Genomic DNA, 144,179 nt, shown 5'->3' with positions numbered 1-144,179 from the left:
TACGCTGAAATATTTCCTTCATGCTAAGAATTATAACTTCAAATGAGAGTACCTCTCATGTGATTCAAACTTTTTTTTGTTTTGTTGCATAACATTGGTTCTAGATTACTTTAAGAATAACATTTTGTTCCAAACAAACTGTTCCAAATATATCTCACTGTATTCAAATATGAAACTTAACAACTGCATTTGTACTGACATTTTAGTAAAAAATTGTCTTGTTTCACGTTCCAGCCTCTGCTCGTAAGTGGAAAACTGTTGCCCATTCATTTAATGTGTTGTGACAATTCCCTCATTGCATTGGTAGTATTGCTGGGAAAAAATGTTAGTTTCAGGGCACCAATATCTGAAGGTTCACACTTCAAAGATTATAAAGGGAACAAAAGTTCTTCTCGCCATTGTTGATGCACACTATAAATGTATAACATAAAAGTTGGTGCAAATGGGAGGGTGAATGATAGGCCAATCTACAACAATAATAAATTGGGAGAAGCCTAGAATAATAATAAAAAAACAGTATTGCCAGCACTAGAGAAGACAGTGTTTCAGTGATACAGAACTGCCTTATTTGATTGTTGCTGATGATGCATTTGTATTGAAAGAGTATAAGATGAATGGGTATTCCGAAAGAGACCTCTCAGAGGAAAAAAGAGTGTTCAATTACAGACTGAGCAGGAATCGAAGAGTCATTGAAAATGCATCTGGTATGATGTCAAATGAATTTGGGGCTCTGCTCGGTCCAGTTCGTCTTTCAGCACATAAGGTGGATATTGTTATAAGAGTTTGTTGCGTGCTCCACAGTTTTATGTTAGAACAGAAACCCTAGTGGTACATGCCACCTTTAATTAGCAACAGCAAATTCGTGTCTGCTACGGAATGCATTCAGCAACAAAATGGATAGAATCCTACAGTAAATGCATTGAGGATTAGGGAGCAATTCAGGAACTACTTCAGCACTGTAGGTTCTGTGCTATGGCACCAGGAATGTGTTGGTGCAGGAAGATGGTAGACAAATGTTAAAGCTCAATGAAAGCACATCGGTTGTGATGAAATACATGTTAAAGTTAAATGATTGTATACCAGAATAATTTTGTTTTAATTTCATTATGCATAGCCTTTTGTGACCAGAAGTACCTAAGTTCTATCCCAAACAGATGTGTGTTGTATTACGTATGCTGAAATGTAAATGTCGTGTGACTAGGGCCTCCTGCAAGGTAGACCATTTGCCGGGTGCAAGTCTTTCGATTTGACGCCACTTCGGAGACTTGCGCATCGATGGGGATGAAATGATGATGATTAGGACAGCACAACACCCAGTCCCTGAGCGGAGAAAATCTCCAACCCAGCTGGGAATCGAACCTGGGCCCTTAGGAGTGACATTCTGTCGCGCTCACCACTCAGCTGCCGGGGGTGGACATTATGTATGCTTATGACGAACCATTTTATTTATGTGTAAAATATTATTGGACTGCACAGCGATTGCTAATCAGTGCTACCGTTTTCATGTGCTTTGCTTTTATTGTGCAGCTGAGTGGAAGAACTAGCTTTTGTACGTCAATCATCCAAACTTTCAAACATTTACACTGACTCACAAAAATGACTGCTCCAAAATTATGTTTGTTATCATAGGTAAAGTTAATTAGCCATGTGTCCTATAAATAACATTTACGATAAACATTATGATGTGGAACTTGTGAATTGAGCAAACATCAGACACATTTAAAAAACAAAGTAAAATCATTTATGGGTACATGCAGGTTTTTTAGAGGATCCTTTTCCAGTATCAATGACAGTTTCTGTTCAAGAATTCATGTAAGTTTAGGTGAAGAGAACAATAGGCAGCTGTGGTGTAGGGGCAGCGGATACAGTTCATAATTATGTGTTGGGAAAGTGCCCTGAGTTCGATTCCCGGCCGTTCTTATATATATTTAAGGACTCAGTTACGATTCTGTATACTAAGTTTTATGTATACTGTTTACACAGCATCGCTAAGTATATTTTTAAGGTCTTGGCAAAGAACTTGATCTTCACACCTATCCCAGTATATCACACACATTTAATTCCTAATAAATTACAATGAACCATGAAATTTTACAGGTATTTGATGTTGCGAACGTAATTTATCAGCAGTCAGTGTTACGGCCAAGCGTTCCAATTATTCTAAATAGTCCATAAAAGTAAAGCGTACAAAATTTTTGAAAAGAAAGTCAAACGTTTTGTGTAATGATTTGTCTAAAAGTTCCAAATAAAAAAATATTAGGGAAACGTTCGGTGTACCTCATTTTCTGTTCATGATTTCGAGCATCATTCAAAGGCACGTAAAACGTTTCTCTGATCTACTTATTTCTTTTACGCAAATCTTTTCATAAAATATTTGACTGATTTATTCCATTTTTTAATTTCAAATTTTATTCAGAAAGCATGATCTTACTGACTCCTCGTTTGCCTTCCTGGCGTACTTGATTCGAAGGAAACCTTTTTGACATTTAAATACCGCACCAATGTATCTTTTTATGTGCAAAATAGCTAGGGCTTGGACAGATGACATTTTTGATACTTCATTTACAGCAGCTTTTCGTGAAATATTTCAATTTTTCCTCGGCTTATTAATTAAGTTTTTGTTCATTACCCTGATTACTTTCAAGCAGTTAAATATTTTCATGCCAAACTAGACCTCATGGTGGTCACTTTGATGCCCCATCTACCTGTTTCTCTCGCTTTGTTTGGCTACGAAAATTTGGACAAAACCTCATGGTGTAAATTATAGGGAGTCTTGTTTTAGCTCTGCTCACACGTTTACCAAAACGTATCGAGTATCATTTGATAAAATAGTCCTTCCTCCGTGCTGTCATTTCCAAAATTCGTCGTTTCGATATCTTGAACCATTTATGAGATACTACGATTTTTACTACCACTTGATTCGCGAAGCGCAGGAAAGGTTCGGACGCGCCGCGAGCGACCTGTCCTCGGGTATAACAACCAATGTCTCAAGAATGAAACGAGATATCATTCCGGTCTCAACTTTAAATACAATTTAGATGTAATGGTTACATTTCATACGCAATAGTGTATGAGCTTAAATGAACTATACGGAAAGTCTAAACAATGTGATTTTACCTCTGCAAATTCTTAAAAATTTCGTGCAGCCATGTACTCAATTTCGTGCAGCACAGTAACTATGACGGATAACGAAAATAAATTCTGACCTTTATCATTTAAGGATATCAAGCTATAGGTTGGGGAAGAATCACATTTTTTCACCGAATAGTTTTCTTAAAATCGGATGTTACACGTAACTCACAGGTGCCGTCGCGTCCGCTCCACTGTTTTGCCAAGAAGACACGCGGCTGTCGCTGTGTGTCGCGCGTGCTGCAGCGACAGGATTCAAACACGTTTAAGTTCAAAGGTCGCCAGTTGCAGCGGGAGACAGGCAGACACTGATGTCGCTCACATGGGGCACTTCCGTAACCACACCTGCGGTTGTGTTTTCTCGGCTGAAGTTGTCGCGCGCTGTCTTTCGCTTCAGTCGCTCACGTAGGACACGGCCTTAACTGTTGTGTGCTAAGTGGACTTCCCCGGGTCCACCCCTTTGTGCGAACCGGAGACCGTGCAGCGAGCAGGCGTATGTCTCGTCCAATCAAGGGCCGCAGCTCACGGGCACCCTGTACAGTTGTTAAGTACAGCTGAGTAGCACCTGCAAAGTAATACAGAATAAATTGTTATACATCAAAAAGTTTGTCTTCGGTCTAATTATTGTGAATGGAAACAAGGAGAGGACAGTAAGTCCTCTGGCACTTCACGCTCAAAACTTGAATGCACTAGCGCTGGACCACAGGCCTGCAAGTGAACCGCCTACAATTTTTGGTCCTCTGGGCCGGATACAGTCACAAACGGAATAGTTGCGTTCGGGAGCTTGTTAGTCGGACTTATGAACAAAAAAAAAAAGAAAAAACGTTGCACACGTTCCAGTAAACGCTACCGAGTACCGAGTGTTCCAAGGCTCATTCGGAACTCCGATAACAACAGCCTTAGCACCAGTGCTCAGAGACATTTTTCGCCAACTTTAATGTATTTCGAGCTCTACACGCGATAAGTAAGACACGGACCGTACCATCGTCATCTGTGACGTCACCTCTTGCTCTCGCCGAAACTTCGCGCCATCGGAAACTACAGCCTCTGAGACGCCAGCTGCCAGCTTGCATCACTTGTGAAAACTAACCCTTGGTTGGGATGAAGTCCTGCCATCCATCCTAACTGATGAATGGAATGTCCTCTACATGCAACTACCTTCCCTAAATGATATTTCAAATGGAAGGAAGATCGTTCCCTGTCCTCAACATGTTAAACTCGAAGATGCTTCACAGTTGGCATGTGGTGCTTGTGTATACATCAGATGTGTTCTTTCCAACAACAAGGTTGTACTTTAATTGGCTGCATCCAAATCTCGAGTAGCTCCTGTCAAACTGCAACGACTGGAATTATGTGGTGCTCTGCTTCTTGCTCCATTCACTCATAAGGTGGCCAATGCCTAAGGCGTCGTAAACAATAGCGATATCCACCTGTAGATGGACTCCACAATAGTTCTGTGCTGGCTGCAACCTAGTCCTAGTCACTAGAAAACTTTTGTTGCCAACAGAGTCTCTGCAATTCAGGAACTGAGTTCATTGCCCAAGTGGACGCATGTCAAATCAGAAGACATTCCTGCTGATCACTTATCACGTGCCATTAGTCAAGCGCATGTTAGGTCGCTTGGGCAGTGGTGGTCTGGGCCTTCATGGCTACCCAATTGTGACCCGGACTTCAGCACTTCCTTCACTTGTGGTAGAAGATGTGCCTGACAAAAGGTGTTTGCAAGTATCTTTGATGTCCGTTATTAAGCTTGATGATGAATTGCTCTGTAAACATTCCTCATTCAAGGAAATCTACAGGGTTTTGGCTTCTGCACTGAGGTTCACTAACAACACTAGATAGCTGCCACCATACAGGATAACTGGCCCACTCACCCCACAAGAATGCCCAAACGCCATCAGAAAGGCCTTTGACATGTTCCACATGGTGAGCATGGTAGTGAGACCGCTTTGTTAATGACCAATTCTTCTATATCACATAATAGCAAATAACGAGATTTGCATCCGTTTATTAACACAGAAGGTACCCTACAAGTGGGAGGGAGGTTAATGAATGCTGATATACCATATGATGAGTGACGTCCTATTACCATACCACCCCCTGACCAAAATTCTCATCATTTATGAATATGAAAATCTGTAGCATGCTGGGTCACAGGTGTTGCTGAACATGTTGCACAGGAGGTTTTGGATTCCCAACGGGTGCAACACTGTCAAAGGAGTTTATTGGGAATTATCTGAAGTGCTTTAGGTTCAAATCACTAACCGCAGTTCAACTTATGGGTCAACTACCAACATCCTGAGTAAAGGAGTATCCTTTTTCCAGCACTGTGGAGTGGATTATACGGACTCTGCTACTGTGAAGCATGTGCTTTATTCATTTGCAACCAAAGACATTCATCTAAGAGTTAGTTATTGACTTAGTAACCAGTTCATTTCTAGCTGCCCTCAGGAGATTCGTTGCGAGAAGAGGAAAACCTACTCACACTTATAATGATAATGGTACTATATTTGTAGGTGTACACAATGAACCTAAACGTTTTTTTCTGCAATGATGCTAACAGTTGAAGGTGTGTTGAACTTTACGTCCTCAGAGGGTATCGATTGGAATTTTACTCCACCTCGTGTCCCTCACTTTGGTGGACTGTGGGAAGCAGGAGTCAAATGTAAGATGTCACATCTCAAACGTATCACTGGCCATACAGGATTGACTTCTTAAGAACTAACTACGGTATCAACTCAGATAGAAGCGTACCTAAATTCAAGCTATTGTGTGCTCCCTCTGATGACATAGGTTCTCCATCTGCTGTCACTGGTGGTCTTCTCCTGATTGCACAGCCACTTTGTGCCCATCCTGAGTCCGCTGTTCTCAAGATTTCTGCCAACAGGTTGTACAGGTGGCAACTTGTACAGCAGCCCCACCAGGAGGTGGTCCACTGAGTACCTGCATCAACTGCAGCAACGCAGTAAATGGAAATCGCAAGGAGCACGGCAGCCGCAGATACGCGATCGTCTCCCGGTCAAGGAGTGTAACCCGCCTCCCTTGGTGTGGAGGCTGGGCATTGTTGAGCAGCTGTTTCCTGGACCTGATAGTCATGTGCATGTGCTGATCGTGAAAACTCTAATGGTCATGTTAAGAGGCCTATAGAAAAATTGTATCCCATGCCTAAGTAGTGAATCAGTTAGGTGTTCCCTCAGATTTGCATCATGGTACATGATAATGGTCCAGTGCCAAATTGCTGTTTACGGGAACAAGTCATTAATTCACAATATCAGTTTGAGAAGCTGTTCATGTTTCTTTTGTGGACTGACTGTTCTCAGGGCATGCTGCAGCGGCCATGTGATGTGAAGGGTCCCGCGTAGAGAGAACAGGAGTGTCCTGCACGACGGACTGCGTCGGTACAGAACTGGCAGCAGGGAAATTGCAGCTCGACACACGAGCAAAGCAGAATGAAGACACAGTAGGAGAGGGAGGCACCATCGAAAGAAGTGGCTCTGCAGAGAGGCTGTGAGCCAACTCAGTGGAGGCAGTAGCAATGTGGGAGCATAGCTCTGGATTATGTGAGTGAAGCCCATCGGTCGGTTTGCAGACGTCCGGTAAATCGGAGAGAAGTGCCATAATACCTTTGATCAGAGATGAACCTGTGAGAAGTATAGCCGAGGACGCGGAGAGCAGAGACGTGCCGAGTTTGTTGGAGCACAGAACGGTAGAACGAGATGCGTGGCAGAGCACAGCGACCTGCTGGTCTGGCGAAAGTTCGTAATGGTGTAAAAAGTCTAGCCCAATTACAGGTTCGTCAACTTCGGCGATGTGGAAGGTCCAAGGAAATGTCGCACTCGGTGATAGACGAAGCGACATCTCGATGGAGCCAAGGACCACGATAGGAGGAGTGGTTTGCAGCGATAAAATCGAGGTTAGCAGGAGAAAGCACGTTGGCCGCGTGCTTGGCCGGTGTAGCGCTGGTGTCGACGAGAAAGTGAGTGGCCGATGACAAGTCAGTGACTAGAGGTGTCGCGCCGCCAGAGCAAGTGGTGGGGCATCGGATGGTAGGCGCTGTGAAGAATTGTGGCGGGACGTGGTGCCTGAGCTTGCCTGCCGGTCTCGGTTGGGAGAGGCACGGGGCGCGCAACAGTTGCGGGCAGCATTCCTGTAAGTAGTGCGAACGAGCACAGTGCAGCTGACTGTGTCAGGGCAGGAAGCCGATCGGGTTGCCTCCACACCAAGGGAGGCAGCTTATACTCAGTGACGAAGGATTGCCTACGCCCAATCTGTCACGCATAGGCGAACCTCGAGAGGGTTGGTGACGTGAGATAACAGGTAAAGCTGCAGGTCCGACGGTAGTTTGACCAACCACAAAGTACAAAGCACAGTGTCTGGTAGTAATTGATCATCAATTAATGCACAAAGGCGCCGCCAAAGCCGCGAAGGTGGGCGGTCGTCGAGGTGCTCGTCGTCGGTGACACGGTGCGTAGCCTCTGCTGGAGGGCAGGAAAGGCGTTCGATAAGTAAAGTTTTTGCGGTCACGTAATCGGGCGAGGTGGGCGGCGAGAGTAGCAGGTCACTGATTAGGTCAGGATGGGTGTGGAGGTGGCTCACCAGGCAGACAAAACGTGCGTCGTTATCCGAGATCCTGTGGATATCCAGTAGATGGTCCATCAGTGCAAACCGTTCTTAGGGTTGTCCTTTTACAACGCAGGAATCTGCCGAGTAGCACATGTTGATGAAGCACAGCCAGGCGAAGATCACTATCGGCGGTTGAGGGAGCCGCCGACGCCGGGAGTGTAGTAGCGGTGGACGATGCGTCGCTCGAGGTCTGCGTGGGGGGGGGGGGGGGGGGGGGGCGGCCACGAGCAGCACACAACGTGGAGTGAGCCAGCGCAACCGACGGCACGATGCGTCCCAACTGCAGGCCCGGAGGCAGGTGTGGTGCTAGTGTAACGGCCGGTGCCGTTGCAACAGCGTGCAGAAGGTGGTCGCGATGCAGCCAAGGGGGGACTGATCCTGAAACTGGCGCGGAGGAAACGGCCGGTGCCGATACGAGAGCGGGTGGTAGGCGAGCTTGATGTGACCACGGAGCGACGGTCACAGAAACTGGCAGGCCTGATGCGACCGGTGTTGGGGGGGTAAGAATGTGCAACCCCATGAGCATGAACATTCGAAGTATAGTTCTCGAACTTCATTGGCACACCAACCCAACCTGTATGCGACTGCGTAGCTGATGGATGAAACACAATGTCCTTCATACGATTATAGTTCACAATGTTGCTAAATGGTTGCACTGTCTGGGCGGCAGGCGCTGCTGTGCGGTAGCATTTGACGGTGGCCATGTTGGGCCGGTAATTGTTAAGTGGCTGCTGGCATCACAGGGGCCAGGTAATTGTTCACTTTTAACAAAATGTATTTCGAACACTTGTATATACGCAAGCACAGTTAAAAGGGTGCGTGGCACTAGCACAAAACGACATTGGTAGATCCATTTTTCTGAAGACAATGTGGACTGGCACAAAAAGTTCGTTAAACGATGAAAATAAGCACGAAATAATTCCCGAACGTTCAACGTTGATATCAGGGTCACCACTGTGGGTTTTACGTGGCGTTGAACCGCAATAACACACTTTTAGGATCGAAACATTTATTTCGTCACTTGATAGAGCGAATACAGAAAGATGGCTGTCGAACTTAGCGCTGTAACACCAAGAACCGAAGACAAAACCAAAGAGCATAATCAAAGAACCGTCGTTTCGCATCAGATACGCCACACATGCGTTATACAATTTCCAGCTACAACTGTTTTCTTAGGATTGAACGAAGAGTGTGCAGACTTCATATATTACACTAAAGTACGTTAGTTAAATCAAGGGGCATGCCAGGAACGATTTTTCGATTTAAAACTCGCTATGGTAGAATTTGTGAAGGAAAAAGTAGTGTAGGAAAAAAAACATAATATCCATATTGGATTTCATACTTCGCATTTTAAGTGGACTTGACTGCACCCTATCCACGGTTAGATATTGCAAGTTAGCTTCTTTCTGATTTGTTGGGGGTGCATTTAAAAAGAAGCCCCCATTGTCCAAAGGACATATTCTGACAAAGACCGCCCAATTCCCTAAGATCACGTGAGGTTTCAGGAATTCATTATAGTCTCGAAAGAATTGCAGGGACAGATTTAGAAAGATTTTCGGGATAGTGTGAATCTTACATCTGTTTCCATGCTGTTTTTGAGACCGTTCTCCGCTTCAGTTGAAATCGACCGTGTAAATATACCAATGAAAGTGACTAATCTGCATGGTAATTCCAGTTTCAATTACAAATCTTTTTACATTAACACTATCCAGAAGGTCGACATTGTTTTCCTCAGGTAGTGTCCAAGCCTCCATGATAAATGCTACAGTATTTCGATCGACATATTTGTGTGAAAGACCTTTTTTCGGCTCTGAGATGGCTCAGAGCACTATGGGACTTAACTTCTGAGGTCATCAGTCCCCTAGAACTTAGAACTACTTAAACCTAATTAACCAACGGACATCACACACATCCATGACCGAGGCAGGATTCGAACCCGCGACCGTAGCGGTCTCGCGGTTCCAGACTATAGCGCCTAGAACCGCTCGGCCACTCCGGCCGGCAAACCTTTTTCCGATTTTGAAACTAGATAAGTCACGATTAAATAGCAAACTTGAGTGCAAAATTCTTTGAAGCTCTCTGTCGTGTGTCCGACAGTTTTTACCAGATAAAAATTATATTATGTCTTTAATACGTCAAAAATAATTAAATAATCCTGAAAATAGGTTTTGTTTGTGACCTATTTTGTTGAGAAATGAGAAACATAAAACTAATAGTATCCAGTACGACTGCACTACCATTTAAACATGGAACGTTTGCAGTTTCGTCCTCTTCCCCCTCCTCGTACTGAGACAGCATGGCGTGGGGGTGACAGAAATGTGAAATGGAGCTGAACGCCCACGCAAGGCCCACGAACCGAAATCCCGGCCGCCGCCCTTGCTCTACACCCATACCTGTCCAACTCCTGGAATCATGGTGTGGGAAGTTATTGAATATCAACAGGAGTCACTTGTAATTGGCGAATTGAGATAGGTGCTCGCCAGAATGTGGAAAGACTGGTAAAACTTATCACACAGTTCATGATCTCAGTATAAAATGACATATTCCAATAGGATAATGCAAGACTCCTACTTCAGTTCACACTATAAGTGGCCTGATAAAAGAAAGGATCCTTGGCTGGCTGCCTGATTCCCTGTCCTGTCACCAGTAAAGTGTGTCAGGGGTGTGATGGGAAGGTGTGTACCTCCGTGTCACAGTTCTTTAGGAAATGAAACATTGTACGTTTGTTTCAGACATGGCAAGTCCCCACGTGACATATAGAGTGTGTTTGCCTTAGAATTCAAGTAAGAGATTCGTTTTGGTGTTTTGGGCGTCGGCAATTTCAAGTCCACTGCCACAGGTTTAAGATACGGGACTCACACTCGAGAGGCCGTAAAGATTTAGTTTTTCCTTGGCGAGAAGGTTCCTTTGAAAAGGACACGCGCCATTTTCCTCCACGTTCTTCCACCGTCAGAGTTTCAGCCGCAGAGTTGCAACTCTTTTCACTTGACGCCACGTTGGGTGACTTGCCTGTCGATTGTGATAAAATAATGATGAGGACAACACAACATCCAGTCCATGAGCGGAGAAAATCTCTGGTTACGCTTGTTATTAGTATGTTTGCCTTTAAAAGTTGTGTGTTGCATACTGGAATTCGTGACATGCTCTACACATGAGACTTGGCCGTTATTTAGGTAAGAGATGTGATGTGATTTAAACTGTTTCAACCCAAATCCGTGAAGCTGATCTGTGACTGAATCCGGTCAATATTTGGATTTTAAATAGAAAGTAGGTGATGGTAAACGTGGATTTTTTACAGTACTTGGCGGCTGTTAATAGTCACCTTCCAAAACTGTTTGTTAACACAGTACTTCAACTACAGTAGTGGTTCAAAAAATGCCTCCATTGACTTGTAAACAGAATTTAACTTGTGGGTCATGTTCTGTCCAGCATGACGAAAGACTGCAAGAGTGTTTTTAATTACTACTGCTGCTGCTACTACCCGGGCAACCAGATCCTCTTCTGATTCAACAAGGCTGCATGTCTCTTGGACACACAAAAAATCCAGAGGGGTGAAATCAGGGAATCGAATAAGGAGTGGTACAGGGCCACCACTGCCAGTCCACTTTACAGGAAACGCACAGGACGACTGAAATGTACTGGCGCCCATTCATACTGAAACCAAATGCACTGTCTTGTAGCGAGTGAAATGTCTTCCAGGAACTCCGACAATGCTTTGGCGAGGATACTTTAATAATGCCTGTCATTTAATGGCCTAGCTATGAGATATGGCCCAGTTAAACAGTCACCAACAACATCTGCCCACGCATTCACATAAAACTGCAACTGATAAGCGCCACTAGATGTGGCATGTGGATTAACCTCACTGAAGACACGCGAATTGTGGATGTTGAAGACCCCCTCAAATCCGAATGTTGGTTCATCTGTACATAGCACAGGGAACGGAATATAGGATTCATTCGACTCTGTTCCAGGTACCAATGCAAAAACTCTGCGCTGAGTGGATAATCATCTGCTTCCTGGTTGTACAGATGCCGCAAGGAAAATGGATTAACAATTGCTCATGAAGGACCATTCTTACATTCGTCTGTATCGTCCCCTTGTTATACACATCTGCGCAAGTGCTGAGAGAGATTATGCCCTGTGCTGGATTAAAGAGTGCTAACAGGTACTTGCGACATTAGAGAAAAATATTTGGTTTGGTTTGCCGTGAAACCTCACAGAGCTTCCAGTTTAAATAATTTTCGCCCTTTACATCAGGAAGAACACACATGTTACTCATGTACCTCAATGTGAAAAGAAAGTTGACCTGACCTGATCTGATCTGACCTGACCTGACCTGACATAGCCTAACCTAACCAAATCAAACCTAACCAAATCAAACCAAACCTAACCTAACCTAACCTAAGCGCACTAAGCCGAACCTAACTGAACCTAACCAAACCAAACCTAACTTAGTCTAGCCTAGCCTAGCCTAACCTAACCTAACGAAACCAAATCAAAACTAACAAAATCAAAACTAACCAAATCAAACCTAACCAAATCAAACCAAACCTAATCTACCCTAATCTAAGTGCACCAAACCAAACCTAACTGAACCTAACCTAACCAAACCAAACCAAACCAAACCAAACCAAACCAAACCAAACCTAACCTAACCTAACCTAGCCTAACCTAACCTAGCCTAACCTAGCCTAGCCTAGCCTAGCCTAGCCTAGCCTAGCCTAGCCTAGCCTAGCCTAGCCTAGCCTAGCCTAGCCTAGCCTAGCCTAGCCTAGCCTAGCCTAGCCTAACCTAACCAAATCAAACAAAAACCTAATCTAACCTAACCTAAGAGCAAAAAACTAAACCTAAGCAAATCTAACCTAGCCTAGCCTAACCTAACCTAACCTAACCTAACCTAACCTTACCTTACCTACCCTAACCTAACTGAACCAAACCCAACTGCCCCCCCCCCAACCCAACCCAACCCAACCTAACCTAAACTAACCTAACCTAGCCTAGCCTAGCCTGACCTAACAGAACCTAACCTAACCTGTAGTTCTAAATATTATTATTGTAAGAATACAAAGTATTTAATTTAGCTTGTTCACATGGAGATTATATTGAACCTACGACTTACTTGAAACACATTTAGCCACCTGCATTTTCAGGCATTTGAATTGTAACCCAGTTAAACAAATTAACGAGGTTTGCCAACATTACAAAAGTTATTGCGACAGCATTTCACGTCTAAGCATTAATACTAATTGAAGATAGTGTTTCTACAGGGGATTAACGAGAATATTTCACGTAAAATATGGTTCCAAAAGTTCTCATAGCCTGGAGATATGTAAGCACAGGTAATAAGCGTAGGAAGTAATTATCCTGAAACGTTCAATATCGCTCTTGAGGAGACACTTCCGCCAAATAATTTTGGCGCTGGAAGCAAGTGTACTACAGGAGTGTTTCACCGTAATTGAATGTCCAGCATTTGACTGATGAAAGAGAATTACTTCCAGTGACACGATGGCTAATGGATTATGTACTTCAAGCTATCCTTTTAAACGTCGAAAGAGTGAGTTATCGATTTAGGGAAAGGATAGTCGCTGACATCGAACTTGCTCATACAGAGTGGCTTACGCTTGCACCACGTGTAAGTGACCCACATCCGGATTCAATCCACGAGTTGGATTAATGACTGTGTTGATGCACCGCCCAGCTTCAGTGTGGTTTAGGTTGATTCCCATGCTCGTTTAGCGAGTGCTGGACAGGACCCCAATTACCGCCTCAGAAAATAATACTCACAAACATTTAAAATACGACCACACAGAGAAACCTTACACGATTCACAAACTTGACTCCCGATCGTAAATATTTTTCCTTTAGGTAAAAATGAGCAACTTCATTTGATCATTTAACAGTCCATGTTTTACCTGTACTTTTCCCCTCTCCACAAATCTTACGTCCAGTGTCCTTAGTATTTATTGCTATACATTGCTACAACTTCCCCACTATACTCTACTCTTTCCGCCAAATTAATTATTGCTGGATGACTTGTCACATTTTCTCCATTGCTCTTGTTCATTATTTTACACATTTGTTTTCGCTGTATTACAACCCAGCCCACAGTCCCCTTTCTACTTGTCAGAAGTTTCCATATACTTCTGATTTCCACTATTCTATATAATACTACTATGTTTTCATTATTTAAGTTATTTTTCGTTATTCTGTAACACAAATAATTCGGGCGCCTTCCTAATAGTTTCAAGAGTCAAAATTTACTCATCTTCATTGACATCCTGTAAATCATCGTAAAAGGTGTGGTAGACGGTGATTTCAACTGTGTTAAGTTCTGATTTTATTCCTTTCATGAATTTTGTAGCAAACATGTGAACGGCACTTGGTGTCATATTGTTCTTGCAGTCCCATTCTTCGGATTTCCCTTAGCTGTATCATACTTCGTAACTTTTAGTCTAATCAAATGCTTGAACCAACGTAGAATAATAATATTCTGGTGTAAATCATAGTAGAGTGGTGTGCGTATCTAAGTTGTTTCACGGAGACTTTAACTAGAATGTACCTTGATGGGAGGATTCCAATAGTGTTCCTTCATTTCTAGGAAATTTGATGAGTTACACAAATAGTCAAGATTGCGGTTTTATGATCACAAGACTACCCCTCCCGCCCTTTTACAGTTTCTCTCGCTGCTTAAATACTGCAGTCCAACTGTGCTGTAATATAAATTTAGCAGTTCGCCCCCCCGAGCTGAGTGACCAGTCCGTCTTAGTGCCAAACAAGCAGCCCTAGTTCGATTCCCGGCCGGGTCGGAGATTTTCTCCGCTCGGGGACTGTGTTGTGTTGTGTTGTCCTCATCATTGTTTCATCTCAGTAGACACTCAAGTCTCCCAATGCGGCGTCAAGTGAAAGGAATTGCCACTCTGTGGCTGAAACTCTGACGGGAGAAGAACGTGGAGGGAAATGGCGCGTGTCTCTCAAGACTACAATGAATTCTTAATACCATGCATTTTCTTTAACGGCAGCGATCGTAGGGAAGTGGACTGTCTTTTTCAGAAAGTGTCCTTTTATACAACGTGATCTTCTTTCTAAATGCATCCCCATCAAATCAGAGAGAAGCTAACTTGCAATATATAATCGTGGCTAGTGTGCAGTGAACTCCACTTGAAATGCAAAGTCTGCAGTCAATTCTGGATATTCTGATTTTTGTTCCTGCACTCCATTTTCGTTCAGCAATTCAACTACAGCGCGTTTTAAATCGAAAATCAACGTGCCGTGCAGTAATGTATGGAGTCCATACTCTTCGTTCAGTTCCACTGAAAACATTTGCAACTCGAAATAGAATAATGTATTAGTCTTCAGAAATTTTACCATCTGTGCAACCAATTTATTCCCACGGTCTGCGGACACTTTGGCGTGTAGCTGGCCGGCACAAGCGGAAGCGAGGTGTCACAGAATGCCACTCAGCGTTTCGGCTGACTCCGGGCCTACAACGTGCAAGTCTCTGGTTCTGTGATGTGCGAAATGATTATTATTACTATTTTTAGGCGTCATTCTTCTGACTGGTTAGCTGTGGCCCACCACGAATTCCTCTCCTGTGTCAACGTCTTTACCTCAGAGTAGTACTTACAACCCCCATCCTCAGTTGTTTGCTGGATGTATTCCAATCTCTGCCATCCTCTACAATTTTTGCTATCTGCAGCTCTATCTTATACCATGGAAGCCATTTCCTGGTGACTTAACAGATGTCCTATCATCCCCCCTCATTGTCAGTATTTTCCACTTATTCCTTTCCTCTCCAATTCTGCGCAGCACCTCCTCACTCCTTACCTTATCAGACCACCTAATTTTCAGCATTCGTCTGTAGCATCACATCTCAAATGCTTCGATTCTTTTCTGTTCCGGTATTCTCACAGTACATGTTTCACTACCACGCATTGCTGTGCTTCAAACATACATTCTCAGAAATTTCTTCCTCAAAGTAAGGCCTATTTTTGATATTAGTAGGCTTCTCTAGGTCAGGAATGCCCTTTCTGTCAGTGCTAGTTTGCTTTTGATGTCCTCTTTGCGCCATCCGTTGTTGATTATTTTGCTACCTAGGTAGCAGAATACCTTAACTTCATCTACTTCTTGACCATCAATCCTGATGTTAAGTTTCTCGCTGTTCTCATTTCTGCTACTTCTTACTTTCGTCTTTCTCTGATTTACCCTCAGTCCATATTTTGAACTCATGAGACTGTTCATTCCATTCAGCAGATCATGTAATACTTCTTCACTTTCACTCAGAATAGCAGTGACAGCAGCAAATCTTATGGCTGATATTCTTTCACCATACATTTTATTTCCAGTCTGCAACCTTTCTTTTATTTCCATCATTGCTTCTGTGATGTACAGACTGAACAGTAGGAGCGAAAGATTACATCCCTGTCTTACACCCTTTCTAATCCGAGCATTTCGTTCTTGGTCATTGTGTAAGTACATGACGAAAAACCCACAGGATATCATGAAGTTAAAGTTTGTTAAAAACAAAGAATAAAACACCGATCGACCAAAAGCGTTGGTTGTTGTTGTGTGGTCTTCAGTCCTGAGACTGGTTTGATGCAGCTCTCCATGCTACTCTATCCTGTGCAAGCTTCTTCATCTCCCAGTACCTACTGCAACCTACATCCTTCTGAATCTGCTTAGTATATTGATCTATTGGTCTCCCTCTACGATTTTTACCCTCCACGCTGCCCTCCAATGCTAAATTTGTGATCCCTTGATGCCTCAAAACATGTCCTACCAACCGATCCCTTCTTCTAGTCAAGTTGTGCCACAAACTTCTCTTCTCCCCAATCCTATTCAATACCTCCTCATTAGTTACGTGATCTACCCACCTTATCTTCAGCATTCTTCTGTAGCACCGCATTTCGAAAGCTTCTATTCTCTTCTTGTCCAAACTGGTTATCGTCCATGTTTCACTTCCATACATGGCTACACTCCATACAAATACTTTCAGAAACGACTTCCTGACACTTAAATCTATACTCGATGTTAACAAATTTCTCTTCTTCAGAAACGATTTCCTTGCCATTGCCAGTCTACATCTTATATCCTCTCTACTTCGACCATCATCAGTTATTTTACTCCGTAAATAGCAAAACTCCTTTACTACTTTAAGTGTCTCATTTCCTAATCTAATCCCCTCAGTATCACCCGACTTAATTCGACTACATTCCATTATCCTCGTTTTGCTTTTGTTGATGTTCATCTTATACCCTGCATTCAAGACACTGTCCATTCCGTTCAACTGCTCTTCCAAGTCCTTTGCTGTCTCTGACAGAATTACAATGTCATCGGCGAACCTCAAAGTTTTTACTTCTTCTCCATGAATTTTAATACCTACTCCGAATTTTTCTTTTGTTTCCTTTACTGCTTGCTCAATATACAGATTGAATAACATCGGGGAGAGGCTACACTCCTGTTTCACTCCTTTCCCAACCACTGCTTCCCTTTCATGCCCCTCGACTCTTATAACTGCCATCTGGTTTCTGTACAAATTGTAAATAGCCTTTCGCTCCCTGTATTTTACCCCTGCCACGTTCAGAATTTGAAAGAGAATATTCCAGTTAACATTGTCAAAAGCTTTCTCTAAGTCTACAAATGCTGGAAACGTAGGTTTGCCTTTTCTTAATCTTTCTTCTAAGATAAGTCATAAGGTTAGTATTGCCTCACGTGTTCCAACATTTCTACGGAATCCAAACTGATCTTCCCCAACGTCCGCTTCTACCAGTTTTTCCATTCGTCTGTAAAGAATTTGCGTTAGTATTTTGCAGCTGTGACTTATTAAACTGATAGTTCGGTAATTTTCACATCTGTCAACACCTGCTTTCTTTGGTATTGGAATTATTACATTCTTCTTGAAGTCTGTGGGTATTTCGCCTGTCTCATACATCTTGCTCACCAGATGGTAGAGTTTTGTCATGACTGGCTCTCCCAAGGCCATCAGTAGTTCTAATGGAATGTTGTCTACTCCCGGGGCCTTGTTTCGACTCAGGTCTTTCAGTGCTCTGTCAAACTCTTCACGCAGTATCTTATCTCCCATTTCATCTTCATCTACGTCCCTTTCCATTTCCATAATATTGTCCTCAAGTACATCGCCCTTGTATAAACCTTCTATATACTCCTTCCACCTTTCTGCCTTCCCTTCTTTGCTTAGAACTGGGTTGCCTATTGAGCTCTTGATATTCATACAAGTGGTTCTCTTCTCTCCAAAGGTCTCTCTAATTTTCCTGTAGGCAGTATCTGTCTTACCCCTAGTGAGATAAGCCTCTACATCCTTACATTTGTCCTCTAGCCATCCCTGCTTAGCCATTTTGCACTTCCTGTCGATCTCATTTTTGAGACGTTTGTATTCCTTTTTGCCTGCTTCATTTACTGCATTTTTATATTTTCTCCTTTCATCAATTAAATTCAATATTTCTTCTGTTACCCAAGGATTTCTATTAGCCCTCGTCTTTTTACCTACTTGATCCGCTGCTGCCTTCATTACTTCATCCCTTAGAGCTACCCATTCTTCTTCTACTGTATTTCTTTCCCCCATTCCTGTCAATTGTTCCCTTATGCTCTCCCTGAAACTCTCTACAACCTCTGGTTCTTTCAGTTTATCCAGGTCCCATCTCCTTAAATTCCCGCCTTTTTGATGTTTCTTCAGTTTCAATCTGCAGTTCATAACCAATAGATTGTGGTCAGAATCCACATCTGCCGCTGGAAATGTCTTACAATTTAAAACCTGGTTTCTAAATCTCTGTCTTACCATTATGTAATCTATCTGATACCTTTTAGTATCTCCAGGATTCTTCCAGGTATACAACCTTCTTTCATGATTCTTGAACCAAGTGTTAGCTATGATTAAGTTATGCTCTGTGCAAAATTCTACAAGTCGGCTTCCTCTTTCATTTGTTCCCCCCAATCCATATTCACCTACTATGTTTCCTTGTCTCCCTTTTCCTACTGACGAATTCCAGTCATCCATGACTATTAAATTTTCGTCTCCCTTCACTACCTGAATAATTTCTTTTATCTCGTCATACATTTCATCAATTTCTTCATCATCTGCAGAGCTAGTTGGCATATAAACTTGTACTACTGTAGTAGGCATGGGCGTTGGTAAAGACGTTAATTATGAACGCAAGGTAAAGCACAGACAAATGAAAAAACCGTCATTCATTTTTTTGTACATGTTTTTGTTATTCACAGTGTCTTGTATATATGAGTAGAACGTCTGTTCTAGTGCAGTGCGGAGGATGACGGGCTACGAGTGTTTTGTATCGCACACGTTTTGAAATAAGAAAAAATTTGATACCAGTATTAAGTATTATTTATTCAAGTGAAGTGAAACCAAGTAAGGAGGATTTTCTTATTTATGACACACACCGATGTACTTGAAGTCCGCTGGCTGCATCTACAATTGAAATGTAAGAGAAGAGGTCTGAGAGCCAAAAAAATTTGTAGAACAGAACACTTCTAATAACACAATTGTATTATCCCTTTTAAATGTATAGGATGGTCCATTGATAGTGACCGGGCCAAATATCTCACGAAAGTTAAATAATAAACTGTTCATTTATTTTTTGCCATCTGTCTCATTTTCATTTGAGTTTCCTTTATAATTTGAGTTAATTTGCATACTGTTAGTATAAGTTCCCATAACAGCAGCAAAACTACGTCTTACTTCTTTGGACAGCTCAATAAATTTCTTGTGACATTGTGTGGGACTGTACCCTTCATGTGAAATATTGCTTCAAATGGCTCTGAGCACTATGGGACATAACATCTGAGGTCATCAGTCCCCTAGAACTTAGAACTACTGAAACCTAACTAACCTAAGGCCATCACACACATCCATGCCCGAGGCAGTATTCGAACCTGCGACCGTAGCGGTCGCGTAGTTCCAGACTGAATGCCTAGAACCGCTTGGCCACATCGGCCGGCCATTTAACATATTGAATGACCTCTTAACATGATATATTACATGATGTATCTGAGTATTATAATGAAGTAACACTTTATCAAAATCATGCATATAACAGCAGTCATATGTTCTTGCTTCTTTAATAAATACATTTTCTATATGTATTTTAGGAGATGTGTTACAAAATGACCAATAATACAATGTCTTCCTTTGTCCACAATGTTGACAGCAAACAGTTGTTTTCTCTCGGGTCCTCACATCTCCTAGCAACCTCTTTAGGAGATGAATCTGCTTCTTACTGCTCACTTCTGACCCTACCTTCAAGATGGCGTCGAAGGTAAAAGTTCGAAATGTGTCTCTCAACAAAAACGTAAATTTTGCGACAAAAAAGAAATCGTGTGAAAACTGCAAGGGCGAAATTAAGAAGCTAAATGAACGAATTAGTAGCCTACAGTTCGTAATCAATGCCCTGAAAATGGATATTACTAAAATTCAAGAAAGAAAAACCGAAGTGAACACGCCACGTTTTCTGAAAGATAATTCGACAGTTTCCGAAAAGTGGACAAAGGTGAAGTGCAACGGCCGCAAACAAAAAGTACAAGATCAAGAGAACTGTGAAATAAATGTATGCTTCGTGCACGACAACTTATTTCAAGTACTTTCCACAACAGATTGTGGAAGTGCAGTGTTTAGTGATAGTGCTCATGAACCATGTGAAAAGCAAAAGGATCATGTAAATAAGCCAGAACAAAAGAATTCGTTGACGCAGAAAAATAAGAAATTCGACGTAAATTTAGTAAACAAACATCTGCCGGCCTTATGTAGTTCCGATGGATTATCGGCTTGTGTGAAAAAGAAAGGGGAAATAAACAACTCAGTTAGGCCTACATTTTGTAGCTCCAAAACAATTACAAAAATCGAAATATATTCAGACAGCCAAGGGCGAAACATAGCCACTGACTTTCGTAATAAAAGCAATGTGAACTTAACTTCCATGGTGAAACCAGGTGCGAAATTCTGCACAGCAACTGCAATAAGCCACGAAAAAATTCTCACATTAAGCAACAAAGACTTTGCCGTTTTCCTGGCGGGAACAAACGACGTCGCAAGAAACGAAAAACAAGATCTGTTGCTTTCACTAAAAAGGCGACTGTATGAACTAAGATGTACTAACGTCATTGTATTTTCAGTACCACATCGTCATGACCTAGCGGAATGGTCCTGCGTTAACAAAGAAGTGGAAAGTGCAAATAGTGAGATGAAACATATGCAAACGATTCGAAAATGTGACTTTCATTAATATAAGCAAACTAGGAAGGAGATTCCATACTAGACATGGTTTCCACTTAAATAGTTAGGAAAAAATTTCGTAATTGCAAAAATAATAGAAATAGTAAATGCCAACACGAAACTAAGTTGTGACACCTCAAACGTAATTCCCCTCAAGGACAAGACCCACAAACTACTTGGTGAATCTGAAAATGAAGCATCACCACTACAAGACAAGTGTGATGTTCTGACATCGCAAGAAAACACCCCAAGTGCTAGCAGTTCACAAGGAAGCATATCAAAAACAACAGAACCAACACCTGAAGTATCAGAAACAGATACACCATCATCATCATCACCACCAACAGCAACAACAACAGAAACGACAGCATCAATGACATCGGGAGCTACACCAGCAGCAGCAGCAGCAAGCAACTTACCATATCCCAGTGAACGACCTACAAGGTGCAGAAAACCTGTCCTTCTGGAGGATTTTTGGTACCTCGCCAGGGCAAGGAACGGAGTATGACACCACAAAATACCTTATTTAAGTCAGTAAAGCAGAGAAATCTACAACAAGGTATTTACAACTTTAAAATAATCCACCAGAATGTACAGGGCTTGAGCAAGAAATATGAACAATTAGACGTGTTTGTAAATGAAACTATGCCTGATGTGCTTGGTATTAGTGAACACTGGCTATCTGATGCCAAATTAGAACTTTTTAAATCTCTAAACATGGTCCTAGCTAATAAGTTTTGCAGATCTACTATCAGAGGTGGGGGTGTATCGGGTCTAGTGCAGCAGGGGATACAACCCGTCGGCTTTGAACAATGACGTCATTCCTTAGTCATAGATCGTAATGTCTTCACTTCGAGGCATAGATAATAAAGCAGTTCTGTGTTCTAATAAGCTTTTGCTGTTATGTTTCAATTTCGTTTTTTTACTGATTGCTTAATAAAGTAGGATCAGTTTATTCTATCTCGTGAGATTTTTTTTTAAAAAAAAGCCAAAAAACACTTATCAGCTACTGAAGGCAGCTACAACACTACGAAGAATCGCTTCTTGGCTTTTGACAAGATATTGCTTAATAAAGTAGGATCATTTTATTCTATCTCGTGAGATTTTTTTTTTAAAAAGCCAAAAAACACTATTGCTTAATAAAGTAGGATCAGTTTATTCTATCTCGTGAGATTTTTTTTTTTAAAGCCAAAAAACACTTATTAGCTACTGAAGGGAGCTACAACACTAAGAAGAATCGCTTCTCGGTTTTTGACAAGATATTGCTTAATAAAGTAGGATCAGTTTATTCTATCTCGTGAGATTTTTTTTTTTTTTTTAAAGTCAAAAAACACTTATGCTTTTGACAAGATGTTTATCTCTCTCGCATTCCTTTGTTTCTCAACATTATCCTCAGCTCTTTCATCTCTGTAATACATGCTCTCTGGCGACTTGTGACGTCATTGTTCAAAGCCGACGGGTTGTATCCCCTGCTGCACTAGTCCCGGTGTATCAATGTATGTTAAGAGCACATTTGATTTTAATTCTGTAAATGTAAGTAAATATTCATTAGAAGGGACAATTGAATTATGTGCAGCATGTATAAAGATACCAAATGATGAAATTTATGCTATATGTTTACATAGACCACCAGGTGGAAACTTCGAAGTTTTCTTAACAATGCTTTGTGACATGATAGAGAATGTTTTTATATCACACCTGAACAAGTTAGTAATTATAGGAGATTTCAACATAAATGTATTAGCAGATAAGTTACACACTAGACTATTCAAGAATACTCTGCTTGAATATAATGTAAGATACCTGATAAACACTGCAACCAGGGAGACTGAGACATGCCAGTCTGCAATAGATAACATAATCACTGGTATTCATCTTTACGATCTTACATCTTCTGTTATTATAAGTGCTTTGTCAGACCACCATGCAGTAGAACTAAGTGTGCACATAAAAAAGGTTCCTACACACAGTTGCTATAGATTTATTAGGGTGAATACAGACCAAAATATAACTCAGTTGAATAATATGCTAGGGAATGTGGATTGGAACAGTGTTCTAATGACACTTCATAGTTATGGCAAATTCTCAAGTGAACTATTCTACATTCTTAACCAAGCCTGCCCATTAATAAAAAAGAGAATTCAGTCACATGCTGTAACCCGAAACTGGATATCAAGTTCAGTCACTGAGGCTAGAGAAAAACTAAGATGGTATGAGTATGCTATGTTAAATGACTTGAGCAATAAAAAATTAAAAGAAGAATTCAAAAAGTATCAGAAATACTATGTAGACCTCCTAATTTCAGAAAAACAGGAACATTTTGAAAGTGTCATTCAGAACTCAAATAATATCTCCATAACATCATGGTCACTAGTAAATAGAGAAATAGGTAAATCTTGGAACCATACAACTGAAAATCACTTGCTGATAAACGGCACAATAGAAACTGATCAGAATGAGATAGCAGATCTATTTAACAATTACTTTGCTTATGTTGGCTTCAGCATAAACAATCAGCTTAAAAATCATAAATACAAATTCAGAGGAACACCAGCGTCAGGATGTATATTTTTGATGCCAACAAGTAAAGAAGAAATAATTAAAATAGCGAGTAGCTTAAAGAATTCCCATGCAGCAGGATATGATGGTCTTAGTCTGGACACTCTTAAGAAATGTATACATAAAATTGCATCACCATTATCAACAGTTATCAATTCTCATATGGAAGATGGTCTATTTCCAGATGAGTTGAAAATTGCCCGAGTTGTGCCTATTTTCTAAAAAGGAAACAGGAATTTAGTAGAAAACTTTCGACCCATTTCTGTTCTTCCAATAATATCCAAAATCTTTGAGAAAGTAATATACATAAGAATCTGGAACTTCCTGGTATGCAAAAAAGTGATTTCTAAGGGGCAGTATGGGTTTGTCAAGGGGTCATCCACCATTACAGCAGCATCAAACTTAATCGAAGGTGTCACTCAAGCAATCGATAATAAAGAACATGTATGTGGCATCTTTCTAGACTTACAAAAAGCATTTGACTGTGTTGATACGACCATATTGCTGGACAAACTGTGGAACTATGGCATTCGAGGCACAGCCCATAATCTGATGAGGTCCTACTTGACAAATAGGAAGCAGTTTGTGTCTATTAGCACTACAGAGGGAACATACAAATCAAACACCACTGACATAAATTTTGGTATCCCACAGGGGTCAATATTAGGACCACTTCTTTTTATTATCTATGTAAATGATATTCAGTCCATAACAAACCATGCAACAGCTATCTTATACGCAGATGGTACCACGTTAATATGCAGCAATCCAAGCTATTCACAGCTTGAAGTGGAATCCAATACTGCAGCAGGCTTAATTCTGCAATATTTTAATGAAAACAAACTAAAATTAAACACAAATAAATCTGTCTATATTGAATTTGATCTTGGGAGGCAAAAAACTCATGAACACCAAATCTTAATGGGTGACGAATACATTAAAAAACAATACTCGACCAAATTTCTTGGCCTGACACTAGATGCAGAGTTAAACTGGTCTGATCATGTGAATGATATTTGCAAAAAGCTATGTGCTACCATATATGCCCTAAGAAAACTGACACCTTTTTGCAACATCACCACTCTGAGGCAAATATGTTTTGCACTATTTGAATCCCATCTAAGTTATGGGATAGAGGTATGGGGATCCAGCAGTAAAGGTAATATGAAAAGTGTACTTACCTTACAAAAGAAGGCACTTAGAATTATGGGAAAGAAATGTGCCAGGGAGTCCTGCAGAAATTTGTTTACAGAATTTAAAATACTAACTGTTCATAACCTGTATGTGCTGAAGACAATCATTATGGCAGTAAACAGTAACAAAACAATTAATAAAGAAATACACGATCACAACACTAGAGGTAGAGAGAAACTCCACATCATCTCTCATAGAGCAACACTTTATGAGAAAAGCCCTCACTATGCAGGCATAAAACTACCGAATTGCTTCCATCCTAATACCTCCAAATTGCCCATTACAAAACTAAAAATGAAATTAAAATTATGGCTCCTAAACAATCCTGTATATTCAATAGATGAGTTCCTAGATTTAGTACACTCGTATGATGGAAGACCATCTATCTAAAAATATATGTAATCTCAGGTCTTAGACTGTGTCACAAACTGTAAATATTTGAATGTCAGATATGAATACTGTTACAAACTGTAGACTCCTTAATCTAAGTATGGCAATAACAACTTTTTTTTTCTGTGTAGTCCATATATGTAACTCTGTTCTCTCAACCAAATTTAGAAAAAGTTGTGTAGATAAAAGTGCCAGCCAATAATATGTAACCCTAGTAAGTAAGGCTCTGACTTATTCAGAACACTGGAACAAAAAATCTTATTTTGTAATCAGTTGATGTTGGATCAAAATAAAATAAATAAATAAATACCTGTCCACTCCAGTAGTCCTCCTACATTAAGCTATTACTCCCATTTCTGCATGCTGCTAACACTGCTGTGTGGTGCATATGACTTTGCCACCCTTCAGTTTTACACTGTCCAGATTTAATAATGGTAATTTCCTAGTTAGAATAACGTGAACATTCAAAGGCGATGGTACTCAAGAAAAGGATATTGGATTTGCAGTAAAGACCTAAATTAGCCTTTCTTGCTTTTGTTGGAAGTTTCTTAGACTTATTTCACACAGAGGATATAGTATGCCCCATGTCCAATAGTGGACAAAAGGGAAGATGGATAGTGGCAAACGGCAAATGCCAACAATGTGACCACAGCCAAAAACTGTCACCTTCTGTTCTTTGCTAGAAGCTGCTACCTGTAATCTTTCTCTTTAAGGATCACTATAGGATGTAAGAATATTAATGCTGTAGGAAATGCATAACACAAATGCTAAGTTTAATGCTAAGTTTAATTCAAACATAGCTGATCTATCTCCCTTGATTTTTGCTTTCCTTGCAGTGCCTCGACTGATAGCCATCTAGCCTTCTTACTGTTCCTTTTCTTGGAAATGTGTTTCTCTGCGGCCTCCTTGACAGTATTAGCTACTTCTGTCCACATCTCTTGCGAGCTTTTGTCCTCCAGCTGTAATACATTAAATCTGTTTTGTACCTCTACAGCATAGTCGGAGGGTATAGAGTTAAGGTCGTATCTGCAAGTTGGGATACTTTTTGCTACATTCTGAAGTTTCACCCGAAATTTTGCAATCAGGAGCTCATGATCTGATCCGCAGTCAGCCCCAGGTCTTGTTGTAGCTGACTGAACCGCGCTCTTCCACCTCTGATTACAAAGTATGTAATCAATTTGGTTCCGGTGTTGGCCATCTGGCGAAGTCCAGGTATATAGGCGTCGTTTTGGTAGTTGAAACAGTGTATTAGTAATTATCAATGAATTTTCTTGGCAGAATTCTAGGAGTCTCTGTCCAGCTTCATTTGTTGTACCAAGACCATATTTCCCTGTTATACCTTCTACAGCTTCATTTCCCACTTTTGCATTCCAATCTCCAACTATGAAGACGATATCCTTTTTTGGTGTTGACAGTAGTAATTCAACACGCCTATATACCTATATACCTGGACTTCGCCAGATGGCCAACGCCGGAACCAAATTGATTACATACTTTGTAATCAGAGGTGGAAGAGCGCGGTTCAGTCAGCTACAACAAGACCTGGGGCTGACTGCGGATCAGATCATGAGCTCCTGATTGCAAAATTTCGGGTGAAACTTCAGAATGTAGCAAAAAGTATCCCAACTTGCAGATACGACCTTAACTCTATACCCTCCGACTATGCTGTAGAGGTACAAAACAGATTTCATGTATTACAGCTGGAGGACAAAAGCTCGCAAGAGATGTGGACAGAAGTAGCTAATACTGTCAAGGAGGCCGCAGAGAAACACACTCCCAAGAAAAGGAACAGTAAGAAGGCTAGATGGCTATCAGTTGAGGCACTGCAAGTTGCAGAAGAACGAAGGAATGCAAAAATCAAGGGAGATAGATCAGCTATGTTGGAATTAAATAAAGATTTTCAGAAATTAGCAAGAAGAGATAAAAATATATTCTTTAATGAACAGTGCAAGGAAGTTGAAGATAGTAACATAATGGGGAAGACAAGAGATCTTTATGAAATTAAAGGAAAATTCCAGGCAAAAATTGGAATGATAAAAGATAGAAACGGGAAAGATCTGAGTGAAGCAGAGGATGTTAAGGAATGATGGGCAGAATATGTAGAAGACCTATACAAGAAAGAACTGCATCATGACAGGGCTCCTACTGCTGATGTTAATGTTAATTTAGAACTAGAGCCAGATATTTTGGAGAGCGAAATCCAGTGGGCCCTTGAAAATATGGCTGATAACAAAACTAGTGGACATGATGAAATACCAGCAGAATTGTTTAAAGTCACTGGAAAGGATGCAGTGAAAGTGCTGCACTCAATATGTCAAAAAATATGGATCACGCAGCAGTGGCCAGAAGACTGGAAAAGATCAGTATTCATCCCCATTCCAAAGAAGAAAAGTTCTAAAGAATGCTCAGATTACCGAACAATCGCACTTATTTCACATGCTAGCAAAGTTATGTTGAAAATCTTACAAAATAGACATCGCCAATATCTAGATCGAGAGCTGCCAGAAGAACAAGCTGGATTTAGGAAAGGAAGAGGAACTAGAGATCAAATTGCTAACATTCGGTGGATTATGGAAAAAGCGAGAGAATTCCAGAAATATGTGTACCTCTGCTTTATTGACTACGCCAAAGCCTTTGACTGTGTCGATCACAACAAATTATGGAACGTACTGAAAAACATGGGTGTCCCAGATCACCTCATTCATCTGATACGGAGTTTATACCTTGACCAAGAAGCCACGGTGAGAACTATGTATGGAGCAACGAAATGGATAAAGATTCAGAAAGGGGTCCGGCAAGGCTGCATACTGTCACCGTACTTATTCAATCTGTATGCAGAACATGTCATGAGGAATGCGAGGCTAGATGAAGGAGAAACAGGAATGAAAATAGCTGGAATAATTGTAAACAACCTCAGGTACGCGGATGATACGATCCTGTTGGCAGAAAGTGAAGAAGAACTGAGAACACTCTTACTGAAGGTGAAAGACGAAAGTGAAAAGGCTGGTCTTATGCTGAATGTGAAGAAAACGAAAATTATGGCAACTACACCTACCAATTCGTGGGATATAGCAGGAGAAACCATGGAGGTAGTGACCACATTCAGTTATCTCGGTTCCCAGATCTCTGCTGACGGTGACTGCAGCCATGAAATCCGGAGACGCCTGTTGCTCGGTAGACAGGCGATGTCAAACCTTGACAAGGTTATAATGTCCAGAGATATAACACTAGCAACAAAGATCCATATTGTGAGGGCTATGGTCTTTCCAGTTGTGATGTATGGATGTGAGACCTGGACCATTAGAAAGGCTGAACAGCGAAGAATTGACTCCTTCGAATTGTGGTGTTGGAGGAAACTTCTTAGAGTTCCATGGACTGCAAAGAGAACCAACAGATCAATATTGGAGCAAATTAAACCAGATTTCTCCCTGGAAGGTCTAATGTTAAAACAAAAGCTGGCCTACTTTGGACACACAATGCGAAGGCATGCCTCGCTGGAAAAAACATTAATGCTGGGGAAGATTGAAGGAACTAGAAGAAGAGGACGTCAGAGGATGAGATGGATCGATGGCATCACAGAAGCAATGTGTTCCAACCTGGAAGGTCTACGGGAGAAAGTGCAAGATAGGAAAAAGTGGCGTGATTTGGTTCATGGGGTCACAAAGAGTCGGAACCGACTAAACGAATAGAGAGAGAGAAGTTTAATGCTATTTATTTACTGGCTGGTTTTAGTCCAGAGCCATGTTCACAGTAATGTACAAAACCAAAACAAAAATTGCAGTAAAATGCAAAGAGCAATGTGAATTACAAGGTCAAAAACACTGATAAGAAGACATTTATATCAAATATGCAATTATAAAACAAATGTTACATGTCATACATTTTTCAGAATTCAAGGTGCACAATTTAAGTCAAGCAGAACAATTGTGAACACACTAACGATATGAAATGCAGGCATTAAGACATTACACTATCTCAAGAACAGAACCACATACGATCATAATACGGTCAAGCACCGTGGAGTACAAAGATAACACAGATATGGGACATACTTGAAGACATCAAAGATTAAAAAGTCAAAATGTAAAAATCATGCACATAAAATACTAAACATAATACTATAAAACATGTTACACAAAATATTAAAATAGAAATCAGTGTTTTTTTTTTAAATAAAAGCAATCAAAGTGAACACTATTATTGTAACAAAATACAAACTGTATGACACATTTGTAGTTATGCCTAATATCAGGCACAATATGTCATCACACAATATGGTAATTTGAGGTACAATTTGTAATTTTCTAGATGTAAAAGAATAAGGTATGCTGACGTAACCAACATCAGCAATCAACTTCAGAAACAACAAAAAAACAATAAAGATATAGCCACATTTACACTAAAGATCAAGCACTATGTTTAAATATATTCTCATTTACATTAAAGATCAAACCATATGTTTCATCATAAGACAAAAGACAAGAAAACTACAGGGATGGCAGCATAAAAAACATTGTAATAAATTGAAAATAAGAATAAATCTGGCATCCTGTATTTTCAAACTGGCAATGATGTTTGTGCAATTCTTATTTCACTAATATCAGTATGTACATCAAGTATCATTTTTTCATAAATAATTCAGCATCCACCAACACATCTATAGCAAAAGGTGTAATACAATGGGTACAACTTTCTGGTCTTACTAACTTCACTTATGAATATCGATAAAAAACATAATTTTAATGTGAATTTATTTTCAAACAAAAGATCGGACTTGTTTCATAACTCACTGTCTTGTAAAATATTTATAGGACCAATAATTCACTTTGTTAACTGAATAGCTTTACGGTATTTTCTTCTTTCTAGCTCATGTGATGGAACGAACACAAATGTAAGCAAAAAAACTAACTCTTTCCCATCTGAACACGTCTCAGAAGGCCCAACAGTACTAACTGATTGCCGTATTATACTCAGCCAACTGGCAGCAATGAATGCTAATAAGGAGGGGTGTGGGGGTCAGCACACCACTCCCCTGGCCATTGTCATTTGGGATTTGGAGCCACTACTGCTCAGTCAAGCAGCTCCTCAATTAGGACCACAAATCTGAGTGCAACCCTGTAGATCAACAACACATGCTGGTCTGGATGTTCATCCCGTCACGTACCAACCTCGCTCAAGAAACCTTGACTTCAGTGATCTGACAAAGAGTGGTGTATCCACCGTGGCATGGCTGTTGACTAAAGCAGTGATACTCAGGTGTGCTCTGCAGAGCCCTTGGGCTGCACAAGGCCTCCTTGATGACTCCACCAAAATAATATCGACTTAAAGAAAAGTTACATCAGATTTTGTCACACAGAGAAAAACAAATAATTAATAGCCCAAAATGAGGTGACAACGAACATAACAAATATACAATATTGCAATGATCAACAACTACAAACACAGGGATCTTGGTTATATGAATATGTATGTGGCGATTCGAGAGTTGTCTGTACACGTGCATGCAGTGGCTACATTGCTCTCTCTCTTTCTCTCAGTGCATGCTGTCCACTACTATCTCTCCCTCATCCACAAACATCTCAGTGTCTCAAATCATTTCGTTGCTTCACTATCTATGTGTCACCACCCACAGCTGTCTAACTCTTTGCCAGCCAGCATAAAGTTCCTAAAGCATTGAGATGGCAACACACAGTTCTGTTTGGCAGAGTGAACTATTCAATTCGTGTTTGTTACTGACTGCAGCTGTAAAATTCAGTATCTTGTGGTGATATTATTCTATGTTGTCATATTTGTAAAATTAAATTGTTGATTTTCAAAGACAGACTGGAATATTAGCATCAAGGTGTTGCAACAAAATCTTGCACTGAAAGTTCAAAGGGGGTTCACCTGGAAGATACGGCATCTATCTCAAAGATATCCAATCAAGACTATGAGGTCCAAGAAGGTTACGTAATGACTTCATGGTTTCACAGAGCAAGATATCTAGTGACTCACTAAAACTGAAAAAGAAGATAGTATGATGAATCTTACATCAGTCTCAGATTTGTTAATTCTAATGCATATTACTTAGCAAGCTACTTCCCAACAGTTCCATGGTAATTGCTAAGATAAGATGGCATTTAGGAAATATACACCCTCACTTCAAAGATAAAAATGAAGAATTTTTTATGTATAAGAAAGAGCAATTATTAAGAAATCAAATTACTATGAAGTGTGCAAGCCGAACTATGAACAGAAAAGCCATGGAGACATTGTATTTAGTCAGCTAATGCAGTGCACAAGCCGATAAACTGCCCACTATTGCTGAGAATTTAATAAAACCACAACTGGCAGATGAATCTCTCTACAGGGCTGCTATCAAACAACACTATTTCACATTGAATTAATACTGTCATAGGCTATATCCAACAAGAACCAGTTGGCTGCTTCAATACAACACATTTGTAAAAATAATCATTTGTGTTAAATCATGCACTCTGTGTGCTGATTGTCTTCTATACTGTATGAAGATTATGGGAACAGATATAAAACACTACTGCTCCACACGAATTTTACTTGATTATCTCAGGATAACACCTTAACAGGAGTATTCAAGCTACGAGCTGAATGACAGGCTTTTTGACTGTCGTTTCTTCAAAATTAAAAGACCATTTGAGTGAAGTGACTTGGTTGTTCAGACTAGCTTTTTTGGCCAATATACTTGGAAAAATTAATGAATTAAATCTTTCTTCACAAGGAAAATGGGCAATAGTTTTCAATACTAATAAAAAATACAGTAACTGCCATAAAATCACATTTTTGGTTAATTTGTGTTGGCATGAAAGACCTGCAAGCTTTTTAACACTGAATGTGCTCATTCGTGAGACAGAAGAATTACCAAATGAAATACTCAAAAAACTGGTCCAGCGTCTCCATGATATGTGCACTTCTGTTCAGATGTATATTCCTGAACAGCACAAACCTATCAATCCTTTTTAGAAACAACATCAGATTCAAAGGTGGGAATTTAAGGAGATGGGACTTGGATAAACTGAAAGAACCAGAGGTTGTACAGAGTTTCACGGAGAGCATAAGGGAACAATTGACAGGAATGGGGGAAAGAAATACAGTAGAAGAAGAATGGGTAGCTTTGAGGGATGAAGTAGTGAAAGCAGCAGACGGTCAAGTAGGTAAAAAGACGAGGGCTGGTAGAAATCCTTGGGTTCCAGAAGGAATATTAAATTTAATTGATGAAAGGAGAAAATATAAAAATGCAGTAAATGAAGCAGGCAAAAAGGAATACAAACGTCTCAAAAATAAAATGAGATCGACAGGAAGTGCAAAATGGCTAAGCAGGGATGGCTAGAGGACAAATGTAAGGATGTAGAGGCTTATCTCACTAGGGGTGAGATAGATACAGCCTACAGGAAAATTAAAGAGACCTTTGGAGAAAAGAGAGCCACTTGTATGAATATCAAGAGCTCAGATGGAAACCCAGTTCTAAGCAAAGAGGGGAAAGCAGAAAGGTGGAAGGAGTATATACAGGGTCTATACAAGGGCGATGTACTTGAGGACAATATTATGGAAATGGAAGAGGATGTAGATGAAGATGAAATGGGAGATACGATACTGCGTGAAGAGTTTGACAGACCACTGAAATACCTGAGTCGAAACAAGGCCCCGGGAGTAGACAACATTCCATTAGAACTACTGACAGCCTTGGGAGAGCCAGTCCTGACAAAACTCTACCATCTGGTGAGCAAGATGAACAAGACAGGCGAAATACCCTCAGACTTCAAGAAGAATATAATAATTCCAATCCCAAAGAAAGCAGGTGTTGACAGCTGTGAAAATTACCGAACTATCAGTTTAATAAGTCACAGCTGCAAAATACTAACGCGAATTATTTACAGACGAATGGAAAAACTGGTAGAAGCCGAACTCAGGGAAGATCAGTTTGGATTTCGTAGAAATGTTGGAACAAGTGAGGCAATACTGACCTTACGACATATCTTAAAAGAAAGGTTAAGGAAAGGCAAACCTACATTTCTAGCATTTGTAGACTTCGAGAAAGCCTTTGACAATGTTGACTGGAAGACTCTCTTTCAAATTCTAAAGGTGGCAGGGGTAAAATACAGGGAGCGAAAGGCTATTTACAATTTGTACAGAAACCAGATGACAGTTATAAGAGTCGAGGGGCATGAAAGGGAAGCAGTGGTTGGGAAGTGAGTGAGACAGGGTTGTAGCCTCTGCCTGATGTTATTCAATCTGTATATTGAGCAAGCAGTAAAGGAAACAAAAGAAAAGTTTGGAGTAGATATTAAAATTCAGGGAGAAGAAATAAAAACTTTGAGGTTCGCCGATGACATTGTAATTCTGTCAGAGACAGCAAAGGACTTGGAAGAGCAGTTGAACGGAATGGACAGTGTCTTGAAAGGAGGAAATAAGATGAACATCAACAAAAGCAAAACAAGGATAATGGAATGTAGTCGAATTAAATCGGGTGATGCTGAGGGAATTAGATTAGGAAATGAGACACTTAAAGTAGTAAAAGAGTTTTGCTATTTGGGGAGCAAAATAACTGATGATGGTTGAAGTAGAGAGGATATAAAATGTAGACTGGCGATGGCAAGGAAAGCGTTTCTGAAGAAGAGAAATTTGTTAACATCGAGTGCAGATTTAAGTGTCAGGAAGTCGTTTCTGAAAGTATTTGTATGGAGTGTAGCCATGTATGGAAGTGAAAATGGACAATAAATAGTTTGGACAAGAAGAGAATAGAAGCTTTCGAAATGTGGTGCTACAGAAGAATGTTGAAGATTAGGTGCATAGATCACGTAACTAATGAGGAGGTATTGAAAAGGATTGGGGAGAAGAGAAGTTTGTGACACAACTTGACTAGGAGAAGGGATCGGTTGGTAGGACATGTCCTGAGGCATCAAGGGATCACCAATTTAGCATTGGAGGGCAGCGTGGAGGGTAAAAATCGTAGAGGGAGACCAAGAGATGAATACGCTAAGCAGATTCAGAAGGATGTAGGTTGCAGTAGGTACTGGAAGATGAAGGAGCTTGCACAGGATAGATTAGCATGGAGAGGTGCATCAAACCAGTCTCTGGACTGAAGACCACAACAACAACAACATCAGATTCAAACATTGCATCACTGTTCAATGTCATTCAACAATGTCTGGTGCAGGGCTCGTGCTGAATATCCACAACTTGTCACACAGGCTTTGACTGTTGTTCTCCTGTTGCCAACAACGTACGTGTATGAAACAGGATTCTCAGCATATGCAACTACAAAGACAAGGGCCACAATAGAGTGGATACTGTACTTGACATGTGTCTTCAACTCTCTTCTATCAAGACTGACTTTACAAAGTTGGCCAAAAATAAAAGCAACCTCACACCACCTGTTATATGGAAAAAAATTAATGACTATAATTTTAATGACTATAATTAAAGAATGAAATAAAACCAGGTTTTTTTTACCTTATGGCTCTGTAAAATATTTACTATTTCAGAAAGATTCTGTGAACAAAGAAGTTTGAGAACAGCTGATCTAAGGAAACAACAAGTTTAACATCAGCCGATGTGGTTATATTAAAACTGACATGCTCCACGCCCATGAGAATTACCTCATTTTTGGGACCTCTTGAACGTAAACTGAATCTAATTTAATCTAATCTAATCATGTGAGGGCACACGCAGGAGTGGAAAGCTGGTAATGCAGGCTGGCTGAGAGTTTCAAGAGAACAGCCGCTGTTCCTGAGAGGCCAGGTGGAATTCAGCATGACAGATTCTGCCAACAAGGCATCACCAGGTTCAGCAGTTGATCCCATGGGGGGAGTGCCCCAGTGGTATGAGCGATCTCGCATGCCTAAAAAATACCAGTCTACCAAAATCTGAGTCAACAAATCATAGCCATGCATATTAATTGTGTATGTCCTATTTCATGTGAAAGCCTGTTTCCTGGATTTGAGACCTGTAGACAAAGACAGTCGGAAGGAGGAGGAGCTTACAGGTGCTCAATGCCAAGGTTATTAGTGGAAAGAGAGTTGGTCTTCTACCAAGTCATCAGGAAAAATTAATTACTTTTTAAAAGTCCCTGTTACTATAAAATGACATTAAAAGCTAAAGCAGTGTGGAAGAGGATACTCACCCAGACGGCTACCACAAATATTCATTGTGCGAGTTTGTCTGGAGATGATACCAACTAGAAAAGGCATCTCATCTAGATCAGTCAATAACAGCAGATATGCGAGACATCATCCTCAACTCTCATGAACTGGTGTAAATATTTGATCACACTGTTGCAAAACATCGTAGAATGTTACATACCAATTACCTTGATCTGTTGGATTGATTTCCCCTATCTAGGTTCAATTTGTGGCCTAGCCATCATAGTGCACATAATTAGCATAAGATATAAATAGTGCTTCTGAAAAGATACTCAAAATTTATTCGTTGGTGGGGTGCGAGAATAGTAACGGAACACAGTCTTACCCTGATTGAACCTGTTGGTACTAGGAAGTTGCATACAATTGGGGTCATTTGTATATGAGCAGTACAAAGCAGATCTCGGTGCACTGGTTTCTGCCAGTTATGGAATCTGCACACATGAGCATGATACAGCAGCAGCATACTGAAGAATCATGTTTGTCTTGCAGCACTTTGTTCATCAAATGGTGCTGATACAAATTCACATAATATTCTTTAAATAGAGCCCATCTACATAATTATGTAGATTTGTTACTAGAAAACTGAAAAATAATGTGCGGTATGTACTATAAATTTGTGGATGAGGCAACAGGTATGGTCTCATGAAATTACAGAATTTAGAAATGGACATGCGACGGAACTCTCTTGGGTAACTTTTTTGCTCTTTCTTTTCTTTCATTTGTGCTATCTATGTTACACATGCAAATTTATACATATAATATTTTATATGAATATTTTTTATAATTTGAATGTTATGCCCAGAGGCATTGTATCTATATAAGCTTAGAGGAATGGGGAGTTGAAGGCAGTTGAAAAACATCTTTGTTCAAACAATGTCACTTGACAATGTTTGGTGCAGGGCTCATGATGAATATCCACAACTTGTCGCAATGGCATTGTACAGGAGGGGAGTAACGGTGTTTGTTGGCCTAGCTGGCTGACAGCAGACAAGAGGCACAAAAAGTTACAGTACAAGGCAGTAAGAATGAATTATCAGTGCGGAAGGTGATAAAGTGAGTGCCAGCTGTTGGAGATCATGTCGTAATGTTGAAAAGAAAATGCTAAAGAGGATGTTTATGATGTCTAATAACACATATTACACCAAGAACATCAAGATTTCGAAGGGCATTTATATAAATAGAGTAGAGGAAAGAAAAGAATACATAATGGCCATAAATTATCCTTACAGCATTAGTAATTATAAAAACTATACTAAACACTAACAACTAGTTTTCAGCATGTAACAAGTAACTTGGAATATTTTTTTTTTTTTTTTCACTTTCCAGGTGCCATAGATTTCACAATGAATGTGAATACTACCAGAGAAAGCTTAGTTTGTAGACTGGTTCACAGAGAAGAAGTCTGATACTTAAGTGTAACGAAACTTCAGGAAACAGTATGGGAGGAAACAACCATCCCGATGAAGCTGTTTGAGCTTGGCATATGTAAATTATGGAAACAAGAAGTGTTTTCCATAAATAGGGGGTGGGTCACTTATCTGTTTCAGATGCCAACATGGACCATGTGTGGCAGTGGCCAGATAATTGGAAATGCCGTGATCGACAATACACAAAGTCTTGGATAGCAAGTAAGCTATTTATGCGTCCAAGGTGCGGCTGCTTTGGGCACTAAAGCCAACGGACAAACTTCAATGTGTACAGTATGCAGCCAATGTGTTAGCCAAGACTGACTCAAACAATGATTTTTAGAAAAGATTTTTTTCTGCATGAGGCAACTTTTCATGTACCCTGCGAAATGAACCATAATAACATTTGTTACCAAAAATCAAAGTGCCCTCATGTGCACATGTGATAGAAAGTGACAGTCCCAAGTTCACTGTATGGTGCAGATTTATGCACAATTTCATCATTGGCCCTTTCTTTCTCTACAAGTATACAGTCAACAATGATGTTCATATGGAAATATTATAAGAGTTTGCTGTAAGTGACAACAAGTTAATTAACAATACATATTGAATGACACATTGCCTTAAAAATCTCACTTGATAAAGCTTTTTGTGAATACTTGCTCTGTAAACTTCATTATCATACAACCAAATAATAAAAAATAACAGCATTCAATATAAATATTGTGATAATCCTATACGAGAACTAACTGGCCTACTTTATGTTTTCCATGATATAATTAAACATACCAATGTTAGATTTTTTGTGTGTATGTGTTTTGAGAATTTAATTCTGCTTCTCAATTAAAGATTATCAGTGGGAGGACCATAACAAAGATGAATAGTACAGTTATAGATGCTAATATATTTGAGTCAATATGCATGAGTATACCGAAAAGTAATGCTACAAATTTTTTTATGTGAAAACTCATAAAGCTTTTTGAATAAAACAAATGTTATTAACATTCCACATCTTTATTCTTCACATCTACGTATTTATTTCTCAAGATATTCACCCTGAGAATGAACGTATTTCTCTCAACAAGAGACCAGTTTGTTGACACCATCTCTGTAGAATATCTGGCTTTACTAATGGAGGCACCTCACCTCTGCTTCATCACTATCAAAGAGAAGCCCTCGAAGGTGTTTTTAAGTTTTGGAAACTAATGAAAGTCTGATCAGGCCAAGCTGATACTATATGCAGGATCATCAATGACAGTGAACCTTAGGCATTGAATTGTTATAGATGTCACAGTACTTGTGTGTGATCTGGCATTGTCATCCATTTTGGATTAACTCTTCAGATTCAAAACTCTATTACAGCACGCTGTTTCTCATGCACTGACATAGCTTTTTTACACACCACCATGTTACATGCCATAATTTGGAGCCCTCTATCAGAGAGTTGCAACTTCCATCAGAAAAGTGGGAAAGTTGACCTCAACCGATATTGAGAGAAGAATAAAAAATTTGGAGGCATTATTTTTCAGCATGCCCTTGTATTTACAAAAATAAATGAAAGTTTTACATCTAAATAGCACAAGGTCATGAGATAACAGTCACCAAACAACAAAAGGGACTGGGTAGAGCTTAAGATCATATTTTTATAGAGACTGGACTAACAGTTGAATTAGTGGCCTCTCAGCAATTGTATACGCAAGGAATATCAGTTCTCTTTAACTTATATTTAACTAATTTGTCTTACAGCAGCAGTGGTTTTTTTCTTTACATTGAAGGTTGACTGCCAGTGTCGGCAAGATACTGATTACCTGTGTCTCTCTGTGTATTTTATAATGATCTTCAAATTATGCCATGACTTTGAAAATAGAGTGCGCTCAGATGAAACAGATGTATGTTAACCAGTGTCAGTAAGAATCATTCTGAAGAGGAAACATCAAATAAACATATGCTGTGTTCATTTTCTGCTCCAAGATACACCCATTTAAACACTTCAAGAGTGAGAACAATGAATGTAAAAGTAAATTAACAGATGTTATGTGTTCTGTTTGCCATTACAGTTCATATTCAAAAATACCTTTGTCAGCTTCATTGCAATTTGTAGCTGATTTAGACAATTCTACGTCAAAAATTAGAGTCATTGTCTCATACTGTTGAAATACTTAAATGAACATATCATTAAGCCAATGCTTTCCATTGGCAAAGACATACACTCCTCATGTGGAATACCAGAGCGCTTAGAGTAGATCCACACAGGAACATCACTAACAGGCAAATGTTCAACAAGTGATGTTGGGAAGCTCCTACAAACTAAACCACTTGGGTGTAATCAATTTGCCTTGTAACTGCAGAACACTCCAGCCTGTAGTAAGGATTCTTCTGAACTTCAAAGAGGAGTGAATTTCAGAAAAGAAACCAATTTGACGCCATAATGACAGCTAGCAGGAAGATACCGCCATCTTATCTTCAGACTAAAAATGCCTATGCTCGTATTTAAATGGGTTTTATTGAGTTCCCTTGGAGGTAACATACGGAAACATGGTGTAACTGCCAGAAATTTTTTCACAGTACTTTGGGATGTAAGGTTTGAGCAATGTACTTGATCAGAGGGATGGTTGTCTATGAACTGTAGTACCATGATTGCTGTAGGCTGCCCGTGGAGTAGACTATAGCTGCGAGGTCTATTCCTTAAACTAATTCAAGCAATCAATTTGTGGAAACTTGCATTTAAGACACAAAATTTCTAATCAATCTACATCTACATACATACTATGCAATACAGTCCATGGCAGGGAGTACCTTGTACCACTTCTAGTCATTCACTTACCTGTTCGCAAATGGAGTGTGGAGAAAATGATTTGCTATATGCTTCTTTGTCAAGCCAAATTTCTCTTATCTTGTCTTCATGGTCCTTACACAAAATATGTGTTGGCAGCAGCAGACCTGATCTGCAGTGGGCTGCAGATGCCAGTTTTGTTAATAACCTCAGCAGTGTTTTGCAAAAGCAAACTTTGTCTTTCCTCAAAGGAGTCCCATTTGAGTTCATGAAGCATCTCGAATATTGACTGAACCTACCAGTATCGAATCTAGCAGCATGCCTTTGAACTGTTTTGATGTTCTTTAATCTGACCTGATGCTGATCCTATACACTTGAACAATACTCAAGAAAGGCTCACACTAGTGTTGTATACAGCGTCTCCTTTATATATGAGCTACATTTTCCTAGAATTCTGCCAAAGGTGGCAAAGTCAACCATTCATGTTCCCTACTGCCAACTTTATGTGTTTGTTCCATTTTATAATGCCATGAAACATTGGGCCTAGATATTTAACCAATGCGAACATGTCAAGAAGGCTTTCACAGTACAATGTCATAGTTGTTGCTGAATCTCCAGGCTGTATGGCTGTGGCTGAAAAAACTTTTTTGTTCCTGACATTTTGTCCAGTGCAGTTCTGGAAATACAGTAATCATCAACTGTTTTGTTCAGCACTGCTCTGGAGGAAATGCCAGGAACTGAAAAGTTTCTTCAACCATGGCCATACAGCCTGAAAGACTCATGAACAACTACGTCAAGAGGCACACCACTACTACTGTACTCAAACATTACAGGGTTGTTTTCCCTACTCATCTGCATTAACTAATATTTTTGTACATTTCAAGGAAGCTGCCACTTATCAATTATGAGCTGTTCAGTAGTAAACATAACTCCACATGATCTGTAGCCCCTGGTAGCTGAGTGGTCAGTGTGACAGAATGTCAATCCTAAGGGCCTGGGTTCGATTCCTGGCTGTGTCAGAGATTTTCTCCACTCAGGGACTGGGTGTTGTGTTGTCCTAATCGTCATCATTTCATCCCCATTGACCCGCAAGTCACCGAAGTGGCATCAAATCGAAAGACTTGCACCCGGTGAACAGTCTACCCGATGGGAGGCCCTAGTCAAATGACATCTGTAGGTCATGATCAGGATATCTTTAGCAGCAGGTGGTTGACTCAGTAGGAACTGGATGACCATTTTTATGTTCATTACGAGATTCATAAATTAAAACAGTGTAAAGGTATGAAATGTTCTTAAAATTTTGGTATTGTAACCATATACAATCCACTCTTTCTTGTGCTAGAAGAGTATCTCCCACTTTTCTGACAAAATCTCTGGTAAACTGGTGTGTTATAGTCGCTCATCTACATTCATAAAAAAAGAAGTGCAAGCTGGCATGGCCTACAGGCACCTATGTATTAGAATGGTGAGTACTTATTATGTTATTTACTAAATATAAAGCCTCCTTGGGAAACCTCGAGTTTTATACTATAACACATGTCTCACGGAAGGCAGCTGAAATCAGTTGTCAGCTTCACAACTGTACCAGCGCAGTATGTTACGAGGATGCTGTGACCACTGACTTGTTGCCAGTCTGTTGAAAGAAGATGTGAAGGTGTCCTTGGGCCTGGTACCATTTATTCCCACTGTATCATTTTTAGAGCAGTGATTTAACAACCAAACATATCAGTAATAAACTGTTTAGATTAGAAATCAGATTCCCATTTAATATCAAATTCATGGAATATTCTGAAATGTTAATTAACCATCAAACCATACATATTCACATCAGTACTTACTGTAAATTCAGTTCTCCATACTGTATGAACCTGCAATTGTCCACGAATCCTCAATTTCACAAAACTGAAAGTGTAACCACAATGGCGAAGGTTTTCACAGAAGGAAACCACAAATGTACCTTGTGGGTGAGTACAGCACAAGAGATGGTCCTAGACTATAGTTTTGGGTGCTATTGACCCTCGCAACACAGTAGTGCTTCATGCAAGTGAACACATGTAAAACTCTAATCTTCTGATCAAATGAAAAGTTTTAGCTTGAGCTTGACTTAGTCATCCTGTCATGACTTAGTAATGCCAGTACAAATAGGTATAGGAATTAATTATGTATTGAAGGAAATAGTTGGAGGTTAGAATACCTCATGTACGTATTCCATCATGCTTTTTCCCCCCATGAGTTCTGTAGCACATATTCAGTGTGTATATATTTTCTTAATTTCGTGGTTTTATACTCAACCAAAGACCACCATCAACCATTAGACTGAAACCAGTAGCTGTGAATTTAAGTGGACTGGGTGTCCGATCTGATGGCTCAATGGTGAACTGTGACAATAGATAGATCAACAGCACTTTGGCCTCCATCAGTGCAAAACGATTAGCTGCAACAGAGTAGAACAAATGCCAATGCTTTAACAGTGTATGGGTCATAATTATTGTTTCTGTAACAATAAACTATGGTAGAAGTTAACTGAAGGTATCCTGTGATACAGGCATAAGCAAATAGCAAATTATATCATTATCAGCATCTCAATACTTCTACTTCAAACATGAGTTCTCAGCTGTGACTCATTTCCAATTAGAATGATTAAATTTTGTGTGCCAGCAGGTGTGCTATGCAGTTGCAACAAAAAGAATTATACAGGGTGAAGCGAAATTCGCGCACTCGGACTTTGCAGCGTGACTCCTCACATGCCAGTAGTAAAAAAATGTCTCTCAAAAAATTTCGTCCAGCGATTAAATTCTGCAGAAAATTTATGTTAAAGAGTGGCAATCTGGCAACACTGTAACCACATGTATGGTAACTACCTCTGTCAGCACTTCTTATTTGTGCTGCAGTGGATAGAGTTTTGGGTTAGCATGCAGTAGGATTATGGTTCGATCCTGGGTTGAGGCAATTTTTTTTATTTGTCCAGGTGGTATGGCATCTGGCATCTTAATCATCAACAGCAATTGCAGCAGATCCTCTAGAAAATAATTGTGCTTACATACTACTGTAGTAGAAATGGAAGACTGGCCAGCTTTGAAACAAGCCCTTTCCATGTCGTGGACATGAATTTATTGCCAATACTTCATCTAGTAGATGCGAAACCTGTTTTCTTTGGACTCTTCTCCAATGGTTCCATAAATTAGTCCCAACTATTATTCTTGCCTCGTTCAGGTCCATTACATTTCATTAGGACCTTACGTTACAAATAGGACCAGCAACGTGCTTTGCAAATAATGTCCAATGTTACTATTTGTATGTGTTATCACCATGGTCCCACTAATTATGCCTTTCAACACTGAGTCTGGTAACCACATGCCGTTTAGTACACATCTCAATGCATTATTACTGTTATTAGTGTCAGAGGGGTAATGTTCATGAGGCATGTGTTTATACTGACGGCGTGTTTATACTGTAAGGGCTGTCAACCAGACAGGGACTTGTTGCAAGTGGAGTAACCTGCCCATCACAGACTCCAGTGTACATGTGTACACATATAGAATTTTCTCATTATAAAAATCTAAACCAGTATGGTAGACATATGGCACACACAAATGATGAATATGTGGATATGCTTCTGATTCTTGGTGCATCTGATAACATGGTTGGTCTTACCGCTCCTGAATATGTTGCTAGATATCCCCGTTGATGCCATCCAGATAAAAATGTGTTTTGTAATCTGGAGCTATGCCTTCAGGAATTAGGTTCTCCTCTTCCACCATCACGACACAGGTCATCCATGGACTAGCTGTACTCTAGCTACTGAGGAAGCTATTCTGGGGGTCATACACCAAGAACGTCAGTGAAGTACATGTACCATAGCAAGATAGCTGTGTGTCTCACAATGCACAGTCGTTAACATGCTGCACAAGTATGTGCTGCACCCCTGTCATTATGCTTTCACGCAACACCCGCAGCAGCAGATGCAGTTCTGTGAATGGTTCCAACAACAACAGGAAGCCAACAATGACTTTGTGAACACCATAATATGGTCGGATGAAGCAGCATTCACTCTTAAGGATGTCTTCAATATGCACAATGCCCACCATTGCTGTGAGGCTAACCCGCACGTCACCTGCGGCCGTGGATATCAAGTTCACTTTGGTATCAACTTCTGGGCCAGAATATTGGGCAACAGGTGTATGGGGCCCTACATGTTGCCTGATTGGTTGACTGCATGAAGGTATCATGCATTCCTCTCAAACTATCTGCCTGATGCTGTGGAAGGTGTTCCACTACACATTCAGCAGAGGATATTGTTCCAACATGATGGTGCACCTCCACACTCTGGAATAAATGTGTGACAGTATTTGGACAGAACATTTCCAGGGGAATGGCTTGGACATGGAAGTCCAGTTGTACGGCCACTGCATTCACCTGATCTAAATCCCCTGGATTTCTTCCTGTGGGGACACCTGAAGGAGCACGTGTACTCTACTCCGCCGGTGAATGTGGAAGAATTGGTAGTGCGTGTTCATGCCGCTCTTCTTACGGTGGACTCAGCTTTGCTGCTAAGGGTCCAGAGCTGTGGTGGATTGCGCAGTGTTTGGACATGCAGGGAGGTAGCTTTGAGCATCTGTTGTTCTGTGGACAACGTATTCTGTTGTGGAGGTCATGCGGTCATTAATATGGACATTATTATTGCAATTGCTTGCTAATGTGCAACATCTGAGTCCTCATATTATGTGTAGTATAAATGACAAGTAGATGTTGTGTTATTGTACTCTGATACCATCTTAAGAATCTTAAAATTGATATTGTTTTTATAGTTTTTCTAAGATGTCTGGTCGTTTGCTTTAACAGTCTATTTTTTATTGGTCAACCACGTACTTTTTATGTTCAGCGTTACTAAATATTGTAAATTTAAGATACATGTGACCTAAGAAACCAGTGTATATTACAGTACGAAATCTCAGAACGAAATTAGCAAATAAAAGAAATGCGCCCCAACCCAGGATCGAACCCTCGACCTCCTGCAGGCTAACCCAAAACTCTATCCACCTCACTAACTTTACAGCACAGATAGTATGTGCTGACAGAGGTAGTTACCATACATGTGGTAACAGTGTTGCCAGATTGTCACTCTTCAAAGTCTTTTTTCTGCTGGATGTACTCGCCGGTTGAAATTTTGTGACAGACATTTTTTTATCACTGGCATATGAGGAGCCACGCTGGGGAGCCCGAGTGCACAAATTTCGCTTCACCCTGTATATACATAATAATGTTGGTAATGAGGATAAAAAAAATATTTACTATAATAACAATATAAATGAAAATTTGGCTCTTTGTAGCGATGACAAAAAGATTCTGCAATAATGGTTGAGAATTAAACATTGAAATATTAGTGTGTATATACAATGACCCTCCTCCCAGTTCATGTAAGGAAGGAATGTAGACTGTTTATAATTTTAGTTCCCGACAACTACACACACATTAGAAGTAAGATATTAGAATGGAAACTGAAATCACTGATGTCTCTTTGACTACTGAGGCAACATTCAGTGGCTTTCACAGAGCAGACCTCAATGATCACATTAAGAATGTTGAAAAGTACTGCAAATTAACTGGAACAAAATGTATGCAAACATCAGGCACGCCAAAAACAACTAAATTGATCACTCTGTGATATTACAGTTGACTATGAGAATAAGGTCCTGGAGTCCAGTGTGGAGGGTAAAAATCGTAGAGGGAGACCAAGAGATGAATACACTAAGCAGATTCAGAAGGATGTAGATTGCAGTAGGTACTGGGAGATGAAGAAGCTTGCACATGATAGAGTAGCATGGAGAGCTGCATCAAACCAGTCTCAGGACTGAAGACCACAACAACAACAATGACTAACATTGTAGCATCTTTCTCTTAATGTAAGTTTGGCATGAAAATTATGGTTCTTAACGCATAAAACTCTTTTCAGTTAACACTATACTATGTTAGGAGTTGACCTCTATATCATACCTCATGAAAGCTGCAATACAATACAAAAAGTTTGCAGCAAAAATGGAAAAGAAAGCTAGGTGTGTTTATAAAATTTCTTAACTTCATAAATCTGAGTCATAACCAATAGGAATTTACAGTTCTTTGCATTTATATATGGCTCAGACAACAAAACAGGATAAAATAAATATTTTATCCTGTTTTTCTCTTATAGAGAGTGTGGAGGTCATTCAATGTAGTCATGAAATATACACAGAAGAAAAATCCATTCACAGAAAATGAGGAGTTGAAAACAGACTGCCAAAGTTAGAAGTAAACAATTCAGGTCAGGAAAACACAGTTTTTTGGCAAATTCAAATTCCCCATATGAACAGCAGTTACATTTGGTTATGATATACACCATGGTAATGTTATACACCATCCATTCTAAATACTCAAAGAAAATTAATGATCTTTCCTTTGTGAAGAGCCAGTCAGGTAGAATTTTTGGAAGAAATTTCTGTCATTTGACTGTTAATTGTTCATTTATTTTACACAGTCATGATTTCGGCTTCATAGCCATTGTTAAGTGCATGTTAAACTGAAAATTAATAGTGTGTACATATCATACCATGCAGGGCACTGGAAGAATAGGTTATTTTGTTCAAAAATGGTTCAAATGGCTCTGAGCACTATGGGACTCGACTTCTGAGGCCATCAGTCCCCTAGAACTTAGAACTACTTAAACCTAACTAACCTAAGGACATCACACACATCCATGCCCGAGGCAGGATTCAAACCTGCGACTGTAGCGGTCTCTCGGTTCCAAACTGTAGCGCCTAGAACCGCACGGCCACTCCGGCTGGCAGTTATTTTGTATATGAAGACATTACTTATTTGTTAAAAAATGTCTGACCTGTCTGATTTGTCATTATTGAATAAACATATTTCACACCTTATAGACCAGTTTCCATATCACAGAATATGAGTACATATTGGGGATACATAGTGTGGCTGATATTATGCGCAGTGAAAAACAATTAACACACAGTGTGGCATATTTAACAGCCAGTACATCCCTGTGACCTGCATTTGTCACTTCTGACATTGACATTGTCATATGTCAAAATAGTGGCAGAGATTGTAACAATGTGGCACCATTGTATGAGCCACATGATCTTTCCATTATTAGAGGTACTACCAGGAAAGGGAAAGTGGATATTTATTTAGCTAAATCGTTAATGTGTTCTTGTAATACTCATTCATAACAGTCTCTTAAGGGTATACATTGTAATACTCATAGTGTAAATATAACCATTAAAGATGGAAAATAATTTTTTAACATATGGCTGCAATATTATAAAATTATAATTTACAGATTCATGGGCATTTACACAGAAGATGTCATGCTGGTGTCAGAGTGTGAAGGTTGTGGACAGAGAGAGAGAGAGAGAAGAGGACAGTTAAAGGTAAGTGGGAGATGATGATGTGGCTGAGGGATGGAACAGATTTTGGGATGTGCAAGGGAGGAGGTGGGGTGCGAGGGGGGGGGGGGGGGACAGCAGGCTGAGCATGGTACAGCTATGAACAATATTATACACCTGACCATATTATTCAGTATTACATGAATGTTCATTAGATTCATGTTTACGTACCCCCAATACTTATAGCACATGAAACCCTGAACGAAACCTAATAGGTTCTATATACATTTTGAAGATCGTACATCAGAATGCTATATTATGTACCTGAACCATACACTGCAATATTACATGAATATTATTAATTACATATTAATGTTGTCTTATTGCTTAAAGCATGTGAATAGCCGAAACAAACATAATGGATTCTATATACATTTTCAATTTGACACACGTATACATTCTTTTTATGGATTTGAAATCAAACATTTTATTGTGCATCTAAAATGGTTATATTTACACTCTGAATTCGCAGTATTACAATGTATACCTGTAAGAGGCTCTTATGAATGAGTATTACAAGAATTTGTTAAGCATTTAGCTAAACAAATATCCACTTTCCCTTTCCTAGTAATAACTCTGGTAATGTAAAGATCATGTGGCTCATACAGCAGTGCCACTTTGTTACAATCTCTGCCACTGTTTTGATATACACTGAAGAGCCATAGAAATTGGTACACCTGACTAATATTGTGTAGGGACCCCACGAGCATGCAGAAGTCCTCTAACATGATGTGGCATGGACTCAACTAATGTCTGAAGTACTGCTGGAGGGAATTGACACCATGAATCCTGCAGGGCTGTCCATAAATCCATAAGAGTACGAGGGGGTGGTGATCTCTTCTGAGCAGCACGTTGCAAGGCATCCTGGATATGCTCAATAATGTTCATGTCTGGGGAGTTTTGTGGAAATTGGAAGTGTTTAAACTGAGGAGAGTGTTCCTGGAGACACTCTGTAGCATTCTGGATGTGTGGGATGTCACATCGATTGCCCGAGTCCATCAGAATGCAAAATGGACATGAATGGATGCAGGTGATCAGACAGGATGCTTACGTACCAGTCAGTGGCGTATCTAGACCTATCAGGGGTCCCATATCACTCCAACTGCACACTCTCTACACCATTACAGAGCCTCCACCAGCTTGAACAGTCCCCTGCTGACATGCCCTGACCATTGATTCATGAGGTTGTCTCCATACTCAATTGCTCAATACAGTTAGAAACGAGACTCATCCAACCTGGCAACATGTTTCCAGTCATCAACAATCCAATGTCGGTGTTGATGGGCCCAGGAAAGGTGTAAAGCTTTGTGTCAGGCAGTCAACAAGGGTACACGAATGGGCCTTTGGCTCCAAAAGTCCATCAGTGATGTTTCATTGAATGGTTTGCATGTTAAAGGCACAGCATTGAAATCTGCAGCAGTCTGCGGAAAGATTGCACTTCTGTCACAGTGAATGATTCTCTTTCAGTTGTCGTTTGTCCTGTTCTTCCAGGATCTTTTTCCAGCCACTGTGATGTCGGAGATTTGATGTTTTTCTGGATTCCTGATATTCATGGTACAGTCATGAAATGGTCGTACGGGAAAATCCCCACGTCATCACTACCTCGGTGATGCTGTGTCCCATTGATTGTGTGGTGACTGTAACACCACATTCAAACACACTTAAATGTTGATAATCTGACATCGTAGCTGCAATAACTGATCTAATAACTGTGCCAGACACTTGGTGTCTTATACATGCATTGCCGACTGCAGCGCCATATTCTGCCTGTTTACATATCTCTTTATTTGAATAGGCATGCTTATACCAGTTTCTTTGGTGCTTCAGTATATGTTAATGTCAGTTGATTAACAGAAGTGATGAATGCAGGTCTCAGGAATATATCAGCTGCTAAATATGCCATACTGTGTGTTAATTGTTTTTTTACTGTGCACAGTGTCAACTCCAGTATGTACCCTCAATATGTACTCGTATCCTGTGATATGACAACTGGTCTGTAAGACCCAAAATATGTTTTTTATGATGACATGTCACAGATGGGTCAGACATAGTTTAACCTGTATGTAACATAATAACCTCTGTTTTCAAATACGTAAAAATCTCGTGTTCCAATCAAGTCCTGACTGTATGACATGTACACTTTTACTAATTTACAATTCAACATGCAATTCTTTGCCTTTACATATGTCTGCTTGTGTCTGTATATGTGTGGATGGATATGTGTGAGTGTGCGAGTGTATACCTGTCCTTTTTTCCCCCTAAGGTAAGTCTTTCCGCTCCCGGGATTGGAATGATTCCTTCCCTCTCCCTTAAAACCCACATACTTTCGTCTTTCCCTCTCCTTCCCTCTTTCCTGATGAAGCAACTGTGGGTTGCGAAAGCTTGAATTTTGTGTGTGTGTGTGTGTGTGTGTGTGTGTGGGTGGGTGTGTGTGTGTATCAACATACCAATGCTTTCATTTGGTAAGTTACATCATCTTTGTTTTTAGGTGCATTTGAAAATAGCTATACAGCTGAAATCATAACAGTGTAAAGTAAATGAACAATTAACTATCAAAAGGCAGAAATTTCTTAAAATAAAGGGGGGAGGGGGGGGGGGGGGAGGGAGAGAGAGAGAGAGAGAGAGAGAGAGAGAGAGAGAGAGAGAGAGAGACTTAGCGGGAGAGGGGGGGGGGGGGGATGAGAGGAGAGAATGAAAGAAAACTCAAAGAAAGTGTTTTGACTCCAGGCCTATGGGAATGTTGAGATAATGAGCAAATTTTGCCAAAAATATTATCCAGTAAATATAACATTGTTACATTTTGGTGATGCTCATATTTTAATAAACAGTTCCATGTCTCTCAGATGTTAAATTAAGTATTAATTATGAGATATCAAGAACAATAAGCAAATAACAAATGAAATTCTGAGAAACAACACACACATGTAGCAGTAAAGGGATGGGAAAAACTGACACAGTCCACATTTGGTTTGGTTTATGCTGACATTATCGTCTGAAGACAAAAAGTATGTGCCTAGTTGAAATATTGCAAAATTTTAGAGACAGATCAGGAGCAAAGTCTAAGAAACAAAACTTATTTTAAATATCACACACACGTAAAAAGTAAAACACTTTTCAGGGGGGAAGCTGATTAAGAGGGGCGTAAGTCGAGAACAGCTTATTTATTTGAGGTTTATAAAACTAAAGAACACTCTGCTCCCTGATTCATCACAAAGATCAAATCTCTTATCAGGCAGATCTGCAATAATTACAAAATAGCAAGCCTCCTTGTAATGTGGACACACAAGCAATATTGAAACAATGTTTTCTGCAAGTGATAGCCTGCCAAGGGTAAGTACTTTGTTGTAGGGTTCAGAATCATAACACTTTTATGCAGAAAGCCTTTAAAAAAATTCAATTGAGTGGCCATACTGTCCGTATTGAGGGTATTTTTGTTCTGTTGTTGCAACAACAAAAGTGTTTCCTTTTCTCCCTCCCCCCTCCCCCCCCAGCCTCTGGCCCCTCCCCCTCCCCCCCCCCCCCCCCCCCCCCCCCCCCCACACCAGACAGCATTATCAGTGGTGATGATTTTCACTTGATTTCTCACTTACATCAGGAAATGCCGTCTGCTAGCACATCACTGATGCTTCTCTTCTTTAGACACTGATAGTTGTGGTCTAATTTTTAGTTCTTCTGCAGCACTATGCATTTCTTATGTTTCTCACAGCACACTTTTTTGCATATGACAGAACAGAAATACCCTCAAGAACTTTAAAAAATTATTTCCTTTTTAAATTGAAAAAGATGCACTGCTTTGATGACATGCTTAGAATTCTTCAAGAAATGAATAAATTTATGTAGCTGGTAACACTTGTTAACATACCTAGCAAATAGCTAATCTTTTTTTTTTTTTTATTTTTTTTTTTTTTTTTATTTTTTTTAATCTCAGGTACCTAAAACCCATTAAACTATGTTTAAGTGCAAACAAAGATAAAGCTATGTTGTGTTGGCAGGTCTGGTTGTTACACCCATCAGAATTACCAGTGACCAAAATTTACTATGAACATTATGAAGTGTTTTACATAGGCTAAATTTCTTCTGGTAAGCTCTCTAATGCCTTAACAAGGGTAGATAGTTTCCTTCAAAATGTAGCTCCAATAACTATGTAGAAGAAAAGTTATGAACATTGACTGTAAAACAAAGAATTAAACCTGCTCCGATGTAACGGACCAGTCAGAAAATTTTAGGAATGAGCAAGTTACACGAGACACTCTGTACATTGTACAGGTCATGGACCTAGTAATAATGGTATTCTGCCCAAAGTTTTGGCTCCTGCTGCAAGAGATATATCATCACGTGCTAAGGTGCTTGAGGGATTAGGTTCTGCAACATTTCCTGGAGTGTAAACTGAATACTTTGAACGCTCTAATGAAGTGAATAGTTAAATTAGTAACTTAACACCCTGTGTGGTAATACTGATGTCAAAAGCCATTTTAATACGTTCTCATTCATTTGGTTACAGATATTTTTAATGCATTAATTAATTGAAGCATTTGCCTACACATTATGTTTCAATAAATGTTTAGCATTCCAGAGAGTCTTACTTTCACAAGTATATACAACCCTGTGTTAAGTTCTTTGGTCTCAAATGGTTTTTTGAGAGAGAGAGAGAGAGAGAGAGAGAGGTGCACAGCCACAGAGGGGCAGAAGGAGATGAACAGGCCTAGTTTAGGCACATACACACAAGGCAAATGAAGGCCAACAAATGACTGACAACCGCTTCATTGGTCAAGATTTGCATAGTGTGTATGAGCAGCAAATCAAAGCCAACAAAGTGGTTGGCCTTGGTTTTGGTCTGCTGACACTAACACCAAAGCACTGGCAGTTGGTTGGTGTTGGGATCCTTCTCCTAGTGTGGTGAGTTGAATCTGTGTTGGTTTAGCAGTTATTCGTTGTGTCCCTAGAATGAGTGTGTATTTATGTTTTTCAGAACAGCTACAAGTCACACTTAGTATGTTTTATTGACCAGTTCTCCTCTTTAATTTAACATGAGCATCATCAGAAACTCTGGAATTCACAGTTTAATGTGCAGTAGTTGGCTTTTAAATTAGAGTGAAACCAGTCAATAAAACATACTGAGTGCAGCTTGTCACTGTTTCCCCTGCAGGCAATGCCTGCTCTTGCTAAAGATGTGTATTTATTGTAACAGCCCATATTCCAATTTAGCATTAGGGTCAGACATTAATTTTGTCCCACGATACTGCTCCCTACTGCTAAATCCTCTTCTTCCCTCATAATATCATTCAGTGAAAACATAATTAAAACACTGTTTTATAACAGTAACGAAATGGAAGCAATATCAGATCCAACTGTGATTCCATGTCCCAGAACCTCTTGGCTCCAAGCCCTTCATTTGGTTTGAATGAGAAGCTGGAACATCAATGCACTTGTGACCAATGTTCAGCCAAAACCAGTCTCTTTCGTTTGTTGCCCTAGTGTGTATGCACCTTAAGAGCCAAGTGACACGTCACTGCTTCAGGCGCCAAGCTGAGAAGGCTGCCAGGGGCACCGCAATGGCAAGATTTTTATGCAGAACATGTCACAACTAGCAGCAGCAGCTTGGGGCATCAAGCTGAAAGAGGTGCCCGAGTACAAGAATTAAATACAGTGTGTATCACAATTGATAGCAAAAACTGAAAGGGCATGAGGAGAAAGGAGAGGGGGAGCAGAAGCAACTAGTGATAAGATGCTTCTGTGGAAAAATGTTCTTGAACCAATCCTAGAGATAGATAATCAATATCTAGTACAGTTTCAGTTTCTAATGGAATAAATGCTGGCATTATTTTCTGTATTTATTACTTCAAGCAACTGGAAACTAACTGCTTAGCACATAACTACAAAAGCTGCTACTTATGAAAAAATAAGGCATTGTCATTGATTCACACCATTCAGCCTGATATCCCAAACACAATTTTACAGAGCAAATGATGATGATTCTAATATGGTTACGGAATGCTTCACAGATCCTGTAATTGGAAAGCAGTAATCTTTGAACTGTAAAATTTGTTTATTCTTTATTAGACTTGCTGTACTCTTCATCAGAATGACCACAACTGATGAAAAATTCTTGAGTTTAAAACAAAAAAAGAGCCACATTGTGGAATATTTTGTTTAATGGGTGTACGTATGGAACTACTTAAAGCTGCTTGTTAGCTAATGCATTATGGAATTGGCTCCCTATTTTTGATCACAGGCAGAGGCACATCCAACAGGGGGAGGAGTCACCAGGCTGCAGAACCCCCCCCCCCCCTCTCCCCCCTCCCAGAACTACACCTGCTTCTTCTTAATGTTCAAAAAAGTCTTTAGCTTTTAGACTTAACAGTCCCAAAGATTTTCTCACTATTGTAGCTGGTATTATACTAGATTAAAGAAACACCTTCATTTAGAGAACCTGGAGACAGCACAATGATACACTTTTTCACTGAGCTCAGGTACTCCCCTCCAAGACAAAGATCCTGAATTCGACTCTGATCACATGTGTCATAAAACGTTATTTATTCTATTAAGGTGCATAGTTAATTATAATATTACCATCTAATAATTAAAATACAACTCTGTCTCTTTTTTGGCTGTTCCGATAATGTCATTTTCTTCTTACACTTTTGTAGTTTGCACACCATTAATAGACAATATAAAATGAGAGTTTTCAGTCCACTTCAAATTTAGTAGGAAAAAAGTGAAAAAGGAACAAATGGGAAAGTCCCTCTTCTGAGTATTACAATCTTTTGTGAATTATAACATACTCAATTAAATCAATTGGGGCATAACAAAAAATTTCTCCTATAGTAATAATTCTTTGTTTCTAAAATCACTGTACAAAAATATTCTGCTGAAGGTTTTCACTCATGCAACAAACAAAGTTATAATCACTAAAGGCCCTCTGAATGATGTCATCAGTAACATACCTGAAAATTATGACCATGCAAACAGATGCTAAAACTACTTGTTACGGTAGCAGACTAATGAATGATAGCAGATTAAAAAAGTTCCTTAATGCAGAAATCTGAAAATCTGTGTGTGCAGAAACTGAAGTTTGTTGATGTTTTCTGTCATTCGATTCCTCCTTGACGTGGTTTGCAGTAAAACAGTAAAAAATCGATTCATCATGGGGGATTGATGAAAGATGAACTGAAAGTCAAGAAAGTTACCAAATATCTCTTGACTGAAGATACACACATAAAATTAAAGTGCAATTTCTACACATATTGAATGAAAATATTTCTACCACTACATTTTCAAATTAGTTCTTTTCAAAGCCAAATGATTTAATTGATGTATGTAGCTTGCAAGCATTGTGACAAATAGATTACTTATTTTATGTCTCTCACCGATGCAGAATCTAGGTCCAACTCCAAATGGAATATACGAATATGGTTTAATAAGTTTCTTTCTATCATCACTGAAACGTTCTGGATCGAACAGTTCTGGATTTGGGAACAATTCAGGATCAGCGTGCAGTCCAAATATTGGGAACCACAGAATATCTCCAGGATTCACATTAATGGCTGGCTCCCCTGTTTCTGACTCGGGGACTTTGTATGCTTTCACACACTTACGAGCCATCACTGCAAATGGTGGATACAGACGAAGGGACTCTGGGAAAGAGAAGTGTCTTTATTAAAAACAATTTATAAAGAAAAGAAAAACTCCAAAAAATTGTGTTTTACAGGAAAGCATTGTCAACACAGTATTTAGAACAACATTTACAATAAATAGATATTTTATTCTTAGCAACAATGAACAAGACCATCCAACCAAAAGAATTAGGGGAACATTTGTATCAATGTCTGGTATGTTTAATCTATTTTGATGCAGGCAGTACCTGTGGTATTATTGCATGACTTGAGATCTTTACTTTCAATGTAGACAACACTTAAAAGCATTTACCATCTAGTGGCTGTATTATGCATTACAGTGTCAAATGAATTCTCAGAAGGAAGTGAGTACTGGTGCGCCAGTGTTTTCTAGTGAGGTACACAGATGGCAGTTGTCACTTGTGGTCACTGTATTCACCAACCACACGCAATGTGACCCCTTAATGCAGTGCAAGTCATGAGGACAGTCCATTTGACTCAAAAAGGATGGACCTCTCCATGTATTAACCCCAGGTTCTGGACACACTACAGGGAGACAGGTGGATAAACAAGGTGAGTTGGACACAAGGTAGCTGGTACAGTACAACCCAACATGAAGACCAGACACCATGCGGTGCCAGAGAAACAGCCTAAAGTTCCTAAATAACTTCTTTGTGGCTTCTTGCTGTGGTTCAGCACGGGGCTAACCTGTCACAGAGTTGAACTGTGGACCACGGACAGCATTCTGGCCATATCTGCATTCAGTATCATGCAGCTACTGCCTGAGAGTTGCAAGATGATTTCAGGAAGGCCACAGGAGCTGCTGTGTCTGATCAGACTGTCATGAACAGATTACAAGAAAGGGCTTTATGACCAAAATGTCTTGCTCAAGTAACCTGCTTGACATGACAACATCTTGCAGCTCACCTTCAGTTCTATCATTCCCTTGTCAACTGGGAACTACATCATTGGCAAAATGTGTTATTCGCAGTTGAGTCCAGATATCCTCTGATGCAAGGTGAAGGCAGATTTCCAAGGCTCTGTGATGTGATGGGGAGGCTTCAGTGTTGACAGTCATATGAATCTTGTCACTGTTCATAGTCGCCTTACTGCCAAGCAGTACGTCAAACTGATGCTGTTGGACCATGTGACGGTTGCCGTGTACGGTGGTGGCCCTGATTTTCGTCTAATGCCTGGACCTATGTGGCAGGCAACAGCGAGGACGCCTTGTGAAGGCTGCACACTGAAGTAAGACAATGGCTGGCGATGAGTCACAATCCAAACCCCATCACGCATTTGTGGGACATACTTGACAAATGTGTTCATGGCCATCCAGTGCCACCACCAACTCTGCAAGAACTCTCATTACATCTCATTGAACAATATGGAATGGATACGACACGGTGACCTCTGTAGACCTATAAAGCGCATGTTGCATAAGTGTCAGGCTGTAAAAAACACTCACACAAGGCAAAAATGTTACTGAAGTTATCAAATGAAAATCACTCGAGATAATAGGATGAAGGATTGTTTCCACGTTGTTTTCAACACCTGACAGATATTTCAGGTCTTTTTATGAAAAGAGAAGAGGAGTAATGATGATTTGTTGTGTACATAATTTCTGATAGATAAAGGTGTAATTAAGTAATATACCTAGTCCTCCATTAATGCTCAATGGAGTATGGCAGATGCCCAAATTCATGTTTCCCTAATACTTTTGAGCAGTGACCTATGCAAATCAACTACTCTGTTATCACTGAGGCAAGAGAAAAGCTCTTCCATAACCAGAATGTTATTAGAGAACTTGGTTTGGCAATTTATCACACACTAAGAGAATACAGGGTGTCCATAGAAGACTATCATAGCTATAGATTTTAATAATAACAACTATAAGCATTATAGACTGTTGGTTCATGTTAACAATTAAACAGCAACTCAAACAGTTTTATAAAACCACGTAAGCGAATACTGCTTTGTTGTTTTCCTACTTTCTGCACCAGATATTCAAACTGCAGCTCCTAAACATAAAGTGTTTCATTGTGTAGTTTTTTTGAGTTTAAATCTGTAATTTCAGTTCAACATACATTTCATTTAAAGTCTAATTGTGATTCCCCACGAAGCAAAAATATCTGCTGATGGTATAGTCTGTTTGAAATGACCAGATGTGTGTGTAAAGGGAAAATCCCAGGATGACTATAAGTGTCTACAGAGGAGTATCAGAGAATCTTAATTTTGTAGTTCTAATAATTCTGTTCAGAAGGCAAGACTTTAACTTCTATAGCCAAAGAGAACAGTGTGTAGTATTTTTAAGAAAAAGTTCATACATGTGTCCATACTGATTACAGTTGGTACTTGCCCTAAAGCCAGATGACTAAGATGTACACAATGACTCTGCAAGTGAGACACGGCACTGAGAGGCTGACTTTCTTGTTGATCATGTGATGTTCAGTGAGGAGGCAGCTTTCCACCTAAGTGGGAAGGTTCGATATGGGGGTTCATACCATTTCATATCTTGAGGCCTGAATATCCTCATGCATCTGTAGAGTATGAAAGAGATTCCTCAAAATTAAATGTCTTCTGTGCTATTTCCCAACATCAAATGAATGGACCATTTTTTCTTTTCTGCTGAAGCTACTGTAACAGAGGTGGTTTGACTGAATATGTTGCAAAATGGCTCCTTCCCTAACTAGAAAGTAAATTCTTTGTATGAGAGTGGTTGAATGCCTACATCCCCGACCAATTGACTGGTTGTAATGGTCAATACAATAAAGTTGTTTCCCACTTGCTTCCAACTTTACCTGACCTCACGCCACACATTCCTCCCCCCCCCCCCCCCTCCCCCAAAGGACTTCATAAAAGACTGTGTCTACATTCCATCACCACTTAATGATTTGCCAGATTTGAGACACAGAACTGAAGAGGCTATTGCTTCCATTAATCTTGACTTGTTAACTAAAGCCTTCAAAGAATCGAGTTTTATGTTGGATGTGTGCCATTTAACAAAACATGCACATACTGAATATTTATAAGAAAAATATGGTTAGTTAACCTTCAGTTTCACATGTGATTTGTTGTAAATAGGTTAAATTAAACTCTTATATTATACCATTGAAACTGGGATATCTTTTGTGGACACCCCGTGCAATTCCAACGGCAAACATTCACAGTAAAGTTGTGTCATACATCAGCTTTTAGGTTTTTAGACAGTTTCATCAGTCCTTTCTTTCCTGTCAAGAGACTGCCCTTCAGAGTGTTTAATGAAAATTACTTTTATTCTAATATACTTTCTGTAGTTAAATGTATATATGTTCTCTTTTTCATACTGCATTATCTGTACAATACAAAATGTTTGTTTGTTCCTAAGTGCAAGTTACATTGTCTTGTTCTTAATAATATTAATACTTTTCCATAAATTTCCTTTGCCATTGTAAAAAGTTGAATACAGTGCATCATACTATTTACTTTATGCTTAATTCATCAAGATGAAATTGTTTTATAGTTTTACCACCTGCAAATAATTCATACGACAGAAAAATAGTTGTTATTAGTTTTAACATGATTAATGGGATTTTGTGCCAGGACAATCACTTGTGTAGTTTTAAGAGATGTCACTTAATGCCATGAAACAAAACAAGAAAGTACATCACTTTCACTGAGTCGGCTTTCACATATAACACAATGTTCATATTTTATGAATCATACAGTGCACGCAGCCGAAGGACATGCATGAATATCATTTCAAAATGTGTAAGTGCCACTTTCTCTACTAGTATCATAATTATTGCAATAAACCATGTCATCTTAAACCACTTCAAACAAAATATTTCTATTACTGAGCAGCAGATTCATTCAAAAGACACTGTAACAAAACCCACACTGAGTTCAGAGTTTTGATTAATGAAAATTAAAAACAAATACACATATTTTGCATACCTGATATTACCATATCCAAATACTTGCAAGCTGCAACATCCTCATATGTGAAACCTTTATCATGTTTTTCATGCAAAAGCTCATCTATTTCTTGGTGAAGTTTTTGCTGCACCTCTTGATGCTTTGCTAATAGATGTGCTGTGAAGCTCATAAGATTTGAAATTGTATCAGAACCACCAAAGATGAAAATCATTGCTTGTGCAGCAAGGTCTATATCCTGTAGGGTAGCTTTGGAAAGAGAGTAAAGCATATCGTCACTACAATGACCATTCAGCCAGTATAATAAGGAAACAAAGAGAGGTATTATGTTCATTTCACAATATGAACTTCTTTACGATATATGCTTGATAACATTATTTTATATATAGTCAAATTCAGTAGAACTTTGAATAAAGCTAATTAAAATAGGGTTTGTTTCAATCATATTACAGTGTCTAAGATATTGAAATAAATGTGACTGAAAACATATAAGATGCTGTGACTTACCAAACGAGAAAGCGCTGGTAGATAGACACAATAAGCAAGTTTCAAGCTTTCGCAACCAAATGTTGCTTCATCAGGAAAGAGGGAAGGAGAGGGAAAGACGAAAGGATGTGGGTTTTAAGGGAGAAGGTAAGGAGTCATTGCAATCCCGGGAGCGGAAAGACTTACTTTAGGGGGAAAAAAGGACAGGTATACACACGCGCGTGCGCGCGCACACACACACACACACACACACACACACACACACACACACACACACACACAAAAAAAATCCATCCTCACATATACAGACACAGATATGTCTGCTTGTGTCTGTATATGTGCAGATGGATATGTGTGTGTATGCGAGTGTATACCTGTCCTTTTTTCCCCCTAAGGTAAGTCTTTCCGCTCCCGGGATTGGAATGACTTCTTACCCTCTCCTTTAAAACCCACATCCTTTTGTCTTTCCCTCATTCCTAATGAAGCAACCTCGGGTTGCAAAAGCTTGAAACTTGTGTGTCTGTGTGTGTGTTTTTTATTGTGTCTATCTACCAGCAGTTTCTTGTTTAGTAAGTCACAGCATCTTTGTTTTTTTTTATATATTTTTCCCACGTGGAGAGTTTCCCTCTATTATATTGAAAACACATAAGAACATACTCCTCAAAATGTATATTTGAAATCAAAGAACATTTTCTTGCCTGCATTGCACCATTCTAACAAAAGGTTCTGTGTGGGAAGTCACTATTCCAAAAAACAAGTTAACCAATATAAGTATTCAAAATAGTGTTAAATTCATCACAAGAAATACAGCCATTATTAAAGGTGTCTAACTAATCTAGTTGTTGGAGATAACATCTCTCACAATGTTCAGGTACAGTGGAAGTGAGAATCCTTATGTGGCATGAAATCAAAAACCTGAGTTCTTGCCACTGCTACTCAGCATAAATTTGTAGTAAATATGATGCACATCTCAAGAAAAGGATTACATTCTCTTAAGGCACTCTGAACAATGGTCCAGGATGAACTATCATTCCAAGACACAGTTTCCACATACTGTAAGAGATCACTATGTTTATCTCTACTGTGGTTTCTGCTGCAGTAGGTTGTCATATTTGGTCATCTTTGCGTAAGTTGTATCCATAGCATCTCAACCTCTGATCTTTGAGGTTTGCATGTCATGCCAACTGAGAGGCGTCACATAATGTTTCTGCAGCTAGGCACAGTTTTTCTTTCAATGGGTTTGTATATGATATACTGTTTCTCAACTATGTACCTAATGTGTAGCTCTAAGACTATGTAGACATTCAGTGCATATATATTTTTGTGTCTCTTAACTTCTTAACATCAGGTACTCTGCATCTTGCACTATTTTGTTTAATTTGTGATATTTCAGTTTGATCTCTTATTTTTTATGCTATGTTATTATTATTTTTAATCCTTGACAACTGAATTATATATTGTATGTTTTACTTTTATTGTTTGCTCTGATTTTACTGAATGCCATACAGCAATATGATTTTTGCACTATTAACAGTGGAAGGCACTTGCAAGAAAACAGGGAGTGTGGGTATGCTGATTTCTTCGGTTGCCCTCCCAATTGCGGTATCAGTTCTGATGGTAGCCACTCTATGACGTGTAAGTGCATTGAGGTGTCTCGTTTTGGTTCGCAGAGCAGACTGTTAACCAGTTGTGCTGGGTGCCCACAATAAGTGATGGGCTGAGCACTTATATGGTAAGCTACCTGTGACGTTCACAAATTGACATTCTATGACATTCATGCCTTCATTTTACTTTTTTAAATGTTGTCTCATGCCTGACCATTCACAGCTTGTTTGTAGGTTAAATTAGTCTGGCACTGAGCATTTACTTACTGATTCATTTCTTTTGTAATCAGTTGTCCCCATGTACCTGGTGTGTACCAGTAGACTCAAAGAATATGGTCACCCACATGGGACCTAACATGCTACTTGATAAATTTTTTATATGACTGGTACGATTTTCTAGTATGCAGTTGATATATGAGCTGAAGTGGACATTTGTAAGGAAGCATATCATGTTCATTAATTTTGAAGCATCTCTCTTAGTTTCCCTAGTTTTTTGTAGCTCCTAGAGATGGGATTTACATCCTGATGCCATGTATACAATTTTATCCAAGTAAAGGATCTGTAAAATACTACTGGAGCAAATTTACTCATCATGAAAACTTTTAGCTACAGTTGTTGATGTCCCACAAATAGTATATTGCTATGTTTATGAGCTATGCTATATCAAAAGCTTTTCTAGAAATCACTCCCTTCAGAGTCCTTATTTCTACATGGATAGTGGTAGCCCTTACACTGTACTTGTACAGTCGATGAGAACAATTATTATCTGTAGAGCAGTGTGTCTGAGTTTCAAGTGTATGTGAAGAGGCTAGAGTATGATACCTGCCCTTAGACATGGACATTTACCTCAAAATATAGTTTACCTTTCTCCTCTCCCAAGCATATGCTAAATTCAAAATTTATTGTCAAAAAGAAGAATATATTGATCTTGGATTTGTTCATGCTTCTGAATTCCTGCATAGTCAACTTCAAGATTCTGAAATGCTTGTGATATAATAACCAGTGTTCATTATCTGTCATTTTCAGAACAATACAGGGCATATCTATATAATTACAGTAGTACTCAAAAACTTACAAGACTTCTTGTTGCTGCTGCTGTCATCAGACGTGTCTTGGAGTTCGCCTTTGGAAGCTTGCATCAACAGGTGCACCATGTCATGACGTAACACATTCTGCCTCTCCCGTTGAGCAATTGCCTCCATAATCAAAGAAGTGAAGAACTTGTAGCACTTATCTCTCATGAACTTGATGTCAAGTGCCTTTACAAGAATGACAGGGAAAGATGGTCAGACATGCTGGAACTTTGCTTAATATATTATACACAACTAAATGAGTAACAATTGCCGATGACTGATATTCAACAAAAATTATATAAGTCAATATCATAAAAAAAAACCATTGCTTGAAATGGCACTGCGGAAATGGAAGAGATAACCTTATCAATGAGGTCTAAAAAAGGAAGATATAGGAAAAGAATGAAATACAATAAAACTATATTAGCATCAAACAAAATGAAATTTCTGAGACTGTTTTCATCTCGCAAGATTAGAGAATTCAGGTAATCTGTCATATTTGACCATACATCCTTGAAGTCTCTCCCTTGTTAATATTTCACTGTGCAGAAGATATGAGTGGTGGTGGTAATATGTGTTGTGCCCATAAGGCAGGTCCACCAGTGCCAGTTCAGCATTATCCAGTAATACTGGTTTTCCACCATTCTCTTCACTGCTGCATATGATGCACTTACTGTGATGTCATCAGTTAGTTAACATTTTCTTCTTCCTCTTTTCATGTTCTAAGTCAATATTTCTTCTAGCACAGTTCAATTATCTAGCCAATTTCTTTTCCTCTTTTAACTATTTCCAGAATTTGTTGTTTCTCATTCACATTAAGTAATACAAAAGATTCCATATTTGATCTGTCAACTATTTTTTGAGCGCTACTATGAAAATAGCAACTCTGCCACAGCAGTTGCAAGAAGCATTATAAGTCGGCAGTTGCCAAAACACCATTAAAGCAGTTGCGGCTACTGGTCAATTTACTCACTGCAGGCCGAACCCTGTCAAGCACCACAATACCAAAGATGCAGCAAAGTGAGAGGGGCAGCTAGCAGAGTCAGCCGGTTGGTTTCCACACCTGCAAGCAGCCGAGGTGTTGCACCGTGCATGGTTAGAAGTGATAAAAATGAGCCCCTAACCAGTATAAATACCTGTCATTTATAGCCAAAGGTATTCCAGTCTGGCAGCACACACTGTGAAGAGAAGGCTACATGAGGTAATGGAGGAATATAGTTCTGCAGGCAGTCACCATGAGTTTTGGCCTTCACCACTTCCAGTCTGTCTGCAATCACTAATTCTACCTTCTTGGACTCGGTGCCTTCTCAGTGGTGAGCCACCTTCTGGCTCACTCTGGCCACAGCAGGTCTTCCCTGGAAGGCAGCCTCTGGAGACAGGGCAGTGCTGCCACTCACCCTCCTACCCCTCTGAAGGCATCCTCACGGTACACACCCTCACTCACAGGGCAGGTTCCACTACTGAGGGCTGGCGCCCCCTACAAGGATTATGATGTGCTTCCGTGCCCCTGGCACACCTTGCTGCCAGTGGCCACAGTGTTTGTAGCCAGTGCATGTTCCATCACACGGTCCCTGGGCATCCGCACACCACCAGCCACTTATATCACGATTGATCTCTGGCCGGCTGCTGGCCTCAGTGGTCCCCCATGTGTTCCCCAAAGCATGAGCCAGAATGGGTGTGGTCAATATGAAGCAGTGCTACTAGTGTTGTAGTGTGAGTCTGTATGAATCATTGATCATTGATGCTGTTTACATGTATTTCCTATGATCAACATCCTGACAATGACCCACCAGCACTATCCAATCATGTGACCATAGAGGCCATCCACCACAGGCTGTTACATACAATTCCTTCTAGTACAATGCAGTGGCATAGACAAGTTCATTTCCTCTTTTTAATTGTTTCTGTAGTTGTCATTTATCGTTCAACCTGAGTTCACAACTTCATTTCTCATTTTATCTGTCCACATTACACCTCCCATTCTTCTCGTCACAAAAGCCAGTTAGTGTTTATCCTCTCAGCATGACACTGATCATGTTTTGGCAGTGTACAGAGCAATACCCCATGCAAAATATTTTTCTAATCTCTTCCCTGATTGTTTATTGTTTGGGGCACAGAGAATGCTCTTCCTTCCATAAAACATTTATTTTGTAATATCTATGCTTGTTTTTATTTTTCGATAACATGTAATATTACTCTTTAGTTTGCATCTCTTGTTCCTGAAGTTGTCAACTACTCACAAGTTTCATCTTTTATTTTTCTTGTTTGCTTTGTAAAAACCACTGTCTTAATCTTTTTCAGATTTATCTTCATTCCGTACTCCCCAAATCTGGTGTTCAGTTATTTTAACACATTGTTAATTATCATTTCATTTTCACTTTGTAATATAATGTCATCAGCAAATATTATGCATTTCCTTACTCTTCCTGCCCCCCCCCCCCCCTTTCCCCCATTCTCTTGTTGAAATCATTGATAATTAAATCAAATGGACGGATATTATGCAGAGTAGACAGAAGGCAAGAGTATGGTCTAACAATTCTCCCATGATGCCCTGCTAATTACTTCTGTCATCTCATTTCCTATGCTTACCCACATCCTATTCTTACTTAACAACAACAACAATAATAATAATGATATAATTGCAAGAGTAAGACAGTGTCAGCCCCATTAAACATTCTCATAAGATAACATTGCTATCAAATTGGTAGAGAGATAGAGAGAGAAAGGCCAGGTGGAAGAACACATAATAAATCTGAAGCAAAGGGAGTAGGAAGAAATTAATGGATTGTATAATGAGCTGTTGCTTAAAAATGGTAAAAGTGAAGTTATTATATAAAAAGTAACATCATTACGAAAAACAAACATATTCATTTTATGAGAGACATATGAGAATGAGAAAGTTCATGCAAGGAATGTCAAGGTACTGAGCATTCTTTAATTTGGTAGTCCAAGTACGAGTACAGGCTGCAGCACAACTGACTGAGCAGTTTCTATCGATTACTGCTGGGGCTGTGGTGGGGGTACGTAGCTGCACATGGTCTGCCTTTGTTCAGTTGTTGCCCTCATTTCAGTGCCCAATATGGTCTGGGCCTGTGCACATCGTGGTTTAGCCATTCACGCTTATTATGAAAACAACAGATCTGTGATCGCTACACAATGAGCTTTCGGCGACAGTTCAACATTCCACACAAAAATGCCATTCCTAATGTAAACACAATTCGGTCCTGGGTTTGGCAGTAGGAGGAAACTGGTAGCGCACTAAGAATAGATACACATGGCCGACACAGGGCCATCAGAACACCAGAAAATGTGCAGCAGTTCAACAATCGCCCCCCCCCCCCCCCCCCCCCAACGTTCTGCTCGATGACATTCTGTTGCATTGGGGGTTTCAGACCTCGGATTCAGAAGGATTCTGCAATGCGATTTGAAGTTCCATCGTTTCAAAATAATGACTGCTCAAGAATTACGCCCAGCAGACTACACCAACTGTCAAATTCTGTGTGGGCAAATGCTTGCTCAGATCCCTTCGAATGCAGCTTTCTTCAGTAGTGACAAGACACATTTTCATCTTAGTGGCTGCGTGAATAAGCAAAAGTTTCGCTACTGGGCTGAAAATAACCCCAGAATTATTCATGAGAGACCGCAACACTCTCCTAAAGTGACAGTGTGGTGTGCCATATCACAATCTGGCGTGGTAGGTCTTTACTTTTTGAGGAGGAAGGAGTGACCGTGACAGTGAATTCCACACATTATGTTTAAATGTTGCCAAATGTTCTGCAGATGGACGAGATTGTTGAAGAACATGGACTGGGGGGGTTCCAACAGGATAACAGGATGGAGCTACTACTCACAAAGCTCGAATTTCACTTGGTGTTTTGAGAGAACTGTTTCCAGGACGCCCCATCTCTTTGAGGGGTGATGTCGGGCGGCCTGCGTGGTCACCAGATTTCAGCATTTGTGACTGCTTTCTTTGGGGATAACTGAAGGGAAAGGTTTCCAAAAGCCACCTTCACACCCTACCAGAGTTGAAAGAGCAGATTATTGACAAAGTGAGTGCCATACCCCACAATATGTGTGCAAGAGCTACTGTAAACTGCAGGAATCGTGTACAACAATGTATTGATGCTAACGGCCGCCATCTTAAGGACATTATTTTCAAAACTAAGTGAATGTAAAATGGTATATTGTACTAATTTAGAAAATAAAAACATTTTTCCTCTATACATCCAGATTTACTTTTTATTGCTCCTTAAAACTGCTTAGTCGGTTCTGCCGCACCCTGTAAAAGGCACAATTGTGCAGTATGAGAGAAATGTCTGTCTGACTGTGTCATGTTTCCCTATTAGCATCACTGCTTAAGACATCAGGGAATTAGAAAACAAGTCAAAATACTGTAAGACCAGAAAGCACAAAGGAGAGGGAAGATAACAGCTGCCCTCATTTAATCACTGCCCTCATTTATCTTTGGGTGCAGTACCATACTGAGGGGGAATGATGTGGTTTTGCAAGCCAGTTCATGCAGCGAGTCCACTACAGCATACTGCACTGGCAGTGGCGACCCATCTGTCAAGCGACTTCCCCACAGTCCAGAGGATCACAGGCGTCCCCTCCCATGCGAATGTTACCAGGAGATGCCACGTGGATGGGAAATGTCTGTCGTTCCACAGCAGCCCGTCTAGGAACTCAGACACAAAGTTCATCTTAGTGCCTCTGTCAGATGGCCAGGCCTCCTCTCAGGATCTGGTGATTGAAGAATTTTGAGGAATCATAACAAACAACAATATGTAATGTACGATTCAACAATTAACACAATGGTAGAAGTAAAAATACAGTAGCAGAGTTCAGCATACTCAGGGCACTTCTTTGTAAATAAAACTGCCTTTCTTGCTGCAACTTAATTTAATGGCCATACAAACAAACTTGTGATGCCCAGGACACTCTTGAGAAGACTCTGAAAAAATTCTGCCATTGCTATTGCATATGAGGATAATGGTTCTTCATGCTTTTCTGCAATATAGTAATTGTAGAAGAATGGAGAGAGAATGCACAATACCTCGAGAAAAGAGTGCAGTTGCAGAAGTTTTCAGATATTTTAACAGTATGGCAACTTAGTCAACGTGAAGTAGGTGATAAGCAAGAACTGGAGGTCAGCTGACGAAAAGAAAATAACGGCTAACGTAGGAGAATGGTGGACAGCACCTAAAAGGTACTAACGTTCAAGCAAACTGGGTGTGTTCATAGCCCTGTAAAGTGAGAGGAAAGAAAGTAGAATCTGTGACACACGAAGAATTCAGATGAAATAATATTTTCATTCAGAATACAGTGTTATCACGTAAAGATATTTCTGTGTGTTAACAGAAAAACACTACTCTCATGACAGTTTCTTGTGTCTTCGATGAAATAATGTGACAAGAATAGTGATATGTGTTATACCAACAACAAATGTATCACATATGAAATCATTACCTCCATTAGCTTCGGGAAGAGAAGATAGCCGAATATAATGAAACTTTTTCGTGGTCCAAAATCAGTGACCTCCTTTCCCATGGAATAGAAATCATTATTTCTATCCACCAGCGAGTTAATTCGGACACCAAATGCAGTCGATGCAATTACATCATTACTAATCCTCGAAAAGAAATCTTTTGCTTCAAGTGTGATGCTTTCCCCTGAAGAAACAAACTTGCAATTACAATTTCAGTTTTCAAGAGTAAGAGAAACAACAGGTCATAAGTCACATACCACCTTCTTTCATTTCATTTGCTAAGTAGTCCCTCATCTGATGACCAATTTCTTGAATGAGAGGTACCATGTTACGCATCTTGTTTGGTGTAAAAGCTGGACTCAGGATGCGACGCATGTCTCTCCATCGTTGCCCTGTGGAATTCAGAAAAACTTGTAAGTCCAACAAATACTGTGATCTTGGTTACATTATATTATCCGAAGAAATCAGGAGTCTTATCCCTACTAATTAAACGTGTTGTTGTTATGGTCCTTAGTCTGAAAACTGATTTGATGAAGCTCTTTGCTAATCTATCCTGTGTAAGTACCTTCATATCTGCATGTCTACTGCAACACAGATACACTGAAACTACTTAGTTTGCCCGAGTCTCGGTCTCTAGCTAGAATTTTCACCTGCCAAACTTCCCTGCATTACAAAATTAACTACTCCTTGGTGGCTTTTGATATGTCCTCCCGATTGATCCCTTCTTTTAGCGAAACTGTTCAAGAATTTCTTTTCTTCGCCAATAGGTGCAGTACCTCTTTGTTAGCTCAGGTTTGGTCCCATTTGGAACAATTGTGCTCAGTGATTGTGTTTATTAAAAGTGAGAAATGTGCTAATAACGTGCTTACTGGAGATCTAGAGAGATTTCAACCACTGTGTGGCTAAAATCAGTGCTAGAAACATACAAGTTAAGCTGCAAGAAAAGGCTGCTATTTGCTGTAAATTTTATGTCAATGATATACATTACTGTTAGAGGATTACACTACCGAGGTTACCACATTTGCCTAAGCAATACGTAGGGAGGGTGGTGAGACTTGATCAGTGGGGAGACTTGTTCCTCCAATTACTTCGCCCATTTTGGGAAATTAAATTTTTTTTGTTGGCATCAGTGTTTCTTGCCATCCACTTTCCATTGTTGTAATTTGCATCTGTGAGTTTAACTGTTGTTGCTGTCCAGCAAGGGGGAAAGAAAGATTTTTCACCAAATTAACTTTTATTTTGGTAAGTGAATCCAATTATTTTTACATATTAATTCTGTAAGAAATAATGCTGGTAACTGTTTCCTATAAAAGTTCATACTTTAAGGCATAAACTATAACTGAAAATAAATGCTAATTGTAGGTTAGGGAGCATTCAGAAGCAATTTTGTTTACTTGTGTCTTATGGGGAGACTTGATCCTGAAGAACTTGGTGAGACTTGATCCAGGGATCAAGTGTCTCTGTTCAAATGTTTCCCAAAGATTTAATTGTTTTCCTGGTATCACATTATTGTAAAACATACAACACCCAACAAATGATATTATATAGATATTTTATTGTAATATAATGCATTGAATTATACAATATGGGTGAAAATGAAACTTAGGTCTAATAAATTAAAATAAAAAGTATCATAATTTTGCTTTATATTGCAGAACTATGGGTCTTACATATAAAAGGAAAGAGGGAATCAAAGCTAGGAAAAAAATTGACTCTAGAAGTATGGAACTTGCAGTAATGGCGTGCCTTGGGGGAAAATGTTTGTGAGGAGCATCAAAGGAATTTCAAGTCCCACTAATGACCTTAAAACGTTATGTTAGGAAGCAGTTAAGTCAAGATACTGAAATTTCTTATTCTTCTACATACAGCAAGTCTCAGGTGTTTTCAACTGAGGAGGAAAATTCTTTATGTGAATACTTGAAAATGGCAAGCAAATTACACCATGGCCTGAGTGCAAAAAGTGTGCATGTGTTTGCATATCAATTTTCTTCTAAAAATCAAAAGAAAATTCCTGAAAATTGGAAGAAAGAGGGCAAAGCTGGAAATGACTGGTTCAGAGGTTTCATGAGAAGGCATCCTGAACACTCTCATCGTACACCAGAAGGAACCAGTATAAGCAGAGGAAGCAGCTTTAATAAGCACAATGTTAGAGAGTTTTTTGATAATCTTCAGCAGATTATCATTAGGGAAGTTCTTGGACCAGAATCTATTTGGAACATAGATGAAACGGGTCTTACTACAGGCACGAAACCAGGAAAAATAGTGGCTGTAAAAGGAGAGAAACAGCTAGGAAAAATGACTTCTGCCAAGAGAGGTGAGCTTGTGACAGCATGTTGTGCAATAAATGCTATAGGAGGCCACATCCCACCTTTCATGGTCTTTCCACGTGTGAACCGGCAGGATAGCATGCTGCATGGAGCTCCTCCTGGAACCAGTGGTTCCACTCATTCCAGTGGTTGGATGACAGCTGATGATTTTGTTTTGTTTTTAAAACATTTTCATAAATATATAAAATGCAGTGCTCAACACAGAGCACTTATCATCATGGACAATCATGATAGTCATATTAGTTTGGAATCATTACATTTTGCAAAAGAAAATATCCCATAAAATGCAGCCCCTTGATAGGTCAGTGTATGGTCCACCGAAGGCATATTACAATTCTGCTGCAGGAGACTGGAAAACAGCACATCCAAGGAAGACTATCTCTATCTATGATATCTCCGAGATTTTTTGTAGAGCTTTCCCTAAAGCTTTTACACCCAGCAAAGTGACTAGTGGTTTTCGTGTTTCAGGCATATGGCCATTTAACTCTGGTATATTTACAGATGATCAATTTTTGTCTGCATATACAACAGACCACTTACAATCTGTGGCAGTCTGTGATTCTCCAAACGAGTTTGTTTCAGTATCAGCACCCTCATCTTCCAGAATTAGACCTAGCCCTATTGGATACAGATCCTTTGAAGATATCAGACCACACCCTAAGGCAGCAGCTCACACTACAACTGGACGAGGAAGGAAACGAGCATGTACCGCAATCCTAACAAACACTCCGGTAAAAGATAAACTTGAGGAAGAAATCAGAGCAAGAAATGCACGAAGATTGAAACCTGTGGGAAGACCTAAGAGGCTGAACTTTGAAAACAAGAAACAAACGAATAAGCCGAAAGTAGAAACTTCTGAAAGTGAAGAACTGTCTCCATGTCAGTTTGATAATGACTTGGAGAGTTTGAGTAACAATGATTCTGATGAAATTTTGAATGATGAACCAGGAACTGGAAAATGGATCATTGCTACCTTCCAAACAAAGAAAACTGAAAAACATTGTGTGGGAGAGATTGTCGATGTTCCTGACGAAGAGAATTTCACTATAAAATGTGCGAGAAAGATAGAGGGCCAGAAACTGAAGACATATGTGACATTGAAAGGAACCGAATTATAAGAGTCATTCTATCTCCAGCATTTTCTTCGAAGAATGACAGAGTTACCAGTTTCATTTTTCACAGTGTCAAATTTGAGGGCTTTAATATTAAAAAATTTGTATGTTTGTCTATAATTTCACCATGCTAAATACTTCAAACACAGGCAACCGTTATTGACTTTCTCAAGAAGTATACTTGTTTTTTCTTTGTATGAATGTGCTTCATCTCGTATATGATCTTGGATACACTAAACATGCTAATTCTAATTTTTTGACAGTAATTTCAACTATTTAAAATATATATTTGATAACTTAAGTGACTTTTTATGATCTTATAACATGTTTTGTAGGCTACAGATTGCACTTCAAGCAATGCCTCTAGAGATCATGAATGAATTTGTTTTCTAAAGTTATTATGTGAATTTCTTTTGTTAGTAAACCTCAATTCCTCTTATAAATCTTATAGACAAAATAAAATTTGGTTTGCATAATGAATAAATTGTTTTATTTACCACAATAAAGTGGCGGATCAAGTCTCCCACATATGGTGAGACTTGATCCATTCTGCATTGCTTTAGTTTTTAATTTTTTATGGTGATAGTAAATGGCAAAGGATTGAATTAAAAATAGGGACAGAAAGCGTTAAAAACTGACTATTTGTTATACATTTTAGTTCTTTTCTGATGTTTATACCTACCGCTTTAAAAAATAAAATGTAAAAAAAAGGGATCAAGTGTCACCATTCTCCCTATAGCATGAACCCAAAAAAGGAGAAGCAGAAGAGAACTCCATTAATTATCTAGATTTTACTATTAAGAAAGTCGACAACAAATACAAATGTTCCATTTTCAGAAAACCCACACGCACAGATATTATCATCAATGCTTGTTCATGCCGTGCCACACAATATAGAATAGCCTAATGTACCTCAATGGTTCACCGACTCTTTCGTTCATCTTTGAAATAACAACGAAATACGTAAAGAATTCGGTATTTTAAAGCCAATTGCAACAGTCAACAGTTTTTCTGTAAACGATGTACAAGAGGCTACAGAAACACAGAACAAATAATAGGCAAACGCACACTCAAACAGGAAACAGAAAGAATGAAAACCATCTCTTTGACGGCTGCGGTGTATACAGGATCGAGTGTAATAATTGTGATTGGTGGGCTGTTGTATCGGCCAAAGCGACCGCTCTTTTAGTGATCGGTTTATGGAGCATTTACAGCCAAGTAACAAAACTGCCTTTCGTTCCACATAGCAGAAACCGGACATGCTAAAGGAAGTATTCAAGAAAGTATACGTATTCTTCACAGAGCACAAAAACGCCATGCTCTCGATTTGTTGAAACAGCTTGATGTTTACAAAACCAACTGGCCGACGGCAAAAGTGCTCAACGAGAAACGCGATTTTGTATCCAATGTCTACTTTGCTCTATTTGATAGCGTCTCACGTTAATGACTGAACGCCTCTCGTAAGTGTATCTTTGCACTGTCGTTTCATAGTAAGGAGTGCATCACGTGTTTTTGTTTTACTTTCGCGTTTGATTCTCCCTTCTTTGTCTATGCAGTACATTTCATGAACAAGATAATCTTATTAAGTGACTGTTACAAATTTTTATTATATTTTTCTTGGAACGGCGTGTCGCAATCTTGTTAAGTTCTCACTTTTCGCCTAAGCTGCATTCTGGAGGCTACGTCAACATAAGTCGTTAATTACTTATTTTAGTTTCTCATCTTTATCCTTTTTCGCTTCTTTCCTTAGTTATTCCACCAACTTCATGTTATTTAATTAGCTCCATAAACTTATTCTTGTGTATACTATTACTTTTATCTAAAATGAGCACAAGACCGTCTCAGAATCATATATTATCACTTAACCATTTCCTTTTAACAGTTTTAAATTTAACTTTATTAGTTTTTTAAATTATTACGCACGTTATCACTGTAATAAATTATACATTTGGCAAGCCCACTACAGAGAGAGTTTAGCTATTGCACTCTTCACTTATTGCACGCTGTGCAGCTTCTATAATTGACGAAAATTTGTAGACTTACAGTAGCGACATCTAACGAGCTTACTGTACAAACATATGTTGTGGAGACTTATTATAATAGTAGTAGTAGTAGTAGTAGTAGCTTTATTCATCCGTAGATCTCATTTTACAAGAATATAGGACATGTCATTGCGCCAGTTAACGACCTAATGGCACAAACATATGTTATGGCTACAGTATTGCAGTTTGTTATGATCAGTAGCGATAGAGACAGTATGACAATTCTAGAACTGTAGCCTAGATTACATCACATTTTAAATATGGGGGACGATGCTGTGCTGATATTGTGTACATTTTGTGACGATGCCACTATGGCTTTGTTATTTTAGGACAAGCTATCAAACATGTATGCTTCGCCATATTTTAATCGCGTGTTTTCGTATCCATGAAAGTAATAATTTTTCGTTACGGTATATTTTATCGTTCTAGGACGTAATCTGTTCACTAATTGAATTCCATTTTCCATGATTTGCTGCAGATCTGAAGATGTTCACTGCTAACTGAAACAGAAAATCGAAGGACCATAAGTTTTGTAATCGTTGGCGGAAATAAAAAAAAATCCGTTCTACATATAAGAATACATTACAATAAAATACATGCACGATAAAGTGACATACCGGTTAAGTTCAGGGAGAGAGCGGATCGCGGGATCGGTGGAGAGACTACATTGAAATCCTTGTCTGAGAACGTGATAGAAGAAGACACAGGAGGTGATACAGAAGAGATAGGGGATTCAGTGTTAGAATCAGAATTTAAAAGAGTTCTCGAAGATCGAATAAAGCAGAAGAGATAGGTAGGATTCCAGCCGAATTTCTAAAATCATTGGGGCATGTGGCAACAAATCGATCAATCAAGCTAGTGTGTAGAATGTATTGAGTCTGGTTATGTACCATCCAACTTTCGGAAAAACATCATCCACACAATTCTGAAGATTGCAAGAGCCGACAAGTGCGATAACTATCGCACAATCATCTTAACAACTCACACATCCTGGCCGACCGCGGTGGCCGAGCAGTTCTAGCGCTTCAGTCCGGAAGAGCGCGACTGCTACCATCGCAGGTTCGAATCCTGCCTCAGGCACGGATGTGTGTGACGTTCTTAGGTTAGTTAGGTTTAAGTAGTTCTAAGTTCTAGGGGACTGATGACCTCAGGTGTTGAATCCCATGGTGCTCAGAGCCCTTGAACCATTTGAAACGCCTTAGACGTCCTAGCAACAAACAGACCTGAACTTATCGAATCAGTTAACTTTGCGGAAGGTATCAGTGATCATAAGGCTGTGATAGCAATTATGGCTACAAGTGTTGCAAGAAGTGATAACAAGGGCAGGAAAATTTAAAAGCATCGTTCAATATGCCTTAGACAAGTATGTTCGGAGAAAGATCTTGAGGCATGAGAAAGACCCGCCGTGGTTTAATAGCCGTGTTACAAAACTGTTACCTAAACAAAGAGAACTTCATCAGATATTGAAGAGAAGTCAAAACCTAGCAGACAAACAAAAGCTGGAAGAGGCGAAAATCAGAGTACGGAGAGCAATGAGAGAGGCTTTCAGTGACACTGAAAGTAAAATTTGGAGACCTGATCATACTACAAACCCTAAGAGGTTTGGTCTTACGTAAAATCTGTAAACCGTTCTAAATCATCAATTCAATCACTCAGTGACCACAAAGGCAGGAAACGGAAGATAACAGAGAGAAGGCCGAAATACTGGATTTGGTCTTCCGAAATCGTTTCACCGATGAAGATTGTAATACGGGCCCTCCTTTCAACTATCGTATGAACGTCGAAATGGCAGAACAGAAAAGCAGCTACTACCGCTTAATAGTGGAAAGGCATCAGGAGCAGTTGAGATACTTGTAAGATTCTACAAAGATTATGCGAAAGAATATGCTCCCCTGCTAACAGCCGTTTGCCATAGTCCCCTGTACCAATGAAGGCCGAAGGCTACATAGCCCTGTAAAAAAAAGGAAGGTCACTCCCGTTTTTAAGAAAGGCCACAGGCAGATGCACATAGTTATCGGCCTATTAGCTCAGAATCCGCTGTTTCCATCGCATAGACGGCATGGTCTGCAGATACGCTTTTTGGCTTTCTTTAATGGAATTTTTATCGTCTTTTTTTCTTTTTCCGTCGTTCCTTAGCTATTTCAAGATTCATAGAGGTATGTTCCATACTTGCAACAAAATGAAAGGAGGTTTTTCTTGCCATAAGCGTTTCGCTTCTTTTATTTATGAAGTATCTTTAGTGGCGCATCTTCAGTGGCTTGTAAAACATGTTTATATTTGTATGCGTAACAGATACATTACGTAATAGTTACAAATACGTAGCCATGTTACGTGCCACCAACCGCGGCAAGTCGCCACAGACCGCGCGTGGTGGCCTTTTGTAAAACTACTCCGAGCTACTACATCTTTATAAGTTCCCGTTTCTGTGCGATGCAATAATGTTTTGTTCACGATAAGTTTATAGGTCGGACAGAGGAAAAGCAGTAGCCTGATATACTGTTATTTTAAGTACTTTTAACGATTTCTTTTGTTATTGGTGACTGTTAGTCTGGTTGTATTTGCTTTTTGTTATCAATATTAAATTCTTGTTTTGGTGGATCGTAGTCGTGTAGTTCTTTGAAGTAGTCTGCAGCTCTCAGTGTTATTGTATACAGTCTCCTGATACTTTATGAAACCAACGACAAGTGAGCAATTGAGATCGATAGTACAGTTAACACCGACAATATTCTGAGTTTCTGTTTAGTGGTACAATTCACGTCGTACGTCGTGCTGCCACGTTCACTCAGTGTCTCGATTTTGTCATTATTTGTACCGAAATCGATAATGCACTATGACTCAAGCAATTTGTAACGAAATATTTCACTATTATTCATGTTTTATGCGATAATGATGGATACCACCCGTATTTCACGAAAATGTTGTGATTATTGAGTTAACAAAGTCTATTTTCAATTGTTTTCACGGAGTCCGCGAAATTATATTTTTGTTCGAATTACATTCTCTGAAAATAGCGCTTGGCGTCTTCCATGTCAGGAAAATATACGCTAATAGAGACAGTTAAAAAAAAAAAACAAAGAGCATTTTTCTTTGTTCACATCAGAAAAATTAATTTCATGTCCAGTGGTAATTATGCTTCCGTTGGGCACCACTGATCTAGAAGAAACGTAAATTTATTACGAAAGTAGCTGTACTCTTCGATTATTTCAACATTTTCTTATTATTTCTGTACCCCTCAGATGGCTATTTCGATCAATAATAATAACGATGTGTACCCCGTCCGAAAAGATTATTCAGTTGTGACCGTGATTATTTTATATTCTTATGTTCATAATAGTGATGGCTGGGTTTTCGAAAGTAAAAGAGAATTTCAGTAAATTACACTGTCGGGAAAAAGATCGCAACACCAAGAAGGAGTCGTGCGACGTAAAGAATCGTCGGTAGGCGTCTATCTACATCTCTATTCACATCTCGCGCCGGTCTGGTAAGACCGGCGCTAGTTGCGCCACAATGAGGACACAAGCCAGATTTGTTTTAAATACGCGCTCTAACGGTCGTGAACGTTAGTTACCTTTGAGATTTGACGTGGTGAGTTGATATTAGTCAAGAATGCCTTTAGGGCAGCAAAGGCCTATTACGAATACCTTATTGAGTTTGAACGAGATCGTGTAATAGGGCTGCGACAACTTGGATGTTCCTTCTGCGATATTACAGAAAGACCTGGCAGGAATGTAGCAACTGTACATTATCGCTGGCAGCGGTTGTCAGAGAATGTACGGTCCCAAGAAGACCGGCTTCCAGTCGGCAACGAGCACCACCGAGAGGGAAGACCATTTATTTATTTATTGTTCCGTGGGACCAAATGAAGGAGAAGTCTCCATGGTCATGGAACGAGTCAATACATGAAATTATAACACGATAGTAGAAACAGATAAAATGAAATATAAGAAACTTATTCAGGCGACAATTCGTAATTTTAAATAAAGAAAATCAACAATGTAACACTTGAATTTGCTTAATTTTTCAGCTCTTCCAGGAGATCCTACAGAATACAAGGAGTGAGCCACGAGGAAACTCTTCAGTTTAGACTTAAAAGTGTTTGGGCTACTGCTAAGATTTTTGAGTTCTTGTGATAGCTTATTGAAAATGGATGGAGCGGAATACTACACTCCTTTCTGCACAAGAGTCAAGGAAGTGCATTCCACATGCAGATTGGATTTCTGCCTAGTATTAACTGAGTGAAAGCTGCTAAGTCTTGGGAATAGGCTAATATTGCTAACAACAAACGACATTAAAGAAAATATATACTGTGAGGGCAATGTCAGAATTCCCAGACTATTGAATAGGGGTCGACAAGAGGTTCTCGAACTTACACATCATATAGCTCGAACAGCCCGTTTTTGAGCAAAAATACCCTTTTTGAATCAGAAGAATTACCCAAAAAATTTAACCATATGACAAGCGTATGAAAATATGCGAAGTAGACAACGTTTCGTGTTGAAGTGTCACTTATTTCAGATACTATTCTAATGGTAAATAAAGCAGCATTTAGTTTCTGAACAAGATCCTGAACATGGACTTTCCACAACAGCTTACTATCTATCCGAACGCCTAGGAACTTGAACTGTTCTGTCTCCGATCAAAATATCGGTTCTTGTTGAATTGTGAGTTAGAAACTGTAAAAACTGAGTCTTACTCTATCGTGTTCGGTGTACGTCATCGTGTTCGGTGTACGGTTCTGACGCATCGTGCTGCATCTGCAGCAGCAGTCTGAGCAGCAGTTGGCACCACAGCGACACAACGAACTGCTACAAGTCGGTTACTTCAAGGAAAACTCCGGGTCGGACGCCCTGTAATGTGCATGCCACTGATCCCAAACCACCGCCATGTGCGACTTCAGTGGTATCACGAGAAAGATCATTTGAGGGCATGGTGGAGATCTGTACTGTTTTCTAATGAAAGCTGGTTCTACTTCGCTGCAACGGATGGACGTGCTTTGGTTAGGAGCAGACCAGTTGAGAGCCCACAGCCAACGTGTCTGCGTGCTAGACAAACTGGACGTACACCTGGAATTTCCCCCTGGGTTGAGACTTTGTATGATCGCAGGAGTACTCTCGTGCTCACCCCACGCACCCAGTTGTACGTCAGGCTGGAGAGTGGGCCTCTTGTGCTGCATTCCCGGGGGTGTTTTCCAATAGGATAACGGTCGCCCACATACCGCTGTTGTAACCCAACATGGCCGGCCGAAGTGGCCGTGCGGTTCTAGGCGCTACAGTCTGGAACCCGACTGACCGCTACGGTCGCAGGTTCGAATCCTGCCTCGGGCATGGATGTGTGTGATGTCCTTAAGTTAGTTAGGTTTAAGTAGTTCTAAGTTCTAGGTGACTGATGACCTCAGAAGTTAAGTCCCATAGTGCTCAGAGCCATAACGCAACATGCTCTACAGAGTGTCGACATGTTCCCTTAGCCTGCTCCATCGACAGATCTGTCTCCAGTCGAGCACATATGGGACTTCATTGGATGACAACTCCAGCTTCATCTGAACCAGCATTAGAAGTCCCTGTATTAACTGACTAAGTGCAACAGGCGTGGAACTTCATCCCACACCGACATCCGGCACATTTACAACAGTGCCTGCACGTCTGCATGCCTGTATTCAAAATCCTGGCCTTTACACCAGTTATTAACATACTAGCCTTTCACATTTGCAATTATTTATCTCCCGCTTACAGTAACGTGTGATCTTGCAGGCTTGTTGTTGTTGTTGTGGCCTTCAGTCCTGAGACTGGTTTGATGCAGCTCTCCATGCTGCTCAATCCTGTGCAATGTTCTTCATCTCCCAGTACCTACTGCAACCTACATCCTTCTGAATCTGTTTAGTGTATGCATCTCTTGGTCTCCCTCTACGACTTTTACCCTCCACGCTGCCCTCCAGTACTATATTGGTGATCCCTTGATGCCTCAGAACATGCCTTACCAACCGCTCCCTTCTTTTAGTCAAGTTGTTCCACAAATTTCTCTTCTCTCCAATTCTATTCAATTCCTCCTCATTAGTTACGTGTCCTACCCATATAACCTTCAGCATTCTTCTGTAGCACCACATCTCGAAAGCATCTATTCTCTTCTTGTCTAAACTATTAATCGTCCATGTTTCACTTCCACACATGGCTACACTCCATACAAATACTTTCAGAAACGACTTCCTGCCACGTAACTCTATACATGATGTTACCAAAATACTCTTCTTAAGAAACACTTTCGTTGCCATTGCCAGTCTATATTTTATATCCTCTGTACTTCGACCATCATTAGTTATTTTGCTCCCCAAATAGGAAAACTCCTTTGCTACTTTAAGTGCCTCATTTCCTAATCTAATTCCCTCAGCATCACCCGACTTAGTTCGACTACATTCCATTATTCTCGTTTTGCTTTTGTTGATGTTCATCTTATATCCTCCTTTCAAGACACTGTCCATTCCGTTCAGCTGCCCTTCCAAGTCCTTTGGTGTCTCTGACAGAATTACAATGTCACCGGCGAACCTCAAAGTTTTTATTTGTTCTCCATCGATTTTAATTCGTACTCCGAATTTTTCTTTTGTTTCCTTTACTGCTTGCTCAATATACAGTTTGAATAACATCGGGCAAAGGCTACAACCCTGTCTCACTCCCTTCCCAACCACTGCCTCCCTTTCATGTCCCTCGACTCTTATAACTGCCATCTGGTTTCGGTACAAATTGTAAATAGCCTTTCGCTCTCTGTATTTTACCCCTGTCACCTTCAGAATTTTTAAGAGAGTATTCCAGTCAAATCTTAATCACTTACATATGTTACCTGGACAAATTTCACTGTTTTACATGAAATATTTTTTTTTGGTGTTGTTATTTTTTCCGTCAGTGTATTATTGGAAAGAATGTTGTCTCACCTTGGAGACCGAAGAGGCTTTTCCCAAAAAGCGGATCAGCAGTCTCCGGGATGAGCTCTTGTCGGTCAGTGAAGTGGTCGAACTCTTTGGCGAAGAGCAGTCCAATCAGCTGTGGGTCCCTGGTCAGGAGGACCGGCGTGGTGAAGGTGAAGAGGCCCCCGCAGCGGTGGGGGGCCAGGCTGCGGTAGAAGTGGGCGGCCAGGTCGTGGAAGGGCGTCTGCCTGAGGGCGACGGCGCCCATGTTGCCCACCACGGGCCACGGAGGGATGAAGGGCAGGCGCGCGCGCCGGAAGTGGCTGTACCTCGACAGCAGCCAGCAGGCGGCGCAAACACACAGCAGGGCAGGGGCCAGCCACACCATCGCTCCACCTCAAGGGGGACGCCGGAGCAGTCTGCCAGCGCCCCTGTCGGATGAAACTGATCGCTACACGCAGAGCTCCTGGCGTTTGCTCGCTCTAAACAACACAGCGAAATAAATCAGATTAATGGCGATAGCATAAAAGAAAGTGGCTGTTTACTGTCACAATAACTTTCTTGTGTGTTACATGTTCCAGTGATAACCTGCAGGAATCAAATTACACCTAAAAGGAAGTCGACTTTGTACTGTAAATAAGCTAGTAGTACCCACACTTTTCCGCTATGCTGCGTAAAACAGCCGCATTTCGTTGTATCCTGAAATCCACTGGTCTCTGATGCATGGACCTGTTTGAGATGGACCCGCATCCACTGTAAGCAAGAATTCCTGTCATGGGCTAAACCGATCGTCACTGAATAGGCGTGATACACTTCTCCATCTGGGATCTTTCTGCGACCACATCACGCTGTGTGATTCGTTGCGGACACGTAGGACAGCTGACTTTAATGCGCCAGCAAATCTGGAAACTTCATTTATGGTGCAACCATGGACACCACATAATGGAACTGCTAAAAAAACACCTGTTTTTTTCCAGAAGTATTGTAGGCCAGAATACCTCAAATGCTGAAGTATTTACCTTCTTGATATATCATTAATATAAAACTATTTCCTATAATCATTTTTTATTAATGAAAGGCCAAATATGTAACTTTTTGGAAATCTTTTCGATCAGATCGATACTGTACACATATATTTGTGACATGGAAGATCGATGTTTTCAAATATCTCTGAAATGCGACTTCACGTATCAGTGTTTTGTTTGTGTAGCAATCGGTCATTTATAGTTGTGTGCTCGCGTAGCTGGTTGGACAGTGCAATCTAGAATTGTACAGTTGAGATGGAAAGAGATGGATGCAAGCATGTTGAGCTGAACTGAATTTTGATTTTTGTAAACGCTTTCTTCGAATCATGCAAAGTGTTTTGGATATTGTGAAATGAATGAGTAGACAAACGTTAAAAACTGAAGCGAAACCTCAGTTCCTGCTTCATTATTACATTTGATTGTACGTACATTAATGCAACACCCCACCCTCTCGTAGGAAGCGATATCATCGAACTAGACAGCCTATCAAAGAAAGATACTACATGAACGAAACCAATGTTAAATAACTTTTATTGTTTTTAACAGCCACTTGCCCATTTTCTCTTATTAAAGCAAATAATCGCATTGTTCACAAATGCTCAACGTTACATATTATTTGTTGGTGCAAAGTAACAGAAGCCAAACAGAGGGAAGAGCCTGTTAAAACCTCCACACACAATACCTCCTTTTTATCATTCAGACATGTCTCCACGTCGAACAATCTTACTTCGCTGGTTCCATATACATTAATTCAAGGAAGTCCGTTTGCGAGAGACCTCTATGAAGGAGTGAGTCAAGGGTGTCCCTTTCTTCTTCTTCTTCTTCTTCGTTTCACCCAACTTTGGGGTACGTTGAATCAATCACTTCTGTGTGTTCTGTGCCTTTCTTTTCGCCCAGTACTGCTTCATTCTTTCTGATCTTGCTTTTCTTTCCTCATCAGAGATGACAATCGTTCTTTTCTTTCTATTTTGGAGCTGGAATCCCTCTTTTCTGTCTTTGCTTATCATTTTTGCGGTCCTGTCTGTGAGCATTTTTTCTGTGATGTGTAGTTCTCTTAAGTCTTTCTTTGTTTGGATAAACCAATTTGGTTTGGATTTTTTATTCCTGAAGTAGTCAAACATTCTTTTTGTAAGTCCATTTGGGTTCATTCTGAGAATGTGCCCATAAAACTCAATTCTTCTTTTCCTCATTGTATCCGAAAGTTTTTCTGTGGTTTTGTAGAGTGTTTCATTTTTGGTATGAATTAGTTTGTCGTTATGAAATTTGGGGCCTAAAATTTTTCTCAACATTTTTCTTTCTTTGATCTCTAGCCTTTCAATTGGGCCATGGTTAGTGATAGATAATGTCTCAGCTGCATATAGTGCTTCTGGTTTAATGACAGTGTTGTAATGTTTTATTTTTGAATTCCATGAGAGGGACTTTTTATTATAAGTATTTTTAGTAAGCTGAAAGGTTAGTTCAACTTTGTTTCTTCTTAATTCTATTGCTTTTTTCTCAAGGGCGTTCCAGCTAATCCATTCACCAAGATATTTGAATTCTTTAACAATTTCGATCTTTTGGTCTCTTACTTTAAGATATTTCATTGGCTTTTTTATATTTGTGATTATTTTGGTTTTTTTCAAAAGAAATTTTAAGGCCTATTTTCTCTGCTTGTTTCTGTAATTCGAGGATCTGTTCTTTGGCTTCTTCCCATGTTTCAGCTAGTAGGGCCATATCATCTGCAAATGCTAGGCAATTAACCTTGATGCCTTTGTTTTTTGTTCCTAGTCGGATTCCACTATTGATTTTCTTGTTCCATTCTCTTACTATTTTTTCTAGGGCACAGTTAAATAACAATGGAGAGAGTCCATCACCTTGTCGTACTCCAGTTTTTATCTCAAATAGGTCTGAGAGTTCTCCCATAAATTTAATTTTGGAGTATGTGTTGGTGATGGTTTCTCTAATTAGGTTTGTAGTTTTATTGTCTAGGTTCAATTCTTTTAATATGGAGATTAGAGATTCCCTGTCTATGGAGTCGTACGCCTTTTGAAAGTCAATGAATGTGATGACATACGCTTTTGCTCTCGATTTTTGGTAGGCCATAAGATTTTTGAGGTTTAGAATTTGTTCTGGGCAGGATCTTCCCTTCCTGAAGCCTGCCTGGTATTCTCCAAGTTGACAATCTAGCTGGGGTTCTGCTCTGTTCAAAAGGACTTTAGACAGTATTTTGTATGTTACGTCAAGGAGCGAAATCCCTCTGTAATTGTTGGGGTCTGTTCTGGATCCCCTCTTATGAATTGGGTGAATGAGGGCCATCTTCCATTCATCCGGAATTCTTTCTGTTTTCCATATTTCTTCAAATATGTTTTGGAGAGATTCTATGGCATTTCTATTGACATTTTTCCACAGTTCAGCTGTAATTTGGTTCTCTCCCGAAGCCTTATAGTTTTTGAGATTCAAAATGATTGATTGTAGTTCCTCGACGGTGGGTGGTTCTGAGTTAGGACTTGTTGAAGTTGAGTTGCTGAAATCCATTTTTTCAATTGGTTCTTTACAGTTGAGAAGGTTTCTGAAATATTCCCTCAAAATTTTGCAATTATCCCTGTTGTTGTGTACAATATTACCATTTTTATCTTGTAATTGGAGTGTCGGTGGGCTGTACTTGGTTATTTTTTGTTTAAAAGTTCTGTAAAAGCTCCTAGTCTTGTTTTTGTTGAAGTCTTCGTTGATCTGCAAAAGGAGTTGATCTTCTTGTGCTTTTTTAATTCTTTTGAGGTTTTTACTCACTAGTTTTCTTACACTCAGGAAATTTTGCCTATTATATTCATTTTTCTGAGATTGCATCTGTTGCCATGCTTTCTTTCTTTGCTCAATAAGTTTGTCACATTCCTCTGTCCACCATGCGTGTTTTTTGATTTTGGTTATAGGTGCTATTTGTTCAGCTTTGGTTAGTAGGCTTTCCTTCATTTGATCCCAATTTTGGTTCCTTACATCTTGAGTTGCGAGGGGAAACTCCTTTGAATTCATTATCTTTTCTGGATCGTATCTTCTGCTTTTGGGTTTACTGTTTCTATCTTTCCTTTTGGGGATAATTTTGAGTTTTATTTTAGAAAGATAGTGATCAGAATCCAAGTTTGCTCCTCTGAGTACTTTGACATTTTGTATTTCTGTATGGTGTTTCCATTTTATCGCCACATGATCAAGTTGAAATTCACCCAAGTGTGGGTTTGGTGAGGTCCATGTCTTCTGTTTTCTGGGTAGTCTCTTAAAGGCTGTGGATTTCAGGATCAAGCCATGCGCTTGGCAGAGTTCTACTAATCTGACTCCATTTTGGTTAGTTCTATTGCGCGCTGGGTAGTTTCCAACAATATTTTTGTATTTCTTCTCTTTTCCTACTTGAGCATTGAAGTCCCCCGTAAGTATGATGTTGTTGTGTTTGTCTGGGATCTTTTGCACCACGTCATCTAGTTGTTCCCAAAAACGTTCCACCTTTTCCTTATTTTTCCTATTGTCTTCATTTATGGGGGCATGTGCATTCACAATTGTGTATACTCTATTAGCAGATTTAAAAGTGAGTGTGGAGAGTCTTTCCGATTGTGATTGAAAGCTGATAATGGAGTCTAAAATACTTTTATCTATTATAAAGCCCGTTCCGAGGTGGGGTGTGTTTTTCATTATTCTTTTGCCTACCCTTCCTTTGTATATTCTGAAACCTCCGGAATCAAAATTGTTTTCATCTATGTATCGAGTTTCTTGTAGTGATGTTATGAGTATTCTATGATGTTTGAGGGTATCTGTAAGATGTTTTAATTTTCCTGTTTTTAAAAGAGAGTTTACATTGAAAGTAGCTATGTAACTTGTTTTTTTACATTTCAATTTGCTTGATGTCTTATCATTTCCCGATTCATCTCTGTGCAATGCTGCAGACTCCCCAGAATCCGATAGTCTGCTTGCGCACCTTGGTGCGGTGGATTGTCCACCTGGGGTAATTTGTTTCACATTACACTCTTCCATGATTGATAGTATTATGTAAGGGGTGACTCTTCGAGCCACAAATTTACAACCACGGTTGTTAGCCCTGGAGGTTTTTCCCAGCCGCCCCTAACCTGGGGAACAGACGCTGACCAAAGACCGCCCAATGTGAGACAGTCGCCTTTGGATTTCTGGTCCTGTGTTGGTCCACGGGTGGTATTTTATTTCCCACCTACCCTACATATCTGTAGAGCTTTCCCCTATCCGCCACCTGGGGACGCGCCCGGTAGGGGAACAGGTTCCCCCTCAGGGGGTGTCCCTTTATTACTCACATTATTTAATATATACTGAGAGGACGTCGTAAAGACGTGGCAGAAAAAAGTGGTGCACCATCTTAAGTTTAACAATAAACTTATAAATACGCTCCCGCTCGCAGGTGATCAAATGATCTTAGCGGACTCAGAGGATTAATTACAGAGAGTAATGACAATACCTAAAAGCAAAACTAAGGTAACGGCATTTCATGGTAAGGAGTGCTTTATAGCAAAAATAATAAATGATAAGTCGGTAGAACAAATATGTACTTTTAAATGCCTTGGCCTTTCAAATATCACACACAATGATGAAGAATGCAAACTGCAAGAATCCAGCAGTTGGTAGGTACTATAAATCGCTCTCTCCTCCAAACAAATAGAAAAGAGATAGTACTAAAATTTTTTAATGTGAAGGCAGTACGAATTCTAATGTAAGGGTCAAAGACTTGGACTCCAACCACCACTGAAAGTAGCGGGATTGAAGCAGCAGAAGGGAGCCTCCTAAGGCCGCTAGCTGGTTACATCATAGATCGGATAAAAAAAGTGAAATCAGAAGTGAACAGGGTGCCAAAAGCATACTTCAGAAAATAGAGGAGTACAAAAGAAATGGTACGAACACCTTCAAGGGACGCCAGAAGAACGAATACCTAAAATAATAAACAAATATACACCTCAAGGATAAAGGAATGTTTGGCGTTCTAAGAAGTGATGGAAAGACCATTTGCAGCGTACTTGACACTGGACCAAGCGGAACTGCCTAAACCAAAACTGGATATGAGGACGGTAATTCATCCCCCAGATTTTCGTCAGCGGTGGAGGATCATATGACGATCTGGCACCAGTTCTACACCATTTACAGAGCGTCAATGCACAACCACTACGCTCTCTTAATAGGATGGTCGGTATTTTGTATCGTGACCTTGTATCAAATAGAATTTATATCCACCGACCTTGTGGCTCAAGGCTTCACACGATCCATCGGCGGTCAAACCCATTAATTCTGATTTTGTGGCAAGGGTTAATGTTCCTCTGGAAATTTCATTGTCCAAGCAGGTCAGTCTTACAATGGTACGCCATAAAACGGAGTCAATATGCAGGTTTAATATTATGTTCTGTAACAACGGTGGAGTCTACATAATTTTTGACGCATTTGACGGGCAGACAATCTACCGGAAGTTGGTACCCTGTGGTTACCATAAATTCTGTTTGTGTTCAGTCACCTCGCTGCTCTTCGGTGGTTTACTGACATTACATCAGTGCAGTGTCTGCATTTTACAGTGTTTGTACGGACACTGCACTAACGTATTTCACGCCAAATCCAAGGCAACTTGGTGAGGAAAATAAAATTCCTACTGACAGCAGGTGTTGTCTCGGTGAACTGCAGCGTCCGAACCTTCCAAATGAAGGCCGAAGTGAGACATGTGCGGGACCACGAGTTGAACATCTGGAAGTTCAGCTTCGCTACGGACCGACTGACGTTAGGTGGGGCGAGGTGGAAACTTCAGTTCCCGCCCAACTGCATGCGTCAGGCAAACCTGTTTCTTTTCACTCAGTTTCCAAAGACCATGTCTTAAAGGAGCAAACTGCTGATGTTGGAAAGATTAATACAATTTAATTTCATGTGGTTTTGTGCTTGCAGCCAGATGATGTCCACACCTTGCCAAGGTATTTCGGCTGGCAGCCATTCAGCCATCTTCAGGTGAGTTTTCCTGGGGCATGTCGCTAGCTTTACATCAGAAATTGGCGCAGTGGCACATCGTGACCACCTCCTGTCTGTTTCAGTACCATCCGTAGGGTATTGCTCGATCTGACGCGCGCTGGGAAAACTTCAGGAATCACGTAACACTTTAATTTCGAATAATTCACTCTCATCTGAATCATCAAAATTCTTTTATTTTTACTACGGACGTGATTCGTTATACAGCATCTTCACATCGTTGCTGATACACGGTACATAGACAACACTGAACATACATGCTTAATAGCAGCTGCCAAATACATGTTAAGTAAGAAAGTTCATTGCTGATTAATTACTGTGTATCCATTAACATCTGAAGATGCGCTAGTGCGAAACGCGTCAGGAGCAAAAAGAAAAGAATTTTGGCGCGTAAGATAACAGTAAATTATTTGAGCCAAACAAGGTCGCACGCCCATTGAAGGATTTCATGTTCAACCTAGTGAAACACTAATGTAATTGCCTTTTTTGTAATGGAAACTAATTTCGAAGACAGATGGGCCAAGATCGTCGTGTTTCGAACTTGCTTTTCATGCCCGTTGTCTAGGCAGAGCTCGGCTCCCTCCACCTTCTCCAGCTCCCTTCGCATTAAGCCTGTTTCACACGAACGACCCGATCGAAACCGGCAGCTCGTGGTTGGTAAGCGTCATCTTTCTGCGTGTAGATGAGTCCCCAACCATGTCCCGAGTGGTTCAGCGACGCCAACGAGTGTAGGGTTCTGAACTCCTGAAACCGATGAATACTGCGCATGGGAGAAAACAGGGACGCTCGTCTCGTCTGTTAACACCGGAAGTTAACTAATTCTCGCCATATGCACTCAAGTTACAGTACTAGGTTTTGTGTTTTCTTAATCTATACTTTATTGTTTACTTTATTTTCGGAACACATTGCATAAGCTACATGAGGATTCGATATTTTTTCTATGAGTATTCCCCCCCTCAACGATGACCAAATATCTAAGAGTCAAAAAATGAATATATTTATACAACTACGTAAATAGATGAAAACCTTTTTTAAATGAACATTGGCTCAAAAGTCAAAAGGTCAGCTTTCCGAAAGAAAAATACAGTTTGGTAAATTATTTGCCATTCACAAAGAATACAACACACAAGGCGCTGTTGTTGTTGTGGTCTTCAGTCCTGAAACTGGTTTGATGCAGCTCTCCATGCGACTCTATCCTGTGCAAGCTTCTTCATGTCCCAGTACCTACTGCAACCTACATCCTTCTGAATCTGCTTAGTGTATTCATCTCTTGGTCTCCCTCTACGATTTTTACCCGCCTCGCTGCCCTCCAATGCTAAATTTGTGATCCCTTGATGCCTCAGGACATTTCCTACCAACCGATCCCTTCTTCTAGTCAAGTTGTGTCACAAACTTCTCTTCTCCCCAATCCTTTTCAATACCTCCTCATTAGTTACGTGATCTACGCACCTAATCTTCAACATTCTTCTGTAGCACCACATTTCGAAAGCTTCTATTCTCTTCTTGTCCAAACTATTTATTGTCCATTTTCACTTCCATACATGCCTACACTCCATACAAATACTTTCAGAAACGACTTCCTGACACTTAAATCTGCACTCGATGTTAACAAATTTCTCTTCTTCAGAAACGCTTTCCTTGACATTGCCAGTCTACATTTTATATCCTCTCTACTTCAACCATCATCAGTTATTTTGCTCCCCAAATAGCAAAACTCTTTTACTACTTTAAGTGTCTCATTTCCTAATCTAATTCCCTCAGCATCACCCGATTTAATTCGACTACATTCCATTATCCTTGTTTTGTTTTTGTTGATGTTCATCTTATATCCTCCTTTCAAGACACTATCCATTCCGTTCAACTGTTCTTCCAAGTCCTTTGCTGTCTCTGACAGAATTACAATGTCATCGGCGAACCTCAAAGTTTTTATTTCTTCTCCCTGGATTTTAATATCTACTACAAACTTTTCTTTTGTTTCCTTTACTGCTTGCTCAATATACAGATTGAATAACATCAGGCAGAAGCTACAACCCTGTCTCACTCACTTCCCAACCACTGCTTCCCTTTCATGCCCCTCGACTCTTATAACTGCCATCTGGTTTCTGTACAAATTGTAAATAGCCTTTCGCTCCCTGTATTTTACCCCTGCCACCTTTAGAATTTGAAAGAGAGTCTTCCAGTCAACATTGTCAAAAGCTTTCTCTAAGTCTACAAATGCTAGAAATGTAGGTTTGCCTTTCCTTAACCTTTCTTTTAAGATAAGTCGTAAGGTCAGTATTGCCTCACTTGTTCCAACATTTCTACGAAATCCAAACTGATCTTCCCTGAGTTCGGCTTCTACCAGTTTTTCCATTCGTCTGTAAATAATTCGCGTTAGTATTTTGCAGCTGTGACTTATTAAACTGATAGTTCGGTAATTTTCACATCTGTCAACACCTGCTTTCTTTGGCATTGGAATTTTGATGTTCTTCTTGAAGTCTGAGGGTATTTCGCCTGTCTCATACATCTTGCTCACCAGATGGTAGAGTTCTGTCAGGACTGGCTCTCCCAAAGCTGTCAGTAGTTCTAATGGTGTGTTGTCTACTCCCGGGGCCTTGTTTTGACTCAGGTCTTTCAGTGATCTGTCAGACTCTTCACGCAGTATCGTATCTCCCATTTCATCTTCATCTACATCCTCTTCCATTTCCATAATATTGTCCTTAAGTACATCGCCCTTGTATAGACCCTCTATATACTCCTTCCACCTTTCTGCTTTCCCTTCTTTGCTTAGAACTGGGTTTCCATCTGAGCTCTTGATATTCATACAAGTGGTTCTCTTTTCTCCAAAGGTCTCCCTAATTTTCCTGTAGGCAGTATATATCTTACCCCTAGTGAGATAAGCCTCTACATCCTTACATTTGTCCTCTAGCCATCCCTGCTTAGCAGTTTTGCACTTCCTGTCGATATCATTTTTGAGACGTTTGTATTCCTTTTTGCCTGCTTCATTTACTGCATTTTTATATTTTCTCCTTTCATCAATTAAATTCAATATTTCTTCTGTTACCCAAGGATTTCTACCAGCCCTCGTCTTTTTACCTACTTGATCGTCTGCTGCTTTCACTACTTCATCCCTCAAAGCTACCCATTCTTCTTCTACTGTATTTCTTTCCCCCATTCCTGTCAATTGTTCCCTTATGCTCTCCCTGAAACTCTGTACAACCTCTGGTTCTTTCAGTTTATCCAGGTCCCATCTCCTTAAATTCCCACCTTTTTGCAGTTTCTTCAGTTTTAATCTACAGTTCATGACCAATAGATTGTGGTCAGAGTCCACATCTGCCCCTGGAAATGTCTTACAATTTAAAACCTGGTTCCTAAATCTCTGTGTTACCATTATATAATCTACCTGATACCTTTTAGTGTCTCCAGGTTTCTTTCATGTATACAACCTTCTTTCATGATTCTTGAACCAAGTGTTAGCTATGATTAATTTATGCTCTGTGCAAAATTCTACCTGGCGGCTTCCTCTTTCATTTCTTACCCCCAATCCGTATTCATCTACTATGTTTCCTTGTCTCCCTTTTCCTACTCTCGAATTCCAGTCACCCACGACTATTAAATTTTCGTCTCCCTTCACTACCTGAATAATTTCCTTTATCCCATCATACATTTCATCAATTTCTGCATCATCTGCAGAGCTAGTTGGCATATAAATTTCTACTACTGTAGTAGGTGTGGGCTTCGTGTATATCTTGGCCAAAATAATGCGTTCACTATGGTGTTTGTAGTAGCTTACCCGCACTCCTATTTTTTATTCATTATTAAACCTACTCCTGCATTACCCCTATTTGATTTTGTATTTATAACCCTGTATTCACCTGACCGAAAGTCTTGTTCCTCCTGTCACCGCCGGCCGCGGTGGTCTCGCGGTTCTAGGCGCACAGTCCGGAACCGTGCGACTGCTACGGTCGCAGGTTCGAATCCTGCCTCGGGCATGGATGTGTGTGATGTCCTTAGGTTAGTTAGGTTTAAGTAGTTCTAAGTTCTAGGGGACTGATGACCACAGCAGTTGAGTTCCATAGTGCTCAGAGCCATTTTTTGAACCTCCTGCCACCGAACTTCACTAATTCCCACTATATCTAACTTTAACCTATCCATTTCCCTTTTTAAATTTTCTAACCTACCTGCCCGATTAAGTGATCTGACATTCCACGCTCCGATCCGTAGAACGCCAATTTTCTTTCTCCTGATAACGAGTCCTCTTGAGTAGTCCCCGCCTGGAGATCCGAATGGGGGACTATTTTACCTCCGGAATATTTTACCCAAGAGGACGCCATCATCATGTAATCATACAGTAAAGCTGCATGCCCTCGGGAAAAATTACGGCTGCAGTTTCCCCTTGCTTTCAGCCGTTCGCAGTACCGGCACAGCAAGGCCGTTTTGGTTAGTGTTACAAGGCCAGGTCAGTCAATCATCCAGACTGTTGCCCTTGCAACTACTGAAAAGGCTGCTGCCCCTCTTCAGGAACCACACGTTTGTCTGGCCTCTCAACAGATACCCCTCCGTTGTGGTTGCACCTACGGTACGGCCATCTGTATCGCTGAGGCACGCAAGCCTCGCCACACGGCGCTATGTATTGCTTTATAAATATTTTTATGCAATGTGTGTATTTATTTTCTCGAGTAAATAAATGATGCTACTTTGAAATGTTTGGACGACACTTTTTCTGTTCCTCCAGTTCTCAGGAGTGTGGAACATTTGCTACACATCTTTGTCAATATCATTCACTATGAATTTGGCTATGATTACTAGTTTCAAAATGATGTTGCTGTAGACCACCATTTCGAAAGAAAGCCTGTCACCCATGAATTCACTTTTGCAGCAGATAACAATCAGAATACAAACAAATTTGGCGCGAAGGCATCTGAAACGTAAACGTCCACCTCAACAATGGTGTCTTAGTCCATGAAAAATACGCTAGGAGCGCTGGAATAGACTAACGTGCCATAGTCGATGGACACAAGAAAATCGCTCGTGTAAAATGCGCTTATGTAGAGCACGTGGTAAGCACAACACTCGAGCGGCAGTGTGAATTCATTCTTCCGCTTTCCTGTTGTAATCAAAATGAATAACTGCAATATGAGAAGATAAGCAGGGCTTCCCAACCTTCTCAGCTGGCGGCCCCCTTCTTCAGTCGAAAATCCATGGCGGACCCCTCGTCAGTCAAGAGCACAGTAACTTTAAATTTCAGCGCGAAACCCATGGGAACTGAAAACTTCTTAATGCACGTGCCATGTTCCCAATTCGTCTAGCATGCAAGAAACAATCACATTAACACACGGCTTTATGAGATTTTCTGCAATGGTATGAGCTTTGCCTGTTTTTGCCACTCGATAACTAAGCAAGAAAGAAGCTTTTAATGAATTTTTATTAATCGTTTTAGCATGAGTTTTCATGCAATGCTGAGAAGCAGCTAGTTCGGCACTCTTCCTTTTGAAAAAATCGATGTCTTTAGCCTGGAAATCCGGGTGAGTACCTTCAAAATGACGGCGCAATTTAAATGGAACCATTGAACTGTTCGCAAGGACTCGCGCACAAATTACACACTGTGCTTTACCCTTCCTTGTCTCCATAAAGCCCATTTCTAAATAGCTTTCGTTGTACTAACGCTTCTCGGTTATTCCACTTCCACAGGATATTGCAACCAGTGCAGTACTCGCAGCGTTTTCACATAATAAATCCGACAAAGCTGGCTCCGCGCATGCGTAAAAGGTGTTCAGCCCATCTGGCGCCGTGAGCCGGCGCACAAACGACCCCCGTGTTGCGAAACAGTCGATCAGAGGAGCCGCTTTCTCCGGCACTAAACTGTGTATTCGCTCTCACTTAGGAACCGCAAAGGCTGCTTGGGAATACGACCTGAAGTAAAAAAGAAAAATAGTGATGAATTTGATTTTCACATTTTTATTCAATTATTTTACACGATTTGGTGAAAGGTGGCCGCGGACCACATGTTGGGAAGCCCTGACTACAAGGAACGAATATCACATCAGTTTGTAGGCACAATTTTTAAATGTGAACCGTGCATTGTTACTCATACACACTGTTCAAAATAAAAACATCATTGCTGCATTATCTATTTCAGTTGCATGTATTTCCATTAACTCATATTTTTGTTACCGAAATCTTGACGGAACTGTGTTATCTTATGCTACCGTCACGCTGCGTAAGTTGCAGCTGCAAACTATTGGTCAGCTGGGTTTTGGTAATGGTCTAATTGGATTAGCAGTCGCATCGTAATTATTACTGAGCGGTTTGTAACCTTTCACCTATCCATATCATTGTTATCTTTTTAAATTACATCTACATCAATACTCTGCAGTCACATTTTTCTCAGTTCCCTGATAAATCTATGAAGCGTGCACTGCAAAAATGGGTTTCGGTAAACCTCCGTATGACGTCTAATTTCTTAGTTGTTCCCGTCGTGCGAGGCGTGTGTGGAAGAAAGTAATACGTCGTGTGGCTCTTCCTGGAACGTACGCTGTCTGCATTGCAACAGTTCTTCGCCACGCTGCAGAACACCCGTCTCGTAGCGTGTGCCACTGGTGTTCGTTGAATTATCTCCGCAACGCTCTCCAGTTGACTGAACGATTACGTGACGAAACGCGCCACTCTTCGTTGAATCTCTTCTCTCTCTCTCTCTCTCTCTCTCTCTCTCTCTCTCTCTCTCTCTCTCTCCTCCCTCCCTTTCCCTCTGTTCTATTTATCCGATCTGGAAAGGGTTCCAGAGTAATGAGCAACAGTTACGCATCCATTTCGTGAATGAATTTCATTTGTACGATCCTTCCAATGAACCTCAACCTGGCACCTTCTCTATATGTGGTCAGTCCACTTTAGGTCGCTAAGGATGATGACTCCTAAGTATTTTATGATAGTTACTGTTTCTAGTGATTTGTCACCAATAGTGTGACAGCAGTGGATCTTTTCTGTTATTTACGTGCATGACGTTACACATGTATTTACATCCTCGTTGCATTTCGCAACCTTTCTGCAAAGAACAGAGTAGAGCATTACGAATACACTTATGGAGTCACCAACGTTTTTCACTAGATAATTTACAAAGGGTGATCAGAAACTATCTGAAAAGCCTGTAAGGTTGTTTTAGGACAGGCTGTACCGAGAAATAACCGTTACGGTAAAAATGCGATACGTTGCGCCGTTTCCGAATTAATTAGCATTGAAGTTAGCTAGTAAGGACGTTGCCAGCGCAGTTTAAGAGACCAAACGTGTTCTTTGCTTGGTTTCCTAAGAACTGAACATGGATCGATAGTAAGGATCGAACTCGAGGCAACGGCTGACCAGTCCCGTGTGCTACCATCTACACTATGCGAACAACACTGACACTAATTGTATTTTGTCGGTCGCTCGAATTTGCGCAAATAACGGCCTCATTGGATAACTTCACTGGTAATTAACTCGAACAACTATTTCTCAGCACAAAGGACGCTGCAACACCCTTATAAGTCTTCCTGACTATTTCTGACCAACGTGTAGTTCTGTATTTTGTATACAAGACCGGTCGCACAACTCTTGGGGTACTCCTGAAATTATCTTACATCGGCTGATTTTGTTGCGTTGATTTCTAGCAACTTGGAACCATATTCGCAGTGTTTTCGTACGAAGGGGAGTTGTATTTCTGACTTTAATGAAGCGCTTTGTCGGTGTGGTGTCACCGCCAGACACCACACTTGCTGGGTGGTAGCCTTTAAATCGGCCGCAGTCCGTTAGTATACGTCGGACCCGCGTGTCGCCACTATCAGTGATTGCAGACCGAGCGCCGCCACACGGCAGGTCTAGAGAGACTTCCTAGCACTCGCCCCAGTTGTAAAACCGACTTTACTGGCGATGGTTAACTGAAAAAATACGCTCTCATTTGCCGAGACGATAGTTAGCATAGCCTTCAGCTACGTCATTTGCTACGACCTAGCAAGGCGCCATGTTCAGTTACTATTGATATTGTAAATAATGTACAGACGAGAGCTACGTTCAACATTAATGGATTAAAGTTAAGTATTCCACCAGTTACCTCCTTTTTTCTGAAGTCTAAACTCCTTGTCCTGTTCCAGAAAATGGTTCAAATGGCTCTGAGCACTATGGGACTCAACTGCTGAGGTCATTAGTCCCCTAGAACTTAGAACTAGTTAAACCTAACTAACCTAAGGACATCACAAACATCCATGCCCGAGGCAGGATTCGAACCTGCGACCGTAGCGGTCTTGCGGTTCCAGACTGCAGCGCCTTTAACCGCACGGCCACTTCGGCCGGGCCGGCCGCGGTGGTCTAGCGGTTCTAGGCGCTCAGTCCGGAGCCGCGCGACTGCTACGGTCGCAGGTTCGAATCCTGCCTCGGGCATGGATGTGTGTGATGTCCTTAGGTTAGTTAGGTTTAAGTAGTTCTAAGTTCTAGGGGACTGATGACCACAGATGTTAAGTCCCATAGTGCTCAGAGCCATTTTGAACTTCGGCCGGCTCCTGTTCCAGACCTCACGCCAGCCTGCGTGAGCTTAAACGCGTGCCTTTCGGCTTCCTCTAAATTCGTGGGTATGGCAACGTTTACTTCGTGAACTACACTATTTATTGCGATTATGACAATTGTAATTTCGATTTTCAAGGCATTTTCGAGTTGTTAATGTACTGAAAAATAGCAACTGCATTGCAGAAATTGTAACAGATACTGCAGTCCATGGAGAAAATGTCGTCATTTCAAAAATTCAGCGTAACTGCGAACCCAAGGGGTGTTCAGAATAAAAGGCGCGAAAGAACATCGTGGGTGTAACGGAAGTCTTTGCTCAGAAGTAATCACCAGATCTGAGCACAACTATTCCACTATTTTACGAGCCGAAGGACACTCCGTTTCCAGATTCCTGTGTCTGTGACAGGAGCAGTACTCCGCTGTGTACTTTTTGAGATTTTTCTGAGCGGACCGAACACTTGGAAGTGGGACGGCGACATGTCCTGGCTGTAGGACAGATACTGAAGCGGCCCGCACTTGAACTTGGCCGTTACACAGTGTGTGACCCTGGAGAAGTATGGACGCATGTTATCGTGGAGAGAAATCGCTCCCTCTGTGAGCAGCCCAGGCATTTGCCCTTGATGAACTTCCGTAGGCTGCGGAGCGTCTCGCAGTACACGTCGCTGCTAACCATTTCTCCGTGCTCGAGGAATTCGGTGAGCGTCGCGCCCTGGACTTCGAACAAGACGGTGCGCGTCAGCTTGCCCGCTGAGGCCACAGCTTTGCATGTTTTGAGGGAGGGGACGACGCACGGTTCGAGTGTCACTACGTCATCCCAAAGCGGAGCATGCATATTTCAGCTGGGTTTGCTGTTATGACGTTTCATGCCTTTTCTTCTCAACAATTCCGCAGTACGGTTTATTTCTTTCACCTCAACGCAGGTTCTCTGGTGACAGGGAAAATTTGATGACAGCAACAGTAGGAACAACAGCTGTGGCTAAATAACGTTGCAGTTTCCAGCGAATCGGCTACAGACCGTTGCTGTAGTATTTAGTCTTACGTGTAGACCTTTGAACCTGTACATTAACTTAGCCGCGGGAGAGGTATCATAGCAGAAAAGTGCGAGGGCAAATGGAGAATAGTACATGTAGAATTATTGGAGTATGTTTTGTGTGGTTGGTACATTATCTCACGAACGACTTCAAATTAACCCAATAAGTGGTCACTTAGCATGTAGGTTCTTGTCGAAGGCAAGCACCTTGAACGAGATTAACTATTTAGACCACTCTTCAGTGCCCACAGGGGTAATTCTGAAATACTGGAGAAAAGCTGACAATGATCGAAGCCACAACAAGTAGTTTTTTAAGATAGAAAGTCAAGCCGTGTGTTCTTATTCCCCACACGTGCAAGAGACAACAATGTGGTAAATGTGCGCGAAACGAGGAACAATGCAGTCATGCACAGATGCAGACGGACCTACTTCGAACAGTTTTGTGAAACACTGCATCAGTGAACAGCAGAAACCGTGCTTTCGTCTGGGACTCCTTTTTGCTGTTATTAGATTCGTATTTCTTAGCAGGGAGAGCTTCAAACCTGGTCCTGCCGTCCCGATGTTGATTTCCGTTCTTTTCCTAATTTTCGTCAGGCAAAGTCACTGGGGCAAACAGGTGGAAGTCGGGAGGCGCGAGATCAGGGCTGCAGGGTGGATGAGAAGAGAAGGCCAGCGATGTTTCGTGAGCTCCTCTCGGGTGGGCAGACTTGCGTGAGGCCTAGAGTTGTCACGGAGAAGGAGGAGTCCGTTTGCATTTTTGGGGCCACGAACACGCTGAAGCCGTCTCTTCAATTTCCTGAGAGTACCACAATACACTCCCGAGCTAATCGCTCAACCACTAAGGAGGACATTAAACGGAATAGACTAAGCCCTTTAGAGACCCAGAGGACCGTCGCTGTGACGTCACCGGCTGAGGTGCGGCTCTGAACTTCTTCTTCGGAGGAGGAGAGGTGGTGCGGCGTCACTCCATGGAGTGCTGTTTTGTTTCCGGTTCGAAGTGACGAACTCATGTTTCACCGCCTGTGACGATGTTCAACAAAAAATTGTAACGATCAGCTTCGTAACGTGCAAGCAGTTCCGCACAGACGGTCCTTCGCTAGTCTTCACGGTCTTCTGCCAGGCGGTGAGGAAGCCAGCGAGCAGACACCTTTGAGTACCTGGACTGGCGGACGAGCGTATCAGCGCTACCAACACAGGCGTCCAGTTGAGCAGCGAGGTATCTGAGTGAGATCCGTCTGCCACCTCGAATGAGAGTGTCCGCACGTTCCAGCATTGCAGGAGTGGCAGCTGTGTGCGGCTGGCCAGCACGCGGGAGGTGGTCAGATTTGCGCGACCCAGTTGTACTGATGAGAGACGGCTCGCCCAACCGCTCACCGTGCTTCTGTTCACTGCCACCTCTCCGTACAAATTCTGCAAGCGCCAATCAATAACTGCGGTGCTCTGGTTTTCCGCCAAAAGAAACTCAGTGACAGCCCTTTGCTTGGAGCGCGCGTCCGTTACGTAAGTCATTTTGAATCCTACGTACAGCGCCGCCAGCTGTCGGAACTTTATGAATTCATAGGGGCTGAAGTCGGTCCACTCCACGATTTCCCACGACAAATTCCGCATTTTCCAACCGACATTGGCCGAGAAGAGAAAAGATGTTTTGCATTATTTATCGAACAGCCCTCGTATAATTTTAACACATAGTGGCGGGGAGAACGACTTAGTGCGCTAAATGGAGACCTCCAGTGGTTTGACCACTTTTATCCACGGTGGCAGTCCAGCTCCAGGAAACAAAGGGCCAACATGGCGAGCTTAGCGTCCTGGAGGTTGTCTCTGAAGCTTCCAGGAGGGGGTTGGGGATACAAGCGAGAGAACCATACAGCATAGTTTTTCTGGCAGTACACCTTTTTAATTCCAGATGTGCAGAACAGACAGGAATGAAAGTCCGAGAAAGGATCCGGGAGCTTACAGACGTTCCCATCCAGAGAGACAGAGGGAGAACCAACCTATAGAGCTGCGAAAGGTGTTCCGTGTCACTTATACGTTGTCCGCCGTCCGCGGTCTTCCAACTACAGACCGTGCGAGCACAGTAAACAGCTGGAGCAAAATCAAATCGACCACCACCAAATGCACTTCGACCATGCAGAACATGAATGATCTTAGCAGTATCAACGCTCATCTTATGGTCTGTTTCGACATCCAATACTGTCCTGTGGACGGTACGGCACTATCTGTGCACACGGCTTGCTGTACAGCGTGCAGGCATCTTGACGAGTGTAGTAAGACTGTGAGACCGGCTGCTGTTATACAGCAACGCGCAGATAGCACGCCACAACGGCCTGATAAGATACGAAAGTGCGCGCCAGCGGAAGACGCCGTGTTTTGGTACAAGAAATAACACATTTCATTTGTTTATTATAGACCAACAATAAAAGAAACACATTGCATATGCCATTGGATAGAGGAAGGTTCCAAATTTTGGCACAGAACATAAAAGTTTGAACCTCCCTCCATCAGTGACATGCTCAATGTATTTCTGCCTTTCATAATTTGTAATAAAGGACTGAAATCTGATCTTTTTTTTCTTTTTGACTCTTGCTTAATGGAAGCAAGAGTCCAAAATGTCAAAATCAGCGTCAGGACTCTAGGTACGCCTCCGTTAGTTGCACACTGGCTTGCAAACCTCGCATTCCCCGATTATTCACCTCGCCAGTTTTCTATTAGAACCCAAAAATAAAGAACTGCATTTATAGCGTAATATCGAAAAAATTTCATTTCCACGTATACTTGAAATCAGTCTCGAATTCTTCAAACAGTCGTATATGCATAATGTACAAATGTGAAAATAAAGTATCCCAGACAGTCCCTGTACGCCGGCCGCAGTTGCTTCGTCTGTGTACAACGCAGCGCGAGTTAAGATACGTCTCCATGGCAACGCCTCATCATAACTCTACAGACGGCTATTGTTTTCGCCTCAGCCGTCTGCACTTCCCAGCTGACTACACTGTAGAAGTCTCTCACTTGCTAGCAGTAAGGAATAAATGTAGTAAAAGTTCACGCATGGTGCGGCATTTTTCACGCGTCCCAGCCAGCGTTTATGACGTACCTCCTGTACTAAGTGTGGTGTCACGACATAATTTTGTAGGTGCATTCAGCGGTATACGTAGGTACTGACTGCAAAATGTGTTGAAACAGAGTTAGCAAAACAGTAGTAAGTTTAAACATCATTAACAATGCGACAGTTTTCCACGCATCTCAGTGTTTATGGCGTCATACACTACGTGATCAAAAGTATCCGGACACCTGGCTAAAAATGACTTACTACTTCGTGGCGCCCTCCACCGGTAATGCTGGAATTCAGTATGGTCTTGGTCCACTGCTCTCCTTCATGATAGCTTCCACTCTCGCAGGCAAACGTTCAGTCAGGTGCTGGAAGGTTTCTTGGGGAGTGGCAGCCCATTCTTCACGGAGTGCTGCACGGAGGAGAGGTATCGACGTCGCTCCATGAGACCCGACACGAAGTCGGCGTTCCAAAACATCCCAGGACTGTGTGCAGGCCAGTCCATCACAGGGATGCTATTGTCGTGTAACCACTCCGCCACAGGCCGTGCATTATGAGCAGGTGCTCGATCGTGTTGAAAGATGCAGTCGCCATCCCCGAATTGCTCTTCAACAGTGGGAAGCAAGAAGGTGCTTAAGACATCATGTAGGCCTGGGCTCTGATAGCGCCACGCAAAACAACAAGGGGTGCAAGGCCCCTACATGGAAAACACGACCACACCATAACACCACCGCGTCGGAATTTTACTGTTGGCACTACACACGCTGGCAGATGACATTCACTGGGGATTTGCCATACCCACAGCCTGCCATCGGATCGCCACATTGTGTACCGTGATTCGTCACTCCACACAAAGGTTTTCCACTCTTCAATGGTCCAATGTTCACGCTCCTTACACCAAGCGAGGCGTCGTTTGGTATTTACCAGCGTGATGTGTGGCTTATGAGCAGCCGCTCTACCATGAAATCCAAGTTTTCTCACCTCCCGCCTAACTGTCATAGTACTTGCAGTGGATCCTGATGCAGTTTGGAATTCCTGTGTGATGGTCTGGATAGATGTCTACCTATTACACATTACGACCCTCTTTAACTGTCGGCGCTGCAGTCATGGACTGTGCGGCTGGTCCCGGCGGAGGTTCGAGTCCTCCCTCGGGCATGGGTGTGTGTGTGTGTGTGTGTGTGTGTGTGTTTGTCCTTAGGATAATTTAGGTTAAATAGTGTGTAAGCTTAGGGACTGATGACCTTAGCAGTTAAGTCCCATAAGATTTCACACACATTTGATTTTTGAACTGTCAGCGGTCTCTGTCAGTCAATAGAGGAGGTCGGCCAGTGCGCTTTTGTGCTGTACGTTTCCACTTCAGTCTGACATCGGGAACGGTGGACCTAGGGATGTTTAGGAGTGTGGAAATTTTGCGTACAGCCGTTTGACACAAGTGACACCCAGTCATCTGAGCACGTTCGAAGTTGGTGAGTCCACGGAGCGCTCCATTTTGCTCTCTCGCGATGTCTTATGGCTACTGAGGTCGCTGATATGGAAAACCTGGCAGTAGGTGGCAGCTCAGGAGATACACTATGTGATCAAAAGCATCCTGAGCTACGATATGTATGTAGTCCTTACCCCTACAGCGATTGTTGCTTGTGTACCAAGACTGTTGAAATTGGTCCAGCAATTTTGGGAGATGTGGAACACACACACATACATATACCCATCTTTATAATATGTATGGATCACGTGATAGAACATGTCTATCCATACGTGATGGAAAACACGTAAGTTTCTGACATGCAGTATTCATATTATTTTGCACTGCATGTTATGGTGTCCAAGGGGCCTCTCTTGATACTAGACATTCATCTTGCCAAAAGCCAAGGTGCGAACTTCACTGCTAAAGAAAGAGAAACTATTTTTGCACTATGTTTTCGTACAGGTCATGCCTTCTACAGTTGCTTGATGCTGAGTGCATAGTACCAAGGGCTCTGACTTGGGCGTGTAAGTGGCTCACTAGAGCCAACGCTGCATTTTCTGTGTTTCTGATAATATACACTAAAGGAAAAAAACGCTACACAAAGAAGAATTTATGCGACATAAGCGATCGATGGTAGGGGTGTTTCTACATCTGAAACACGATATCTGTTCAGCATCCACGCCAGTTGCATAAGAGGGGTGCCAGAACGCCACTAGGAGGATGCAGTTCAGGTGTGCTTTAAATACCTGTGAGATTGGGCGTGGTGAGGTGATGTTAGCCAAGAGTTTGAACGAGGTCGTGTAATAGGGCTGCGACAACCCGGATGTTCCTTCTGCGGTACTGCAGAAAAGCTTCGGAAGGAATGCGGCCGCTGTACGCGACAGCAGGCAGCGGTGGTCAGGGGAGCGTGTGGCCACAGGGCGGGTGGGCTCCGGACGGGCACTCGGCGCTGCTGAGAAGGAAGGCAATAATGTCCGGAGTACGGTTTTGTTTCATCGTAGAGCATCTGCAGCAGCTGTTTGACCAGCAGCTGGCACCTGGGTGACGCAACGAACTGTTGCCAGTGGGTTACTTCACGGACAGCCCCAGCCAGACGCCCTGCTGTCGTGCGTCCCACTGACGGCAAACCACCACCATTCGCGACTTCAGTTGTGTCAAGCGAATGCTCATGGGAGGGCAGGGTGGAGAACTTGATAAACAACAAGCCGTAAGTCGAAAACATTTTGAATAATTATTTTTAAATGTTGTAGAGAAAATAGGATTTAATGTTCATTAGAAGAAGCGAGGCAGTTAATGGAAGAGGCCTTACCCACACCACTTGATACAATTGAAATTCCACCCACCTCTCCTTCTCAAATTAGGAAGATAATAAACTCTCTCAAGAATGAAAGCTCACATGGAATTGATGGCATTTCCAGCAGCTTGTTCCCAAGAAATAAGTGGGATTCTCAGCCACATATGTAATAGCTCTCTGAAGCAGGGCATTTTACCACATAGACTGAAGTATGCCATTGTTAAACCACTGCATAAAAAAAGGGGACACGTCTGATGTCAACAACTACTGCCCAATATCTCTGCTGACTGCCTTATCTAAAATTCTCAAAAAAGTAATCTTGTAGAGTAGCTTCACACCTTTGTAAAAATAAAGTTTTAACAAAATGTCAATTTGGTTTCCAGTAGGGTTTTTCAACGGAAAATGCTATATATACTTTCATTAATGAAATATTAAATGGTCTGAGTAACCGGAAGTCACCCGTTGGCACTTTTTGTGATCTATCAAAGGATTTTGTTCGTGTAAATCATGGAATATTTCTACATAAGCTCAAATACTGTGCTATGAATGGGACAGTGCTCAAATGGTTTAAATCATACCTAACTGGAAGAGTACAGAAAGTTGAAGTAAGCAGGTCACATAATATGCACAAAACTGCTCATTTCCCAAACTCGGCAACAATCAAGAATGGGGTGCCGCAAGGTCCGGTCTTGGGTCCTCTGCTGTTCTTAATATATATTAATGACCTGCCATTCTATATCGGCCGAGAGGTTCTAGGCGCTTCAGTCTGGAACCGCGCGACCGCTACGGCCGCAGGTTCGAATCCTGCCTTGGGCATGGATGTCTGTGATGTCCTTAGGTTAGTTAGGTTTAAGTATTTCTAAGTTCTAGGGGACTGATGACCTCAGATGTTAAGTCCCATAGTGCTTAGAGCCGTTTGAGCCATTTTGAACCATTCTATATTCACAAAGATGCAAAGCTGGTACTTTTTGTCGATGATACAAGTATAGCTATCACACCCAACAGACAAGAATTAACTGATGAAATTGTAAACGATGTTTCTCAGAAAATCATTAAGTGGTTCTCTGCAAAAGGGCTCTCACTAAACTTTGACAAAACGCAGTATTTACAGTTCCACACAGTAAATGGAATGACACCATTAATAAATATAGACTTCGATCAGAAATCGGTAGCTGAGGTAGAATATTCAAAATTTCTAGGTGTATGCGGGGTTGAACTGGAAAAAACACATTGAGGATCTGCTGAAATGTTTGAGTTCAGCAACTTATGCTATTAGTGTCACTGCAAATTTTTGCGATATACGTCTTAGTAAATTAGCTTACCACGCCTATTTTCATTCTCTGCTTTCGTATGGCATCATATTCTGGGGTAACCCATCATTGAGTAAAAGAGTGTTCATTGCACAAAAGCGTGTAATCAGGATAATTGCTGGAGCTCATCCGAGATCATCCTGCAGACGATTATTTAAAAAGCTAGAGATCTTCACTGTAGCCTCACAATATATATATTCACTTATGAAATTTGTTATTAACAATCCGAACGAATTCAAAACTAATAGCAGTGTACATGGCTACAACACTAGGAGAAAGGATGATCTTCACTACTCAAGGTTAAATCTAACTTTGGCTCAGAAGGGGGTAAATTATGGCGCCACAAAAGTCTTTGGTCACTTACATAATAACATCAAAAGTCTGACAGATAGCCATATAGCATTTAAAATGAAATTAAAAGAATTTCTTAATGGCAACTCCTTCTACTCATTATATGAATATTTGGATATAGTAAGTGGGTAATTTCCCCAACCCCCATAAAAAAAGAAATTAAAAATATTGCGTGTCATGTAATATTTTGTGTAATGTAATATCTTGTATAAACACCTTTTATTAACCTGACACGTTCCACATCATTACGAAGTGTGGTATTCATGATCTGTGGAACAAGTACTAATCTAATCTAGTCTAATCTCCGTTGTGTTTTTCTGATGAAACCCGGCTGTGCCTCGGTGCCAGCGACGGCTGTGTGTCGGTTAGAAGGGGACCAATCGAGAGCCTGAAACCAACCTGCTTGTTGCAGGAACACCGGGCTCACACCTGGAGTTATGGTCCGGGGTTCGGATTCCTATGACAGCGGGAGCATTCTCTTGGCTGTCCCACGCACCCTGACTGCATTCCTGCGTGTCACTCTGCCGATTACACCTGTAGAGCTGCCAGTCATGAACAGCATTTCAGGGGGTGTTTTCCAACAGAGTAACGCTCGACCACATACCGTTGTTGTAGCCAACATACGCTACAGGGTGTCGACATCTTGGCCCGGCCAGCTCCACCACCAGATCTGTCTCCAATCAAGCCCAACTGGGACGTCTTCAGACGACGACATCAGCGAAATCCACAAACAGCAGTAACCATCCCTGCACTGACCGACTAACTGCAACAGGCCTGGAACTCCACCTCACAAACTGACATCCGGCACCTGGACAACGCAAATTATTAACGCACCGGCGTGTAACATTTGCAAAGGCTTATCTCGCTCTTACATTAGCCCCATTAACCCGTGATCTTGCGATGTTAATCACATAAATCTTCTACCTAGACGTATGTATTCCGAAATTTCATTACCCTGCATTAACTATATTTTAATGTTGTGATTTCTTAGCGCAGTAAGAGAAATTCTCACGTTTCTAACGGTGATGGCATGAGCCCTCACTTTAGGAACCTTTGTTTCGGGACTCTGCGGCCCACAAGTCACTGTGACGGTCTGCACTAGTCTATCAATTGAATGCCAGACGTACTTCATAATAACTTGACTCTTACGGGAGATGGTTTCGACGTTAAAAAATAACAGAATTTTCAGTATTTTTCCCTACTTTGTATTACCTCATTTGGCTAGTTTTGAGTATTAGAAGACGCGAACGCCGCTACGATGTTGTTCTGGTGCCTGGTGAGTTCAGAAGAGTAAGTTGAGCGCAGCGTCGATATGCAGGGGCAGAGTTACTACAGCTTTTATTTCAACTGACTGACGCAGCAGCAAACTTGCGGTTAGCAGAGGATGGTAACAGAGCGGCTATGTTGCAGACACGTGTCTCACCAGTTCACAGCGTGGGGCTCGATTTCATGTTGTGTTGCCTGCGTCCAATATGTTAAGAATCCCCGCGCATAAAAACGGAATTTTTCCGCTGCTCCTACGTCGGTTCTATTGGCGATGAAAAGATAGGGTCAAGTGTGTTGATGAAAAGATAGGGTCAAGTGTGTTGGATAATCCTTGGGCTAGGGACCATTTGTATATCCAACAGAATGATCGTCTTACTGTAACTATCCTAGAGTACATGATCAATTTTTGAATACTGTACGCTTCCTACAGCTTAGGCAAATGGAGCAAATCTGTTGGTTTTTATCTGCACTAAATGTGGTCTACGTTGCGCTTTAAGGGGCTTCTGAAAAAAAAAAAAAGCACTCCGTCTTCAGGCCACAAGTGGCCCATCGGGACCATCCGACCGCCGTGTCATCCTCAGATGAGAATGCGGATAGGAGGGGCATGGGGTCAGCACACCGCTCTCCCGGTCGTTATGATGACCGGAGCCGCTACTATTCGGTCGAGTAGCTCCTCAGTTGGCATCAGGAGGCTGAGTGCACCCCGAAAAATGGCAACAGCGCATGGCGCATGGTCACCCATCCAGGTGCCGGCCACGCCCAACAGCGCTTAACTTCGGTGATCTGACGGGAACCGGTGTATCCACTGCGGCAAGGAAGGGGCTTATGAAGGCACCATTTAATTCATGCCTGGTTCTTGAGAAAACCGGAAGACGTTTTTTACTATTTCTGGCCGTCAGCAGCGGGGTATGTAAATAACTAACAGCAACAAATTGCTCAAATTTTAACGGCATCTTCTCTAGGAACTCATCTGCAAATACCATCTTCTCGTTTTCAAAAATCTTTATCCGTTATCGAGAAACATCGAAAACACATGGTTTTTGGGTACCAAAAACGGGCCAAGGATTTCGAGACGGCTATGCACTGCAAATGGCTGCAATTTTCACGAAATATTCCTAAGATCCCAATCCCGAAGTACCTTGAAAGTTTTTTTTTTTATATCTTTACCAATTTGCGAGATACGGATGTTCAATGTCACCCTTCTTGTACAAGTAAAATACACACGTAAAACCGGTATGAGGCGAAAACCTAGTTTATAAAGTTATGTAGCACGACGAAATATGCTGTAAACTGTCTCTGTTAACCATCATAAGAATTTTGGGAACCCCGTGTTGTTGTATGAAGCACATGCAGAATTTTCGTACCCATCAAATCGGGTTTGGGGTGTAAAATTAGTCATATGTTATTCCAGCACCCCAGAAATAAACTATCAAAATATATCTGACTCGTAGTGATATTTTCTTAGTAGTGCCACACCCTGCTGTGGTAAGAAAATGAAGAGAGCCAGTGTAAAAATGCCCCTGTTGGAGCAGAAGAAAGGCGAATATGTTCGTCTTTGTTAAAAGACTGACTAGGATAGCAGCTGCTTCTTCTACCTCTCTCATCACCTTTAAAAATTGTGGTATGTGAATATATTCGCGCTTTTTTATACTAAGAGAGGAGGAGGCAGTGGCAGTGGATACGAAAGGGAAAAATAATAAGTACTGGAAGATAGTAGACATTAGTTGTGATATAGAAAAAGTGAAGGAGACAAAGGCGGTGTGAGAGAAAGAATGGACGCAGTGGGACTGGAACATAGTTGACAGTGACAGAACAGTTCTAGGAAAAGAGTGAAGGAGACAGTGCCAGTGGGAGAGGAACAGAGAGGTGGAGAAAGTGGAAGTGGGTGAGAGCCAGCGATAAGGAGAGAAACGGACTCTGTGACACGGAGGAGGAGATGGCTCGGGAGCAGTAAGAGAGAGCAGGAGAGAAATATGGGAGGAGACAGCAGCAGCGGGACAGTACGAATGAGACAGAGATTTTGGGACTGGAGACAGTCAGTGACAGAGAGACACACACAGATAATGACAATGAGTTGGGCTGAGTGAGCGAGTGAGAATGAGCAATTGGAATTGGTTGGGTATGAGCCACCTACAACGATGGAGTAGTGGGAGTGAGCGAGTAACAATCAGGAGAGCTTTTGGGAGTGAGAAGTGAGTTTCATGTTAAAAAGAGTACGAAAATGTTCACATGTCAAAATTTTTACGAAAAATTTTGAAGGTGCTGAGGGAACAACTGGTATGCCACTTTTTTGTCACAGTCTTTTAAACAGCAGGATATTCCCCTTTTTTGTGGTCCGATGGTAGCGTTTTTCCGCTGGTTATATACTATTTAAACTACGTAACGTTCCTGAAACCTAAAAAAAAACTATGTAAAATACTGAACATCACAAGATGTGTGTGTGGGTTGGAAACTTTTAGAAATATTAATAATGACAGTTTTACGTAATTTTAATGGCACTCTGGGCTTGCTTTGGTGTGAGGAATAAATGAAAAAGAAGAGTTTCTTCGTAAGATGGACTTCTGTAAAACTATTGGACGAACCGAGTAAGAAAAACATAACAGGTACCCTTTAGCTACGTTCATAACATAAAGTAACAGTTATTGGTGGCTGCCCTCTATTTTTGTCTAGAACCTTTTACCTATCATTTAAATTAAATAAATAGTCATACCTTCCATTAATAAATGTTTTATGATTTTATAATCGGAATGTTCGTTGTATATTGGCAGTTATTCAAAAATCGCTCTATGATGACTAATATGAAATAAACTACCCCTTGAAAATAGCTGCTGGGTATACTAGTATGCTTCTGTCGTCTTATTTATATGCGACAGTGCATCTGAGGCAAACAATGTTGCACAAAGATTTCTTTTCAGTCGGCTTCCTTGAACTATTGGCATAGACCTCTAAGCTCTTGAGTGCAACTCTAACCGCAGTATACGACGCATTGTTCAACAGCCCAAGCATTGCACCATGTATGGGTTTTCGTCTGTCTTAGGAAACACACACAGCATTAGTGCTGGGATTAAATCATTTTCCTGTTTTTTATTTATTTTGTGATTTTTATACGGATTTCTATCTGCATCTGTCGGTTGAAATTAAAAAACAAATCCTGTGCGTGTTGGCAATAAATGAGCAGTGAGTCGTACAGCGCCTAAACAGGACTATTATTTTCACTTGTCCAATCTGGGAAATAGCTTTGAAAAGCACGATAAAATAATGTTTAGAAAGTGTAATTAACAATCCTGCTTCCTTCGCTTCCTTCTCGTCTACCATAGGCTTTAATTTTGGAAAGAAGTTGCTGAGAGCGAACGGTTTGGAGTATTATACAGGGTGGTCAGAAACAGTCTGCAAAGCTTGTAAGGCCGACATGCAACCACGAATAGACCGCGTAATTTAATATAGTGGTATAATAATTCACTTCTAAATTCTAGCAATGCCTCTGAAGAAAGTCATTTGGTCTGGTGACTCTTATTTCACAGTTTGCAACTGCTGGCCGAGTTTATGTCCAAAATGTGAAAGATGGCGGAGGTCCGGTGATGGTTTGGCAAGCCGTTTCGTGGTTGTCCAAGAGGCCCACGGCTGCTCTGCAAGCTCGCACTGCTGCCACGGATGTGACCAATCTGGCTGATGATGGTGCAATGTTTGTTGCCCAGTGGTGATGCCGTGTTCTAAGAGTACGGGGCCCCCGTCCACGCGTCTTCCAGGACTGATCCTGTGAGCACGAGGATCAATCGTCGCATCAACCATGGGCACCTCAATAGCCAGATCTGAGTATTGTTGAGCCTTTGTGGTCCCATTCGGAGCGAATGGTGCGTTAACACTGTCTGCTTTCATCATCATCAACTAGATTTGCCACTATCTTGGCGAAAGAATGCCACGAGATTCCCTTATAAAACATACAGAACCTGTATGTGTCCATTCGGAGACGGCTGGAAGATGTTTTGAAATGGCTACAGATTTCCTAAACCGTATTAAGCAAGGTAATGTGTGCCTCTCGAAACACTAACACTTCGGCTACCGTGGTCACGGAATCACACACCGTACGTGCACCAACAATTCAGAAATGCTGAACTGGCAGTAAAATGAATATATCAGGACGAACAATGTGTATCACTACGAAAGTGTGAGCCACTGTGCTCCATTTTACCCGTTCCTCTAGTGATGCTACTGTAGAACGGAGTATTTACTGCTGTTCATAATGGACACATGCCAAAACCTGAAACACAATTGAAACGCTCGGGGCTAGATAATGCTAAGCTACATTAAGTAAATTTTTTGTGATCTCTCAAAGGCTTTTGATTGTGTAAATCATGGAATACTTCTAGATAAGCTCAAGTACTGTGGTATGAATGGGACTGCGCTCAAATGGTTTAAACATACCTTAACTGGAAGGATGCAGAAAGTTGAAATAAACAGTTCACATAATATGCAAAAAACTGGTGATTTCTCAAACTGGGGAACAAGGTTGGGTCTTGGGTTCTCTGCTGTTCTTAATATATATTAATGACGTGCCATTCTGTATTCACGAAGATGCAAAGCTGGTACTTTTTGCCGATGATAAAAGTATAGCTATCACACCCAGCAAATAAGAATTAACTGATGAAATTGTAAACGATGTTTTTCAGAAAATCATTAAGTGGCTCTCTGCAAATGGGCTTTCATTAAACTTTGACAAAACACAGTATATACAGTTCCACACAGTAAATGGGATGACACCATTAATAAATACAGACTTCGATCAGAAATCGGTAGCTAAGGTAGAATGTTCAAAATTTCTAGGTGTATGCATTGATGAGGGGTTGAACTGGAAAAAACACATTGAGGATCTGCTGAAAAGTTTGAGTTGAGCTACTTATGCTATTAGGGTCATTGCAAATTTTGGCGATATACATCTCAGGAAATTAGCTTACCATGCCTATTTTCATTCCCTGCTTTGGTGTGGCATCATATTCTGGGGTAACCCATCATTGAGTAAAAGAGTGTTCATTGCACAAAAGCTTGTAATCAGAATAATTGCTGGAGCTCATTCAAGTTCATCCTGCAGACACTTATTTAAAGAGTTAGAGATCTTCACTGTAGCCTCACAATATATATATTCACTTATGAAGTTTGTTATTAACAATCCGAATGAATTCAAAAATAATAGCAGTGTACATGGCTACAACACTAGGAGAAAGGATGATCTTCACTACTCAAGGTTAAATCTAACTTTGGCTGAGAAGGGGGTAAATTATGGTGCCAGAAAAGTCTTTTGTCTCTTACCTGAAAGCATCAAAAGTCTGACAGATAGCCATATAGCATTTAAAATGAAATTAAAAGAATTTCTTAATGGCAACTCCTTCTACTCATTAGATGAATTTTTGGATGTAGTAAGTGGGTGATTTCCCCAATCCCCACAAAATAAAATTAAAAATATTAAGTGTCATGGAATATTTTGTGTAATGTAATATCTTGTATAGACACCTTTTATTAACCTATCATTACGAAGTGTCGTATTCATGATCTATGGAACAAGTACTAATCTAATCCTTTCAGGAGAGACACATGAAGGTTCAGCAAACTTCATAAATCAGGTGATGGACTGAGAAGTACGTTTATTCTGTTACAACGTACTACATGTATTACGGCAGTGCTGTTTAGCCTGTGCGCTGCGACGCCGTCGTGAGACACGAATGACCGCCTGGGGCGCCGTGGATTTGTTTCGTAGCTGCAAAGAAGACAGCTGTGGGAAATTTCATTTCTGGTGTCAGCCCGTGTGGTCTCGTAGGAATTCCACCTTTAGCTGTCAGACAGCCTGCGTAAGCAGTCGGGTCACAACTGCGAAGACGAACTATCGCGAGTTAACCTTAGCACCAGCACCAGCACATTGTGACTTTGTTATAAAGCTGATAAAGGCGATAAACTACGGAAGCAAAAAGCGAGAAGTCGCTGAAGACTGCAAGAGTAACGAAGGCGGGAAACGCAAGTACAGAAAGTACGACGACAGCTACTTAGATATTGGTTTCATGTACCCTGCTCTGAACAAAGAAGAACGTCAACGGCGCGTTTGGTATCTAAAAGTACTTTCTGTTGAAATTATATTATCTAACAATTAAGGCATCATTTAGAAAGTGTTCGTAAGAATGACGTGATCAAACAAAGAGAATATTTTTCTAGAAAACTGAGTGAAATGAAAGAACAAGAAAGTCATTATTTTCTAAGTAAGCGAAATCTCGAATAAAGCCCTTCTAGCGTCCTTTATTGTAGCTTGCCGAGTAGCAAAATGTATGAAAGCTCATACGATTGGAAAATAATTAATTCTACGGTGTGCTGTACACATGGTGTTTAGCTTGGAGTGTCCATGGCAAAACAGTGTTGCTCATTCCTACAACCGACATCACAATTAGTCGTCGAATTCAAAATTTAGGGGAAGACCATCATGACCAAATTATATAAAAAAATTACAGGGAAAGATTTTGGCTTGCAGTTTTGTGAGGCCACTGATAACAATAGAGATGCTCATTTAATATCCTCATTTAATATCCTCGGAGTAGTGAAGCAACTTGAAGCACTCAATAAAAGCAAGTCTTCTGGTCCACACTGTATACCAATTAGGTTCCTTTCGGAGTAGGCTGATGCATTAGCTCCATACTTAACAATCATATACAACCGTTCGCTCGACGAAAGATCCGTACCCAAAGATTGGAAAGTTGCGAGGTAGTAGGAGTAATCCACTAAATTACAGGCCCATATTGTTAACGTCGATATGCAGCAGGATTTTGGAACATATATTGTGTTCGAACATAATGAATTATCTCGAAGAAAACGGTCTATTGACACACAGTCAACACGGGTATAGAAAACATCGTTCTTGCGAAACACAACTAGGTCTTTATTTACATGAAGTGTTGAGTGCTACTGACAAGGGATTTCAGATCGATTCCGTATTTCTGGAAGCCTTTTGACACTGTACCACACAAGCGGCTCGCAGTGAAATTGCTTGCTTATGGAATATCGTCTCAGTTATGTGACCGGATTTGTGATTTCCTGTCAGAGAGGTCACAGTTCGTAGTAATTGACGGAAAGTCATCGAGTAAAACAGAAGTGATTTCTGGCGTTCCCCAAGGTAGTGTTATAGGCCTTTTGCTGCTCCTTATCTATATAAACGATTTGGGAGACAATCGGAGCAGCCGTCTTAGGTTGTTTGCAGATAACGCTAGCGTTTATCGACTAATAAAGTCGTCAGAAGTCAAAACAAACTGCAAAACGATTTAGAAGAAATATAGGAATGGTGCGAAACGTGGCAGTTGACCTTAAATAACGAAAAGTGTGAGATCATCCACATGAGTCCTAAAAAGAATCTGTTAAACTTCGGTTACACGATAAATCAGTCAAATCTAAAGGCCGTAAGTTCAACTAAACACCTAGGAATTACAATTACGAACAACTTAAATTGGAAGGAACACACAGAAAATGTTGTGGGAAAGGCTAACCAAAGACTGCGTTTTATTGGCGGGACACTTAGAAAATGTAACAGACCTACTAAGGAGACTGCCTATACTACGTTTGTCCGTCCTCTTTTAGAATACTGCTGCGCGGTGTGGGATCCTTACCAGATAAGACTGACGGCGTACGTAGAAAAAGTTGAAAGAAAGGCAGCACGTTTTGTATTATTGCGAAATATGGGAGAGAGTGTCACAGAAATGATACAGGATTTGGGATGGACTTCATTAAAAGAAAGGCGTTTTTCGTTGCGACGGAATCTTCTCACGAAATTCCAATCACCAACTTTCTCCTCCGAATGTGAAAATATTTTGTTGACACCGACTTACATAGGGAGGAACGATCACCAAGATAAAATATGGGAAACCAGAGTTCGTACGGAAAGATATAGGTGTTCATTCTTTCCGCGCGCTATAAGAGATTGGAATAATAGAGAATTGTGAAGGTGGTTCGATGAACCCTCTGCCAGGCACTTAAATGTGATTTGCTGAGTATCCCTGTAGATGTAGAAATTCTTCATGTAGATGTAAATGTAATTTGCTACGTGCCATTTATTGACGAATAAAGTAACAGAATGATTGAAGATCTGTTTTGTTATGAAATAAATTCAGGTATTACCGACAATGATTTGTTCGAAATAGAGGACAACTTCATGGTAGAAAACCAAATTAATCCGGCCTGCGGTGTGGTTTGTGTACTGATGGCGCGCGATCCATGTCGGGGAGTTACAGGGGTCTACAAGAACTATTCGGACCCACTGCATTATTCATAAAGCTCTTGCTTTGTAATATTTGAGTATTGATCTAAATCAAGTACTGCAGACTGTCATAAATGTGGTGAACTTTATTAAAACTCGTCCTCAAGAAGCTAGATTTTTAGACAAATATGTCACGGTATGGGAGTTGAACATGTTAAGTTGGTGCATAAGTTCGCAGCATTTTTCCGTAAGATTAATAAATACAGCAGATACGAATAAAGAGACTTTAGTGATCAATAATATATTCTCCTTCACCATTCACAACAGTTAGCCAACGCGTGGGTAACTTTTCGATTCCGCGACGGTAGAAATCATTTAGTTTTGAGGCAAAGAACTTGTCGAGTCACGTTACGAGAGCATTTTCATCCGGAACGAAATCCTTGAAGGTTGTTCGACAGACAACTGGATTGGGAAGTCATTCAGCACCCACATTATTCACCTGATGTTGCGCCCTCATATTTTCTCCATGTTAGCATAAAAACGAAACTTCCAGACACAGATAATGAAACAGGACAGGAATGGTTGGTACTGTTCACGAACCAATTGATTATGAGCAATTAGCGGAGCGCACGTGGCCACCCGCTGGTTTTTGGACTTGGAGCATTCTCTACCCATAAGCCCGATTTTTGAACCTTCCCCACTGCATGCAAATATCACTCAATGGTGGAATGATGAAAAAAACATCGCATTTGCCAGTCCTCAAGTACACTAACGTGGACTGGTGCGGACTGATGCGTTCAAGTGATCTTCACCAAACCCTGAGGTTCTCCATGAACCTGGAAAGTCACTAATGTCAAAACGATCCTCTTCAAAACGAGAAAACCATTTTTTGCCGTGCTCTTTCTAATGGCATTAACCCCTACACACGGCGCATATGTTTCCGACTGCCTCCGCTGTTATCACCCTTCTATTGGACCCAAACAGAAGAATGTGTCGGAAATGTTCCGATTTCCCCACCTATCATTCCATTTTCTAGTGTCCACAACGCCACTCACTATCTCCAAATTACAAAATGACAACACTTAAACCAAATGTTGTTGTTGTTGTGGTCTTCAGTCCACAGAGTGGTTTGATACAGCTCTCCATGCTACTCTATCCTGTGCAAGCTTCTTAATCTCCCAGTACCTACTGCAACCTACATCCTTCTGAATCTGCTTAGTGTATTCATCTCTTGGTCTCCTTCTACGATTTTTACCCTCCACGCTGCCCTCCAATACTAAATTTTTTTCCTTAAAGGTTGCATACTTTTGTGATATATTTGAGATGTTAAAGTCACTGAACAAGTCTCTGCAAAGAAATGAGATTCATTTAATTCAGATTATTGATGAAGTTTCGTCCTTCAAAAGAAGCTGCTTCTTTGGAAGAGGAAAATGAACTGCTTTCCACGTTAGCATTTTATAAACGACAATGATGTAGCCCTCAGTGCAGATATTGTTTTCCATAACCCAAGGACATTTATCTGGACCTCATGTACATTTTGAAAAATAATTTCCTGAAATATGTAACAGATGTCAGTGGGTTCAAAATCCCTTCAGTAATGATTCTCCTTCTGAATTCAATACTGCAGAAGAGGAAGTTGATAGAATTTTCGTCAGATTCTTCACTCCAAGTGACGTTTTCAAAACTGACATTGCCAAAATTGTGGTATTCAGTAAGAAAAGATATTCCAAGCTTGAGCAAGAAAGCGCTGAAGGTTTTAACTGCCTTCGCAACCTTCTATCTTGCGAGAGTGGTTTTCGACAGTGGCTGTCATTAAAACGAAGTACAGATCACGACTTTGTGTGAAGAAGGAAATGAGGATTGCTGTATGTAATTTCGTGCCAAAATTTGACAAGCTGTTTAGCGAGTAGCAAGCTGAAGTCTCGCACTGAGGCGAGCAGTATTCTGTACATAACTTTTTTATATAATAAAAACAAGTTATTATTATTTCAGTTTTTACAAGGCATCCTACAACGGAGCGACGGAAACAACATAATTGGTCAGGGAATCCACGAACTCAAAAAGGTTGTTTTCAAATGAAAAAGAACAAAAAAAATGGTTAAAATGGCTCTGAGCACTATGGGACTTAACATCTATGGTCATCAGTCCCCTAGAACTTAGAACTACTTAAACCTAACTAAGGACATCACACACATCCATGCCCGAGGCAGGATTCGAACCTGCGACCGTAGCGGTCACGCAGTTCCTGACTGAAGCGCCTAGAACCGCTCGGCCACAACAGCCGGCTTCACTTATCACAATTCACATTTCTCTCAGGGTAATATGAGATACTACCATCAGTCAATTCAGGTTCTTCAACCTGCTGTATGGCTTCATACTGAGTGAGGGCTAAAAAATGTCCACGTTGTACCGCAGGTAGCTTTATAGGGAAGCAGGTCCATTACGTCGGACAGTTTCTTATGCCTTATAGCAAGGATTTCCAGACTTTTTGTCATTGTGTATCACTTGACATTTTCAGAAATTTGGGCGCACGACGATAGCCTGTTCACGAACCCTGAGGTCGGCGGTGCGGGGAAGGGGGTGCGACTGACTGTCACAGGGGTTGCAAACTTTCTTGGTATCGCGATGGAGTTTCACCTAACGTCCAACAAAGCGACAGTAACAACAACAAACTGTTCACCGTGTAATGAATATTCCAGCGTCATGCATGGTATACCGCCTAAGTTGACAGCAGTTGCAAAGAGCGACGGAAACTTTCTAATAACCACAGACAAAACACGATGGAAATAGCGCCAAAATCAAAACAAGATGAATGATTCGTGGCCCGGGCGGCGACGACTAATGAAGGGAGCGCGAAACATACTGCGGAAAGTCCACTTGCTTTAACTCTATACAGATGCTTCTGTCATCATTAAGTTTTCTCACTATCACTTAACTTTAAAAATAATGTAACGTAAGAGAATAATTTTACTTACATCAGTAAATGTTTTGTTTATTTGTGCTGCATAGAAAGAGGCCTACGATACTTCTGATGTTAAGGTCACAGTCCACGGCCACGTTTCTTGACATTAATTTTACAAGAGTCTCAATGAATAGTGTGCTTCCGGAAAACTGAATCAGAGATTGGGACCAAAAATTTTAGCACAATAGCTTCTGAAAAGTTAATAGCGTATCCATCCATTACAATATTTCTTTTTGTTATATTTCTCCTTACAAAAGAAAAAATGCAAAAGTTACTGATAACATGAAACTACGAAACTAAATCGAAAAGTACTACAATGGCAAGCCGCAATAACCCCTATAGCAACCACTAGTGGTGCCCATAAGAAGCACGAAAGTGGTTTACAGTCAATGGGCTCCAGATAAACGTCTTAGAAATTGTTCCATAGTTATGGTTTAGCTAAATGTTAGTATTATTTAAGGGCACTACATGTACTGCACTGTCTTGATAACCACATAATAACGTGCTGTAATATAGCATGCTCTATAATTACATAACCCTGTCATCACCCTCTCAAAGCAAAGGGCTTCCTTATAGGTTCCACAATGCATTTTTTCAGCTGAATAAGTCTCGCTGTTTCTTCTGCATCCCATACTAAACCACAAAACTGACGTGCTGTCTGTTGATGCAGTACGTAACAATAGAGTGTGCGTTGCCATCTCTTGGTCTCTTGAAATCCTCTGCAGGTATTAACAGTGTAAAAATCTCAATTTATTCAGTATGTGGCTTACCATTATCTAGCTCCGAGCATAAATAATTTCCACTTAATAATTGCCACACAGCTGAAATGACAATATTTGTTTGTGGAAATAAATAACTGTATAGTCAGAGACAAACATAATGTCGTTTACAAAATTTTTCCTGACCTTGAAACCAGCTACAAGAAGTTTAAATAGTTACGGCTGTTTGTTCTTCAGTCTGGCGGAAAACATTGTAAAACAAATGTAACCTTAAACGTTTGCGTCAGTTCTGTAGGCATGTTCCAGCTGTCTAATTGATTACAGCGATTACTCGGAATGATCATGAGTTAAATATATGCATGACATTCTTATCTCCTCTGCTAGTGAAACTTCTATGCAGAAGCATTAATTCGGAAATCCACAGCAAATGGATTACAAGACTGTCCTTCGTGTTAATTTCGAATGTGTAGTAATGCAAGTGATGTCAAAACTAATTAAGGAATCGATTGCTACAATGGAAACGCTACATACGTACCGTCCAGTGCGCAAGGAATCCTGCAGACAGTGGCTGTTTATCAGGGTGGACTCTGGACGGTTCCAGTAGCGAATGGTTTCATTAAAAATATATACATCACAAAGAAACGGTGGTCGTAAGGAGTGAATTAACAAAAGAACAAATGTTGTGACCGTAATCGCAGTAGCAATAATAGTAACAGTTGTTTAGACAGGGGTAAATAACTTTGTAGGATGTAGTTTTTTGGGAACGTAACATGTAGCATATAACAATAATTATCATAAATATAATTATTATACAGAAATTATGGAGCTATGTTCCATCTCTTAGTAATTACTATAATAGATTGTGAAAGAAATACGAAATCCAATATACACCATTTAGGCAATTTCTAATCTCTTTTGCAGATTAACTACATTATCCCGGTTTCCCGTCTAGAAGTTCACAACTGCTTGTCTGTACTGTGTCTAAGCTTTTGTAATATTCTCTCTTCATATCCTCACAAGCTGCAATTTCCTCACAAGCTGCAATTCATATATCATTTTAAGACGTAGCTAGCTAGGTAAGTGAAGGAAAGTAAATTTTTATCTTTTGTAAAGTCCACAGATTAAAATTATTCTGGAGGCAGTTCACAATTTCAGAGCCCTCTTGATATGCTACCACCTCCTAGCACTTATCATCTGAAAAAAGTTTGAAACTGCAACCAATATTATCTGCTAACGTATAAATATGTAAAATGAACAGTGCTGGTATGCTGGTGTTGTGAGATTTCCATTGGACCCACCCAAAATTATTCAGGGGTTGTAGGTGCTTCTTCGGCCAGGAAAACGAGCAGCAGTCTGCTTGTCACAACGTAACGACTCTAGTACGACCTTTTTTACGACAGTGGAATGTGGAATCCTGAATAAAAGGCTATCTGAAGCGCACTTGACAGCAACTCGTTACCTCTGGGGATATCACATGTTAAAGTGTGGAGCTGGGTTTCATGTGATACAACTTTGCAGTTCCGCTAGTATCGCGAAAGTCTGCATATAAAAGACAACTGCGTTAACATGTAGGCCACTTTCTCACTAATTTCATCAGTTAATCCAGAAACGAACTACAGAATGACGTGAGCAGCTGAAATCACAGTACAAAATGGGGCTTTAATAACCGAACAGCACCAAACGATCGTGTAGTACCGTCTTACCTTGCCAATTCGAACTGATGCTGTGTCACGCGACGCCGCTAGAGGGAACCTCTGTTAGCGAGGATACAAAATGGCTGTCGTCACGTGGACGCCAGACTGTAGCGCATGCGCAGTTCATCCACACAGAACAGGCGCGAGCAAGCGACGCAACGATTGCGAGTGGAGTGTGTTCCGTAAGGAAACTGGGGCGTTAGACTCGTGTTTTATGTGGCAAAGTCGCTCGTATATGTGCCGTAAAATTATTTCTATAGATGAATGTTTGCCTGCTGGGTACAAAATGAACTGCATACCTTGAGAAATATTCCAAAATTCTCATTTGGGAACGGATGTCAGCAACGAGATCAAGTTGCCAAAATACGGTCTACACAGATTCTCCTAGAAAACTTTTAGCACATGTGTTTCCTGGTTCAGTATCCGGTTCTAAATCTTATAAAATCTTCTGCCTAAGCTTTCTTGTATTAAATTCAAAACTTGTTAATGCGAAACAGCCAGTTTATTCAATCAGTCAATTGCAGTATGTCCTTTACGCTTTAAGCCAATGATATACTGCTCTCTTGTTTTTGGCAATGTTCAAGGAAGTAGTCTGTTCCAGAGAATAGCAACAGAGCTGTTGAGTAATGTAAGAAAACCTTGCCCTTGCGAATGAATACACACATAAGCCACAGTAATTTGTGAACACGCAATATCTACAGTTTTTGAGGATATTACCTTATGAGAGCGAACCATAAGAACTACCACTAGATGCTGGAAGAAAAGAAGAAGAATAAAACAGTAGTGTACTGAGTGAGAATTGGAAACAATGCGAAAACGTTACACGTTTTAAATTTGGTATTGTGTATCTTTTGTTGTGGATGAGCTTAGAATGAATTAAAGTGATACGTTGAAAAACAATTAAAGAAACCACTCTGAGAAACGGACCACCATAAACAGTGGAGCAATTTCAGTAATTGACCACACAGAGATTTTACTCCCCCTAGAATGAAGTCTTCATCATCTACATTTGTGGATTAGGTTCGAGAAACCTATTTTAGCGTCAGCTATTAGCTCCATCATTTCCTGGGTCGACCTAGATCCCTTACCCATTTGGGTATACATTACAAAACTTCTTTAGAATGCAGTATGCCAGTGAGCTTCACAGGTGTGCGAAGCGTTTTGCACTCTTAAGTACTGTGGCGAAGAGACGAAGATCAACGATTCCCCTGAGGTCGCAACCTCACGAAAGATTTCCGTCTGTTCTGTGTAAGAGTCAAGTTGATTAAAGTATTGTGGCAACAGCAGGAAAATCTACCTCTGTTATTTGCAGAAATACGCCAGTTAAAGTAGTTATTTACTGTAAATAGAATTCCACCTCCACCATAGTGTCCTTTATTAATAATTCTGCGAATTTGGTAGGATTAATCGCCCATCTTCTGGAAATTTAAATGAGCAATTAGGTTTTCCAATTTTATTTGATACTTGAAAGGTTAACATCGACAGCCTGTACCCCGTTACTGCAGTACAACATGCCGTATCGCCTTCTCAATACTTATTAATAAAAGAAATTGGAGATTTGGTAGAAACATTTACTTCATTTCATAACTGGCAAGAACAATTCGCAACACGAATAACTTTATAAAAACTTATATAATGGCTTGTCAAATAAAAACAAGACATACGAAAAAAAAGTAAGTAAACTCAGTTGTTATTGGTTTTCTGCCTTGAGCTTACTGCAATTTAATTGAAGAAACTTACACCAGACGCGTTTCGCTTTTATTTATATAGCTTCTTCCATGGAGAAGAAATAAAAACTTTGAGGTTCGCCGATGACATTGTAATTCTGTCAGAGACAGCAAAGGACTTGGAAGAGCAGTTGAACGGAATGGACAGTGTCTTGAAAGGAGGATATAAGATGAACATCAATAAAACCAAAACGAGGATAATGGAACGCAGTCGAATTAAGTCGGGTGATGCTGAGGGAATTAGATTAGGAAATGAGACACTTAAGGTAGTAAAGGAATTTTGCTACTTGGGGAGCAAAATAACTGATGATGGTCGAAGCAGAGAGGATATAAAATGTAGACTGGCAATGGCAAGGAAAGCGTTTCTGAAGAAGAGAAATTTGTTAACATCGAGTATAGATTTAAGGGTCAGGAAGTCGTTTCTGAAAGTATTTGTATGGAGTGTAGCCATGTATGGAAGTGAAACATGGACGATAAATGGTTTGGACAAGAAGAGAATAGAAGCTTTCGAAATGTGGTGCTACAGAAAAATGCTGAGGATTAGATGGGTAGATCGCGTAACTAATGAGGAGGTATTGAATAGAATAGGGGAGAAGAGGAGTTTGTGGCACAACTTCACAAGAAGAAGGGACCGGTTGGAGATGAAGCAGCTTGCACAGGATAGAGTAGCATGGAGAGCTGCATCAAACCAGTCTCAGGACTGAAGACCACAGTAACAACAACAGCATCTTCCATGGTTATTCTGTAAATTGGATACATACGTTTGTATATTTATGATTGTTTAGGTTAAAAGCAACGTTTTGTTTATAAAGTTGGTGTGCAAGTTACTTAGGACCTTTATTTAGATATTCTCCAAACCACTGCTTCTTCCCTCCTAGCTAGCAGCGGTTGACATCTAAAGACTTAGCTGCGCATATGCACTTCGCAGTTTTTGCCATTCTGCAGTATTTCTTGCGCTGCATTATTTACACTTCACTTTTGTAAAGTGAACTGAAGTTACGTGTGTTTCTCACTCTGCACATTAACAGTGTTTAAGTCTCTTCATTTGTTTTCGTTCACGTTGTGCGTGTTGCCAACCTGTGAAATTATTTTTTCATTAATTCATGTGTGTATGTCTGCGTGTCACATGCTGGCAACACTCACAACGTGAGCGAAAACAAACGAACAGACATAAACACTGTTATTGTGCAGAGTAAGGAACACTCATAACTGTAAAACTTCCTGGCAGATTAAAACTGTGTGCCCGACCGAGACTCGAACTCGGGACCTTTGCCTTTCGCGGGCAAGTGCTCTACCATCTGAGCTACCGAAGCACGACTCACGCCCGGTACTCACAGCTTTACTTCTGCCAGTATCTCGTCTCCTACCTTCCAAACTTTACAGAAGCTCTTCTGCGAACCTTGCAGAACTAGCACTCCTGAAAGAAAGGATATTGCGGAGACATGGCTTAGCCACAGCCTTGGGGATGTTTCCAGAATGAGATTTTCACTCTGCAGCGGAGTGTGCGCTGATATGAAACTTCCTGGCAGAGTAAAACTGTGTGCCCGACCGAGACTCGAACTCGGGACCTTTGCCTTTCGCAGGCAAGTGCTCTTGCCAGGAAGTTTCATATCAGCGCACACTCCGCTGCAGAGTGAAAATCTCATTCTGGACTCATAACTGTAGTTCAATGTACAAAAATGAGGTGTAAATATGCAGCGCAGGAAATACTGCAGAATGGCAATAACTGCGAAATGCATATGCGAATCAAAATATTTCGACGTCAACCGTTGCTAGCAAGGAGGGAAGAAGCAGTGGTTTGGAGAATATGTAAAGAAACACGTTAATTAAGTTGCATAGCCAGTTTACAAACAAAACTCTGTTTTCAACCTAAAACAACCATAAATGCATAATTGTATGTACGCAATTTGCAGAATAACCACGGAAGATGCTTTATAAATAAAAGCGAAACGCGTCTGGTGTAATTCTATTTAATGAAATTGCAGTGAGTTCAAGAAGGAAAGCCAATGACAATTGATTTTAACAACTGCTGCGAAACATGCACTTGCAAACAAAGATATTAAGTACCGGTAAACAGTTCGTTATTTTAAAAGTAGTTGCCACAGCTGTTACCATAGAACATTTATCCCACTGTGAACAGATGCTTTTTTAAAACGTAACGGATACACTATTCTGAGGCTACCTCCAAACCACTGTGATTTGAACCCTATAGCGCTAATCTGAAACACAATGAAACAAAAAACTGCAGAAAAAACATTTTATTTTATGAGTGTAACTACCCTGAAAAAAATAACCGAAGAATCTTTATCTGAGATTATCCAACATGATTGGATAAAAGCTTGCGACTACTTAAAGAAAATTGAAAGTGAAAATTGGCGTAAAGATTTAATGGAAGAAGCAATGAGAATACAATAATCAACAATGGTCTGGAGAGTGAATATGAATATGTAGCACACGACGAAGACAGCGACTCAATGAAACAGATCCGGCAGATGAAGAACTTGGCGGCCACCCCTCGTATGATGGACCATACAGTATTCATAACCCATCACCAAGGTGAGTGCAGTTTTCATTGCGTAATTGTAGTTTGCCGTCTTTCCTTCCCTCCACAACCCCGACTACGCGCCGACTCACTTTAAGCCGACGGAATCGCCCTCTGTACCGGCTGCAGTAATACTGTGGTCGGCTGATACGTGTCTCTTCCCTGGCAGCACAACGTCACCAGCCTCCGTGTGAGCTCATCGTGTAGGCAACGCACAACGCCCACTCTGCTGCTGGCTGCCTGGACCCGTCTGTGGGCGATATCGACGCAACAGGACACAGCTTTCTCATGCCAAAATACAGAAACTAGCCACCATAGATTAACCAACATGACAGTAAAATTGTACTGATGTGTACTGCACCATCTACAGTTGTACAAACACATGCCGGACGTCGGGTTGTTTTCGTGCAAGGCTTACACGTGCAAGGACGGAAAGCGGCTGGACCAAATGTCAGAATCGAAAATAATTGTTTCGGAATACATGTCGATCCTTTGGAATGACAAGGTATCAACTAACACTACATTGGTTTCGGAGAATTGATGGTCAAAGTCTCATTAACTCGTGCTGTTTGAGGCTTTCCCGGCGCTGCATCTGCTTGATAGGTTCTCGGGACTTACGCCGGATAATATTGTAGAAGCCGCACAATATTTCAGCGAGACAACTGCCCGCCATCTTCAGGTGCTACTGTCGCGTCGCTGAGAAACGCGCCAATTTATATGCTGGCTTTCTAGAACAGCGCAGGCGCCAGCGGGGCATAACGTCATCGAAGACGAGTCGTAGACAGCGTCGAATACCAGAGTCCTCTGCTGGAGAAACGGGTCGCGGTCTGCGGAAGCGCGCCTCATTATTCAGTCGCCTCTCCACCTACAGTAGTGATTTTTTGATATGGTGCTAGTCAATGTTTGTAACAATGAACTGTAAGGCACATTTACAGAAACATTGTAATAAAAATGCAGCATAACTCTGTTAAACTTCCTACTGCCTCATTCTTTGTAAAACTGCTGCTGCGAACGACCTTTGGGTCTAGTTTAGCAGGGGATACAACCCGTCGGCTTTCACCAATGACGTCAGAATTGGCCAGAGAGCATGTATTACAAAGATGAAAGAGCTGAGAAGAAATTTCAGAAACAAAAGGAATGCATGAGAGAAAAACTGTACTTCACATATATAAGGGCCAGTAGTATTTTCACGTTAACGATATCGTGTGTTTGTATCTTAGTATTTCTCCGCAAATTACAATGGAAAGAAATGAATGAAATATATTACTAGCAAAGAATACATCACGTTACACGTATGGCAGTTGTATCTCGAAACTCTTTCGAACTGTATTGCTTAAGTGCAGTACGGGATACAAGTTCAGCATACGTCGATTTCTTAGTTTCAACTAGCATTGCTGTCCTGTTCTTCACTTGAACTATGTATCCACTGTTTCACTAAACCGTAAATGAAACACTGGATACAAATTAAAAGCTCATTCGAAGTGTGTTGCCTAAGTACAGCACGGAATACGAGTTTGTCGTAAGTCGATTTCTTCGTTTTCACTAGCATTACTGTCCTCTTCTTCACTTGAACGATGTATCCTCCGCTTCAGTAAACCCTAAATGGAACACGGGATACAAATTGTAGATGTGTTGTTTATTTCGTCTCCGCTATTACTAACAGTCTTTTCTTACGTACATATAAGTACTACTGATGACAGAAGGACCTACGTATGTAATATATGTATACCAGACTTCCGTTGACCTCTATATACGTACACTGGTAACGAAAAGGTGGAAATAGACATTTGCAACCTGTACCTCAATTGAACTACACGAAGACAAGAAGACGACACATGTACAGTTTGTATCCCATACTTCACTATGGGGTAAAGTTTTGTTGCCTTGGACAATAATAGTATCCAATTCGTTACTTGAGCTATATAGCTATACGCAACATTTGTATCGTGCTCGCCAATTGACATGTATAGTGTCAGTGTAAAGGCGAAATGAAGTATGGGATACAAATTTTAGTTGTGTAGTCAGTGTAAAGGCGAAGTGAAGGACGGGATACAAATTTTAGTTGTGTCGGTGGTTTCGCCTGTAATATAGCAAGTACACATTCGAAAATGTCGTACTGATACTAGTGCTGTGAAACGAAAGAAGATCGACAGCTGAGAAATTTCTATTATGTACTCACAACACGAAAATACACATATTGGTGGAATAAAACAGTGAAATATGTCAAAATAGTGAAATACAGTGAAAGAAGCAAATGGAAAAGTGAAATTACCACACGGAAATATCGAGAAATGACCGAAGCTCGCCTAGACAGACAGTAACGAAAATTACATACCCACAAACAGACAAATCCATTCCTATAAACGAAAATAAGACACTAAAAATTGTTCTACAATAACAAAGTAATACTCCAAATTACCTCAATATCATTACGAATAATTATTTTAATGTACAATGATAGCGCTTATCCAGAACGCAGAACTGTTTTGTTATCTACGCCTCGAAGTGGAGACATTATTATCTATGACTAATGTATGACGTCATTGGTCAAAGCCGACGGGTTGTATCCCCTGCTACACTAAGACCCGACCTTTGAAAACTACAAGAAATTAATATCTGATCACGCTGTTCAAGCAGCTCATGCTTTTTCACGTGTCACTTACGCCTATCCTCGTTTCCCCATTCGATTTATAACAGCTAATTTCCTTTTTCTTGTTTTCTTTCCCGCTCCCAAGAATGAATAGGTTAGATGGTAGATATTTTCCCCATTTAAATGCTAACGTTTGTTAATATAATAATGTTTGATTAATGAAAACTGATAATTATACAAATATTCAACTGTATTTATTATTACATTCAAGGATAATAGTTCAATAATGAAAAAATAATTTCCATCTGTCAAACAGAACCTTGTCATCAAAGTGATATCAGTTGGAACTTGGGCGTTCTTCTAACTCGGGTATTTCTCCACAGACTGCAGCACAAGTACGTTCTATTTGTAGCAGAAGTTAGATGAACCTTGTCACACCAACGACTCATTTTCTTCGATTTTGTCATTTGGAACCATGTCATTACAAAGGGTCGATTTACTATTTGGCTTTTCATTGGGGGCTTTGTCCCATGATAACTTGTATACATAAATTTCCAGCCCTTCCTTTGGATTAAGACTTTTCACCATGAGTTATATGTGCGTTCAGATTTTTTGATGTTTGGGTTAATTTTATGAACTAATTACAAACATTGCAGTTTATATACTTAAAATATCTTGCTCGGAAACCTTTGATGGCCCGCCTTTTATGTAGTAACTTTGTGAATATATATGTAGAATCTAGAAATGCTTGTTATGCCCAACTAATCTGTGCCGACTTCTTCCATTTTCTGATAAGTATTTGCGTCGGGTTAGACGTCTGTGCATTTGAAATTTGCGGAATCACGATCTGAGGTTATCTTGTTCACACCAAACGAGAGCAAATCAAAATACTCAAGCGCTCTTTTGCAATGGCCTATGAACGTAATATGATAACCCCAATAGTTCTCCGAATGTTATTGCACCTCATGGTCTTTATCCCGTAAAGCTGATGAAGTAACGACTTCTCCTTAGTTGCATGAAACATCATATTTCGCATGGTAGAACTCTCAAAGACTTTTGTAAACGTGCATCCACACGGACATGACGTCGTACTACTGCTAGATATCAGATACACCTGATAATGGGGCTAAGACCTAGAAACCGTGGTAATGTGTAGCGACATCTGTCTTGCAAGACTTCGATCAACAAGATATTTTGCAACTGTGGCAGATTTGTTGGCCATGAACAGGGAATATAGCAATCTTGCTCAAGAACTCAAGTGTCGCGGAGGAGATGTTGTCAGCGAGAAATAAATCTAGTAGGTATTTAAACACTATTGTGCTGTTTACCAGACACTTTGCTTCGTTAGAGGCCAACGCGAAACTCTTTAGAGAATGGTTTATTCAGAGCGCCCTTAGAGATTTTTTTATATGGAATAATTTTGTTGTAATCAAGTGAGATGTTCTCAACAAAGTTCCTCAGGGAGGAAATACACTGTTACATTGCTTTTAGAATTCTCAAGAGGTGCAGTAGAAGTCTACTTAGTGTAAATGTCTAACTGCTTTTAGAACTCTTGTAAGTAGGCTGTTTAGGTTTTTATGTTGGTAACGCCACGTAGCGCTCTGTATGAAAATCACTACTGAGCTGTGTGCAGTCTGTGGCTGGTTTGCATCGTTGGAATTTGCTATTGTAGTGTTGGGCAGTTGGCAGCACGTAGCGTTGCGCAGTTGGAGGTGAGCCGCCAGCAGTGGTGGATGTGGGGAGAGAGATGGCGGAGTTTTGAGAGCGGAAGATCTGGACGTGTGTCCATTTGTATTGAAATCGCATCTACTGTGTCCTTTAAGTTTTCCTGAGTTTTTGCAAGTTGCGTAACCGAATCGGTAGATGCAACTGAGACAATTTTAGCTTGCAAGGTGTCGTGATTTTAATTAACAATAGTTTGCAGTTCTTTTATGGCTGCTTTGTGATTCTGCAGTGCATTTTCATGACGCAAAAAAATAGGTTGAAAATGCTCACAAATTTGTGTTTTTACGTCATTACAGACTTTTTGACACTTCGATTCGATTTTAAGTAACTCAGCAGTTAAACCTTCACGTGTTTGTTAGAGTGTTTGTTCCACTGAGTCTAACTTTTGAAGCTGTTGCTGTGTTTGTCTCTGATTTTGTTCCATTGTTGTGTCTAACTTTTGAAGATTTTGTTCCATTGTGTCTACCTTTTGAAGATCTTGTTCCATTGTGTCTAACTTTTGATGCTTTTGTCTCATTTGTTGCATTAATTGTAATAACAATGCACTGGTGTCTGAAACACGTTCCGCAGTGCCCTCGTCTTCACTGTCATTTCTCAGTTTACTTTGGAGCTTAGTATTACGTTTTTCACACGCCATTATTGTCACAATATTTCACACGATAACACAGAAAAGAACAATTTGAAAAGCAAAAATAAGAAAACACATTAACATAGCACTGAAAATAATATCTCGTAGTTTGCAAGCGCAGCTGCAAAATCCTTGGTGCAAATCTACGTGCATGCCACATCTGTTTTACTGTACAACAAAGAAAAACTACAACTACAAAGAAGATTCTCTCTACAATTACGCGCTAGCAATAAACAATAGCTACACTAATTACGCAAACTACAAGAAAAAATCAGAAGATTCTAGTGAGGTATCCTCGGCTAAGGGTTGACATATGAAACAACCCCTTAAAAAATTAATGAGTTACTGTGCTGATAAACCTCTTACATTATTTGATTTTCAAACAGCTGAGCAGAACTGAACGTACTCAGATATTTCACTCTTTACTTATTCTGATCATCACTAAGCTGACACACAATATTTTTAGCGCAACGCAATGTGACTTTCAATAATCCCTACAAAAGAATGGCCCTGACTAACAATAACCTATACCTTTCATGAATCACTTACCTCAAAAAAATCTTCGTTACTCTAACTACTACAATACAGCGAGCGCCACTACTGCCAGCTAAATAAAAGATTCTAAATACTGAAGGCAATAACTACTGATAGGCATAGTTAGCAAATGAGAGATTTTGATGGAGAACAAACAATCTATTTACCTTAATAGTGTTCAAAAGTCTATATATATATATATATATATATATATATATATATATATATATATATATATATCATGACATCCAGTCTTACAAATTTACTCTCTCTCGTGGACACACGTCCAGATCATCCGCTCTCAAAACTCCGTCATTTCTCTCCCCACATCCACCACTGCTGGCGGCTCACATCCAACTGCGCAACGCTACGCGCTGTTAACAGCCAACTGCCCAACACTACTATAGCAAATTCCAACAATGCAAACCAGCCACAGACTGCACACAGCACAGTCAGTGATTTTCATACAGAGCTGTACGTGACGTTACCAACATAAAAACCTAAACAGCCTACTGACACTCTCACGTAGTGAAATGGAAGGTTAGGAACTGTAGGGCTTTCAGTGTCATTTACGAGGTGCGGCTAGAAAAAAACCGGACTGATGCTGGAAAAAACATTTATTTACAATTATTTACAATTTCATGTTATCTCCTTCAATGTACTCTCCTCCTCGGTCTCTACACCGCTCCATACGAATTTTCCACTGTTCATAGCAATGCTGCAGATCATTTTCGGTAAGTCCATACATTACTTCCGTCGCTTTTTCTTTTACTGCTTCAACAGTCTCAAATCTAGTTCCTTTCAAAGCTGACTTGACTTTAGGGAAAAGAAAAAAGTCACAGGGGGCCAAATCAGGTGAGTAGGGTGGATGATCTAAGATGGGAATGTTGTGTTTTGCCAAAAACGTCTTCACTGACAACGCACTGTGAGCTGGGGCATTGTCTTGGTGAAGGATCCATGACTTTTTTCTCCACAAATCGTTCCGATTTCTCCGTACTCGCTCACGTAGGGTAGCCAGGATGCTAATGTAGTAATGCTGATTCACTGTTTGTCCCTCTGGTACCCAATCAATGTGCACAATCCCTTTGATGTCAAAAAAAAAAAAAAAACAATCATCATTGCCTTGAATTTCGATTTTAACATTCGTGCTTTTTTTTGTCGTGGAGAACCAGGAGTTTTCCAATGCATCGATTGGCGTTTAGTTTCGGGATCGTAAGTAAAAAACCACGATTCATCGCAAGTAATAACATTTTGTAAGAAGGTGGGATCACTTTCAATGTTTTCCAGGATGTCAGAACAAATCATTCTTCGGCGTTCCTTCTGTTCAATTGTGAGACACTTTGGTACCATTTTTGAACACACTTTGTTCATGTTGAAACTTTCATGAAGAATCTGCCTAACACTTTCCTTGTCAACTCCTGTTAACTCAGACACTGCTCTGATTGTTAAACGGCGATCTTGTCGAACAAGTTTACCGATTTTTTTCAGTGTTTGCATCAGTTTTTGCTGACAATGGTCTGCCAGTGCGAGTGTTATCACTGGTGTCTTCGCGGCCATCTTTAAATCGTTTAAACCACTCAAACACTTGTGTTCGCGATAAACAATCATCGCCGTACACTTGTTGTAACATTACAAACGTTTCACTTGCAGATTTTCCTAGTTTGAAACAAAATTTGATGTTAACACGCTGTTCTTTCTGTACACTCAACATTTTCCGACGCACAGACAAAACGTCAACCACTTAAAACAGATGCCACGGGCAGACTGAGTGCAGGAGGCAGATGAAACTCGAGCAGTAGGCGGAGCGAGAGTCACGTGACAGGCCACGCGACTTTCAGCCTTATTGCATTCGTTTTATTGTTTCACCAGTACCAGTCCGGTTTTTTTCTAGCCACACCTCGTATGATCCTAATTAGATTTACCCCATGAAACGGTACTTCAGAATAGGTGAGACATCTCTGAATTAAAGTATACGTGATTCATTAACTTACCGCCCTGTGGAATGACGACGAGGACCGCTGTTCAGACCGGCCTGGATGTGAATTTTGCTCGGTTTCCCACATCCGACTTGGTGAATACTGGGCTGGTAACCACATCCCGCCACAGGTCCACGATTCGCAAACATGTAGAGAACGTTCACCCAATTTCGCATGGGGTAACATTAGACGCTTATGGGTACACAAGTCTGTCTTGGGGTAAGGAGGGGGGGGGGGGGGTGATGGGGGTAGAGAGCGAAGGGGTGCTGAAATTAACATTCCAGAGAAGTGAAAATTGTGTACTGAATAATAACTTGACCTCTGAAACCAAATCAGATGTCGCAGTAGTTGTTTAAGGCTACTTGACATGCAGTTTTAAGTTCCCAGTACATTTTAGAACATCGCACAGTCAGCTGTAGAGTGGAAGATCTCTTCAGGGACCAACCTGTAGACTCTGGCTAAACAATTTCCCCACGATACAGTTTCCTCCACGACTGCTGCTCGAAAGGTTATGTAGAAGAACTTCTCTGAAGTTTAGAAATCGTGAGTGAAATACTGGCACAGTTCAGGATGACAGAACGTGTCGTTCCTTGATTGCTCAATCAGTAAGAGCACAGACGGCGAGTGTCAACTGTTCGGGCACGTAGTTTCAAATTGTCAGGCTGCGGACACTCCTCTGCAGAGTGAAAGATTCATCATAGATCCTAAGTACTTACTGACAGCATAACTTCGGGAGTGGCCAAAACACTGGATTCATACCGCAAGGTCTGCCATTCAAGTTTGTGATTTAGGTTTTCCGTGGTTTCCCTAATAGGAAGATGCCAATTATTATTGCCTTTGTCGAACTGGACTACTTCTGCACTTACATTGATTTCAACATACTTAATGTTAATCCTTAACTTTTCTGTTCTTCCCAGACGATCGGAAGCAGCTCATACGCTGACCGCGCAATCACTTTGATTGGATTTTACACATCTTTAAAAAGCATAGCTCTCCACAGTGAATCAACAGTTAAACTGGTACAGGTTACTGTGCAGTATAATGTTGATTTATACTGGTATGTACGTTGATTTAGCTCCTTCACTAAAACTGATTCAGTCATTTGGAAATAAGTGCTAAGCCTTCCACTGCACCGATTTTGAGAAATTTGGTAGCTTAGCAAAGATTTTATTTTCTGAGTCTGCAATACACCCCAGAGCTAAGAGCTCTTTTGGGAGGCTACTGTTTAACTTTTAATCGAAATTCAGGTTTTTTAGAGACCTAGCACTTTTTCTTGGAACTGGATCGAGACATGATGCCGCAATGGCTTTTTCTAAGCAGCCGCTCTGGAAATCTCGTAAAGAGATTCAGGGAACTCATAGGAAACTAAATCTGAATGAACAGTCATACAGTCCAATTCTCCTGCTGATGAACCACGGCGCAATCTCGCACACTGAGATCGTTCGCTACTGGTTTGAAAAAAAAAAAAAAAATTCTTTGCGTTTTCAGACATCGATTTAGTCACCTTAAATTTGTCAGTCGTGACTAGCTGCGGCTTGCATCACGGATGCATTGTACACTTCAGTTCTAGTGAGTGTTAATTACTTTGTTGTGTGTCGAATTACGTCATCTGGTAGGCACTTAGTGCGTTGTATCGTCAGCTCGAGAGCCTTCGGACGTCTCCGTGGCGTAATTAGCGGTAGGGACAACAAACTTTCTTTTCTTATTTATTCTCTACTGGCTCTTCACTGTGGTGTCTAAAAGAGAGTCTTACAGGGTACGTTTATAGTTACAGTTGTTCGCAAAGAATAGTGTTCATAAAACTGAAAATATTGGTACTTATCATCTGAAATGAAGTCATTTCCATTTCACTAGTAAAATAACGAAATAAAAGCAAAGCATACGTAGGAAAATGACTCCCATTAAGAAACTTACAGTAGATGCACACAAAAAGAAAATTTTCTAATTCCTATGCTGTGAAATTAATTTTATTACAGTCGCCAGGTATATTATAAGGAGCGATCAAACAGGTTCTATTTGAGAGCGTTGCTGCAGCCAAGATGAATCGTAGCACGACTCCGCTGAGGGTGTGCAAGCACCGACGTATAGGCAAGGGTTTAGTGTGCGTGCGGTAACTGCGAGAACGTAAAATACAGCCACGCCATTACCATATGCGTCCAAGCAGGGTCAGCTTGCTGCTATTCTCGTTTTGACTGTCGAAGAAGAAAAACACTGGTAGACATCCATCGGGGAATGCCCCATCGGAGAATGAAGAATGTTTATGGCGCAGCATATCTGTAGAAAAGCACCGTTGTGGAATGCTGCATCAAGTTCCGTTCTGGTCGCGATTCGACACAAGATGTCTATCGATCTGGGAGTCAACCTCATCAACGTGGGAGACACCCGGGCACACGCCCCGAAGTCCAGATCTCTCTGCTTGGGACCATCACGCCTTCTGCCCCCTAAAAAGGTAGGTGAGAGGTCGACGATTCCTGTCGGACGTGGACGTGCGGACCACATTTAGCAACTTCTTCACGCATCAGGATTCAGTGTTTTATCAAACAGGTATCTTCAACCTGGTGCGTCTGTGGGATGATTGCCCCGATGGTCTCGGCGATTTTGCCTGACTGGTGTGGCGATTTTGGACTGCACGGCCCTGGAACACAAACTTTTAGATCGCCCATTGTACTTTGTGTGTAGTTTTACTATCCCGTCAGTTCCAATTCATAGTTGGTAATCCATTTACACTGCAGACAAGTATATAGTTTTTCTCGCTTTGTCATTGCTATTAGCCCTCTTTAATGTGATCTGTTTCATTTTCAACTCTAATCTACTATACTGCATTTCCAATTTTCTGACGTCATCAACAACCCAGTTTCTACTGCTACTATTACACTACTGGCCATTAAAATTGCTACACCAAGAAGAAATGCACCTGATAAACGGGTATTCATTGGAAAAAAATATATTATACTAGAACTGACATGTGATTACATTTTCACGCAATTTGGGTGCATAGATCCTGATAAATCAGTACCCACAACAACCAGCTCTGGCCGTAATAACGGCCTTGATACGCCTGGGCATTGAGTCAAACAGAGCTTGGATGGCGTGTACAGGTACAACTGCCCACGCAGCTTCAACACGATACCACAGTTCATCAAGAGTAGTGACTGGCGTATTGTGAGTAGACAGTTGTTCGGCCACCATTGACCAGACCTTCTCAATTGGTAAGAGATCTGGAGAATGTGCTGGACAGAATGTGCTGTATCCAGAAAAGTCCGTACAGGACCTGCAACATGCGGTCGTGCATCATCCTGCTGAAATGTAGGGTTTCGCAGGGATCGAATGAAGGGTAGAGCGACGGGTCGTAACACACCTGAAATGTAACGTCCACTGTTCAAAGTGCCGTCAATGCGAACAAGAGGTGACAGAGACGTGTAACTAATGGCACCCCATACCATCAGGCCGGGTGATACGCCAGTACGGCGATGACGAATACACGCTTCCAATGTGCGTTCACCGCGATGTCGCCAAACACGGATGCGACCATCTTGATGCTGTAAATAGAACCTGGATTCATCCGAAAAAATGACGTTTTGCCATTCGTGCACTCAGGTTCGTCGCTGAGTACACCATCGCAGGCGCTCCTGTCTCTGATGCAGCGTCAAGGGTAACCGCAGCCATCGTCTCCGAGCTGATAGTCCATGCTGCTGCAAACGTCGTCGAACTGTTCGTGCAGATGGTTGTTGTCTTGCAAACGGCCCCATCTGTTGACTCAGAGGTCGAGACGTGGCTACACGATCCGTTACAGCCATGCGGATAAGATGACTGTCATCTCGACTGCTAGTGATACGAGGCCGTTGGGATCCAGCACGGCGATCCATATTACCCTCCTGAACCCACCGATTCCATATTCTGCTAACAGTCATAGATCGTTTCAGCAGGCAACGCCGGTCAACTGCTGTTTGTGTATGAGAAATCGGTTGGGAACTTTCCTCATGTCAGCACATTGTAGGTGTCGCCACCGGGGCCAACTTTGTGTGAATGCTGTGAAAAGCTAATCATTTGCATATCACAGCATCTCCTTCCTGTCGGTTTAATTTCGCGTCTGTAGCACGTCATCTTCGTGGTGTGGCAATTTTAATGGCCAGTAGTGTACTTTTACCGCCATTGTTATTAAAACAAAATTTACCACTAATACTGCTAATGACGTCAAATTTTAACAGTTAATATTTACTATGTACGTGTGATGCTTGGCAACTCAACTGTTTTTATGAGTCGAGCTAATATGGCCTTCTCGTACACACGTTACTTTCAGTATCTCACATAACATCGCATCTTTTAATCGTAATTGAAGATCAACTGATGAGTTTCCAATACGTCTAGATGAAGGATGAATTTTTTCTAAGATGAAATGTATAAATATTTCAGTCATAGAAGAAACAAGTGGACTGTAGGTTAGAGGTGATACGCCAGACGCCCGACACCAGGTAACAGCATTCAGAGTCGTGTCAGGAGATGGCGTAATAAGCACAACCTTGCCGTCGGTGGGGATACAAAGTAGTTGCGTGACCGGAAGGTGTACACGTGAAAGCACAGTGCTGAACGCCGGAACACTCACGTAGTTGGACTTGAAGTTTCCAGAAAATAAATCTGCTAAGACATCTCTCAGCCGAAAGGTTGGAGCCGTCTCTCAGAGTTGAATTTGGAAGAAAAACAGTGCGGTAAGAAGTAACATATTTGGCGGATAAAAAGAAGGAGTAACTTCTGCGATATTTTTAAAGTGAATATTAAGTCCAGCAGGGCGGCGTCGATGACGCTGCCACCGCCTGCAGCGAACGCGATCCGTAGTCCCGGCATATTACAAATTTGAGCAGACCGCTGGAATTCAGACAGTATTCAGATATTTGGTTTGTTCTGAAGTGAACTTAAAATAGGGACTAATGCTCTTTTTAGACATTCACTTGTTCGTAGTACGAGGGTTGTCCGGAAAATACGGTTACAATGCATGTAGCTTCAGCATTGAATGTCCGTGGGGTTAGTTGGTCCAACTACCACATAGCGGGAAGCCAGCGGAAGGAACGAGCATTCCCAACAATTAGTAACTCGTCGATTAGTGTTGTGGTGACTGATAGAAATAAGCGTTCTCATTCCAGCTCCAGCCAAATGAGAAGTGCGCGCTGTAATTCGCGACCTAAACGCTAAGGGCATGAACATCGCTGCGATTCATGGCGAAATTGTTTCAGTTTATGCAGAGGACGTAATGTCAGGGCAGCATGTGATGAAATGGGTTTGGAATTCCAATTTTGGAAGGACGGAAATTCACGATGAAGACAGAAGCGGAAGGCTGTCTGTTGTGACTGATGATTTGGTGCAGAAAATTAAACGTCTTCTCTCTGATAGCCGTTCAACAATTGACGCTTCAGTCTGGAACCGCGCGACCGCTACGGTCGCAGGTTCGAATACTGCCTCGGGCATGGATGTGTGTGATGTCCTTAGGTTAGTTAGGTTTAACTAGTTCTAAGTTCTAGGGGACTGATGACCTCAGATGTTAAGTCCCATAGTGCTCAGAGCCATTTGAACCATTTTTGAACAATTGACGGCCAGCATGTAGTTTGTCCAAACATTTCACGAACTGTTGTTCATGAAATCACAACTGATCGACTAAATCTTCGCAAGTTGCGTGCGAGATGGGTGCCCATGATGCTTACCGAAGCACACAAAATGAACAGTCAGTGCCGCTAACGAATTTCTTGAGCGTTTTGAGACTGATGGCGAGGCTTTTCTCAACTCAATAGTGAGAGGAGGTGAAACTTGGGCTCGTCACCGTACTCCAGAGAGCAAACGACAGTCAGTGCAGTGGCGCCACACTCATTCTCCTTTAGCTAAAAAATTCAAAACTTAGCAAACAGCGAGGACAATCATGGTATCATTGTTTTGGGACAGAAAAGGGGTTCAGCTCGTTGATTTTTCGGAAAGAGGTGAAGCAATAAATGCTGCAAGATATTGTGAGACCTTGAAGAAACTCTGCAGAGCCATACAAAATTACCGGGATACTGACAACTGGAGTTCATGACGTCACGCGTCCGCACACCGCTCATGCAACTTCGTTTGGTTGGGATGTTTAAAGCCACCTCTCTCACAGCCCAGATCTCGCACCTAGTGACTATCATCTGTTCACTGAATTGAGGGATCTTTCTTGGAAAATGGAAAACACTTTTCCGACGACGACGAGGTGAAAATGGAAGCGAAGAAGTGGCCCGAAAAAGGCGGCGAGAGACGTCCATGACACAGCATTCAAAAAACTCGTCCCATGGATGACAAAATATATTGAGGTAAATGGTGATTATGTGGAAAAATAATGCAAGATCTACACTACAATGCGTGTTAATTTTATTAAAATAATTACATTTTTTGTATTTCAAAAAATTCGTGTAACGTTACTTTTCGGATTACTCTCGAAGGTTTCGCCTTCCTCCAGACCAAGAAAGTATTTCTACGGCCATGCGCATTTCTCGCCGTGGTTACAATACCCCTGATAGTCAGATGGTTGCGGTACGGCGTAGTTTGTGAATGCTTGTTGTTATTATTTTAAATGTGCGAAGAGAATTTTTCGTATGAGAGGTACAGCATTCTGAACCTTCTACAATTTTGTTTACAGACCCACATGGAAGAGAAAGTCTCTACAGCGTTATACAACGAGGTGACAAAAGTCACGTGATAGCGATATGTACATGTACAGATCGCGGCAGGTGTAAAAGGGCAGCGCGTTGACGGATCTGTCATTTGTACCCAGGTGATTCGTGTGAAAAGGTTTCTGCCATGATTAGCACCTCGCGAGGGGAATCAACAAACTGGAAGTCGTTAGGGAATTCAATATTCCGAGATGTGCAGTGTCAAGACTGTGCCGAGAACACCAAATTTAGACATTAACTCTCACCATGGACAATGCAGAGCCGACAGGCTTCACCTGCGACCGAGGGCAGAGGTGTTCACGTAGAATTCCTAACAGACAAGCAACACTGCGTGAAATAACCGCAGAAATCAATGTGGGACGTACGACAAAAATATCCGTTTGAACAGTACGACGAAATTTTGCGTCGGTGGGCTATGGCAGCAGGCGATTGACGCGACTGCCTTTGTTAAGAGCGCGACATCGCTCGTGCCCACATCAGTTGGACATCAGACGATTGGAAAACCGTGGCCTGGTCAGATGGGTCCCGATCTGAGTTGGTAAGAGCTGATGATAGTGTTGGAGGGTGGCGTAGACTCCACGAAGCCATGGATCCAAGTTGTCAACAAGGTACTGTGGAAGCTGGTGGTGGCTCCATAATGGTTTGGGCTGTGCCTACATTGAATGGACTGGGTCCTCTGTTCCAACTGAACTCATTGAGCATCTGCAGCCATTCATGGTCCTCAAATTGCCATGACAATGCTCAACATCACCGGTCCACAGTGGTTCGCTATTGTTTCGAAGAACATTCTGGACAATTCGAGCGAATGATTTGGCTACCCAGAACGGCTGACATGAATCCCATCGAACAGTCACCGGGAAATAAACGAGAGGTCAGTTCGTGTACAAAATCCTGCACCGGCAACATTTCCGCAATAATGGACGGCTAGAGAGGCAGAGGGGCCCTGCGGCGGACTTGCGACGACTTGTTGAGATCATGCCTAGTCTACGTCAGGTGGAAGGAGGTCCGACACGATACGAGGAGGTGTCCCGTGACTTTTGTCACCTCACTGTATGTATTCTCATGGGCGAGTACCGAAGCTACTTCCGTAAAGCTCATGTGTTCCTTGGGTTCCACAAAGTTCCGTAGAACTCATATGGAATGCGCGTTCTCGCTCCATGGTTCGTCGTGACAACTCTTTGCTGTACGGTGTTAATCGTATATTGTGTCTAAAATGTAATATATGCTAAGTAAAAGTATCTGACAATGCACCTCGATAAAAACTATCTGTATATCATTTTCGTTTTTGTACTTGCTTGTAGCGTTAAGAAACCTCTTCCCTGGCTCATTTTTCTCATACAACTAGGCCCACATCTCTACTGCTACAAATGTGTGAAGCAGAGAGCGATCTATCGAGAGTGTCTGCTGGTGGGTGACGGTTGTACCATGAGTCGCTGTGTCATTTGACTTCGGTCTTCAATCTGACTTGTAGAACCAGCAAGCAGTATAGTTTACGCGCTTGATAACAGTTGTATTGCCGGCCGAAGTGGCCGTGCGGTTAAAGGCGCTGCAGTCTGGAACCGCAAGACCGCTACGGTCGCAGGTTCGAACCCTGCCTCGGGCATGGATGTTTGTGATGTCCTTAGGTTAGTTAGGTTTAACTAGTTCTAAGTTCTAGGGGACTAATGACCTCAGCAGTTGAGTCCCATAGTGCTCAGAGCCATTTGAACCATTTTTGAACAGTTGTATTATATTATAACTAGTATACCTGTCTGTGTACTATAGGTTAGGACAGACACTCGACAACGCTCCCCTTTTTTTTTTTACATATATGACTATGAAGCTTTATATATGCCGTATCGTTCCTTGTACTGCCTCTATTCTAATGCTACTGTAGCTCTTAGACTTTTCTGTGCGTTTAGTTTCAGAGTCATGTCTTCTTTCCTGCTTTATAAAAGTATCAATCGTATCCAACCGAGTTGTAAGTCCTTTTTTTCACGTGTTACATCTAATTATCCTGTTACTAGTTACATTCCATTCGTCTACATCTACATCTGTACTCCGCAAGGCACCTCGCAGTGTAGGGCGAAGGTACGTTGTCTGCCGGTGTTCCAGTCACGCATGGTTCGCGGGAAGAACGATTGCTGGTAAGCTTCCGTACTCGCTCGAATCTCTCTAATTTTATCTACATGCTCTTTTCGCGACATGTACATAGGAGCAAGCAGTACCTCTGTTGACTCTTCTAGGAACGCACGCTCTCGTAACATGATGCAGAACGCGTCTCTTGCAGTGTCCGGCAATGAAGTTGGCCGAGCATCTGCGTGACGCTTTTGCACTTAACTAAATGAAGCCGTAACAAAAGGTGCTGCTCTTCTTTGCATCTTTTCTATTTTCTCTGCAAGTCCTATCTGGTACGGACCCCATACTGACGATCAGTTATCAAGAATGGTTGAACGAGTGATTTGTAAGGTACTTCCTTTGTTAGTGGACTACGTCTCCTGAGAATTCTTCCAATGAATCTAATTCATCCATTTGCCTTATAGGCGATTAAGTTTATGTGGTCGTTCCACTTCAAATCTCTCTTACGCATACTTCTATATACATAGTGATTATAATTAAAGTTAAACTTTCAAAACGCTGTAGAAATAACACCACTGGTTAGAATGACGTCAAATTGCAAAGGAATATTATCGGAGAAGGGGGAAAACGTATGGCAAAGAAAAAAAATGTGAAAATTGATCAATAGATGGCGCTGTATGTGTCAAAATACGTAAATGAAAACACTTGTCGTGCACACGACCCGTAGAAATTGGTATAAGCACACAGAGTACACGGCTTTTCCTTCTTTCGCGTCTACATCGTTCGCCATGACTGTCTCAATGCAAATTTGGAACTTTGTGGTTAGCTTCTGTGGGACGAAACTGCTGAGGTCATCGGTCCCTAGGCTTGTCCACTAATTAAACTAACTTCCGCTAAGCAGAACAAACACATCCATGTGCGAGCGAGGACTCTATCCTCCGACGGGGGGAGCCGCGCGAACCGTGACAAGGCGCCTCAGACCACGCGGCTACCACGCGCGGCTGTCTCAATGCGGGATCGCGCTCTGCTTGTAAAACGGTAGTGCAAGAATGATGACCGTGCACACACTGCTCTGCAGAAGTTCCGGACACTGAAGGGTCTGAAAAAAGGCGTTTGTCCGATGACTGCCGTGGGTCTGGAGAAAGTGATTCGGAAATTCGAAAAGACGGGAGCATTTGGTGTGCAACCTGGTAGAGGGTGGAAACGAATTGATTCGACGTCAGTGGAAGCAGTGGCCGGAGCAGTGCAGGAGGAGACGAGTGGTGGTGTGCAAACGTGTACAGCACGGAGAATTGCCCGAACATTGGACACACCCGTGAGCACTGTGTGTAAAATCCATTCAAAGTTACCCATGTGCACGAGTTGCTTCATGTTGACCTGCCAGCAAGAGAGACCTTTGCCTGTTCAATGATTGGCTGTGGAAGATTTTGTGGACAGAGCAAGCCCACTTTCCATCTGACATGATATGTCAATACACAGAATTGTCGAATATGGGCAACGGAAAATCCACACGCAAATCAACCAGTACCACTTCATCGCAACGGAAAATCCACAGTAAATCTAGGAAAGGTTGAAACGTCCCCTTAGAAAAATTATACATGACTGTGTTTAAACTCACACACTATATTTTTAGCGCAACGGAATCTGACTTTCAATAATCCCTACAAAAGAATGGCCCTGACCAACATTAACCTATACCTGTCACAAATCACTTATCTCACAAAAATCTTGGTTACTCAAGCTACTACAATACAGCGAGCGCCACTACTGTCAGCTAAATAAAAGATTCAAACTACTGAAGGCACTAACTACTGATAGGCACAGTTAGCAAATGAAAGATTTTGATAGAGAACAAACAGTGTATTTACCTTAATAGTATTGAAAAGTCATAATATATACATATCAGTTCATGATATCCAGTCTTACAAATTTACTGTCTCTGTTGGACACTCGTCCAGATGGTCCGCTTTCACAATTCCGCCATCTCTCTCCCCACATCCACCACTGCTGGCGGCTCACCTCCAACTGCGCAACGCTACGCGCTCTTAACAGCCAACTGCCCAACACTACAATAGCGAACAACAATGCAAACCAGCCACAGACTGCACACAGCACAACCAGTGATTTTTATACAGAGCGCTACATGGCGTTACCAATATAAAAACCTAAACAGCTTACTTACAAGGTCACTGTCTGGTGCGGATTTACGGCATCATTTATCATAGGGCGATATTTTTTCGAAGAGACTGGTACTTCAGGTCCTGTTACCTGTACCGTCACTGGTAAGCGCTATGAGTGCCTTTTGGGCAACCACGTCATCCAGCCCTCCAACAGCGTGGATTTGTGGATGGGATCATTTTTATGCAAGATGGTGCACCTCCGCTCATTGTAAATCCAGTTAAGCAGCTGCTGAAGCGCCATTTCGGAAATGCTAGAATTCTCAGCCGCCATTTCCTTAGAGCCTGGACGTCCCGATCACCTGATCTTAATCCGTGTGACTTCTGGCTGTGGGCCTCTCTGAAAGATGTTGCGTTCAGTGTTCCGACTGCAAACTTAGCTGCATTGAAGGGACGCATTGTGTAACATATTCTGAACGTGACCCTGGGAACACTTGGATCAGTTGTGGAACATGCTGTTTCTCGATATCAACTTTGGCCTCAGGACAATTAAAAACCGATTTTTCCCGTCCGATGTGATATGACCTTATCATGGTGGATAGACTTAAGTATCACACCTGCACACTGAGTAGTACAGTTTGTTTAACGTCAAACACACACCTTTCTCATTGTTGTTTCATTTGTCATGTGTAGTCGACCACTATTAAATTATGATGCTTACAGCGCCATCTATTGCTACATTTTGTAACTATTTATTTTTCTTTCGCCATACTCTTTCCCCTTCCCTGATAATATTCCGTTGCAATTTGAAGTCATTCTGACCAGTTGTGTTATTTCTGCAGCTGTTTCAAAGTTTAATTATAATCACTCTGTATTTTATAGAAATAACTGCTTCCAGTGATTGTTGTGCAATTTTGTAATCATAAAGCAAAATTTCTTCCTTTCGAATTAACTGCCACTTCCTGCACGAAGCGTGGACGCTTTGTGTTGTGTCGGTAGCTGGGCCGACACCGTGAAGTTGAGATGGCTGAAAAGGCAAGCTAGACTAACGCAGACGGGCGTGATGTACTGGAACAGGATACGTAATTAATGTTAGGAAGAAAAGTACGGAGCAGGATTAATACTTATCTTTAATATCATTGTGGTACATCGATCTTGACGATACACAGGAGACTTTAAGTTCAATCACTGTGTGGCTAATGGCGCCTTGCTAGTTCGTAGCCATTAACTTAGCTGATGGCTATTCTGTCTCTCGGCTAATGAGAGAGAAAGGCTTCGTACATCTGGTCGGTAGCTAGGTTCTCGTACAACTGGGGCGAGTGCTCTCTCGTATCACGAGACCTGCCTTGGTGGTGGCGCTAGGTCTGCGATTACACAGTGGCGACACGCGGGTCCGACATGTACTAAATGGACCGCGGCCGATTTAAGCTACCACCTAGCAAGTGTGGTGTCTGGCGGTGACACCACATTCCTCCCCCGCAAATCGGCGAACGGTCGTGTGATAAGGCTTCCGCCCGCCGTGGGGAGGACCACATGTTGACGTAGGCGATGAGGTGGGGAGCCGAACAACAGGCGAGGCTGTGCCACCCGCACCCGGCCATTCGGTCCGAGGGGAGCTAGGAAACGCCTGAAAAACTAGTCCAGGGTGCACGTCAACATGCGGTGTATGCGCCCGGAAAGAGACATGAGGGACCGAAGGATCAACCTCCATTGCGTCGGGGTAGCCGACGCGCGATGACGTCATGTGGTCCGGAGCGGGCGGGAGTTCCATGGCGGAGGACAGCTGGTCACGGGAAGCGATCGGCGGCGCGTGACCCTGGGAGGCGCTTGGCGGCTGCAACGAAGCGTCGAATGCGGGCGGCGCCGGCGGGAGAACAAGCGGCGGCGGCGGCGGCTGCTGCTGCTGCTGCGGCGGCGGCGGCGGCGCGTCGCCATGGGGCAAAATGGAAGGCATCGTCGGTAACACCTGGGGATGAGGCGAGCCAGTAGATGGGTCCCCAGGGCGCTGACCGGACGGCACCGTCGCTGAAAGCAGACGGGGAGCGGCAGAACCCGAGCGACGACAGAGGCGCAGCTGATTGAGATGCCGACGCACCTCACCAGAGGCCCCCAAAACCAAATACATCGCGCGGCCGAGGCAGCGAAGAATGCGCCCTGCGAGCCAACGCCGTGAACCTCGATAGTTGCGATAAAATACAACGTCGCCTGGAGCAAAAGCAGGAGACTGCCGCTGCACAGGAACCTGATGCGGCGGATGCAGCAAAGACATCAAGGTGCGATGAGGACGACCGTGGAGCAACTCAGCCGGCGAGCGACCATCTCGGGGCTGAGAGCGATACGAAGACAAAAAGAGCAACAATGCGTCCTCCCGAGAATGCGACTCTTTCAATTTCAACATCTGTGACTTGAAAGTCCGGACCAATCGTTCAGCGGCACCGTTGGACTGAGGCGAAAACGGCGCGGATGTCAGATGTTGAATACCATTGGCCTGGCAGAATGACTGAAAGTCTGCGGACATGAATTGTGGGCCATTGTCGGAAACAATAGTCTGCGGAAGACCTTCAATGCAAAAGATAGCAGACAACGCTTGGATGGTGGCGGAGGACGTCGTGGAAGACATCCGGACAACAAAAGGAAAATTACTGAAGGCGTCGACCAGAACCAACCATCGAGCATTCCAGAATGGACCAGCAAAATCAATGTGCAAGCGTTGCCAAGGGGAAGTGGCTTTTGGCCACGCAAAGACTTTCCGCGGCGGTGCGGACTGTTGTTCGGCACACGCCGGGCACGAAGAACACATATTCGTAATCGCAGCATCGATTCCGAACCAAGTACAGTGCTGACGAGCAAGTTGTTTCGTTCGCACTATACCCCAATGTCCTTGGTGAAGAAGCCGTAAGACAGAGGACTGTAACGAACGTGGGACCACGACTCTGGACTGATCATTATCAGAACGCAACAACAAAACACCACGTCGAACAAAAAGTCTCTCCTTGTGAGCAAAAAATCGGCGAACCAACGGATCCTCGATCCGAGACTTTGACAAAGGCCATTGCGTAGCAACAAAACGTAAAACAGTAGCAAGGACAGGGTCAGCAGCTGTGGCTGTAGCGACACGACGAAAATCAATCGGAAACGATTCGACCACTTCATCGGTTTCCGAATCAATGAACATGCAAGCAAGTTCGGAAGAATCGAATGCTTTATCCTCAGCAACAGGCAAACGGGACAACGCATCGGCGTTTCCGTGCTTAGCAGTGGACCGATACAAGATATCGTAGT

The 144,179-nt window shown here is 41.2% G+C and overlaps 1 protein-coding gene across 3 annotated transcripts; it reads right to left on the bottom strand.

The window, feature by feature from the left end:
- Positions 1-41,244: 41,244 nt before the first annotated feature.
- Positions 41,245-118,384, bottom strand: LOC124777103 (cytochrome P450 9e2-like). Of its 3 annotated transcripts, none has more exons than XM_047252388.1 (8): positions 118,333-118,384; positions 79,481-79,884; positions 67,338-67,472; positions 67,062-67,264; positions 61,598-61,781; positions 58,454-58,681; positions 54,275-54,541; positions 41,245-41,905 (listed from the first exon to the last, which is right to left on the bottom strand). In XM_047252388.1, exons 2-8 carry the CDS (start codon positions 79,839-79,841, stop codon positions 41,739-41,741), a joined length of 1,545 nt encoding a protein of 514 aa, XP_047108344.1. In that variant the 5' UTR covers positions 79,842-79,884; positions 118,333-118,384; the 3' UTR covers positions 41,245-41,738. The 3 variants fall into 3 exon arrangements, with proteins under 3 accessions (XP_047108344.1, XP_047108342.1, XP_047108343.1); XM_047252386.1 differs by lacking the exon at positions 41,245-41,905 and adding an exon at positions 53,855-54,074; XM_047252387.1 differs by lacking the exon at positions 41,245-41,905 and adding an exon at positions 53,855-54,074 and having other exon boundaries at positions 67,341-67,472.
- Between the last annotated feature and the right edge of the window lie 25,795 nt (positions 118,385-144,179).

Source organism: Schistocerca piceifrons, chromosome 2, assembly GCF_021461385.2.
Source record: "Schistocerca piceifrons isolate TAMUIC-IGC-003096 chromosome 2, iqSchPice1.1, whole genome shotgun sequence".
Taxonomy (NCBI): domain Eukaryota; kingdom Metazoa; phylum Arthropoda; class Insecta; order Orthoptera; family Acrididae; genus Schistocerca; species Schistocerca piceifrons.
This window is presented reverse-complemented; position numbering and strand designations above follow the sequence as displayed.

What these genes read in the sequence shown, in the direction of transcription:
- LOC124777103 (XM_047252386.1), bottom strand. Translation starts at nt 79,841, where the DNA reads ATGGTGTGGCTGGCCCCTGCCCTGCTGTGTGTTTGCGCCGCCTGCTGG. An exon ending in AAATGAAATGAAAGAAGGTG is followed by an intron (nt 67,265 to 67,337) that starts GTATGTGACTTA and finishes TTGTTTCTTCAG; the next exon opens with GGGAAAGCATCACACTTGAA. An exon ending in TTTGGATATGGTAATATCAG is followed by an intron (nt 54,542 to 58,453) that starts GTATGCAAAATA and finishes TCTCTTTCCCAG; the next exon opens with AGTCCCTTCGTCTGTATCCA.